This window comes from Pelecanus crispus, chromosome 7 (genome assembly GCF_030463565.1).
Source record: "Pelecanus crispus isolate bPelCri1 chromosome 7, bPelCri1.pri, whole genome shotgun sequence".
In the NCBI taxonomy this organism is placed as follows: domain Eukaryota; kingdom Metazoa; phylum Chordata; class Aves; order Pelecaniformes; family Pelecanidae; genus Pelecanus; species Pelecanus crispus.
In genome coordinates, this window is record NC_134649.1 from 48283196 (window position 1) to 48427374 (window position 144179).

The following is a 144179-nucleotide window of genomic DNA, read 5'->3' on the forward strand; positions in this document are numbered from 1 at the left end:
CACGGCCAGATTTTGCTTTCTTACTTGGAGAAACTCACACCCGTGCAGGTGATCTCTGTGCCACGTGGAGTGGGTGGATGGGCCTCAAACATTGCGTGTGCTTTTCATTGGTCTCATTTCCACCTTTGTGTCATTTGGGAATTATTTTTATGCTGGGATGATCCTGTCTAGACTATTTATTGCATCTGTAGTGGCCGAGTCTTCAATGGTGCAGTAGAACGTGATTTTACACATTGAAAATTGGGGTACTTATTTTGAATCTGTACTTTAATTACCCAATATCTCTTCCTGTTTTTACAGAATATCAAGGTAGTCACAGGAAGACACACTTTACTTTCCACTGATTGGATGGGAGGAATTTTTGACCTTGGGAAGTGGAGATGGTGTTGCTATGGAAACTAATAATTCTGCTGCCATTCATGAGCTGCAGCACAGGTAAAATGTTCCACTATTAGTGTTTGTGATTAATAAATCTATATCAGTATCATAATTCTTCTAGAAAGGAGAAGCAATTACCAAAAACTAACAGTACTTATTCACATGAACAAGTGACTAAGGAGCTTTTCATTAGGACATGCTTTAATTTTAAGCAACACAAGGTGCTGCCTTTGAACCAGAAAAACACGTTTCAAGATCATAAGCAAGCTGTACTCTGGGTAATAGCTTTTAAAAATGTTCTAAACTGTAACATTGAGAAAAAAGTACAATTGTTACTTGGCTAACAACGTGCACATGAAAGACATTTCTTAGCCACAGCATAACTAACTCCCAAGCCAGCAAATGGAGCTGGACGGAAAACCAGAATAGCTTAGTGAGGGGTATGGGAGCATTGCAGGGATGGTTTAGTTTCCACACTTAATATCATACCCTTCGAATGCCTCCATACTAGTAAAGTGTCTTTAAATCATATTTAACTTCAAGACAAATAAAAGCATTTGTTTATGAAGTCCCAAATTGGGAAGAATCATAAGGACTATCAAGCATAAGTACCAAAAATGAAAGAAAATCTTGCTTAACGCCCAAAGCAAATGCAAATGTTCCTTCTTTGCCTCCAGTTGGCATGGTGATAGATCCTCACACTACCCACCCTGTCACTGAACCATGTGCTGGGCACCCTGTCAGTCCTCAGGTTGTATTCAGAGGAGAAAGCGTGGCTGGAGGAAGCAGGACTACTTTCCCCCGTTCTCCTTCTTGAATATCCCTTGTGCTTAATTAAAATATCAACAGGTTGCTAACATATTGTAAGGTGAAATGTTCTTTTCTGCCTGGCTGGGCATTGTTCACAGTGGGAGTTCGGTATTCTGAATTAATTTCTTTTTTGAACCTTTCTTCTAATTCAAAGCATATAACTTGACAATCCTGCTTCATAAAACCATATAAATGGGATTAACTCATGTGACTCATTACAGGCTCATCTAGAAACAGACACAAAATGGTAACTGAACTCTCTGAGGTTATAATGAATTTGGGGATGAACTAACCCTTCACACTTGTCTGTGATAGAAACCATGACAACTGACTTTTGTCTACAATTAATGTATTGAACTCTAAATAGCTGGTATGTTACTCATGTACTTACAAGGAAATTGTATTAACACAACCTCAAATGATACTTAAATTAATTTTGTAGTGCATGAGTCAGCAACTGTTTGAAATGAAGAAACAGAAGCAGAGTGCAGACTTCACTAGTATGTTAAAATACGATTTAAATTAAACTAGATAATATTTTATCTAATAGATTCGAGCTAAAAATGTAAATCTCAGGATCAGACTTTCTGTTAAATCAATACGAAGGGCCTGTTTCAGTAACAAACATCCAATGGGTTAAGGACTTCATATTAAAATATTTGTAGAGATTTCAAGCAAGCAGCCACTCATTCAGGCGCAGATATGCTGAACTAAACACAACAATAACCTGCTTAGGAACCCGATCTTCTCTTTAATTGCCCACTGCACTGCCGCAGCACCTATCAGCCCTCTTGGGTACTTCTCACAGATCATGTCCTTCTTTACTAGTCTAAGTAAAGGACTCGTACCAATCTTTGAGAGTACAGGATTCAGGATTTTCCTATAATTTCTTGATTGCTTTGTGCAAGTGTGAAATAGATGGTGATCCTGGAATATAAAACACTGGAGGAGCAGTACAGCTTGGTGATGGACAAGATATTTTTACACCCATGTTTTGTATTTCCAAATATAACTTTTTCCTTCACTTCTTTCCATAAAGCTTTCATTTTTCCAACTTTTTCCTTCTTCATCTTTCTTGCTAGAGGATCATCTTTTAATGAGACCAGTATCCTGGGCTAACTGAGTTAAAAGATACTAGGAGCTCACTTTTACGCTAACATGTTCAGTTTTTTGAAGACTTAACAATAGATAAAAATTTAAATGTTCCGCATTTCCAGGCACCAAGAGTAGATCACAATGGCACATTTGTCCTGATCCTGCCGTCAATTAAAGGAAGAGCAAAAGCTCCCAATGACTTCACTGAGATAAGTTAATTTATACCTGGGTATAAAGTAACTCCATTGATTTCAGTGGAGCTAATGCTGATTTTCACTATATGGCACTCTGAAATACGCTTGATGGTAATAGTCAAACATGCAGTTATGGGCAACACTTCTTTGATTTATTATATGGATGGTTCACATCAATTTAGGAGTAATAGAACTGAGTGGGAAAATTAAGAACTAGTCATGATGCTGTGCAGAGCAGTCTTGTGGGCTGGGGCTTGAAAGGTAATTCAGGTTGTTAGATGACATCGGTCAGTCATTTCTTCCTTGTTTCTACCTCAGTTCTACCAGATGTGTAGAATGAAAATGATATTGACCTAAAAATGAATTTTAAATATAAGGATTGAATGTGCTGTACAGCTGAGCTGGATACTATTACTGCCCCCCCACCCCCCAAACAAACTACACTACATATTCTCTCTATATGGAAAGATCATGGAAAGAGTAATATTCCCTCCAACACTTATTTTCCAGTAGAGCTTTTTTATGTGACTCAACAAGGGTCTTTGGGGTTTTATTGCAAGTGCCTTAGGGGATAAAATAAAATAAAGTAATGTATGCATGCACAGTGACACAAATTAGACTTTTTTTTTTGTAATCCATTGCTATTTAAATGAGATAATCTGATCTAAGCGGAGCACCAGAGGCAAGAAGGGTGATGAAGATAAACTCAGAGATCATTACTTTAAATTCCATGTACTTGTTATAAGGATGCATGACAACCATCTCTTTACACTATTGTTGAAATTTAAACATTTCTTGATATTAATATGTTAAGAAAGAGCACTCACTTTATGGATTAAAGATGTAGACAGGATTTTGAGAAGCTGATATGAACAGTAAAGTGTCCAGAGTGCTCAAGAAATAAATGAATCCTTTCTTCACACCAAAACTGTCTCAAGTTTCCCTCCTATGGCTGCACCGAGCTCATGCTCCTTCCTCTGGAGCTATTGTGCAAGGCTGGTTGCCAGCAATATCCTACTGAGAGAGGAAGCTGTCTTAAGCATCCATCAGATGCACATTAGACTGCTATTTGGAAATGGCTGCCAGGCCTGGTTCTGCAGCAGGTTGCCCATGCAACAACAGGCCCCTCATCTATCCGCCTCTCTGCTCCCTCCATTCTCTCCTCTGTCAATAAGGATTTATGGATTTTGTCCAATGCCGTAACACAAATAATAATTTGATCATAAATACGAAAAGCCATTCTCCCACCCTTTTCTATTACCTAGTTTAGGAATGCGGGATAAATAAGGGTTGCAGATTTTAAGTGAGAAGAGAAACAGGCACAGCTTGATTTTTCCAATAGCTGACCTAAGTGTATGACACTCAGGGAACAAACAAGTCTGTTGGTAGCTCCCTACACAGCAGCTTATGTGCAGTCCCATTTTGTTACCAGCTTCACTGCAAATATCTGAGCTTTCCTGCTCCCTTCTTTCAATACTCTGAGGCTCTTTACAGTTCAGAAAGAGGAGGAGAGTTATCTTCTCATTGTTTCTGTGGTTTCTGTCTTCCTCCTGGACAGCTTATCCAAATTCTGTGTGTCCCTCCCCTTCCTAAAGGCTGTCATGACCTCTCTCTTCTCTGATTCCTGGTGGCTTCTGCCCTTCATTAAATACCTGCAGTCTTCCATATAGAGATGGTCTTTGCAACTGTCCTTTGCTCGGTTGATGGTCTTGACTCCATCAAGGAAGCAAATGGGTTTTCCAGGGTTAAAGATGAGGAAAATGTCAGTAACAGCTAACAGGCACTTAAAATTAGCTAGAGGCAATATAAATATTAAAAGTTAAAACAGCCAGCCTGAACCTTCATTTTGAAAATGAGCCAGTAACTGTATTTTTACACAGTCCTTTGGCTTATTGGCTTAAATTCAATTGAAGATGCAACTGCAACCTCCAGGGCTGTGTTTTGGCCCATCATTTTGAAACTGCTAAATTAGAGAGAGAAATTTCATGATGTAAAGTGTCCTGATACTCCTTTGGGTCACAGCATGATGAATATTGAATACATCACATCCCACACTCTGCCTGCAGTCTCTTGCAGATTTATTGTTAGCATAACAGCACCTTTAGGAATGGAACAGCAGACCATATATTTTAAGACAAGTGACATCTTTGCTATTTCTAACAGCGAACTGTGGAGATGAACTAGTCCAGCCTGGAAATGTTAAGGCATCTCTGAACAACCAGAGGCATTCAGAGACCCACTGATGAGTCAGAGAATGATAATAACTAGGTCTCCCTTCGACAACATGGATGTTTTCATGACTTTGGGAAACAGTGACCCTGAAAGCTGTATTTCTGTAAATGACTTCCAAGCATCTGGCAGGAGAGGATGACTGGTGACGCAATGACCTTCTCAGGAGAGTGAAGAGTGACATTTAAAGAAAAACCTTTGTTTCCATTTTATGGGGTGCTATGTGGTTCAGCTCATTTCCCGACATCAGTGAAGAACAAACATACTCTGGTTCAACAAAGCCAGCAAAAGAGCGCGCCTAAAGCCCCTTAAGATGCAGAGCTGGGGCGGGCAAAAGGGTGGTGGTGAGCCACAGAAAGGCAGGCAGCCCTTCCCCTTCCATTTCAGAGACAACACATTTTTTGGCTATTGGCAAGATGTAGGAAGAGGGACTGTGACTGTATCTAGAGAGTATGGGCTATGAAATTATTTAGTTACTTTGATTTGATGTTATTATCTGATTTCTGTTCTTAGAAAGACTTCATAAAGGTTTTGCTAGTTGCACCACAGCTTCACTCTCCTTCATACTCAGTTGGGATGCTCTAGGGGATACTGCTTTGACTGCCTCCGACGCTGAAGGAGGACACTGTCTCAGGGAGGTACTTTCCTAATGGCACAAGCTGCTTCTCCAGCACCTGGAGGTCCTGGCACAGGCTAATGTGGGCAGTGAGAGATGGGCGAGAAGGTCTCTCAGGTGTGACCTTCAGTCTTGTCTTTGTCTTTGCTTTCCCCTCACATGCAGCCGATCAATTGTCTGGGTCTGACATGGGCCAGCGACATCCCAGCTAAAAACTAGTACTCTGGGAACCGCCACACATACGCTCAGATACAAAACCAGAACCTAATACTTTTTGTATTAGCAGGAAAAATACTGTTATCAAAAAAGACGTGAGAACACATGCAAGATGGAGGAAAAAGACATCATAGGTAGGAAGGGAAAATAAGATATTTGTCTAATCCATCTCTCAGTTTTGCAGATATCGCATTTGGAAAACGTTATCGCAAATATTGCTTTAAACTGGAGAGTGGGTGCGTTGCAGAGTCTGAGCTGTGTGCCACTGTTCATTTCTGGAAGGGCTTACACAGAACTGGTCCCTCGTATTTAATTCTAAGAATGAGAATGAGCATTTCACTACTTCTGTTTCCTGTCTCTTATCAGAACCACAAACTGTTTCTAACTCAAGGGCAAAAAAATGACAAAATAAGCCAGTATGTGAGAAATGTGAATCTCTGTCCTCAGTGCAAGGCAACATAAAGGATGAATCCTCTCGTGACAAAAAGGACCGGTGCTCAGGAAGTCTGCGAGCAATTTCTGGCTCTACCACTTGCTGGCCGCTTGAACAGGAGGATGTTACAAAGCACCATGCAGTTTAAGATAACCATTTCCTTCTCTACTCAATTCAAAGAGGGATATATTCACACCAGCTTGTGGTTTAAGCTGCTATGATAATGACACACATGAAGAAAAAAATGACAATGCAGCAATGATAATAACTTCAATAAAGAAGTGACAACCTACATTAGTAGCAATTAGCTGGTGTGACGGTGAGAAGGATTCAGCATTGGTATTGTTATGCCTCCACAGATTGCAATGGCAGTCTTATCACTTGCTTTGAAAAGGGAAGAATTAGGGCAAAGCTCGGCATTTCTGAAAGCCTTTTGTTTTGTTTTGTTTTGCACTTTTGCAGCTTTTCACTAAAGAGACATAAACCCACCTCCCACGCAGTCTTTATTCTGAGTGGGCAACAGAGTGTATCACTGCGATGTTTCCCAAGTATACCACGCCGCATCAAACTGACCTGCTGGATACAGGGAATGATAACCATTTAATATTATGTAACATGGGCTAGACTCACATTACCGAAGAGTCTTCCTTATTATACTTCAGTTCCAAGAAAAATGTCTTTTTCGAATTCACTTGAGTGCACGGACATATGGTGAAAAAGAGGTTAGAGCTCAGACGCTTCTTTGAGGGTGCACTTTCAAATTTTAGGTTGCATTGATTTAGCTATCAGAAAGATGTTATTTACAGTTCCTGAAGTGGAGCATGCTAGAATTCATGGAAGCCATTACTAGAGTTTTATGTTTTCTGTATGGCTCTAGTGTATAAGTCCCTTCTATAGTCAGAAAGGCCTAACCCATTTTTATAGTGGTTTAAATAATTACTACTTCCTCATCTCTTCAATTAGTTACTTTACATTTTAAAAAATGGTTTTTTTCCTGTACAGTGAATTTTACATGGTTTCTTTCTGTTTCGTATCAAGTCATTTCATCTCTCTGTATGAAAGGCTTATTAACTTTGTAAAATAACATCCTGGTACTTCAGAAGTCATTCAATTATAGTTTTTTTAAATTTTTTGTTTGCAACAGCTTCAAAGAAAATTCAATTGCACTTTACTATCACTGCCAAGAAGTTGAAATTAGCAGGTGATTAAGCACTTAAAATATTTTGAGCATTTTCTATTGCCAGCAATAGAAAATTTAAGTATAAAAAATTTAAACTTAAGATGGCACAGTAATACATCACTGAAATAGTTTACTGAAGTACACTGTTTTTAAGTAAACTGTAGTTGAATATAATTCCATTTAATAGAAAACTTTGGTGGGGAGCCTGCTTCCCATACTCCCGTTACATATGAGCACAAACCACCCTGCAACTGCATCTGCTGTAGCCTCCCCCATCGCACAGGGCTTTTCCCCAACCCTAGTGTCAGCCATTGACCTTGCTCACACCCAGAGACCTTCAGAAAGAAGCCCACAGCCCACGCTTGATCTCTCCCTTCTATAACAAGCTACCCTTTAAGCTAACTTTTAAGACGTTTTTTTGCAGTGGTCACTATTAGAGCAGGGTACTTTGTTTAGGGATGTGAAACTAAAACCACAGGGCTGGATTTGGAGATCCCCCATTTCATCGTTGAGGCTGCTGCATCTTGATCTGACATACTGCTACGGTAATCAAATAGTTACCAACGTGTATTCCCTTGGAGTTTAATAGTCAATGCCATTCTCTTTTTATCATCACAACCAATACCTCAATTAAAGCACTGACATGTGAATCCTTAGATTTTATTGTGGTGGGAATGATGGGCATGTCCTACATGAAATGGAGAGAAACCCAGCTGTAGCCTGTAACTTTCCGCTAGCGGAGAAGTGATTTAAGTGGATAGTAAGAATGAGGAGGATTTAATTTGTTTTCAGAAAACAGACCTTGGGAACGCAAAAAATTGTTAAATCTACTTTACTTAGAAATGGAAACCCAGATCAAATTTCCATGCTGTTTAATATTCCCATCCAGCAGATCTGCACACACTGACACGGGTGAAGACCTGGCCCACTAACTTGAAAGAGCTGAAACAATATCTGCTACTTCCACGTAATCACAGACTGATCGTCCCTTCCATTGTTTGCAGAAGCTTGAAAATAAAATGCCTCTAGTTATTGATTTGCTACTTCTTTTTCATTCAGTGACCATTGATCGCTGTTTATGTGTGTGTGTTTCTTGTTGAGAAGAAATTAACATTGAAAACTTCTTGGAATGCACTGCATTCGTACCTACTTGACATTCCTGGTGAAGCTTGCTACCACAATCACTGTAACTGGAGTTTTCAAAAATCTGTTTTGTTTTCTCCTCCAATCTCTTGGCAGCAAAAAAAAGATTTATATACAAAATCTTTTTATTATTATTATTATTATCGTTGGCACTTGCCTGGGACAGAAAATGTGGTTGTCACAGAGTTCGAGCTCACAGTATTATTTAGGCTGTGGTTATTGTGCCTACATTACAAAACTAAACCCCTAAGGGATGTGAGGCATTTTTTCATGACTATCTGGAAGAGAAAGTCTTGCGATTACCACTAAAATTGCTTGCTGGTGTGTGTATGGGAAGCCAGCTCTGAGACACATGCTGATCTGTAATTTGAGAAAAATATGGATGGATTAGTCTAGTGGGGCCATGTGTAGGGGCCGGATGAATGAAAATATCTGAGATAGAGATGAACCATCGTTCGACTGAAGCTATTACATCTGTACCATCTGTAAAACAGTCCTCTCATTGGTCTTATTATATCCAGAACCTATAGTTTTTCTAGTTTTGGCTCTATCAGCTCCAAACACAATCAAAATGACAGGCCAATGATACATTTTCCATAAGACCAGATTGTAGTCCCGAACCATCAAATAATAATGCAAATAGACTCTTTTTATTTACCTTGTATTTGTTTTTCATCCTCCAGAACTCCCTTTTCTATAGTCTTTCATTAGCCATTGGGGGTAGACCTAAAAAAAAAAAAAAAAAAAAAAAGAATCAAAATTAAAAGCCATGTTTAATTCGTATGGAATTACACGGTTTCAGGAACTGCAGAAAAAACTCACAGCTAACATTTCAGGATTTATGTTAGCAATCGCTCTAGTTGATGGCATAGTTATCACAATTAGCCTCCAGACAGAGATAAGGCTCTCTACGGCTTCTTCTGCAGGAGTGACGAGGGGACCAAGTGAGAGGACAACTTTTGAATATGGAGGTAGGCTTCAGCCACACAGGAGACCTGCAGCCCCCGCTTCTCTGGGTCTCTCTGCTTCCCTCTGTCTGTGTGAGGTCCATCCGGAGGTGACAATCCTTGTCCTAGTAGGGCAGCCTAAGGAGGAAGCTGCCTAAAGTCCTACCAGCTTTGCAGCAAGAGGGAAATTTATAGACTTTAATCCTAATCTCTATGCATTTTATACGTTTGAATTTTAGACCCTTTTAGAATTTTGGCAATAGGATTTTTTTTTTTCCTCCTGCTATAGCATAATACTATGGTATTTTGTCCTTTGTTCAATATTAATATATGCTTTATTGTCCTATTCTAATTGCAATCTCATTATTAAAGGGGCAATATGTTTTCCTCTGACAGATATTGTATCTCATTGTTAGTGGATCTTGGTTATTCTGTCCTTATTGTTATTAATAATTTGTAGCAATTGAATTGGTATTAGAATATTACTCTGCTAAATCTCTTTTGCTGCTAATTAAGGCACTATCTGTGACATTGTTTAGCTCCAAACATCATGCTCCTGCTTTTCAGCCTGCTATAATCACCTGTAAGTCATTCATTTCTACTTATGTAAGTCAGGTCTTTTAATCAAGAGTCCTGTGAGCTTTGCCAGGGCGTGAGCTGCCGTTGGTAGGAATGAAAAGTTCTCATGGACAAAGATATTTTTGTATTGACAAATGGGCCTTACACTGCAGCCCTGGAAGCCCTTAGAAATAGAATAATTCACAGAATCATAGGATCGTTTAGGTTGGAAAAGACCTTTAAGAGCATCCAGTCCAACCATTAACCTGACATTACCAAGTCCATCGTACCTGATGGTTCCAAAGTGGGCACAAAAGAAGAAGGAAGGTTTTGAGGGAAAAGTGAAAGATTACTGAAGTAATCCAACTATTCAAGATGCCAACAAGGAAAGTCACCATAGCTTTAGAATGTCTTCTCCTCACAAAATGTGTGTCTATAAGATCAGATCTGTCAAACTGTTTGTTGGGATAATATTTTCTCTGAATAAACAACATCATTAGTTGCCTGGGAACATTATCCACTTTTGCTCCCAAACAAACAGAAGATACAAAAAGGTCGTTCTTGAGTCGTTAGTGAAAACTCATGTTAATGGCGAGGGGGCTTATTTATGTGTGTCTGGAGTAAGTATGATTCTCTTTTAGTGATAGGACATCTGACATATTCTGTATATTGCAGCCCTTTTACACAGATCCAGGAAAATGAGAGACACTCTTTATTTCCGTGCAATTCATTCCGTAGTCATTTTACTGGAGTGTAAGAAGGTGTAAAAAGATATTTATACTGAAATTGTTTTGCTGGAGCTGTTCGGCGTGCACAAGTGCACACACTTCACATGTGCACACCAGTGCCGTAGTTACATAAAATCCGATTTCCATATGTTCATTAGTTAATTTACATTTCTGATTTAAGCAGACGATACCAAGAAAGCTGCAGTTATCGGTGGCGTTACAAGCGCACGCAGGCCAGACCGAAGTCACATCTGACCTGCTGGAAGTGTCACCCTGAGCCCCTCGTTTCGCTGCCAGCGCCTGCCTGCCGAGAGGGCTGCTCCGGGCCAGGCTAGCAGCGGGAGAGGGAAAGGAGGGTTCAAAAGCAAAGGGTGGCTCGCTCTGCTAGCAGCTTCACCTTTCTTTTATCCAACCCATGTGGGAGATGTTCTCTTGCCTATCCCCTCCCAGCTCTGTCAGCAGCCGTGTGCCTTACGGAGGAAGGCTCTCCGGGCCAGGCAGGGGCTCAGGCACTCCAGCATTGCTACAAAGCTGTGTTGCACACTGGGTTATTTGTATGCATTGATCTCGGCTACGGGTGTCGTCTTTGCCGCTGGATTTCCCTAAAAGCAGACGCAAAGCTCATTATCATTTGGGAAGATTGTCTCGGAAAATAGAAGCGTGTTATACAATCAGAGAAGAAACACTGTCCTGTGGAACCAGCTTCCCCTTTGCGGAATTGCTGCGTGCTCCTGGACGGATTTTTGTTTATAGTGTTTCATTGCCGCAACAGACATCCGGGCTGCCCTTCCTCCCAAACCGCAGCATAGTCCCCAGTTCATAGACTGTGCCCTGAACTCACCCTGGAAAATGGCTTTGGAGTTTAGAGTAAAATCTATCCAAACTTTGACTTACATGCTTAGATGGCCTTCCCACCAACACGAAAGTGATTTATGGAATGCAATTTCTTCATCCTCTAATATTGTCTCACTTCACACACATATGCCAAATAGGTTTTGATGATTGATTACTTTTCCTACTGCTTATAAAAAAATGTATACCGGTGCAGGCAATGTGAAAAAAACTGCAGGGGTTAATCTCTAGTAACATCTTACTGAGCATTAATCAGATTCATATTTCAGTCATATTAGTCTAAAGCTACTGAAATAATTGATGATATAATGCAACTTAAATCAGAATATAACATTATACCTCCAACTACTGTTTCTAATTAGATTTATTCTGCTTTACGCCAAATGTAGTAGAAATAAAAGAGTTTACTCTGCATCTTTCTTGTAAACATTTGTGGCTTTGCAAAATACAAATGGTTTGCTCTAGGCCAGAGAAAATGTAGTCATTTATGCAATAGATATTGAATTCATATTTGCCTGACAAGTGACCTTATCAGCTATAACTTGTCATCTTCTAATTAGTCTACATTTATTTTTTTCACTAAATTAACCCCCAGCCTCTCCTGAAGATACGTTGACAGTATACCAAATTGTATGTGGTGTTGCAATTAAAATGGCGGTGCATACGGCCTCCACAAATTTGCCTTAAAGAAAGGCACATCTCATTAATATCACATCAACCTGATCGTAAATTGAAGAGTTTTTATTCCCAACGATGCCACTGGCTTGCAAGGCTTACTGACCAGTAACAAAGTCTTTTCTTTAGAGAGTCTAAGAATAATCATATAACACTAAAAGTGCACAGTGAGATCTAGGGACCAGGAATACCTCTGTATTATTAAAACACATTTCAAAGTACAGAAAGCAAACAACAGCCACAGTTTTATTATTGCTCTTGGAAGTTTCCTTTTATAACAAATCATAAATAAGCACCCCTTATAAAACCTGAAGCCACATGAAGTTTGTCTGGATTCCAGGTTCATTTTTGTTTTCATATCTATTTTCAAGACTTTCTAAGACACAGTGTTTAAATTGATAATTTCTGGAGATGTACAGAAGTACAAGTTTAGGAGCTGGGTAAGCTTTCATATCAATAACCTGCCTGTCTACAATTTTTGAACACCTCCAGGGACAGATAGCTGCAGATCAAAAGTTTTGAAGACTTGAATTTAATTCCTTCACAAGTTAAATGCCCAGGTCCTTAAATTTTTTTAAATGTTATTGTGTTTTACAGATCAAGACTGACCTGAAAGGTAAGCATATAACATTTGTATGGAAAAGAATGAAATCCTGTCTTGAGAATCCAGCCTGATTCGCATTTTATGCCTTAAAATAACTTGGTTTTACAGTTTTGGCTAAAAATCTAAATCATGTTATTTGAAAAATCAACTGAAGTTCATACATATTTTAAGGAAACCTAACCTGATTCAAGATTTTATGTCACAATCTGATATGTGTAAAATACTGCACTGTGCATATACATAACTAATTTAGAGGGAGAAGTTGAGAAAAGACCACTTTTGTCAGCCCAAAGTTGGACGTTCACTGCAAGTCAAATTAATAAAACAACAGTATGTTATATCGCACTGACATTTTACTAAAATGTCCATAGTTTTCAAGATAATAGAGACTTGAAAATACTAACACGCAGGAAATAAATGCGTTAAAACAAGACGTGTTGTAAACTCAGTTGGATACAATTATTAGGGAGAGGAAACATGTAATACCCTACTTTCTCGCCTTCAAAACTCTGCACTCTAAACCTACCTAAATTAGAGCAGTGTCTATCATTGATTATGTCATTGCCCAGAAATACAGCCTTCAGACGGTTTGTCATAACTCTGCTGGTGATACTACACAGCAGACACATTAAGTATCAGTCAAGATGATACAATTTTCCAACTACTACAAGTCAAGCAAATATGTTCTCAGCCTTCTGGGACAACCTTTCCTGTAGATGGATGACACCAGACGGTGATGTATGGACCGAAACAAAGCAGTTCCTCATACACCTTTATCGTGCCTTTCCCCTGGTTTTGGTCAGGGCCCTAACCCTTAAGGGAAGGACAGGTACTTACATACCTAAACCCCATTGAAATCGGGGGGTCAAGAGCCTGAATTCAAGTAACACCTGGCCTTTTGTCTTTACAGCCTGAAATTCTCCACAACCTCCATCTCTTTTTTTTTTTTTTTTAAATAATATCATCTTTACCTCATTTAATGCTTTTTGGGTTTTGCCTTTGCATTTCATTTTATTCTGTCTTTGCATTCATTACATTTTACTGCTCACATTATCCCCATAATTGAAATACTCTCTGCCCCAGCTGAAGTTCGCTGTGATGAGAAGTAGCTCCCGCACTGAATGTACTTCTTCCTTTGGCACATTATGGCATCAAACCACTTTCTTTTTTTCAAATCTGCTTCAGTTTGAATTTCACCGCTGGCATAGATGAGATGACTAATCCAATTTCCCTCTATGCAGAGTGTCCTCTTGCAGTTCTTTCTGCACTTCTACTTTTTCCCTGAATAGTCGTCATTTAATGCCCTGTTGTCTTAGATGGCACTCATTTAGTGGTTTATTAAGCAGTAATTTAGCAGCCTGTTATCAGTTCCTACTGTAGCTAGGAAAAACATGCAATCCAAGTACGCAAGATTTCTGCAGAATTACAGCATTTTTGTGATTTTTGGATTAGAGAAAAATTACAGGAAAGTCATACATATGAAATGTTTTCCCTGCATTTCATTATTGTCCTTGCACTAAAGCTCCCATCAGGCTACTCAGAATACAGATTGCCTGCTCTCTCTTTCTGTTTCCAGCCCAAGCAGTGGAATTGTGCAAAATTGCAGAGAACTCAATGGACTGAGCTAAGCATAAGGAGGTCCTAAGGCTGGACTCAGTTCTTCTGCCTGCACTCATACTGTCCTTTCTGTAAGGTCTCCACTGGGGAGAAGGCAGAAGGCTTAGTTTTTGTGGGGTTCTTAAAAACCATGGAGATTAAATGAAAAAAAGGGCAAGGGTAGAAACCAAAGTGTGCCCTCAGCATTAAATACAGTAGCATAGAGGGATCGGTGTAAATCCCAGCTGGAAAAATGTTTTTGCAAAATAATTTTGATGATAACCTAGGCAAAGACTTGATTTGAAATTACAGCTTTCATCTGGATAAAAACAGAAGTATTTTTTATTAATAAATCATTCCTGTTTCTTCAAATTGCCAGGTTACAACAAATAATGAAAGTAGAGATAAAAGGAAGCAGCTAAGAGGGTCATGAGATATCAGCCAGCTAATCTGGCACTGGCGATTGAGCAGCTACCAGAGACGCGGGATTTTTCGTCTCTGCTTATGAAAAGCATTTCTGGTTCTGGTTTCCCGCTGGAAACATATGCACAAGAGACACAAGAGAACAAATCATACAAAAATCTCCCCAACCGGCCCACCATCCCACGCTCTGCAGGCTCTGCTCTGGAGTGGGTGCTTCAGGAAGAATTAGCAGGGACACCTGATGAAAACTGCATTTTGGACTGCTGCTGACAACTCTATAGCGTCAAAATGATGTCAAAAATCGACATCAGAAGGGGAAAGGGACTGCCTTAAAGGTATAATGGTAGGTCTCTCCACTTTTCCAGTTTTCCCCAGGTGTTGCAGCCTGCTGACATGGCCAGCACTGTTCCCACTTCACGTGCGCTTGGCTCCAAGCCCTGCCGTGGCCAGGTTAGCCCTGCCTGCTGAACCCTTCCCTTTCTGTCTCTGCTCCGAAGCAGAATTTCAGTGCAGCCCTATCAGCTTGCATTTTTTTTTCTCTCTCCTTTCAGTTAGGTTTTGTTTTGCTATTTATGCTGTCATTTTTTTGAGAATACATTGGATAAAGGTCAATTTTTACTTGAATGGAAAAGAACAGTAATTTGACAGTGAGACATTCCCAGCTTGCCATACATCAGAAATGTTGATATTAGCTCCTTTAAAAGAGAGACTAGAGACAAAAATTGCCCAAGCAACTCGATTGCTAGCAGTTATTTTCCAAAAAATGAGCATTTACAAAGTTATATTTGTGGCTTCTGCTAAATTTTAGGATGCTCTTGCTGAAAAGACTTTAACTTCATTTGTGTTTGCTCAGAAAAAGATCATCATGAAGATATTAAATAGTCAAAAAAGATGATGGCTTCAAATAGTGTCTTTTGGCTGATCTATAATCATTTGCTCTGGCAATTTTATTCAAGAACATTAGCACTGATCGCTTATGCTGTGTTCCTAATTATTTCTGAAATATTGTGCTGTTGCTCATGCTGAAATGCATAACGAGCAAAGCGGTAGGTTAGTTCGAAATGCAATGTTCTAACTGGTTTTTAATCAATGAGTGATAATGATAGCTTGTGTTTTGACTTTCACTGTTTAATTGGTAGTAATAAAGCAGATCTTAGTTGATGATATTTAGTGGAGTTCAGTTTCATTTATCTCCGTTTATTCTATTTATTTTAAAAGTGCCTGGGAGCTTTCAGTGCTTGACACAATAACAAAATATACAATGCTAATTATATTTTGGTTGCCTAATATTTTCCACAACAGAGGATTATGATGCCCTTTCATGGGGAGCTATTGCACCTCACTGTTTTCAGCAGGTTTCTGAAATGCGGTGGGTGTCTAATGGTAAAGCTATGCTCCATGAAATCCCAACCAGATTTTTCTGAGATACAGACTGTTTAAATCACTATTTCCCTTCTGCTGCTTATGATAGTCATAATTTTTTTTTTGCCAGGATGCCAAAATAATAATTAAACATAAATATTCTAAGGGTGAGGTGGATCTGCAGGTGATGTTGCACGAGAAAGTACATTTCATCAAAACAGCCACACTGGCTCATATCAAAGGTGCATCCATCTGATTACATGCCAGTCAGCCAAAAGTGGACACCTGAAGAAGACTCTAAGAGCAGAGATGGCATATAGCTTGAATACGATATTGCATATTCCTCTACCTTTACACTACATGCAATGCCCAAAGCAGAGCTGAACTGGGATGATTTTTCTGGTCAGGATAGTGGGCACAGTCAAGCCAAATCCCCTGGGAGCAGAGCGGTGTGCCACACACCACGCAGCGCTTCACTGTATGGCAATACAAAGGGCTAAGAGGGAAAGCGAAGCGATAGGAAATGGGCTCAAGCTGCGCCAGGGGAGGTTTAGATGGGATATTAGGAAAAATTTCTTTACGGAAAGGGTAGTCAAGCATTGGAACAGGCTGCCCAGAGAGGTGGTGGAGTCCCCATCCCTGGAAGTGTTCAAAAAATGGGCAGAGGTGGCACTTGGGGACATGGTTCAGTCTGGTCTACCCTTGATTGGTTTAGTGTGGACTTGGTAGCGTAGGTTAATGGTTGGACTGGATGATCTTAAAGGTCTTTTCCAACCTAAACGATTCTATGATTCTATGATATTTCTGCTTGACCCTTCAGTTTCTTCACTGGCCAATAGTCAATTTTGCAATAGACTGTACCTGATTTTTCATCAAGACAGACCATTTTTTTTGTTTAAGTTCCAAATTTAGTTTCAATCTACTAAAGGGATGTCAATACTGTGATGACAAGCATATGCAAATCAGTCAGTCAATACAATAAATATTTCGATAATATCCTGCCTGATTAATCTAATTTAAAAGAGGATCTGCCTTAGGTTTAAAATGTTATAAATATCTCTTGCGTTCCTTTTCAATTATATGTAAGAAAATAAAGACCTTTTTAATCTTGCCTGGTTTGACATTACCTTAATTGCTTAAGATGATTTATTTTCCACGATTTTATTCCCAAGTTATCAATCATCTGAAAGCAAGACGTAGGTGGCAGCCTGAAATTTCTATATCAGATCTTCCTGTGTCCTAAGGATTTTTGCCATGGTAGTAATTTGGACTACAAAAATAAATTTTCTCCTTGTGTTTTTCTATTATCTTCATGATCTCTATTATTTCTAAGCGTTATTCCAACAGATAAACCTTTCTATCTACATACAAAATCATTTCTGATGTCAAGTTCGTACAGCTTGTTCCTGAATAGCTTTATTCATGCCTGTTATTTAAGCCCTAGTGGGAAAAGCAAGCATCTATGAAGCAGCCATTTCGTTCCAGTTATTCAAAGCAAATAAGCAAAATTTAAATAACCTGTACACAATGCTTAAGCATCCACCTGCAATTTAAGTCCCCTATAATGGTGATTGTATCTAGCTTTCTACAAGGTCTGGGACTCATAATACTGCAAAAACCAAAATACTACTTCACATTACGACATGTTTCCTATTGAACATAATCGGGAATTACGAAGTGTGCCCTCTGGAAACAAAAGAGGAATCATTGTTTGCTTTAGTATATTCAAACTATTTGCAAACTAGCCTTTTTCATCATTTCTTTTTCATTCCAATGTGGCTGGATCTTTGCTACTAAGTATCTGCCTGAAAATAATGCAGCTGCCATCAATATCCAGTAGCTATTGCACACTGAACTGGTACAGTTTTCAAACACCAAAGTATTTAGTACACCAATTATCATTTATTACATAGGATGCAGTCAATATAAATAGAAGACCAAAGAGACGTTCTTAGCAGAGCTCTTCCCTCTTTCCCTATAGCATGTATGTGCGTGTGCATGTGTGTGTAATTGCTTGTAAGGATGTATATGCACTATACATTTATATACACACATAAGTACAGGATAAATATGTTACACAGTACAGTGTTTCACACACAGAGAAGACTGAGAAAAAATGGAGTATCAGTTGCTTATACTTTGTTCAGTAGGGGTTGATGCATTGCCTATTGAAGTTTATGAAAGGCTTTCACTGACTTCAAAGCACTTTGGCTCATCTTCCCTACATAGAACAAGAAAAAAAACCTGATGAAGCATGAAACTGTATCTACTACCAGCTATAAAAATGTTAGCCAAACTTAGCATTCGTCAGGCTGCTGCGTATTTTCCGTACTGAAATTACAGTCACACTGCGGAAATAAGAAAAAAAAAAAGTGTCCTAATAAATCCAGTTGGATTTGATAATTTTTTTTCCAACAGATTCCCCAACTCTTTCTGCCATGGGGCAGGAAGAGGGATGCCATGAAAGATGGTAAAGAGTTCTGTAAATGAACTTGGAGACTAAAAGGCTTGGTTGTCCCAGATACCTCAGGCTAGCCAAGAACAGGGGGGCGGAGGAATAAGGCATTTCAGTCTAGCTCCTTGAAACCACTCAGTTTTTTCCTAACATAGAAAAAGAGAGAAAAGAGAGGCAGAGCTATTCCTTCCCCTAGGCTTGCTCAGGATTTAGAGAAAGGAGGCAATGGAGCAATTCCCTTTTGTCTCCCTCTCTCTCCAGAGTCACTGGATGGGAGCATAGGACGGCAAAGCAAGATGCTTAATGAAAAGACTGAAATGGGTCTGAAATGGAGCTTAAATGCTGGAAGAAATTTTCACAAATCTCTTTTTTTTTTACCCATTTTGAGTAAAAGCAGAACTTGCCATATTGTTCTATGCTTATTCAAGTTAGCGTTTTACTCTCTCCACCTCTCTCCAGAGCATCTATCAATAGTTGCAATGGAGTTTTGGAGTCATCACACAAAAACCCAGAGCTGATCAACACTAGCAGTGGCAAAAATTATCTGAGCTTAATTAATCACCATCCTCCTAAGACAATAAAGCACAGGTAAATTTTGCGCAAAAAAAGTTACAGAGAAACAAAGTGCTGGATTTATTTAACTGGCAGGATATTAAATGATATAGCTGTTATCTTTTCCTGTATAGTAAATTATTGAATTAAGCCTTCAGTCAGTTTGGCAACAGTGCCAAATGAATATTACAACAGTACAATGCAGCAAACAGTATCTGTCATCGAATCTAGGTCTCACTTATAACTGAAATTACAGTGAACAAAATGCTTGTGCAGTAGATTGGAAAGGGTTCATTATTATTTATTCATCTTGCCTAGTAACACAAAACCTAATGAAATTTCATTGAGAAGAGTGCACGTCAGAATTACTATACATCATAAAGACACATCCCTCTAACTTCATTGTGGGTATTTGTCTCCGTAATTAGATGCCTGTTCCACAATAGTTCTGTATCTGAAGGACACGACCAAGTTCATGACATAAAACAAATCACCTGCACAAATGAAAAGGCTTCCTTTCTCTTGTCTACATCTTGCACAATAGCACAAAAGTCTTCAGAAAATCTTTCCACAAAGCCAATGAAGTCATGTGCAGTTATTAATTTTAGTATTGTCACTCATGCATTTTTTTATTTTTTAATAAAATATTACATTATTAATACAGTTCACACATTGGTGTATTTATAGCCCCTATACCTATTCAGGCTACTGTACCTTTACATGTATCTCCACCATGAATGGTTCATAAATCTGTGTTTATCTGCAGCCAAAAGTGAAAATTAGTGAAGCTCCAGTCAATGCTATCCAGAATGCATCAGTTATAAGCAATTTTCCTTCACTGTAGCTTGAACTTCTGGATTGGAATCTTTAGGGAATATTTTGGGTTTGTGTTGAATGCAGTCAGTACCATGTAAATCTGAAGTAAGAGTTTGATTGCTATACTCACTATGATATTACGAGAAACATCACATTTTGGCATTTAGAGATCTATCATTAATTATTTTGGAATTAGAATGTGTGCATCTGTTAGACCAAAACGCAGATAGGTAATAAATTCACTGATACCCAATTATATTCACAGAAAGTTAGCTCAAAGTGCTGAACCAATACTGGTTATCGTAATAGAACTGTTAAATGTATGAAGCATCAGATTTTGACAAAATCTTTTGTCAATATGCATATTTAATTGAAAAATGGTCATACTTCAAGAGTATGATTGGTTTTGCATAATACTTCCTTAATTATTACCTGTGATATATTACACCCTATTTTTATATGCTGGATTCTGGCAATCCTGACAGGCAGTGATATTAGTAATTAAAGTAATATTTTATATTTTTATTGTTTGTTTTCACACCCAAGTGCTTCAGGAAAATGTGCAGGTAGTATATAACCTGAGCACGTTCCTTACCGCATTAGCCTCTGATCACCCTACCTACACGACCATGCAGGTTATGTTTAAATATTAGGAAAAATATTGGAATATTTGAATAATTTTTCAAGGAATAAAATTCAGGGGATACAGAATTGTTTTAATTGAAGACATTTAATATTTCTGTGCCATTTGCCAGGGCTGGAAGAGCCCTAGCTATGCCAGTCTTGAAAGTTAGGTCTCCAAACTCAAATCCAGGCTGTGGTTCTCGAGGTGAGCAGAAGCAACCTCCACGCACCATGCACGGGAAGAGGCGGGCGCCTGGGGGGTGGCTCCAACCCTGCTGCTGGGAAATGGCAGGTTCACAGCTATGCCTCCTTTCATCTGCTTACCCTCACTCATTTTCAAATCTTCAAGGAAGGGGTATCGCTAGCCTACTGTGGCCCAGATGAAAGGGATGCCTTGCACTGTTGACTGTCATTTTATAGACAACTTCGTATATAAAACCTGGGCTCGAGCGCCAAGCTTCAATTCATTACCGAGAGTTTCTCTAACTTCAGTAGGGCCAGGACTTCACCCTGTGCGCCTCGTCGATGCCTACCTTTCTCCCTACATCAGAGTTAGCTAAGTGTCTGTCTTGTTTTGGTGTCTGATAACAGAGACAATGTGGATTTTCACCACTACACCCAATTTGACTTTTTCAATAGAAGCTGAAACTTGAAAGGAGCCCAGTGTCCCTGGAGCTCTGTACATCAATGTCTGAAGGGAGAAAACACATGAAAGTTGAAGGCCCTTTGGGAAAATCCTACCGGTTTTAGGTTGCTTCTGCCTGCTCAAACCTATAACATCTCTTCTAGTCTCCCTTTCTCTGTATATGTCTCCTGCTTCACTCTCTGATTGAGACCTGAATGCCACTGAGAGGGAGAGGAGGGAAGCCTGCCTCCCATTGCCTTAGTACTGACAAGTTGGTTTTCTTTTTACAGAATGCTTTCATGGCCCTTTTCTGCTTCTTCTTTTCCATCTTCCCTTTCAACGTTAATTTCCGATTCCTTGATGTGTGTTACTTTACGCTTTCCCGTTAGCAAACTGTCTCATCCATTACCCCTCATTTTGCATCTGTCATGCTCCTTCTAAAGTCCTTGAGCTACCTGGTCCAGGCTTTTGATGAGGAAAATAACCATTCCATTCCGCTTCTGACAAGATTCAATAAAAAGCCCTAATATTATTTGCAGGGAAAGACTCCATCACTTTTAAAAATCTGTGGGCCCTATAAATTCCCCCTCTTCCAATTAAAACTTACCAATGTCTTCAACTGTGAAGAAAATTAAACAGATTTTTAAGTCATTTGGACTTTTCATAGCTTTTCTGCCCATGCTGTCATTACAAGGAGGAAGTCTCTAACTCACCTGTCCCATCCTTTTTGCTAGAACTGACAGGTGTTTTACTATCAAGCTGATTTAAAAGAGGCCTCTTAATCAGGTGTCAGCTTTGGCCCATAAAGTCATATTAATTTTTTGGATCAGATATGAGGCTCTATCTAAGGCACATTAAGAAAGATTCATTAGAAACTCACTACCCCTGGAATTTACAGCCTTCCTGGAACTTAATAGCCTGGATAAATTCCTCTTTTTCTGGTTTGCTTATGTGAATTATAGCAGTTTTGAGTTTAGAAGCTTTTTAGAGTACAGGTTTTACCATTATTCTGGCCTCTTTATTCTTACGATCTTCAGTAAGGATAAGCTGATATGCTACATATATACCAGCCTAGCAGCAGCAAGACCCCTCCATGCCTACTGCTTGAGTCCAAGTGAGGAAGGAACAGCCCCTGACCATCACTCATTTGGGATTATTCAATGCAAGACCTCCAGCTGGCTGTTCTACAGCACGCAACACAAAGGACTCCTAATCAAAACATCATGGCAACAGAAATAATCACAGAAGCTGAAAATATTGCAGACTTTGGAGCTCTCAGACCAACAGAACTGTACATTTCTGGTCCTTGAGCAATGAATCCTCTTAAGTTTGTCTATTTGGAGCTGATTCACAAAGGCAAATCTAAAGCCTTGCGTGGTCTTTCTCTGCAAGCAGAGCATGATGTTTCTCGGATACTTTCAGTTTCGCCAAACAGATTTTATCTGATATTACTGATCAGTTTTGAGTAACAGTAATTACAACTCCACTTTGTCAAAAATATCATAATAGAAAGGAAAATCTGTGGTAGGAAAAGGATAAAAAGAAGTCAGCTGGTTTGCAATATTGGTCTACTAAGTTATCTACACGTATGCTACAGACTGGGTCTTGTCCAGCCTAAATTGCTCTCAGGCTGTATGGCTTGGCCAGCCTAAATTGCTCTCAGGCTGCATTGCCTAGCATTTCCAGTTGAGCAGATACCTCACAATGAGCTAATATGAAGCCAGCCAGAGTCAGACAACAGGAAAGAACAGGGAGCAGGATTTGGCTGGAAATTAAGTTGATTAAGTTTGGGCTCCAAATTTGCATTTCATTCTCCTTCTCTGGATGAGACAGCGCATAAGCATTTAAATATTTATTGTGACTGCCCAAAAATTCTTTGACTACATTTGATACGAATATCATAGCCTAATATAACTAACCATTGCCCATAAAGCAATGAGAGGAAAGCATTGTGATATCTTCTGCTGATACATGATTATGATAAAAATAGGCTTCCTCCTCTTCCATTGGCACTGTGTTAATCTCTATATTGGCTGAAGACAATATCATATAATGAATAAAGGAATGTTGATTCATTTTCATACTGTAGATTTGAATTCAGACTAGCATAATTATGGTCTTTATGGAGATCAAACTGATTTGGTATCATAAAGAAATACATTTTAACTTCTTATAAAACATTTCATAACAAGAGTTTATATTAGCTTTCAAGCACCATGCTGAGGATTTGCACACAATTTTTATGTATAAAAATGATACATTTAATTAAATATTCATAGTCCCACAGATTAAAAAAGTCTGAATTATTTAAATCTTAACAAAAGTAAACAGTCCTACAAAGATTCATTTGTCATATGTATATCTGGAGAAATCATGGTGACTGGTATTGAATTTGGAGAATGGGGGAGAAATATATGGCCATTCTCTATACAAAACACAAAAGGATGCATCAGGAAATTAGAAATGACCAGCCTGACCTTTTCTATAAATAAGAGATGGAGTCATAGTACACCATTGACTCTGAAAACGCACATCATTTCTAACAAATTTCGTGTTATTCTCTGCTGCAGATCAGGCAGCAACAAAAGGATATTAAAGAGAAAACAAAAGGATAGCATGAAGCCACCTTTACTAAAATTCAGGGACAATATTTTTGTGATAGGGACTGCGATGTGTCTATTGTAAAGGAGCTGTTAGGGTACAGGTAAACTATTGTGTCCTTATTCGACACAGTACGAGTCTGCTGTATTAAGGACACTGAAAGGGGATATAAGAACTGAGATGTTCAAAAGTCTGCAAGTGACAAATGAGTCTAAATTCCATTTAGAACTCATCAGGGGAATTTAATTCCAGATTTACCAAAATATTTACATTTACGTCCCACCTAAACCAGGGATTTTTATGTACATCAGGTAGCTCACCACTGTTAATTTCAGGCCCACCCAGATACATTGATTTGAAAAAATGGAACAATGACCCCTAGGTCATTTTGGTGCTTTGGAAAAGCTTTTCACTGGCAGTTCTGGGAAGGTAACAAGAATGACTAACAGGCTAAGTAAATTAACCCAGAAGGGAAGAAAATTCCTACCAAAGAAAAGACAAGTTAAAGGATCAGCTGTAGAAACAGTGAAAAAAGAAGTCTTAAAATTTGTCATGGGATTAAAAATAGAAGAGTAGCAAGAAAAGAAACAAAGATTACTTAACTAAATCCAGCCACCCTCTGTGAGAGCCTCTTGGCCTTGCCCCGCATGGTTTGCTGAACAAATTGTCTTCTCCTCTACTCCCCACAAGAAGAAAGACTACCATGAGAAAAGGAAATAGTACTGGTTTACTTTACAAACATTTGATTCTGAAAGTATGAAATAAAGGAAAAATAATTTGGGGTCTTAGTCAATATTGGGAGATGCGTAATCTTTCTGATTGGAAAGTTGGAACTGTAAGATAGGAGTTATTTATTTTTGTACAGCATCTTGCTCTATGACTAAAGACCCCTGGAAGAACCATAATATAGAGAATAAAAAAATTATTAATTTAAGCTCTAGACAGAAGGAAGGGCTGAAATGCATGCTTATCTTTAAGTATTTGAATAACCCCACCAAAAGCAAACAGCAAGACCCTATCATGTCTTGAACGTAGTTGAGCGGCAGAGTCTTTCATTGGGTTTGCTTCATATTTTCTGAGATTTTCACCTGTGTCCTCTAGTTATGGATAAGTCGTGAAATATTTGGAGTCTACTCTAAGCTCACATAGAGTCTGCAAAGTTTAACAGAATGAAAAAGTTATGGAAATTGATACTTTTTACGTGATTTACTGCATTTTATGGTCTGTTATGTCACTTACAACACCACATATAATGTTCAGCCAAGTTTAATATTTTGTCTTCAAACCACTATCTCATCTCAGCTGTTTTACTAGCCTGACTTACTTTATATCCTAAAATGAGAGGATGTATTTTTTCTTTCTAGTATGCCCACACTATCTCCTTTATAACATGAGATATTCTTAAAATGAGATGTGTCTACCCAAACAGCTATTGTGGTATAAAACAAATCAATCTTTTTTGACTGCTACTTTGAATTTTACTCCAATTCTCTTGAAGGCTATTTCTCACAGGTACTGCTCATGAAAACACAACTGGGCTGACTTGCTGAGTTTCCAAAGGATAACAGACACATAAGAATGGGCATCTCAATTAAGATATGTGGAAAACATTATGATTATCAGATGCCATCCTTAAAAAGTCTTCTGGTCAAAAAAGCTTGAGTATAAAACATTTTCATTTGTTCATCACTCTCTAGAGTTTTGCCAGATGTTCTTTTCTTTAGATCCACTGAAGTAGAAAAGTCTGACTACAACCGTCAGTAAAAACCAATTCTACTGCTAGAAAGATGGGGTTGTTAACTTTTCTGGTTTAGTTAAAAGTAGTTCAGATATGAAATAAAGATTAAAAATCAATGATATTTTAAAAAATAAATATTATAATCTCATTACTTCAGATAAAAATTATTCATACAATTTCAGGGTTAGGACTCTCAGAAAAGCAGCAAGTGTCACAAAAAGATGAAAGCTGACAACAATGCTGATGTGGCTTTTTTAAAATTCAGAGGAAATAGATTGAAGTGGTTGAAAAGTACAAAGGGTGATGAATACGTATACAGCTGGTAGCAGATACAGATGATCTGATTTTTGACGTGCAGCCTGTGCAGTTGCTTATGGCCCTGCAGAAGGTGTTTGGGTTGACAGGGTGCCAGCGGCCGGGGCTGACCTGGCTGGGGTGAAGCTTGGGGAGCTGCCTGGGGGTGGGCGCTGGGTTAATGCATCGGGACAGCTGATCGTCTTTGGGGATGCAGGAGGAGACTCTGCTGGTGTCAGTAGAGCAAGCCCTATTTGTAGAAGCTGAGAAAATCCTCTAGGAGTTACAGAGCTATAGAGCAAGAGGGTTGCTCTTGGCAAGCCGGGGACTGAAGTGATGACACAAGGTATGGTGAAGCAGTGGCCTTTGCGAAGCAGGTTGTACCTTCCCTCTCTCATTACCAGCAAGCAGATAAAATAGGTGAATAAAATCAGACATGATTACTGCCAACATTTACGTTTCTTCCAGAACACAACCATAAAGCAACTAGTTTTTTGGGTTACTACCTCTTCTTCCCAGCTGTGTAACTGTGCTGCAAACTTTCTGGGTTTCTTGGACTCACGTAAGACATCTGAGGACTGGACGATGGTCCAGTCGCTAAGATTTATTCTAGGATTGGGGATCATTTATTTGTTCTGTCACCAGTATTCAGTTATAGATGTGAAAAAATCACTTAATCCCCATGAAAGTTTTCCTTGCAGGGACCTCTGAGATTTTGAGGAAGCAAATGGGTGTCACCCCAACCCACATGTCTGTTGTCCCCTTATGTTTACATGCTTTAATTAGACTCTTTGGGTCGCCGGGAGGATACAGGTTCTAGTGAAAATGATGAACAATCAACCTTTATTTAATGCTACTTCTGTTTTAAAAGCACCCAAATGAGGAGAAAAATAAAACAAAACAAAAAAACCCCAAACCAAACCCTGAAACCAGGCCAGCTAAAGTATACAGCAGTAATATATCAGAGGATGTGAAGGGTTAGAGGAGAAGGAAATGACTGATTCCCTTAGACTGTGATGTGACCTTCTGGACCCCATCACCAGAAAGAGGGGCCAAATGGTAGAGGAAAGGAAAGCCCAGGACCACCACCCCACTACGACGTACCTGCTGATCTAGAAGTTATTTGCTGATCTGCTAGAGTTCCCCGCTCTCCCTCTTCCATGGTATGCGTGGACCATAGCAAAACGTCTGTGTTGCCAGTTTGGCTGCAGTCAACGAGCTGCCTGTCTTTCAAAGGGTGATGTGAGGCTGACACATCCACTTCACCAGGTGAGCAAGGAGGTAGAAGTGCCAAACGCAGAAAGCCACAACTTCATCCTTTCTGCTTCCAGTCACGATCTAACACACAAGTATGAGGTGGATGGGGGACATTTAATAGAGAGCCATACAGCTTCCATAGGAAATATGCAAAGAAGCTAGTCTTCACTGTCACTTGCAAAATAAATCACCAACACCTGGGATATGTGATTTTATTATCAATCAGGCTTGAAATATTTCCTCCTTAATAGCCAAATGTCTGGAGGTGGATTATCTGCTGAATATAATTGCAGACCTTAACTTTTGACCAAAGACAAAGGACACCAAAGGACACTTTTATGTGTAAGGACATGCTAAAGATTTCTAATCTTAAATTATTGTTTTTCTTTCACAGGGGAAGAAACCCTTCATGGTCCTATTTTTATCCAAGAGCCATACGATATCACTTATTCCATGGGCTCAGCAAATCCAGAAATCCTACTGAACTGTACAGCTAAAGGATATCCACTCCCATACTACAGGTGAAGTCAACTTTAGAAAAATATTGTCTCACTGTAAATCTTTTAACTGTGTTTTAATCAGTAGTACGCTGTCATACATACCTCAAAATGTGTCGAGCACTCACAGCAAGAGTATACATAGGTATAGTAAATTTGAGGAATGAAGGAAAAATATTTTTGCCAGTCAACTGTTAAGAAAATTAATACAGGAAAAGAAAGCACATCATTGAAAACTGTTCCCAAAGTATTTTAAAACATAAAAAATTACTTCTGAATCCACAGAACAGCTGTGAAAAATGGAAAAAATGGAAATGCTGTGCATCTGTATTTGATAAAACTTTCCGTACATCAATAAATGCTTGGAAAGTAAAAGAGCAACATCCTTGCCCATTTCTAATTCTAACATTTCATGTATATTTTGTAGTGTTTATTTACAGAAACAGCAAGGTACATCTGATATCTAGCTTACAGTACTCTGTAGACTCACTTAATAAAACCTTGGTACATAGGATTGTTTGTTTATTCAATAACTATGGACTCATTTAAAATGTAGCTTGTTGTGCCAAGGATCTGGAAACCTGAGTCTAATAAGAAGAAAAGCTGGGAATCTGGAAAAAAAATGACAGTGTGCTTTCTTCAGAAAAGAATGGGGAAAATAATGGTCTGGGAAAAGGAGAATTAAAAAAAAAGAAATCATTCATGCAAGACATGAAAGAAAATTGTGTCCTACCAAATAGTTAGAATTTATTCAATAGCTTTTAACTGCTTACACAACAGTTTCATCTGTAAAGTACCACTACTAGTTATCAACTTGGCTTTTGTACTTCATGTATTAATTTGTTTCCAAATATTGTTCTAGGAAAGGAATACTTTATCTCCTTTTCACAGTGTAATCTCTTCCTATGAGTAGAAATCCTCACCCATTTCCTGCCCCATTTGTTCTTCCTGTTTTCAACATGAACAACTACTTGTTCATGTCATGAATTTCAAGTCTTTCCAGTTCATCCATCCAGCCACCCATCTGCTTCATAGCCACATATACAGGCAACTTCCTCAGAGACCTATAAAAATTATTGACTCCTGTATTCCAACCATGGACTCCTCACATGCACAAATAGTAGAGACAGCAGGTTTCACTAGGCAGGAGAGCTATGAAGTCTCCTCCCATCATATATCCGATACTCATATTTTCTCTTTCACTTTTTTCCTACCCATCCATTAATTAGATTCATTATCTCCTTTCCACTATGAGGACGTTTTGCAAAGCCTCAGTTACTCTAGTAAGATGAGATCAACATCTGGGGATGGAACCTGAACCATCTAGGTCAATTAGAAGTTATCAGAGTATCACTGCTGCTATTACAACCTGGGAGCTTTTCACCATGACTTGAAAGGAATGGGGAGTCTTCAGCGCTTTGCTTTGATTTCATTAGAGCTAATGCCAGTTTTGTCAGATAAAGATTGAGCCCATATATTTAAGGTTTCAACAATTTTAGATAAATCAAGCACAGTATGAAATTTTAATCATATTCTTTGTTGAGTGATGGAAAAGAACAGCAAGGACTGCTACAAGGTTTTTCTTCGATTCAGAAATACAGAACCACTACAACAGGAATAAAGTTAGATACAAGCTAATTCGCTATTTAGCATGTTTTACATAAATAAATATGCTAATTATACATTTTATTTAAAGAAAAAATGCTTAGCATTTCCTAAAAGTTTTATTTTATTATGTACTATATTAGTCTTATAGACTCATCGAATATAGTAGTAACTCTTTTCAACTTCATTTCAAAATCCTGTGTGTCTAACAACCACAATGCAAGAATTGTACAGAATTGAAGTAGGCATAAAGGCTAAGTAATAAAAAACGAGAGACACTGATACCCCATTGGACACTGTGCGAAGTAACAGAGAACATAGATCTGATTACAATGGAAACAAAAATATGGATAGAAGTATCTCTAAAATCAGCAGATGTATTAGGAAATCTATATAAATGTCCCGATAAATCCCATTTTAGCTATTACGCCTTTTTCTATAGTCAAAATTGTTTATAATATCAGGTACATTATTTCAACTGTCTCCCTGTGTGATGTTGGTGGTAAATAAACCTAACCTTTCAAATTAGATTTATAATAATTTTTTGCATGTAAGCTTTTCTGTTACAGTTGATTGAGGGACTATCATCAATTAACTTACGTAACAAATTTTACTTCTTTTTCTGCTTACACCCCATCCATGAACGTATCACAGTTCCACAGTTTTCTTCCGTTACGTCATTCAGTTCAGTACAGCTAGCTTTCCTCCACGCTGAAAAAAAACCCAGAAAGAAGTCACCTAGAACGTGCCAAGCAAGTGTTTTCTGCAGTATTTTGACATTTCCTGTTTGGTCTCAGGTGCTTAGATCTAACTCTTTTTCTGAACTTCCTTTCAGTATCTAAAGTAATCACGTAACCTAGCATTTTCATGTAAATTTGAAATGGAGGATTTTTTTCCCCCTCAATAATCTTGAGAGAGAGCAATCAATTGAACAAATAAATAAGAAATCCAAGGACAGTATAAGCATTATTCATTACAACAATATTTTAATATTTCAGCATAACTTAGAATGATGCAGTAAAATAAGATAAAGAGATTCAAATTCAATCCAAATCAAAGTACCACAGAAGATAACTGTAAGAGACAAACGAAAGTGAGGGGAACAGAAGCACAAAGTCTACGATGATTGCAAATGACATAAAATATATTTAAAATCATTGCATAAAATTGTGGAATGATTCCCAGTAACCCCCAAAATATATTTACCTTATTCATACCCTTGAAAAACAAATGACAACCCTGATATAGTGTACTTGTTCACTAAAATGCTGTCCCTTGACTCATTGCAGATTCTGCCTCAGAAATGGAGTAGAATTAAAAGTGCCTTCAATCTCTGTTGTCTTGTACACTGTCAATAGTTTTTAAACTTTCTATTTTCTTTCTCTATGGAAATACTGTATACTAGGGGATTTTGCAAGATTTTTCCCAGTTACGAGAAAGTCTCAGGTGACCTGGCAGGACATTTTCATTTGAATGCGCATAATCTAAGAAACATAGAACAAAATGAAGACTTAAAAAAATACCTATTTTTATTATCGCAGTACACCAAGAAGATAATTCATTAAATCACGTATGCATATATCCACACAGAAAGTAGTCCGAATTAGCGTAAAATATGTACAATTCAGTCCTTCTAGCTATGATAACTTTGGTACCAAGTGATGACGCAGCCATGCGTGCTTTGTAAAATTTCCAGGATTTTACTTGTAGAGCTGGAGAAAGCTCTTTCAGCAGGAAATTCTAACAGTCCTGAATGTATCTTTTTTTAAAAGCAAGTAAAACAAATTGCATTTTAATTAATCCAAAATATTTGCACATTGCCTAAGCGGAATCTTTCACTAATTCCTTAATTGCTTCAACATTCATACATTGATAGTTTCACTGAAACTGATAGACCTTCACATTCCGTTCCCCAAAAGAAGTCACATCTTCTGAAAGAAAATGTTTCCTTTTTCTAAACAGTTTCTATGGAACAATACTCTTTTCCAGATTCATTAATCATAGAAATGGGACTCATTTAATTATAGCTACTTAGACATTACATAGCACTGTATAATATCCTTACAGATGTGATCAGAAATTTCCTGGTTAATTATCCACTTATCAGAAACCATAATTTTATGTCAAAAATTAAAATTTTCCCTACCAAGATATCAAAGATCGTAGGTGACCAAACAGCAGTTTTATCTCCCTGAAACAAACTTCTTGCTCTGAAGCTCATGTATCAGCCTGCGTAAGTGTTGGATTGCAACACGACGCCTCGTGCCTGTATTTTTTCTATAAAGGGGTGGCTCCAGGCTGAGGACTCTGTCTCCTCAGTTCTGCTGGATTTATTTGAATTATGGGTTGGGCTGTAGGGAGAGGTGTCAGGATCGTGGTGTCAGAAGATACACGGCATAGCAGAAATTCTCAGAGGGGGTCAGGAAAATCTAACCACCAGAGAAACTTGTGGGTATGCAGCTTAACAGTCGACTTGTATATAACGAAACATATTGACATTTCTCAAACAAGTCCTAAGAATATTTGAATTCTGCAAGGATCTCTAGTATGTCACTGCCTTTATAAGTTTTTTGTTCTTCTGTGTTCTTTGAACGTTTTTAGCTAGATCAATATTTTTTCAGTGTGAAAACATGATAGAAATTCATTATATTATTTTTCCACAAGTCTTTTGTAAGATATTGCTCTAAAGACTGATTGCGTAATTTGCAGTTGCATGGTAAATACTCATTACTCACATATTCATGTTCATTAATAAATTGTACTCCTCCTCATTTTTATTTGCTTGGAGATGGAGACTATTTGAATAGCAAATCACACCTATTGATTAAGTAGTATAAATAAGATGAAATAATCATATATTACAAGTTTATCCTTATATCAGTGATTTGACTGCAGCATACTTTGGAAGGAAGTTCCCAGTAAGTCCAGCACCAAAGATTTAACATAACCCAGCGGCTTGGAAGAATACTGGTATACTGGTATATTCAAATGTTAGGATAAACTGGTAACAATTTAAGAAAAGAGAACAAGAGAGAATAGACTACCTCTTGCTTGAGATCTTTAAATCAAGATAGTAAAGGGGGGAAGATTCCACATATATATTTTCTGGAAGTCTTTAACTTAATGAAGAATTTATTGGGAACATTTTATAACTGGTGTTCTACAAAAAGTGAGATTTTGAAACAAATACTATGGGATCATTTGTTCTATGAATTCATAAAGCATACAGTTGGGTTTTTTTTTTTAGTTTGGACATATCAATAAGATTTGAGAAGTCTTACAGTCCTAGGGAACTAATGAATTCAGCATCAGAATATAGCATATTTTTTTTAAAGTTTAGGTTCTGAAACAATTGGTCCAGGGTGCATTTCCTATAATTGATGAAAAGTATTTTCCAATGGTTGCATGAAGTAGTTCACGGAAATATGTAGTTGGTCCCTGCCTTAACAGGCTTATGTTAAAATTTTCTTGAAATAATTCTTCAAAGATTTCTGTGTATTAGACAGTATACTGCAGAACACACAAAGTCATTAAATCATTGCCTATCACATGAATTCATTAATTCGCTTCCTTCAGTGATGTAAACATATTAATTGGGAAAAAGCCCACACCAGGAGATGAACCCCTGATCTATATGCAAAGTTTAATAATCATTGTACCATGGTGATTAGACTGATTATGGGGATACTGTGAAGAATTCATTTGCGGCAACTAAGCCAACAACTTTGCATTTGTTTTGAAAAACAATTATAGAGCTTAATTGGGAGCCATGTAATGATGACAGCAGTTATTTCAGTGATTGATTCTGAAATTAAAGAGAACTGGCAAACTAAATACCAGAATATCCTATATTAGAAAATCAAAAGGTTTAGACAGCATGTACCATATGTAAATCCTGAAATACGGCAAAATCCTAACGCTGATACAGACTACTGCTTCGTAGAACAGGCTCATGGATGGGCGCCAGCTAAGATTTTGCTCATCTTTGGGGGGGGGGGGGGGAGAGGGGGGGGAGAAAAAAAGCTAAATTATTCCAAAACAACAGCAAAAACCTAGACTAACTAAAGCAAAACATAAAAAAGGAATAGAGCAGAGGTACAGAAAGGTCAAAAATCAGCTACAATTGGTAGGAAGAATTACTGATTGTCCACTGCTGCGTCTAAATTCCTTAATGTTGACGCATTCATGAAAAAGGAGGCAGTGATTGGCAGCCCCAGATAAATTATTTAATGTTACTAGAATTTGTTTACAGAATCCAATTGATTTCATATTTTAATCAGTCATTACTCACCTTTAAAAACAACAAGGGCCCACCTGAAAGGTCAGGATCCTTGCTTCCTCTGTACGTATTTGTCAAGATTTCCCTTGGAACAAAGAATTGCATTTCACAGTTTGAAAAATCTTCTTCCAAAGGAACAACTACCTGTGCAGTCTGATTGTGTAGAGAAAGGTCTGTGGGTGATAGAAGTAAAGCATTGTGCTGTATATCCAGGTCAGATCTTCCAGGAATATAGTTATGGTGCAAGTCTGCTTCAATTTGTTAACTGTGGAAACTACCATCACTGTCAGTAAACGCGGTCTTTGCGTCCTAGGAGGGGTAGACATCATGCCCACGTAGGTCAGCAGAAATGATCCAGGCTGAAGAAATGGTTGCGGTATAAAATTAGGGGAAGTAAATACGTGGTTATGTAGTTTTCGGACTGCTGACAACCTAAAGTGTGGCATTAACAAGCCCAAAGCTTGCAGACCTCAGTGACAGAGGTCCTTTATTCTTCCTTTTTACCTCATGTGGACAATGAAAATTCAACCCTTATGTGACTAACCGTAAAGCCACAAGATTTCCCTTCTTAAAACATATAATATTTATTTTCTTTGAAATATAAATTTTATTTTGACATTTGTAAATAGCTGTGTAATGTTGCAGACACAATCCATTTTCTACTTAGTGGACTAACAGGGACAAATCACATTTTCAAATAGCAGCATTCTCATCATTAAATTATCAGTCAAACTTGCTGTATAAAAACTTCTCTCTCTGCTTTCATCTGTCCTCTGAAGTGTAATCCTTCCTGATCTGTATCTCCACATCATGTTTGTAACCAAATTTATGACATCATTTGCAAGGACTGTAAAGCATGTTCAGGTACCTTTTATATTATAAAAAATAAGGTAGCTGTAGTCGAGGCATATAGCATACTCGCAATTGGATGGATAACTTAGTTTGTATGAATAAGTTATAATTACTTTTTGTAGACATTTGGATGAACACTGGTGACTAGCATAAAAGCAGTAAAGATTTTTCAAAGAGCAGAATTATTGATATCATTAAGATTGATATAAGAAGCAGTCTTGTGTGAAAAATGATATAATTTTGTGATATTTAACTACATTTTTATCATTACAGGTATGCTACAGCACACTATTTAAGATAAATATGAATAGGATCTGTAAATTATAAGCATAATTTGATTTTTTTCCCCTCAAAGGTGGAAGCAAAATGGCACAGATATTGATCTTACCATGAGTTATCACTACAGGTTGGTTGGAGGCAGCTTGGCAATCAATAACCCACATAAAAAACAGGATATTGGAACATACCAATGTTTGGCCACAAATTCATTTGGAACAATTCTGAGCAGGAAGGCAAAGCTTCAATTTGCATGTAAGTTGGGAAGATCATATTTATTAGAGCATTATTTTCCGATTAATTCTGCACATGAACTGTAATTTATTGGATAATTAAAGCAACATCGGTGATTCTGTTCAAAAGGTTTGGCTTACTTCAGCAGTGCTTATTCTTAAAAAAAAAAAATCATTCCTAGTAAATATTAATAACAAAAACAGACATCTGATGGCTGCTAGCCCTCAGGAACAAAAATAACTTTCAGAAAATTGAAAGGTCAAGGAAGATGAGTGCAATTTTCACTTAATAAAGGTGTTCCCACTTTTTAAGGCGGTGCTTTCTTTGCTATATTGCAGGCAGTTACTATTGGGGAGGGGGGGAAATGTTGCAAAGAGTTAGGCTTTCTATTTTCTGTAGCATGATGATGTCTAACTGAGCCATAAAAACATTGTACCCCTAATTGCCGTACTGATATTTTGTTACATTAACAAAGTAAGAAGCACTCTTCTTCCTTGCACGGTGTGCAAAACGGTGAGCTACACTCTGAATGTTTCATATTTCAGCTCGATTGGGTAGAGCACGTATGCTGTCTTGAGAGGATTTTAAATTTATTTTAGGCTTGCTCCCCATTTCACTTCTTCACAATCTTTTTCACAACGTTTATATGTGGTGACTGAGTTCTGTTAATGCCCTGGAGGGGTGGGGTGGGGAGAACAACAGCGACAACAAAAAAACCCCAGATATTACCTCCATTCCTTTTTCTTCAATATAAAGGTCTGAACTGTCGGTTGCTCAGAGAAAGCAATTGTTTTCAAACCTCATTAATAAAACATGTGTCTAAAGCCAGCCTTGTGTCGCTATTTCAGACACCAGCAAACGTATTAATTATTAATCTTGTTCCATTTCTCATAGCAAATCTCATGTCGCAGGGGTTATACAAAGGAGACATTAGAGGTCAGGATGGTTCACAGACTCTCTTTTAGTAGACCTGATCAAACGGTATATCGCTAGTATATCATTTAATAATATTTTACCCCGAATTTCTCAAAGAGCTTTTGATTCCCAAGAGCTGGTCAAATGGAAGCAAAAATTTTGATTCATTATTTTCCCACTTTTTCTGAAACACCTGTGCAAGCAAGCCTTCCTCTATGGGAAATTGTTTCAAGATCTGGGGATGAAAATTGTTTAGTGACAGAACAAATCCCATTTTAGAAAAAAGTAAGAATAGATGGCCTCCTCAAATTTTTCTATGGGATCTGTAATCCCCAAGGAAATAGGATAGGCCAGGAATGGAGCTGGGAAAAGACCTAAAGAAAAGGAATATGAAGGCAGAAAAGAGGTATAAAAAATAAAAAAGTGGTGGAAAAAAGGAAAACCAGGAATATTTATGTCTTTCTTTAAGCAAGCTCTAGTGATTGTTCAGCATATTTTATTACTCAACAATTTCATCTTTTCTAGAAAATTCCATCCCTGATTCAAATTCCTGGAAGCACTTTTTTTTTTTTTCCTGTTCACTGCTCTCCCAGCCCATAGGGAATCACTGGCTTGGTGCGCCAGCTCTTGGGGTATAGAAACAGCTCTTCCGGCAAGTGTTCCTTTGCAAAATATTTAATTGCACTTCATTCCTATGGTTTTCTATGTTTGCTTTTACCTATTGCCATTGCGTAACCGTGCGTTAGGACCAAAGCTAGCTCTGGAAAATGGTCTTGTTTTAACTCTTTGCAAGGAGAAGGGTTTGGAGAAAGCTGAAAGAGTGAAAGAAGGGAAAGAAAGCTTATGGGGAAAGCCTCACTGGTAAAGAAGAGAAAGGAGAAAATTCCTTTCTCAGGACACTGGTCCATGTTTGTCCCTACATTCACAAATGCATCCCTGATAGTCCTTAGGGGAATGAAAGATGCTGGTTGGCACAGAAGTGTCTTATCTTCAGGCTCCTGTTGGAAACGTGATCTTTTGGAAGTTTTCCCTAGTAGAAAAGAGAAACTGTACACCACAATGCACAGTTTTCTTTATGAGACTAAGTTTTCTAAGGATCTAAACATGGGGGTGTGCACCTTCCCACGGAGGGCAAGGTGGCTCTGCAGAGCCCTCTTGCAATTCCCCCACTCCTGGTGCAGCTGCAGGCCAGGGGTCTGCAGACTTGCAAACCTGAAAGAAATCACGTGTGATTTCTGGCCTGGCTGAGGCAAAGCACATCTCAGTGCGATGCAGCTGATGCCACTTAGCAGCTGGAGGACCTGGTGGCCAGAAAATGGACTTTGTCAATGGCATTAAGTATTTTCAGCTGTTAAACACTAGTTCTTTAATACTCTGTGCTGGTGAAGCATTCCCTCTGAAGCACTTAACTCACTAATAGCTTGAAGTCTCATGCCAATATATGACAATCAAAATGGGCTATAAATCAAGCAGTTCCTTGACTTAGGCTTCGTACCCCTACCAAGGCACTTCCCAAAGTTACTGCAGGGAGCAGGTCACAACAAAGTTGGGTCTCATTTGTCCACAGCAGCAAACCCACAGCTACCATCCTGCTTTAACCCTCCAGTTCTTAACAGCACCCATGTAATGGTAAATATATCCCACATTCAAGCAGCGCACTACTTTTTCATTAATGGTGACAGATGTTTACATCCTTTTCCATATAAAAGAGAGAGGACAGACAAATTGAAGGTTGTCATTTACATTGGTGAACACAAACATACAGGAAAATGCTTCAATTTAGCAGCATCACTGTGAAACTATGAGTTTTAACTTGTCTTACACTAGAAAAAAAAACCACAGTACATGGAAAATGTTATAATGACCTGAAGAGAATAGTAGAACAAGTTACCTTGAAACAGTTATTTCACAGTTAACATTTTCTTATTTCTTATTTTCATGTTGCCATCCAATTTACTACTTTGTTTCAACCAATATTTCAGGCTATATCTTAAAATCCAGGCAGGCAGGCATGTTGATGTTATGACACTTTCATTCAATACCTAACAAAATGGGGCTCTTCCCTGAATCGGGCTGCCTGGCATATTATTGCAATCACCATGATAAATTATTGAATCAAGCCTATTATCCAAGTAACAGGGTTTATGCGTATTTCTCTTTTTACTACAAGGTAACTAACTCTGAGTTTGAATTAACAATACCTCTGGAAACCTATTGTACATCTCAACTTAATATGTGAAAAATACTTTTTCCCTCTGTTCAAGATAGTGAGCTCTCTGAGTAGCAAAATAAATGCGGTATGAGATTAGAAATATGTCTTCAGATTCAGCTGGAGTTTCATGCTTATCCTCTATTAAAAACAGAGCTGTCAAATGAAAGCTGCAGGAGGAATATTGTACAGAAGAAAGTGGCATAGATTATTAAAGCTACAAGCTGGAAATGAGAGACAGCGTCAGTGAGAGAAAGCAGAGCAAGAGCACATAAATGCATTAGCGGGATACGTAGGGTGGCAGTCCTGTGTTACTCGTGCTTCCTGGCTAAGGCTTCTTTTGTCATAAATAAAGTTGAAAGCTCCCTATAAGTCCAGGGCATCTCTTGCTACCCAGCAAGCAGTACATTTTGAAAAGCAAACGTGTGTTTTGCAAGAGCTGGAGCTGTTGATCTGGCTGTTCAGCCTGGTTAAAAAGCGTTGGGGTCGGATCCCAGCCTGCGTAGCCAGCGCCTCTCACAGACGCAGGGGTCCTCACGCAGATTTGAGTTTTGAGCTTCGCTCCCGAGTCACAACCTGCCACCCACGCGGTACCTTCCCCCCTCCAAATTCAGTATTAACATCCAAGACAAGGCCACCAGGAACACTTCAGCTCTACGTAAAGGGAAGGTCAAAGACAACTCTGTGGGGAGTTCATCTTTGTGAGCTATGCAAGAGAGCTCGAAGAAAGAGACGGTGACATGGAAGGTTGTCCTTCAGGTTTTACACAACCTAGCTTCCAAACTGAAATGGAGATTCTTGGGCTCAAGCTTCCCAGCTGTCACAGGCTGTGCTTCTCCTGCGTGCCCATCGGAGCAGACACCTCTGATGAAGCGGCTGCCCTGAGCCCCGCCACCGGCAGAGCCACCTCCCGAAGCCACCGCAGAGCCTGACCAGGCACAAACACAGCAGCTATCACTTCTGAGCCAGAGACAGAAATAGCAGGATGACAGTCGTGTTCAAAACTCACAAAATAAAAAAAATATATCCATGTTTAAAGAAGTATTTTGATCACTACAACTGGAGTTTCTCCTACTCTGTGGTGCCAAGACGCATTTATATGCATATTAATGCAGTGTTTTGCAAAAATCTATTTTTATTAATGAAGAGCATCTAAATTGCATTTCAGGCCTTAAAAAAGACAAACAAAAAACCCTGTTATAGCAAACTGCTTAAATATGGCTTCAACCAGAACTCTATCCCAAGGAACACAGGGGAATTGTTTTAATTATTTCATCAGTTTTAAGTAAAAGTAACTGTGTGCAAACAACCGGTCTTGAGGGAAATCCCCATAACTAGCTGCAGTAAAACAGTCTGTCCAGGCCTGTTACTAATTCTTTTTGTTCTTATACATATCTATAACAGAGACATTAACAGATCTGCGGGAGAAACAAGAAGCGCAATTAAACAAACTAGAAAAAAAAAAAGTATTCCACCATGAAAAAGAATCATGTGTGAACCTAATTCATAACGATCCAGGGCATAAACCCAGAAAATACAGTATTAATTGAAAACATCTTGTTGCCTAGGGATCTTAAACGAGATTCTCAGTCAAATTGTTCTACCATCGCTGATAGACAGTTGTGATGATTGCGGCTTTCTCAGACCTCAGGCCCCCATTATTAATCATGAATTCGGAGAAACAATGACAACAATTTAAATTCATGAACAGGATTAGTCATTTTGTCCCGAACCACACAGGAGGGCACGCAGTGGAGACATTAGACCATGTATTTAAAAGTTTCCCCCAGTGCTACTGACCAAGGAGGGATTTTTCCCTGGCATTTTTGGGCTGCAACCATATTCTCACGTTTTTCAAAGGGGTGCTCAGGGGTTTTGCTTGGTGATTATTCTCAGTAGCATTTTTCTGAATGCACACACCCTCCCTCTTCTTGGCCGGTGACGATGTGCTCATAGCAGCGTGGATGAGAGCCATAGGGCTGCAGAACTTGGAATACAATCTGCAGCTCCCAAGCGCTCTCATGTGCTTTTTGTCAGACAGACAGAAGACAACACAGTTTTGCTGAAATAACAAATTAAAGAGACAATAATTCCTGGACAGAGTATTTCCATTCTATAATAAAATAATATTCCATCATTAGAATTTAACCATTTCAAGGGAAATATATGAAAAGCAATCAAGTCCATTTAGTCTTTGGTAGATCATGACAGTCTGAGCATTAGCAAAGCCCTGTTAGAGTGACTGTCTGCGAGATGCTCAGCTAGCATGAAAGCCCACTTTTCATCTGATTACTTCATCATGTTATTTACCTTTGACTGCACACAAATTACAGAAACATCACAAAGCAATACAGCATGCCTCAAAATGTCATAACCCTTTTTACTTGTAGTGTATGCTTTGAAACAGAAAATGGAAAAATCAATATGCTTAGATCAAATAGTCTGAATTTGGAAAGTCTGGACATGCATGAATTTTAGTCTAAATGGCACATACACGTCTGGATTGGTTGTATTGTGGTACTGTGTGTGTCCAGAAATCCCTCCGTAACAACTGTATTTGATTAAAAGGTGTGCTAGGTGTTGTAACTACCACCTTGAGTAAAGCTCTCTGGGTCTTTAAACTGATTGTTAATTCATCACTGCATGCGAGGGCCAGCATACTGATCAGCCTGTCTAGCAGCTTATAGTGCAAGAACGAACGCTGCAACTTCTTTTTCAAAAAGAGGTGTGTGCTTCTCAATTTAGCGTTCAGCAGGCACGCAGGGATGGCCAGCTGGTAACTGAAGAGCAAACAGGAGGAAGAGCTCAGCTTTCCGCTGGCAGAAGCAGGTCACCATCAAAGAAACATCCCCCAAAGTTTTACTTCATTTACTACGTTCCCTTATCCTCTATAGGGACATTTCAGGTAAAGTCACAGACTTGTCTCTGTTCACGTCATTCTATAAGCTACAGATGCCAAGCGATGCATTAAACCTACCTCTCTGTTTTGAAAGGGCTCCCTTACATATAATGCAGAAACATATCTCAGCTTGCAGATATGTGGACAATCAGATAGAAACCAGTGTCCTTTCCAGGCTCTGCAGAGCCCTCCTGATGGTCCTGGCAACACCTCACACTCTGCATCTGGCTGTGAGCAGGTGAGAAAAAAATGCAACCTGCAGTAGCAACACTCCCTGCAGACCGATCCTGTCTGGAGGATGGAAATACTGCTGTCATCTCTCCTTATGTCAATAAACAGGCTTACAGCTCAAAATTGTCTTTTGGACTTTCAGCCACAGTTAAAGAATCCAATAAAACTACAGTAGCAGTACCTACCTCTCCCTGTGTAGGGGTAGGTGGAGTGCAAGCTTCTGCATAGAATGAGTTACAGTAAATATATGAAGAATTCAGTTTATTACTTGGAAATAAAGCCCATATTTTGTCAAAATTCTGCCTGAAGTAAAAAGAAACAGAACTTTCATTTATCAGTTCTGATTGCTGTGGACACTTTGTGCCAATGCTCCGGCGCTTTTCGCAGCAGTTCCCCATGGTGGGAGTCTACATCAAGGTCTTTGCTTAATGGATGCTCTCCATGGAGCAGACCCAGCAGCCTCAGGCATATTTGCTTTTTTTCCTCTTCTTCACAATGTTACCCCACAAAGTTAGGAAAAACATGGTGAGAACCTGATACGTGTTTCTGTAAGGGGTCTGTACACTGCTCTGGCGGGGCACTGTGTTTCTTTCACGGCTACTTCGAGCAGAATATTTGCAGAGAACTGACTATAAGCGATGCAGCGTATTCACTCAAAGACCAAAAATGCTGCAAGATCTCACTACATTCAGCTTGTCTTTCTGTATCTCTGTTGAGCTTTCCAGTATTTATTTCTTTGCAGAAGTCTCTGCACACACAGGCTCAAGGAGAAGCAGGAGCCATCAACCACCATTCAACAGTGATGAAGCAGGAAGCCTGGAAGGGTTTCACCTGCTTGCTGACAGGACAAGGCAGGGTGATAATAGCATTTCTATTTTAAATCTCAAATACCACAAGAATAGGATTACGCAAACAGCCAGGCATTCCTGAAGACAGAAAGACAGCCTGGAATCTTAAAACCAGAAGATATGGGTATGGCTACACAATGAAAGGGTTTTGCTTTCTCCATCATTCCCTAAAGGTTTGAGTTCGCTCTGTGTTCCCAGAGCCCATCTAATGTCCATCAACCCCAAATGCAGTCATGACCTCCTCTCTCTTGTTAAACACACAAACTGGAGCTGGTGGTAGCAACATTCCCCTTTCATAGAATTATTCAGGTTGGAAAAGACCTTTAAGATCATTTGAGGTTGTAGCAGACCAAGCAGCATCAGAACTCCAGGCTGTATTTTTCTTTCCCTCAAATGGTTTTAAACACCTCTCTCAGAGTACTTAACCACCATGTTCAAGGCTATGCTATATCAGGACACTTTGTTAAAGCTGTTTTATTCCATTAGGTTAGTTGCTTAAACTCTTATTGTAAAAAGAGGCTCTCACTCCTCTTGTACAGGAATTCTTTATCTATGCAATGGAGACGTACATTACAGAGCTGTTGTAAGGAGCGTTACAGGCACTGAGCTAGTCAGATAAAGTAGTAATAGGGAATGTATAAGTATTTGAAGATTATCTTTTAGTTATATATTACTTACTATTCTGTAGTTCCTATAAAAGTGTTTATCCTAAATCAACCCATTGCGAGTTGTATTGGAAAAGCAATATATGTGATTGAGATATGGTAGGTAACAAAGCATCTACAGGTCCCAGAGCTGCTAGATTCTGATTGATAAAATTTAATATTTTTGAAGGATAAAACCAGTCTATATTTGCAGGCTGGATGATTTTCTTTTTATCTGCTCTGCTTTCATTGCAGACTATATGACTTAGATTCCAATAAATTATTGAATGAAATATCTATAATGTCCACACAAGCTTCTTCATTCTTTGGTGTGACAAAAAAAAAAAAAAAAAGAAGAGTTACAGGTAGAGGCTTGCAAGGGAAAAAATTACTGAATTAAGTTCTTTGGAATAAATGACTGGCTTTTTTTGAATAAAAATAATGAAATTAACTGATTAGTTATTTTTGCAGTGACAGTTGATCCTAATACAAAGGTTTTAAGGCACAAAATATACTCTATTCCATAGCTTATGTTGAAGAAGGAGGAACACCGTGTATTGTTGGTACTTTCCACGGTGCAAAGGAATAAGGCCACAGGCACAGCTTTTCTCAATACTCAAACCACATCTGGTACAGAGAATGCACTGAGCTGTAAATATTCATTTCTAAACACCGCTGAAAGAACAACTAATAACATATACTACACCTGAAATGCCACTTACAAGATTCACATTCAAAAATCCCTTACATCAATCACTCAAGTAAATCCTGAAATTCCCATTGGAAGGAAGACTTTGATGGCTTTGCAGCTGGAATGAGCGAGATAAAGCAGTGGTGTCTGGGGATAACCCAAGGTAATTCTGCAAGAAGCAATTCTGTGCTGGATCAAGATCTCCAAAGGGCTGGGCAGGAATTTGGGAAGGGCTGAAATATGCGTGGATACGCTTGTTACGCACTTTCAGCAGTGCACAAGAGCCCTCTCTTCCTTGCCTTTTTTTTATTGTACATATTATGAGCACAGATTATTATCTTGTTAGTAGAAGCATTATAAAAAGACATTAATAGCTTGAAGTGGGACTGCGGGGTGTCTAACAGGAGGTACCCAGCAAGACCCTGGACATGGAGGCAAAAGGGGCTCTTCGCAGGACCGGGAGCGTGGCTGCTCACTGCCAACAAGAAGGTCAAGGTCCAAGGGAAGGGGCAAGTTCATGAACCATCTCCACGCACCCTGGGAAACCAGGTCTCTGCGTGAGCAGGGGGAAATATAAACGAAAGAAGCTGGTTTTGGATAAGATTTAACACCCCTGCCAAGAGGTAGTTTGACACAGGGGGCCAGGGCCATCTCCAGTGTCAGTCAGTCAAATCAGTGTAGTTCTGGCAGGGATAAATCTGGCCCATGAGATTTAGACTGGGGAGAGAAGTCTGTTTTTAAGAGCACTCCAATCTGGAGAAAACTCATGCAGACGGCAAAGCGACTCTGTGATGACAGGTGACAAATGAACTCTGCTGTGACAAGTGAGAAAACTGTTCAGGAATATAAAATATTAAAAATATATTTCATACGTCCCCCTTCCTTTGAGAGGGTCAGATCCTTGGATATGCCTCCGGCCTGTGGATGGGGTTTAGAGTAAGAGCCCTAAGGCTGCATCAACACTTACTGCTCAGTGCAAATCCTGTGTTCGGTTCAGAAGAGAGCTTTAATATTTTATGCTGCTAACTCTGTAAAAAGGGAAAAGATAAGAAAAACCAGATGTAGACCAGCACTACAGCTTCACAGCATATGTTTCTTTGCAGTGGGTTTCTTGGTGCATGAACAAAAATCAAGTCAGCTAAGGATTCCCCCCGCCCCCCCACTCTCCCTGTTTAATTTAATTGTGACCTTCCATTTTTTCCTCTAGAGAAGCTTGATATTACTTTGTAAAGGGCATTTTCACTCTTTAATTGAAAAAGACAATCAGGCTGTGGCAGAAATTATTGTTCCCCACCTTGAAAATTAGTGCCTGGATTGGCTATTCATACCATTTAAGCTGAATTGAAGACCTGGGGCCCGTGTGCATCCTAATGTGTAAATTACAGGTCCTCTCCCCTTAGAAGCTCCAAAGCAATTTAACTAAATAAAGGAGCACTGATGAAGGCCCTTGGTTGATTATGCAGCTTTGGAGAAGGACAAGACCCAGTGATTGTGCTTTTCCCTCTCGGTTTGGCAGACGGCTCCATCAGGGCAGAGAGGAGCAGGGCTTTGGGGCGAGAGCGGCAGCAGGGCTCTCCTGGTGGCCTTCTTCAGGGGGAAAGTGATGGCAAATTTCTCTTTTAACCAGGGTGGGATGCAGTGTTCACCTCAGGTGGAAAACTAGAGCAAAAGTGGGAATTCCAGTTGATTTTTAACCCATCCTGGTGAAAGGAGACACTCGGGTGTTGCCCAGGCTCGTCCTGGCTGAAGCAGTTTCAAGTCCTACAGACCCTGTGATGTTACAACACTGACAAAGCGGAGGCTCACATCCACTTCAAACAGGGAAGGAGCAGCCCTCCGTAGGTGTTCAGTGGAAAATGCCAGTATTTAAAAAAAAACTAGGAAATGGAAAATGCAAGTATTTAAAAATCAGGAAATGGAAAACGCTAAGCAGCTTTCAGATGCCTTAATTAGAGATAACACCGCTCTTAATCTCAGAATTAAATTCATAGAAAATCAATTGGAACATTTAAAAAAATTGAGATTAGATGGTAAAGGAAAAAAAGATTAATGTATTGACACTGTTATCAAGACAAAGAAACTGTCAGAGGGTTTGTTTAGCAAGTTTACTACAGTTCTGAAAGCTGGAAAGAGAGTTTACTTTCCAGTGAAACTTGTAGGAAATGAGATTAGCCATTCTTTTGGGAGATATTTGGAGAAAGAAAGGTATTTCCATAACACACCCTATTGGGAACCAAGCTGCAAGAGGCTGGTACTAGTCTCCTACAAGGCAATTCGGTACAATACTGAGGAGAAGCAAGAGAGATGGCTAGATGCGCAGGAGGGCTTCTGGAGTGGTGTGAATGGATGATCACAACCTTGTGGCAACAGGCACAGTCTGTATCTAAAGGTGTTTTAGCCCAACAAAAGTTTGGGACTTCCTGGATGTGAAAGAAAAACCAAACCCAAAATCTGGCCAAGTATGGGACCTCCCAGAATTTGAAATAATTTAAAAGATCCAGTAAGTTCCAGTTTTTCCATCTGCAGCTATAACGGACTTGATTCCTCTGAATCAGGCGTTGAATTCAGACCCACGCTTACCAATGGGCCCCCTAATTTGTTACAGTCACAGAGGAGTGAAGGTAACTAACTGTCAGCTCATAACACAGGTGTTAGAAATGCTTATAGCAAATCAAAACGATGAGCTGCTTTTAAAAACTGCTGAGGTTGTAATTCTTATCCCATTTCCCTGTGAGAGAATTTCTATTGTGATACATCACATCCAGTAACACTGATCATATTGCAATATATCCTAGCCAATAAGAGAAACAGCAGAAACTGGAACAGATGTGACATATCACAGTTTGACACAGCCACATGGAAATGTGAAAAATTTTATTGATTTGTCCTCAGGAGCATAGCTAATTTGTAAAGTCCTCTTACTACCACTGCCTTAACATTCATTGCATATTTCAATAACAAGTAATTACAGCTATAATATTTGGGATTATGTAATGACAAAACATTCATAAAAAAACCAAAAGTTCAAGAAAGCATGAAATTACACTAATTCAGATGAACTGTTAGTAATTACACAAGGTGATAAATTGGAATTCCTTTAATTGTCTGTAACAATTTCATATATTAAAACACCCCAGTTTTCTTGTTTGCTAGTCAGTAATAGAGATGTCCTATGCTTGTCCTTAAAATGGACTGGTCTGGAAATGCTACACCTATCCCTTGAGCATTTTAAGGAATTGCAAACACATGATTGGGAGGTTGAAATGAATGAGTTGCTACTTGTGGTCAGGTTTTTGTTCCTATCAAACATATTTAAGAAGTAGTTCCCTAATCCCAGGAAATCTGACTGCATCTTCACACGTTCTGTTGTGCAAGTTAAAACTACCACTCTAACACTTTTAAGGTAGTTTGATATTAAAGACAAAAAAAACCCAACCCCACCCACCAGATGTGTGGGTAATAGTGGTGGTGGTGAAATTAGAAGATATATATTCATGATACAATCAAAAATTGTGTCAATGCTGAGCTTTAAAACACCGAAGAAAATAAATACTGTGTGGCTGAACCTATTAATTAACACAAGTACTTAAGCAGGAAATATTTGTGTATATCAGTTCCATTTGTTTCTCTCTCCATAGATCATCACTTCAAGTGAACACCTCACCCACCATTGTGGGTTTCCTTGCCTTCTCTCAATGGCAGCTCTCTACTCAATAAAGCTACGCCAATGGTCATCCTCATCCAAAAATGCTATTCTTCCCACCTTCTCTTCTTATTGTAATTGAATATCTACATTGAAGACTTGCAGGCCATAGCCTTTGCTGCCATAAATCGGCATAATTTCCTTGACCCCAGTGGGATACTATTGACTTACACCAGCTGAAAAAAGCTCTGGCCCATTCCTTCTCCCCATTCCTCCCTTCATAGCTGGTAAGGAGCCAAAAGCTTTCTTCACCTCAAGTACTCCCACTTACATCAGAGAAAGCCTTGTCATTCTCTAATTCAGTTTCCACAAAATGTCATGTTTTTCTTGTTCCGAGCACATACCTTTCTTGCTTAGGTCTGCAGATGTTCCCAGCCAAAGATGATGACTTCCTGCCACACACAGCTGAGTCCATATATTTCCACTCTTCACTGTGAAGAATCAGTTGTTCATCTGAGCATTCTGCTTAGCCTATGTGACCTCATTATCACATCCAACTGATTAATTGTGCTACACCAATAGTAATCTGCCAACACACACAGTGCTGGAAGAAAGTTGGGTTTTTGTTAAAACTCACAGCTGAGAGCAATGCAGTGTGAGGGAACTCATTGTTCATAAAGTGAGATAAATACAGACAAAGAATGGAAGGAATTATGTAGGAACTAGGTGATTATTTATAGATCTCTGCAGAAACACTGAAGCTAGCAAATATACCATCTGTTAAACAGTCGTACTATTCCTAAGTGCATATTAGCAATCTAAATGTGTGCCAAACACCTGATCTTAGCGATCTTGATACTCTTTTTGACAAGCAACATTATGCTTTATTAGATTGTCATGTTATAAAGCTGTGCTAGGTAACAGTAACTGGGAGAACGGAGAGGTTGTGCTCTGTTGGTGTAGATGCCCACTCAGGGCAAAGAGAAGTGGTTTTGAGAAGCAGCCAGATTTTCAGAATAACAAGAGCAAAGTAGAATATCAAAGTCTATATTCATCTTCAGTTGCTTTGGTTTTGGGGTTTTTTGTTGTTTTGTTGTTTTTTTGTTTGTTTTAACATATATTTAGCACATTTCAGATTGCACTGAAAATACACACAACCCCATGGGGGAAAAATGGACACAAAAAAAAACTTTTGGGCAAAAAAACCTGCTTCTAGCAAAAACATTACTTCTGATGGTCCACCTCATTCCTCTGTTTATGACCCTGGACTACATAACCAAGATAGACAATTTTATAACTCTTTATTGAATCCCATCTGAATGAGGTGTCATAATATTTCATAGGAGATACTGCCTGCCTGGAGAAGGTTTCCAATAAAGATGACAACAGAAGTAAGACCGACTCCCCTCATGAGCTATTTTTACTCATTTCACTTTGTTTTACTCTTTCAGAAATTTTTTTAACATGCAATGGTTCTTTAGTACAGAGAGAGACACTGAATAAATTTATTTTGTACAATTATCTATCAAAATCAACTTCAGATAGAGAAAAACACATTCTTGTTTAGACCTACTAAATTTTTTGGGGGTGGGGCTTTCTAAAAGAGGCAGTGTAATGACCTCAAAGTCAAGCACTGGAATGGATTGCCTAAAGAAAATGTCTATCTCTAGAGATCTTTAAAAATGGGTTAAATAAGTATCTATTCAGAAGGACATAACATACTTGTACCTGTCATGGACCAGAGGAATACATTAAATGACCATTTATGTGCCTCCCTATCTACTTTTTTATACCTATGATTCACTACTAAGCATAATGGGATGAAAATCTCTCCAGCACTGGGAAAAGCTGAGCTGCGTTGTATAACTGAACTATAAACCTGCTATGAAAGAACTTGGACTCTTGCACACAGACTTAGATATTCAATTTCAGGTTGAAAAGTCTAGATTAAAAAAGGCAAAGTCCACTTTTTCCCCTCATATAATCAAAAGTAGTCCTGCTAATTATAAAATAGTGGATCCCATAAGAGATCTAGTACTACTGCTTTTTCGATATTTAGATCAGGGATACTTGTCATGATTTTAAGGGAGAAACACAGACAGGTGATGCCATTTCTAAAATTAGAGTAAAAGTGATACCATGACATATCATGTCATTAAACTAAGAATTGCTACTAGCAACTTATTACTTTCCAAAATCTATTCCAATTTCAGAGTAAAGTATTACATAGTTAATTCTGAATTGTCATGAAAACCTTTTGCTACTGCTGCACCATGCTTCCTTTTTTTGCGCCCCCCCCCCACACCCCCTTCTCAGGTGCCTCATAACAAGTGCCATTTTGTTCTCAGCAAAGTAGCAGACCTGATTTACCATCGCAGAAAGCATTGGAAACCACTAGTTATACTGCATATATTTTCCATGCAGCCCAAGAGTTTTGTTTTTTCTTTAAACTTCATTTATAAACAGCACAATCTGCGTCATATTAGCAGCTCAAGGAAAGTGATAAGAAAGGGAAATGGGGCCGTTTTTGTTGCTAGTGCCTGAATCTTAAAAGATCTGAATGTTTTGCACCTTTCCAATCTTTTTTTTTCCTATTTATTATAATAAATAGGAAAATTTGAGGATGGGTTCCCCCCCCCCCGCCAAAGCTGGCCCCTTCTCCCAGCGCACACAAGCCTCAAGGCAGCCAACCCAAGCAAATCCCCATCTAATGTCTTGACACTTGACCCAGGGGCCACTTTTCCACACAAATATTTTGTGCTGGCTGCCTTGTCAGAAAATGCTTAACCCACAGGAAAGAAAAGAAAAAGCTGATAAATTTTCTCAGACTGAATTTTCAGAATAGGTAAATACATCCATGCATTTGGAAAACGGACCACTAAGTACCTTCTAAGTATGAATCCAAACTCCACTTGGTCATATTACATCCATCTACTGTTTCCTTTTCCAATTAGTATTACAGGATGGAATAAAACTAAGTAAATACTTTTTTTTTTGGCCTTTCTTGTCTTTTTTTTTGTCCCTCTGGACTACCCAGAGTGCAAGACAGAGATCCAGCCAGCAGACAATTAAAAGGACATCAGAGTTTAAAACACTTTCCCAGTGTATTGACAGGTACCATCTATTGTGGCTATGACAGCGCAAGGAGATGCTACAGCTGCCTAATTCAATTCAGTCACCTCTGAGAAGACAAGGTCTTCATAGGAGACCAATATACAGGAGATGAAGAGGAGAAAAAGAAAAATTAACTGTGTAAAGTTCAACTAAGGGGGAGAAAATTGATATATTGACATAAATAGCTGAGCCTGTACAGGTAGTAATCATTATTGTTTTGACCAACAAGAACTGTTTCTCTCTATTGAACTCTGGATCAGGTAGTTGTTCAGCTGACAAAAAATGGAACAATTGTTTGAAACAAGAATCTGCAGCAAGGTAAATAAAATAAGCTTAAGGCAAGCAGCATACAATGCTATGGAATAAAGATTTTAAGGGGAAGCTGATATTATTTATTATATTAAAACAGGTGTGGAACTTATTTCAAGCAATCAATTGCCAAAGTACTCTGACAAAAGTAGTATGTCTTCTCATTAGGATGAGAACTGAATCAAAAAGACCCATGTATTGTGTCAGGTTTTGTAACTGAATTATTTAAAGGGAATAAGATTGATAAAAATACTTCCACATCTCAGTGAAATGCAAGAAAGCAGAAAAGATTGAGTGTGATGTTGGATTCAGTAAAAAAAATAATTAATAGCCATAAAAATCACTTATGGAATAGTCATGGTCATGTTTATAAGAGAATATTCCCCAAGCCATCACATGATTTCCTTCTGAAAGTATCCTCTTCCTTCCCTTTAAAAACAGTGCTAAAGTTTTTTCAAGTCAATTAAAACTTATCTACTTACTGCAGCCAGCTTTAGGACAGGACAGACTGGTTAAGAATACAACATACTCTTATCATCATTTAAGCACACGCTCCGTGGGAGTCCTGATGATGTTTAATTATCACTTGTATATATAGAACAGCACACCTGCTTTTTATTTCCATACAAAAGGAAACAATGCAAAATGCTTTTTTCCTATTCACGTAGATTAAAAGTCTAGTAAGTTCCAAAAAATTATGCTAGAAAAAGTTATGGAATAACACTCTAGCTTTGCAATTAGGAATTGTAAATGCAAACTCACAAGGTTAGAGTATAAACGCTTTATTTCATGATTGCTAGAGGACTAAATACTAGGTTGGACAAGCTGGTTTTCCATACTGTGTGGCAATTCACATACCGAGATTATAGTACGCTCTTGAATACATGAATATGTTCTTGAGCTACGTAAGCATTGCACAGCTTGGGGTACAGTTATGTATAAATCTGATAGATAATAACTGGGTCTTCTTTTCTCCTTCTCTCTCAAGATCTTGAAAATTTTGAAACAAAACCAAGAAGCACAGTGTCAGTCCGAGAAGGACAAGGAGTGGTTCTGCTCTGTGGTCCTCCACCACATTACGGAGGTACGACCAATAGCCCTACGTTGTGTGCAGCCTCAACGTTAACTGCTATAGCTCAGGAGAAGTAGTCTATGAGGTTACCTGCCTGATTAGTGCTGGAATTCATTTGTGCATGAAGCATATGGGTTTACAACAAATTTGGGTTTCATTTCTTTAAAGTGGGGTTTGCACTTCTTAAGGGGCCCTTTTATTATTCTGTGATTACTTGAGGGACTAGAACACATCATCGCTCTTCAGGTGTGACACAAGCAAAGAAAGCACAAAGGTAAAAGACTATCTCCTGACATGGCTGGTTATCTCAGCTCCTTCACCCATATGGAATGGCAGAAGAGCAACCAACAGTATTTTTTTTCTACATTAAAAACACTTCAGGTCTGAATGACTTTTTTGCCTTTTAGTGCTTGCTACTTCAATGCTATAATTTGAATCCTACATTTTACACATTGGATTTGTCTTGAAAATTTGTCTTCTGTTCTCAAATTCCTGATAATCATCAAAACTATAGAAAAATTTAGATTGGAAGGGACTTTGGAGTGGTAAACTCTCTGACCAAAGAGATCCAATTAGGTCAGGTAAAGAATGAAAAGGATTTTTCTGGGAATTGATTTGGGCATGCCTTGCATCTGTTGCCATTGCCTACTACTGCACCTTAACCATAAGGCTGGTTTTGAGGTCTTCCTTTCTGGAAGAGGTAAAGTCCAGGTGACAAGCAACAGACCAGTAATGCAATTAGCATAATGTTTCAGACTTTTCATCTAAGACAACCCTAAGCACAGGGCACAATTTTTCTTTTCCTTCTTTTAATAGGTGTACTACCACCTCCAACATAAGCATTTGCAGAGCAATACAAAGGCTTGAACATGTACATTCACTGCTGTCATTGTTTCTTAACACTTTTTCTACCTACCAGAAGTGAGAATTTCTTGAGTGATCTTTTGATCTTAATTTTTTTCTCCCCCACATTGACTCTTGCAAGTTCACATAGACATTCACGAGTCTCCTCCAGGGGTGTTAGAACCCAGATCAAAACAGCTTCAGATCTTCTGAAGCCTGGAGTAAGAACTATGGTTTCCGAACATAACTAACTGAAGATGATTGGAAATTTTACCCTGGAAAAGCAAATGTGTATTAAAAAGGGGAAATATCAACAGCATAGTTATGAAATTGTCTTGTTCTGGACTGAAAGAATCAGATTTTAGATGACTCATGTCCTGCTTTCAGCAGGAGTGACCACACATCCATAGGCATTGCAGTTTTCTGCTTGCTGGTGCCAACATCCTGCTCTCAACCATGTTTCCTCAATTCTTCTTAAAGAAACAGAGTTATAAGACAAATTCCCATGAGAAGGTAAACAGTGATCTACAAAGAGGATGCAGTATATCAGAGATGTAGAGAAACCCATCAATCAATTTAAAGCCCGCAAGTCTCGAACAGAGAGGAAATGTCAGTTCCCTTAGTGTTTACAGCCACATGAAAGTATATAATCAAGGAAATGAAGTAAAACCTGGTCCTTAAGGGCAAAAAAGGCTTGAAAGAGTTCCTGAAATGTATCAATGGGACAGACAGAAAGACACAACATCCATCCTTGAGTCAGTAAGCTATATATTTTCCTCTTACTGTAGGGTAAAATTATGATTTGACAAATAGGAATGAGTAGAAGAAAACATTCAGAACAAATAAATAGTTAACAAGCGAGTTCACCCCAGATTAATTGAACTGACAAAGTGGTATCCACAAACAAAGCCTTCACCACAGCATTTCTTAAGCTGGAGATGTGAGCTGTTGACCAATAGGCCTGAAAAAATACATTATCTGAAATAACAAGTCTCTAGAGAACAGAAACAGAGTTCTTTTGTCATCCATAAACACTGTATTTGTGATCCAAAATTACATGCCATGAGGATGAAGTACATGGTGTGAACTATGATAAGCTATATACTATCTCAGGATGCTTAGGAAGTTGTTTTTATTGAAGAGGATTCTATATTTAGTTCTTTTTTTTAATTGAAACCCTTGCCTCTGAACTCACAATACCTACAGGAGAAAGGATTACTAGCCTTGCATCCAGCTTCCATTGCAAGTGTTCTGTATAGTACTTTAAGCGTGACAGGAATTACATAGAGGAATATGGAAGATATACTATACCAGCCGGAAAAGAGTTGCCTTTCCTATAATAGCAATGTAAGTAAGACAATACAAGCTGTATAATGTGTCTTATACACTAAGAAACAAAATTTCTCTTTAGAATTTCCTACGCAACTTAGTAGATACAGCCCATAACCAATGCAGACCTTTTGCTAGTATGAGCATTTACAGGGAAACTGAGGTTAACTCTTGGGTAGAAAACACTGACTGTGCTCTTTGAAAGAGATTATCCATGTCATTGAAGAGGCACACAGGGGAGCCAGCGCAGAGAGATGCAGCCCTTCCGGCTCTCCTTCCTATTGACCAGCTGCTTCCTTCCCCAGGACAAGTCACTTAACAGGCCTGGCCCTACCCATACGCTGTACAGAGGGAAGAGTAACATGGTCCTGATGGTGACTGGTTTGCTGTCCTTTGACATGAAGGAAGACTGAAAACCTCCGTGAGGCAGTCATTTGAAGCAGCTATCATTAATATAGCTATTTTGGAACAGGATGGACTAGCTAAAGCTTCCTGCTAGAAAGTCTGTATCTGCTTCTTTCCACATAACACTGAGAAGCAGGAATAGGTAGGTAGAATGAGAGCTCCAGAAATATTTCTTCCACCTATGTTATTTAGAGAAATAGTTCACTTCTCTTTCTACCTCACACTACAGAGGCCAGCACATGGCCAAGCTTATCTGGCCCTATACCACAAACAACCCAAAGTTAAATTTTCTGCCAGGTTCACAGGAAAGAAGGCTCTACAGTTATCACTTGATCACTCGGTTGTCTGTCATATACCACAAACATTTTTCTACATTCAAAGTATTTAAAACATTTAAAGCTTAAGTTAAACTGGATTTATTTTCCTGACAAGAACAGCTATGCTACTGTTTGCTTTGTATACATGCTTCTTAACTCAGGGTGTATTGATAACCTATTTTTGTTTATACAAGAAAAATAAGTTATTTCACTCTAATAGGGGATAGAAAATATATTATGCAGCTAAGTGATAAGGAACAAGAAAGAAGTTCAGAAGAGTTGCTCCAACGGCCTTCACATGAGCTTTAGACCTTAAACTAACTCTCAAAGAACAAAAGCCTTATGGAGTCACTGTTAAAGCTATACTGAAACCTTGAACACTAAAAGAGAACCTACTTTACATCGCTATAAACAAATGTTAGCACTTTTACTAAAAATCAAACACAGAAAAAAGAAAAAGATCCACCTTTTAAAGGCATAGCTTATATCAGACAAAGCAAAGCATTAAAAATTTGTTACAGTTAACAGACAAAAACCATAGCCTGTAATTAGGTTTTTAAAAAAACAAAAAACAAAGCTGCCCCATGTTACCTGACCTAGCCTGAACCCTTCATTTCCTCAGCCAGCCCCTCCTTGCCTATTTATGCACCGGCAGCTCTCCAGCCTCAGCTGTTGTTATTTATGAGGCTCATTAACACACCTTATAAAGTTCAGCATGTGACTTTCCTCTGCTTGTTAGTGAGGCTCTGGAGTGCAGAGGTGGGAAGGTAAGCTGTATTTCTTGCTCTGAGAAGTGCCTCTTCTGTAGCTTGAGTTCTTTAGGTCAGTTGTTTTTTTCCCCTATGTACTATAGTATTATTTTATTATAAAAAAATAGTGCTTTATATAGAGCTAGGATGTAGAGAAAAGTATGTAGGGAGGAGGAAGAAAGTTTGAAGAAGCCTTCATTTGTGTAGCTGTATATGAGCTTGACCTGACTGTGATTAAGGAGCTGCTGCCTAAATGGTAATACTTGACACAGGACTGTAGGGTAGGCTATTATTCATTTATTTTCTTGGAAGTGAAGGCTGATGTAAGGCCTGTTTCCTTCAAGCTGACTTCCTGCAGAGCTTTAAGGAAGTTCCTAATCTTGTTAGGAGCAGCAGGATCACTCATGTATTTGCATTTATTTGTGCATAAAAGCTGCCAGGGTTTGAAGCAGGGATGCTCAGTCTGGAGGCTTTTCTCTATACTGACATTACTATAGCAAGGCTGCATTAAAAAAAACAAAAAAACCACGTTCTTAATGAAGTAGGAGCTCTGTGGACCTGCTTAGTGGGGGAATATGTCAAATCCTCAGCCAGCAGAAGCGTGGGGAAGGAAGTGCTCATGAAAGCAGGAGATGGCAAACTACGTATGCAGAGGGGATGAGATGAGCAGCACTGCTTTATGTAAAAGGGTCTTTGACTTCTGCCTCAGGTTGTTTCTGCATTTTATATTAAACAGTCTACTTAATAAAATGCATAATATCAAAGTGAAGGCTTGAACTGTATCTCCCTTTATAAAGCTGAGTGCCTTAGTCATGGGCTTAGAGTGCCTTTCTCTCTGCTCCTGTTTCTCAATGCTCCGATGAATCTTTAATCCTTTTCTGCCAGCTCTGGCAGGAGGGGGAGAGTCTCTTCCCTGAGAGCAGCCTGTAGCTGTTCTCCTGCAGAATGAGCAGTATTGATTTGAATTTGCTTGGGCTGAGGAAAGCACTGAAATGTTATATTCCCTAGCCCAGTATATCAGGAGTGATTATCAGCTGCTCTTCTTCCTGCCTAGCTGTGCTCTGAAAGTTGTGCTCACAGCTGAGAGTGTAGGTGATGCTCTCCTGCCTGGCCACCTGCAGGACCTGCCCACCAGGCAGTGCTTGGCTGGAAGGTGAGGTGGGCTTAGCCTACTTTTGGGGGCCTCTGGGATGAGAAGGGAGACTGACACCACACAGTCACCTGCCTTGGATTAAGAAAAACCAAAACCAAACCAACCAAAACACACCATAGGATTGCAGCACTAATAAAATAGCTCCTGCGCTGGCATATGCATAATGAAGTCTCCATTGCTGTAATTATCCCTCTGCTGACATGTAGCCCCTTTGAAGTAAAGGCAGTTCTGTGCTCTCCAAGACATCTTCTCACAGAGCCAATAGCAGCATTGGGATCGCTGTCTTTTGAGAGCAAATATTATTTTCCAGTGTTCAGTGCTCAGATATGTTAATTTGGGCTGAGACCAATCAGCTGTACATGTGAAAAGGAGATGTACTGTGATATTTATTATGCTATAGCTAGGCAGAGTTAAAAAAAAAAAAATTAATTACCTGAAGGTGATTAATGTTTTTGAAGCTTGTCTCAGAAAATGCCTTGACGCATAGGTGTTAAATTAAAAAAATGAGGGTAGAAATTATATGAATAATGGTTTATTATTAGTTTTTGTGAACTAAATCCTGACACTTCCATAGTGCTCTGAATTTTATATCATCATTATTTGTAGGTCCAGATATCAGAGGGATTCTCTTTGGGCTTAAAACTTGATAAGGTTAGCAGAATTTTTTTGTAACCTAGAGGTGAATCATAGTTTCTCTCTATCTGTCTTTGGAACAAGCTCAACTTTTACTGTAAGCAATTTCCTTCAAAATATGGGGGAACAACCCCACAACAATCTGGGACTAAACTGTGCTTGTTTGGTCCATATCTAAAGCACCACTGAGTAAGGCTCACCTGAAATCATTCTAACTCCTCACCACACACAGTGGTACCCTGGGATCGGTGAATATTTCTCTGGAAGGGCTCCCTTCCCCAACCTCTCCTCTCCCTTCTGCCCCACTACATAGTTTCACCTCACATGTTTATTTTTCTAAAACATCACACATTATCTATAGTGAACAGAGCAATAGGAAAATTGGATTAATTCATCTGGTATAGAAAAACCTCTATTCCCTTACTTCAGGCTTGTTGATTCATCTTCAATATCACGTGAAAAGTGGTTACTCCGGAGGGAAAGTTACAGCCCAACAGGTCTATGGACAAAGGAAAAAAATGAAATAGAGAAAAAAAGTGCACAAAAATCTTTGCTGATAATGGCTAAGACTTGTGTAAGACATTTTATGCTGAAGCCCTTTCATAGCGGTCTGTGAAATTCAATAATTCTGACAGTCATGGGTATGTTGAAGTGTGATCCCAACTGCTATCCATTTCAGAAATCCTGTGGTTAAACAGAAAACAAAAAAAAAAACCTAAAAAAATAGCTGTAACCTTATTTGTTCTTCCATAAAATAGCTGGCAGCAGCACTTTTCAAGTTCATTTTATCTAGACTTCATTAGCAGGTTACTATCTCTTTATAATTTCCCTTCTATGCCTCTACTACCTTCTGTTCAGCATTACCTTCACCAGACTCTTCCCAGCTGCTGATTTACTCATGCAAATGAATGTAACCCTAGAAGTGATGGCATGGGCCTTTTGCTACTTTCTTTTGCTCATTCAATGGGTCTGCTCTGTATCTGATTTATTCAAAGTGACCTAAAATGGAACTGTTTAAGTAATAGTAGCTTCTTTTATAATGCAACATTAGATTTTCTGGCCTATTGCATCTGTTGATGTTGTCACTTAACTTTCAAAGAAAAGATATTGTGTAAGGGAGTAGGCTGCTAGTATTATGCCTTAGAAAAGGAAAAATGTTTGATTCCCAAAGTTTGGTTCCTTTTTCTTGAGATTTTTATCTAACTCCCACCGGAGTCAATTAAAATTAGGGTTTCTACAGAGTGTAGTGGAGTTGAATTAGGCTCTAGGCAAGTATGGCCTGCAGATTGGTGATGATGAACCTGCAGTTAGAAGAGTGGTAGCATTTGTAGCCCTTATAGTGGGGGAGGGGGGAAGGATTTAAGTATGAGGAGGGGCCTGCACTTGTTCCCAGTTAGTGGGAAAATTCATCAATAGGCCCTAAGGCAATGGTGGAGTACAGACAGGGAGAGAGTAACAAAAACTTTGGAAGATGATGTCAACTGGAACCCCCTGAGAACTGAAATCAGGACAGAAAAGAACTGGCTCTCTTTTACTGATTAATTCACAGATTGACCTCAAGAAGAATGTCTGTGTAGCACAAATTTGGTTTTAATAGAGTTTTATTAGGACTCGTATACTCTATCCTACACAGAAAATTTAGTTGCATCACCAGGTCCTACAGCAGGAATCTGTTTTTAGATTGCGTGCCATAAGAGGGAGGTGATTCTGCTGCTCTGCTCTGGGCAGACCCCCCCTGCAGCCCTGCGCCCAGCTCGGGGCCCTCAGCACCAGCAGGACATGGAGCTGCTGGAGCGGGGCCGGAGGAGGCCACCAAAATGCCCCGAGGGCTGGAGCCCCTCTGCTGCGGGGCCAGGCTGGGGGAGCTGGGGGTGCTCAGCCTGGAGAGGAGGGGGCTGCGGGGAGGCCTGAGTGCGGCCTGGCAGTGCTGAGAGGGGCCTGCGGGAAGGGGGGGGCAAGCTTTTAGCAAGGCCTGTTGGGACAGGACAGGGAGTGATGGGTTTAAACTAGAGAAGAATGGATTTAGACTGGAGATAAGGAAGAAACTGTTTACAGTGAGGGTGGTGAAGCACTGGAAGGGGTTGCCCAGAGAGGCGGTGGAGGCCCCGTCCCTGGAACCATCCCAGGCCAGGCTGGCCGGGGCTCTGAGCACCCTGCTCTGGTTAAAGCTGTCCCTGTCGCTGCAGGGGCTGGGCTGGGGGAGCTCTGAAGGGCCCTTCCAGCCCAAACCATTCCATGACTGTAAGATGGTTTGAGGGTCCTTCATGGGCATCCATTTGGTGTCTTAGCAGGTAGAGTGGTGCCCTGTTAGAGCGAGTCAGTGCTTTCTTCAGCCCTGTAATTGCTAGCACCAGCACTGGACTTGGGGAAGAGAACCTCCGAACTAATTTTTCCTATTTATCTTGCTTTTTAAACTACTTCCTGTTTATCATCAGATACACTAACCTTTCATGAAAGTCTGTGTCCAGCTACTGGTGGTTCAACCTCTCAGAGCAGTTTTCTTGCACATAAGCCCATATATGCCTTTGCGTAGGTCCGTGTGAGGAGGAAAGCAAGGGTTCCAGCTGTCACAAGAGGGACATCAGGGCACTAGCCCTCTGGTGTTCTTGTGAAATCCGAGGAGATTGCAGATCCAAGGTATTTCTTCCACAGAAATCCCAAGTTTACAAGATATTGTTTAATTGAACATAGATCAAAATATTTACCCTGCAAATCTTCAGCGTTTTCTTTACAGTCCCTAACCTGCAGGTTAGAGAACTCCAAAAAGTAAGGTTAAACCAGAGTTTTGCCCACACCAGTCACTTTGGTCTGTTTGTCCAGCCAGACTGTAGTCATCAAACTTGTGCCCAAGACAGGAACATAGTCTGTATATAGTAGAAGACATATCAGGTCATGGCTACATCACTTATATCTTGCTATAGGTTGATCCTCCCTGTGGCAAAACCCACCCATCTCCAGATTTTCTTCTGTAAATAGGTGCTTTAACCAGGTACCTAAAAGTACATAGGCATGCAAATGTGAAAACATGGTGCTTTTATCTTGTGTGTATGCACATTTACATGTACACACGTGCTGTATTATGCTATTTTAGGAATTGCTGCATCTTCTAGGTTTACTGTACATCAGAAAAAAAAAAAATTAGCATCAAGTTGTAGTAAAACAGAGCGTATTGCAGGATTTGGCCAAGTATAGAAAGTGTCATTGATTGCTCCCTGGAGATGCATCATTTCTAATGAGAGTCCTAAAATGTTAGAAGATGATAACATAAAACTCCACAAAACTACTGGAGTTTACAGACTTATTACCATACTGTACCCATGTTGTAAGTGAGGAGGGGAAAGAAATGTAAATAATCTTTTTCAAATGGGATTGTTGATAGGGGAAATGTGTAAAAATGAAGCTGTTGGCAGAACCCTGTTAGCTTATGAATTATACATTTAATTAAGGAAAGCTAAGCTGGTGGATTTTACAACTTCTGATTTACTCTGTCTTATTAAAGACAGAATTTCAGTCCTGCTCCCGCTGTTGGGTGCTGGCAGTGACGTGGAGCAGCCGCAGTGCGGGGCTGGCAGGACACCTTGCGTGTACCAGCCTGCAGCGTGCTGTGTTATAAGCACTGAACCCGCTTGCTGCGGTACTGATGGCAGTGTAACAAGGCTTGGCCAAAAAGCCCTTCCAAAAACCAGGGTCCTTAGACAGTAAGCTCCCATGGAGATCTGTCCTTCCAGGGTGGGCTAGTGAAATAAATTATTTTTAAGTTGCCTAGAGTATAGACATACATTATTAAGGTATGCACTGTGAAACACCGTATGGAGAAAGATGGCAGAAAATGGTTAGGAAGTCAGAATAGGACAAAAAGCATGGAGCAGGTTGTAAGTATGGAAGATAAGGAGAAGGGACAAATGTGCAATGGGATCAAACACTAAATAGTCTCCAAAATACTTATGTACAGCTGAGCTTTTCCCTTCATGAGAATCTGGTGGTAAAGCTCCATGTTACCAGTTTCATTTTTCTGTTTTCAGAGTGAAGGAAGAAGCCATAATACTGACCAGCAATTTGCTCTCTGGATGTTCAAAGGAAAGTGTTCTAAATAGAAATTATTTACTAAAACAGCTTTCTCATGTCATTGCAGCACTCCCATTCCTACTTAAAAACGGGTTAAGCAGGAAAATGAAAAGTAGTGGGGGACAAAAACTTTTGTGACTTTCTGAAGTGGCTTGAAGAGAGTTTAAAACTAAAGCAATGCTTACTTTGCCTTTGCTAATTTGTGCATCCCCAGTGGTTTGCCCTGTAACTGACTCGTTCTTTCAACTGGCAATATTGCACTTAAGCGCTAACGGGAAGCAGGTTACACTGGAAAGGATGCATGATGTATATCTGGTGTTTTCTAGGCTTGTCCTACACGTGGATTTTCAACAATAGTACTTTATATGTTCAGGAAGATAGTCGCCGCTTTGTTTCGCAAGCGACGGGAAACCTGTACATTGCCAAAGTTGAGCCATCGGATGTGGGCAATTACACCTGCGTTGTAACTAACTCGAAAGCAGAGCAGAGCGTGCAGGGGCCACCCACTCCTCTCACTCTCCGCAGCGACGGTAAGTTATCTGGGCACGCTTGGCTAAAAACACGCAGCACTATGCTAACTGGTTCATCTCCAGTTGTTGGGAATTGGTACCGCTATACATACTCATGGATGCAAAAGGCTCCCAGTAAAAAGTTGTGCAGTGGGACATGATTCCATGGTTTCTGCTGGATTGAAATGAGATCTGAACTGTCAGGACTGGGATGATGAGGTAAACACATATGCAAAGAAAGCAGAGCTCAAGAACGTTGAAAAATAGCAAGAGAATGTCAAATGGTATGGTAATATTTTTCATCTTATGGATGCCTGTGTTGAAGTTTAAATCCGGCAAAGCTTTCTAAATTTACAGTCTAGGTATAGCTCAAATATCAAATCTAAAAAGCTGTTTCAAAATGAGTTATTGAGGTGAGAAACTCACCTGCACGTATACAAATACTTTCCTGGCAACACTTCTAATTAAATGTTCACCCTGAGAAATATATAACTGGGAAATCTTTACACAAAGTTTGTTTTGTAAGTTTGCTCACCTACATTTCAATGTACCTGTACTGTTTGCAAAGCAGTGGTTGACAGTCAGTAACAAAAGCCTGTATAGAGTTAGGCTTCTAAGATAAATAAAACCCAACTGTGCATTATAGAATACTTCCACTATGAGACGTTGCTGCTTTACAACATAATCAGATCACCCAAAACAAAGTTATAGTTCCACAGCTCAAAAGTTAATAATTTGTATGAACTGTGATTGAAAATCCTTTAGATTTTTTCTGACTACTTTCTTCCTTTTCATCACTCTCTTCTTGTTCTCAGACTTGTTCTATCTGTCTCTTTTTACCCTCTCCCATCCACTTTGGCCTCTGGATTGGGTCCTAAACAGGCAACCTCTAAGGCAATGGTGCAAATTGTATGTGTAATATTAGCCAGATCCCAATTAAATATAAAATAAGAATTGGTTCATTTTCAGTGTGGGATCTGGGCAAAAACACTGCGTGCAGGAAAATCTGATTCATATTTGTTGTTACAGTTGCAATGAGTTACACTGAAAGATGCATGCACATTTAAGACACTCAGCTAAAAGTTTGGGTTGCTAAAGCAGTCCCAAACCTGCTGCAAAATTAAATGCCTTAAACCAATACTGGATTATCTGTGGTTTATCAGATGTTCAGCCAGATTTTCAAATGTGATAATTACATCAGCCTTTCTCAAGTCTGGAGCTCACATTTGGACGTTTCAAAGTTCTAAGTGTTTTACAAGTATTTTGGTCACAGGATTCCATAATTCTCTCTTGCACCCAGAATCTATCCAGTGTCCTGAAAAGCGACCAATGTTAAAGGCATTGCTTGTTAACACCTCTAATAGAGGTGTGAACACTAAATTATCTCTAAAACCTTAATGCACAAGTATGACATACTTGTACAGGTAGAGCTTGTGTAAAGTCATGTTCTTCAACTCTCAAATGCATAGAACTTACAAATTTCACGCAAGCTTTCAGCACGAATTTCACCCAGCAGGCTAAGCCTGCTCCCAAGACATCAGGTGTTGATTGCCACGGGTGGAACATAAGGCTTTAACGTTATTAATGCCATCCTTTCTTTTACACTGAAATTCTGTTGTACTAGGCAGGTCTGAGGCTCAACTGGAGTGCTAGCTGTTTTGATGTTCAACAGGTGTGATGGGGGAGTATGAACCAAAGATTGAAGTACGTTTTCCAGAAACAACATATGCAGCGAAGGGCTCATCTGTTAAACTGGAATGCTTTGCCCTTGGAAAGTAAGATTTTTGTTTTTTCTTAAAATGTGGGTTCTAACACTGTTCTACAGTGAGAAACAACGGTTCTTTCTAACTTGCACAGCAGAATTTTTTGGGGTCAGGATGTGAATTTGTAAAACACTTTATTTAACCTTATCTTGGTTTGATGGTTTCTGTGCAGAGTGTTCTCAAGGAACGATACCATAACTGAAGCTCACTTGGTTGTAGCTTCAAGGTGGGGAACCAGAACAAAGACTGTATTCCCTGTGAGTTTTACTCTGGGGTGAGACCTTACTTCAGGTTACAGCATTCAGTGGTGTAACTGCACATTTGCATCCAATCTGCATCAAACCAGGAATATTTTTCTGTGTGGCATCATTGTTACGAATGAAACCTGGGGAAACGGGCTGTGTTTCAAGAGCACGTAGACTGTCTAAAATGGATCTAACAGATTCACATGGCTCTTGGCACCCTCTTCTCCAAAGTGATGCTGAGGAGCCCTGGGAAGCCTGAGCAGGAAGCCCTGCTAAAATCTACAAATCTATTAGGCTTGTGGTAGCCTATATTTTTTCCTAGGTTGCTTCCACTGTTGTATTCTTTTACAGAAGTAGCAGTGCATTCAAACAGTGAGAGGTGCTCTGTATTCAAAGAGCAGATGGTTAACTGAATAAGTGTAACCAGCCTACAAAAACTAGTCTTTCCAATGAGCATCCTTTTTCCCTGGAAAAGCTAAAATAACCTTAGATTGTTGACCTCTATTTAGTTTAAGTTCACTTTGACAATCCATTTTAAGGCTGTAAGCTTTTAAAGTGTTTAGAGCTTTCCCAGAGGTTAAAAGCCTGACTTGCAGACAGCGCAAATTAATCAAATGTTCCTCTGGAACCTATGCTGAGAAGTAGAAAAACAAAGCAAATAAAAAGTTAATAAGACGGGAAATGGCCTTCCCTTTCAGATGAGATTTTTATATAAACTAATCTTGGGGCTAATTTTTGTTTAAGGATGAAGAATATTTCTACAGAGCCATATTCAAAGGCATATGTATTTTTTTGGCCCAAAACAAGTACCAGACTGGAACGCTTCTGCTAAAGCTGATTTTCCTTTCCAAATACTGTCAAGCTACTTCTCCTTAAATACCTCCTTAATTGTGTGTGAGTCAGTGCAGGCTTTACATTTCAAGTTGTCATTTCGTATTTCCATCTGTTGCACGGAAAGCATTTAACAGTGATATGTTGACTGCATAAAAGCATTTCAAAACCAGAGTAAATGATATGTACAAAACAGTGACTTCTTACTGAAGGGACAAAGATGGGTCATGTTAATGTGGCACACAGGCTTTGCCATTTTAAGAGCACCATAAGGAGAAGAAAAAAAAAAGTGGACTGAAAGGATATATGGATAATGAAATCCCTCAGTGAGCACAGGACCTTCTATGGTGTGCTTAGGAAATGGAATGGCTGAGAGGGTTAATGCAGCTTTAATATACATTTTCTTCTTCATATATAGGACTGCCGCTGAAACCAGTGCTGCTATACTTCTGTGGAGTTATACTGAGTAAATAGCAATGACCCATGGGCAGAAATCCTTTCTTCACAACTTTTTTTATCATACTACTAATGTACATCTAGTTTAGTGTATGTATTTGAGAGGTGCTGTTTGAGTAAAGGCTCTTTAGTGGCATGGCATTTCTCCTCTCTAGATTTTTTTTTTATTGGTTAGGTGTCTCATACAGATCTGTACTGCTTTCAGTCTGCTTTTTCTCTCTGAACACAGCCTTGAACCACATTTTCACTAACATGCCAATCAGTGAAAAAGCTTTATTTCAGAGCTGGCATTTATATCTGAATAAAGCAAGAGAAACAGATTGCAGGTGAAATACTCTTAACTTCTTAGATAAGGCCAGATTTCTAAAGGTATGTAGGTGATTAGTAGTATTGTTAAAAGCTTGAAGTTTCCTACCTCCAGCTGTTTACAATTGTAGTTAGGCACATATAAATGCAGCAGCGTGGCCATCTGCACCTTTAGATGCCTAAATTCCACTAAAACACTAGCCCCTACTATTGTCTGTTTATGTTAAAATCAATTCAGCTCAACATTTGTTGAGCTATACCTCTGATCTGCCACAAGCACTAATGGTTATTATCTCTCTTGGATTTCAGAACTGCTTTCCCATTATCCATAATTTTCTATATTCATACTGTTAGTCCACTGGTTCAGACAATGTTGTCAGCAGCTACTACCTCTGCACTATAAATAACAGAAATCTCTCACATCTAAGGCAGATTATAGGCAACCTGCTGTGGTTTTGGTCTCCAAAAGTCTTAAATGAAAGTACTTTGATCGTATTTGGAGAAATAGCATCTCTTTTCTATACGGAACAGCAAATCATACCTATTGGACCTTGCTCAAAAAAACCACTTCCACATTTAAAACGCAAGTACAAGAGGCCAGACTTATGGCTGAGTTTTAAGATGCCTTTTTACCTGGGGGAACTCACAGCCACCTCACTGAGAAGCACTCCTTCAGCCAGGCTGTGGGACGCCCAGAGGTAGGTATATTCCACATACTTCTGTTGCAAAGCTCTCTTGCGTTTTACATGTATCGTATCATGACTGACTCACAAATGGTCTTCTAGCCCAGTCATAAAACCTTGTTTGTTTTGAGGAAAATAAGTATGGGGGGAGTGAAGAGTTTATTCATTACTTTTATTACTTATTAAATTATTATTTATTACTGGGAAGAAGGTTTGGAGGGATGGAGCCTGAATGGACAAAAGCATCCGGGCCAGCTCTTGACTATGAATCTTGCTTTGCAGAACACAGACCATGAATAGTAGAGAAGTTTTTGAAAAGTAAATTAGTCCTCAATGTGATGGAAATGCGATTAGGCAAAAAGGAATGTAAGTAGCATGGAACTATCTGATGATTGGCACGGGGAACCTAAAATAGGCAAAAAGTGTACATTATACTTAAATCTTTGAAAGAGGGAAAACTGCAAATATGAAATAGTAGCTTGACTATTTCAAATACGGCAGCCTGTGGCAATTTAATAGAAGAGATGAGACTTTGTGTTCTGTGCTAATATTCATTATGTTGACAGTGTTTAGTACTATGCCAGTATTAAAAGTCATGTTTTGGATCAAGCTATATTAATCATGCCATACATCTAAATTATTGTTCACTATGTCTTTGAAGGATTTGAGTACAATGCAAAGAGTTATGTTCAGTTGAGTTATTGTGCTTCTTTCTGTAGATTTCTTCCAAAATAACTTTTTTCTGTTTCACAAATAAGAATACTTTATGGAATGAAAACAAGCGAAGTAGTTTCCATGTCTGGTGCACACATTTATTAAATTATGTCTGTGTTTTACATTTTCTTCATTCTCTTCTTGAAGATGGGGAAATAATCTATTCAGAGTCCCTGCAGATGGGCTATGGCCAGCTGAGGTTGTAAAGAGCATATGTGAATAATATAAAACAGGATTTCTTTCAACCCAGAATATCATTTTTCATGGGAAGATCCCACATATTCCTGTAAATGTATTCAGGGAAGGGTTTTTCTAGAAGCTATTAGTATAAGTCAACAATCACACAGCTACGAGGGTTTTCCAAATAACCATCTTTACTAAACTTACGTAAAAATACCAGGCTTTACTTTTTCATTAGATGGCTATTCTAGTATATTCTCAAGGAGTTTATGTAGGAGGCTACGGAAGGATCAATTATGTGATTCTAAAGTCATATATATGAATGACTTCTGCCACCACAAGTGAAGTTTGCCGTTTTCAGCCTGTGTTCCTGACAGAACTAATACCTTAAGTTTTGTACTTTAAGGGCTGAGCAAGCAGCTCTGGGAGATCCTCTCTTACATAGTTAAGGTGAGTGGCTTGTGACCGCAGGCAAAGGAGGCACAATATCAGGTTTCAGAAAACTTTGTTTCTTTGCTGTTTCCCAAGTAATACATCAAGATGATTAGAAGCCTGAGTGCTTTAATTATGCCCCTTGGATCCTAATTCTTCCTTGTGTCAGCAGTTGATGCAGACATGATAGCAGCTTTCAAACCTCAGCTTTGTCTCATTTGTTTAACTAGGCATGGTCTTCATTATCGAAGCCGTAGATTTAATTTTATTGTGAAGTGTCCTCAGATGCATAGGACAAAAGATGAGGCATAGATGCAATGCATCATCTGGCTGCTGAGTCTTTGCTGCGAAAAAGTGGAACCTTCATCTTGGTGCGGGCTGTAATGCTGCAGACAAATTAATTTCATGTTCAGTGTGACAAGACTTGTCACCAACCAAAAAATATTTTCCATCGGCTTTTCTTTCTGAGTTAGTAACTTATGGTTTTGTGCTTCTGCTGCCTGTATGCTAGAATATAAATTAAATTAGTACTCCTAGATGCTCTGAAGGTTTCAAATAAACTACAGATTTATGTACAAAGACGCGCTCATATTTATGCACTGTTTTCTTATTTACTCAGGTGAAAGCAAGATTTTGTCTATGAAGTGTAATAAATTTGAAAAGTGTACTCATTGTTTCTTTATATATTCCAAAACTTTAGCCCCAGGCAGTATCTATTTTAATCTGGTTATTGGTAGTGACTAAATGAAAAAGAAGATCCACCAGTTGCAGGACCACCCTGAATCTACATGGGAAGGTACTAGTCTGTGTAGCAATGTCAGATACTGGCCTTCAATAGAATATGATTATGCAACACAATCCTGCAAAAATTCACAAGGCTATATTTATTAAACTAGGTTTTGTATACACTTACCTGTACCTAAAAGGCTGTTTCACTTCTTAAAGCATCAACTTGTAAAACGGATAATTTGTTACAAAAAGCAATTTCATTACAGTAAATTTTAAATCCAAATTCACCATCTTTTTTTTTTTTAACCTTGAAAGGTTTCTTATGGCCTGTAGTAATGGTTGCTGTTAAGACATTTGGTTATAGAAATGTAAACTAACAAACATCAGAAGAAGGTGAAACCAGCAAAAAACCCCCCACCTTCTGTGAAATACAGTGACTGAAGATGCTGGCAAGCCTGTGATAATGAGGTGTCAGCAAAGGCAATGAAGAAGTGCACATCTCAAGCTGCTGTGATAACGAAGGTCTTTCCTAGGGATGATGGCACATGGCTGAGCTGTGGATCCTCCTGCAGCCTGCTCATTTAACCTGTAGCTCAGGCTGATGAGGAGCTGCTGTCCTGACAAATGAATTCCCTCTGCTGATAAAACTAGGCCACGCGGTGCAAGGCTCCCTGGCAGGAGAACAAAGTGCTGTGAAGTATTTATTGCAATTCTGCATTTAAACACAGCCAAGTTGATGAACCAAACTGAGGTTTTTATGTCATCCTGCTACAGCTAACATCAGAGGGAGTGCATTTCAAACACCCTTGTGTTCAGCCAAAAATGAGGTGAGTTTGCCTTGAAACACCCCCAAGCGTGTCATTATAAGTGTGTGGTGTGGATGAGGAAAACAGGGCAGCGTCTTCAGCTCAAACCTTGGTAAACTTGACTTGACAAGTTGACAGAAGGGGCCTTTTTCCACAGAGCCCTGCCTCTGGCAATGATGTCAGTGCAGACTTTCCTTATTCATGAGTAGTCAGTACTAAGAGAAAACAAATGGCTAATAGAATAGGAGATATTTAGATGAAGCACTTTCAGGTAGTGGAGCATGAATGAATGCATCTAATTGCTGTTTTTCTTCTCCCATATGGCTCTTAGCTTCCTTTAATCTTTGTTAAAAATAAAAAAAATCCAGAAGAGATACCTTTAAAGTAAGTAGTTAAATGCTTCTGGCATTCAATGCAGTGCATGCTTTCTGTTATACAGTAGCTATTCACCCACTGTTTAATATGCAATAGCATTTTAGAAGCCAGCCATGCTCTCCTTTGCATTGTCAACAGTCTGTATCAACCTACTGCAAGACTGCAAAATATCTCTGGTTGTTTTTCTGCATAGAGCATGGCAATTGCAGGACAGACCTATTCTGCACAAGAGCTGCATTCCTTTTAAATAGTTAAAGTAACTTGGATTACAGAAATTCTGCATGAATAATGTCAGGCAAGGTTTGTAGAAGAGACACCACCTTTTAACAGACCAACCAGTGCATTGGAGGAAAAGCAGACAAGCCCTCTGAAAGTTCCTAGTAAGGAATACTATTAAACAAGTTTGCATCTGAAATAGGTTTTGGTCTCATAGTGAAGGACAATCAATAAAGGTGGTGATGACGACTACTGTTGTCTGAAAAGATTTGGAATTTAAACAGCCATATAGGTCTTGAACCAGAATGGGAAATAGAAGAATAAAATCTCGGTTGTTCTTTCCAGCTCTTTCACTGGTTAATGATGTCTGACATGTCCCAGTCTCTCTTTCATAGTAAGTTGTTCAGCTGTATTGGAGGAGTCATGTAAGAGTCAGAATTTGTGTGTGTATAAATTATGCGTGTGTGTATATATATTATCCATATACATACATACCAGTGCAGAGTTTATTCCCAAATCTGGAGCAAATTGCGTTTAGTTCCAAACCATTTTCACAGGAAGCTCAGTTATGATGGAAAATGTAAGGTAGCTAGGGAAATTATTACGCTGCTTAAATAGCTCTTAGGGATCCCTAGGTTAAATTTACGGTCTTGGGACTATGATTTTCTGTTTTACGGAGCAGGGGAAAGGGCAATCTGGAGGCTCCCTTGCCCAGCTGAACTCCCACCAGCACTTCCAGTGCACCTGTCCTATCTTTCAAGCTTAAATGCAGAACTGAGCAAGTTTATGGGATTGTTATTCATTGTATGTTAGAGTGCTCTCGCTGTAAATTGTCCTGTTCATAGTCTATTTCTGTTGATTTTATGTTTGTAGGTACTCTGTTAACACCTGCCCAGCTGTTCAATCAGTGTAATTTGCTTACTACTTACACTTCCTCCGGGTCCTGGTTCTTCTGGCTTTGGCTGAACTTGCAAACATTATCGTCAGAGACTCAAAATGCAGAAATTGGGCCTAAACTTACCTGTGTTAGGCAATTCATCCATTCTGTATTCGTGACTTGATTTCTTTGGTCAATGAACAAGGATTTGAACCAGGGACCTAAATAATTTAAGGTGTGAGCAGTTACAGCCTCTGCTAAAAAGGAATAAATGCTTTGTAAGTCAGCACTGCAGGCCAGAGACCTTGGGGACTGGCAGACAAGGGCAGCGTGCCCTTCGAATTTCCATGAAAGTTAGGTTTTCAAGTTCAGTCCTGAGTGTTTGCTGTTGATGTGACTTCCAATGGAAAAGAAGTCAGCATTTAGCCAAAGCCTCTGTAAAAAGCTGTTCAAGGCGTAACTGCTCGTCTGCTTAGAAAAAGCAGCTTACTTTAGTTTGCAGAAACAGAAAGCAACTGTGAAATCCAAGACTATTAATATTTCAAAGTGTTTTGGTGACATAATAGATCATGAAAGTGAGGCTCGTATGGTTTGTGATATTACCAGAAATCTAAGAAGTATTTATAGCCGCCTTCATGCTTGACTATTTTTTTTATTGTATAGAACACATTGATCCAAATATAAATGAAAATGATAGAAAGCTACAAAAACATGAAAGAAGAAATAGTCTCTCTTGTCTCTATCTCCTTTCAGCCTCAGTGTCTCATGCTTTCCACTTCCTTGCTCAACTGTCTGTCCGCCCTCCTCTACCCTGGCTCCCATTTTTTATACTTAGATTTATTGGTATTTTTAGGTCCTTTGAATTCTTGTCCAATGTTTCCTATTTTGAGGTGTGAAAATACCTCTAATGCTACAGGGAATTTGTTTGCTCTGAAAACCAGTCAATAATTCAGTGCTTCTGTGGTGTTGATTTGGACTTCTAAAGTCATTCCTTCAGTGTCACAGTGTTTAAAAAGCAGGTTTGAGCCCTAAGTAAGAGTGACTGTGGGGAAAATCCAAATTAGCCTAAGAAGCAATCATAGAATTGACAAAGGACTTCATCCCACTGCTGGACTTGTGCCCCTAAATAAATTGGACAGGTTATAAAATCTCAGTCTTATGAACCTCTGTATGTCATGCTTAGAAAGAGAAATGATTTCTTTTTTTAAATATTATTACTCTTATGAAAGGCTTTCACATTATCTTTTCTCTGCTATAACAAATGCTCTCTCTTTTTCCCTAATGAAATACAATTATTTAGTCCTGTCCCTAGTATTAGCTGGAAGAGGTCTGGTGGAAACTCACTGACAAAGAAAATCGAACACCACAAAACCAAAGGAGTTCTTGAAATCCCAGACGTTCAGCAAGAAGACGAAGGCTCTTATGAGTGCATTGCAGGAAACATTCGAGGAAGAAACATTGCAAGAGGTCAATTATTTGTCTATGGTAAGCAGATTGATTAATTTCTTCATTTATTTTTTTTTTTTACACAGCATGATGTTGTTCAGATGTATTTTGTAGATGAAGTCTATTAGCCCCTCACTGGAGATAGGAAATGTAGTTCAGGTTAAGCGGATTATAAAATGATTGGAGGTCTGCAGTGACCTTCACTGAATTACATCCTCAGCAAATAAAGATAGTTTGCATTAAAACTCAGATTGAAAATGTGGGCTGTGCCATGATGAAGTTGTAAAGGTTAATATGAGGCAGAAAGAAATCCCTGGTACATTTACATGAAACATTAAGGGCAGGCAAAAAGATTTACTCTCAATAGCTCACAGCAGCGTAAAGCTGTGCTGCCCCAGATGCAGATCAGGGAAGGATTCATGAGGTTTTGGTTCATGCGACTGTAAGATTATTTCACCTCCTATTCTAGCTGAACTCTATTGCTCCATAAACAGATGAGGGCAAAGCAGGGGAGACTCATTCCACTGCCTCCCTCTCCTTCCCCCTCGTCTGAAAGTGGAGAATAATATTTCTGTGAAACTCTTCTCCCTTGCCCTTCCTGCATGCATTCATTTCCTGTGATCCAAGGCACGCAGGATGGTCCCTCACAGCCAAGGTGAATTATGTGCTCTTCAGTCCCATTGTTAATACCCAGGGAAAGCAACATATCTTGACATGAATAAGAAGGGAGATCTTTTCTTTACCTTGTAAATCTTCCAAGGAGAAGGGGGAAAAAAAAAATGTAACAGTGAGGAAAAAAATTACAGAAAGATAGACAGAGCCTACAATTAACATCTGTTGAGAAGACCTTGACAAGTATTTTTATTTTAAGTAAATCTCTTCTAATGAAGAGGTGCAGGCTTTGCTGATAAGCTACCAGCCTCCTGCAGCCATGGCTAATATCAAGATATATGCCAGGAATAGAGCAGCCTGCTGCTGTTTTGAATATTTAATTATTTCTTTGCTTTTAGTGGGTTATTTTTGTTCTCATTGTTCACTAATTTTTGCAGAACATCAATCAAGCAGTTCCATTAAAATTAAGTTCAGTAATTACCTGGACATGATTGATAACAGCACAGGCAATTACAAAATTATGATCAGTTAATACAATCTAAAACAATGCGCTTATTAAATGTGCTTTGTAAATTAATTAATAGCTGTTTGTAGTGAAATATATAAACAGCACTCATGCAGCTTTTATACAGGATTTTTTTAATCATATTAGGAGTGGGCTGGTATATGATCTACGTAATTGACTTTTTCTTGCTTAATCTTTGTTCTGCGGTGTTTTTTCTCTGTAGGCAGCTTGTCTCTAGGAAATCTCCAGGTTTCTTTCCTGGACACTGTCTGCTGCTTTGTGTGTGATACCTAGATCCCATGCCTTAGGCTTTGAGAGCATTAAAAATGACATTCAATTAGAATCACTTTGAAGCATGGTGAACTCTATCCCAATACTTTCCCGTTCTGGGAAGCGGCTCATTGATGTTGATTAGTCTAGTGTTGGACCATCTTGAGGTACTTTGGGGCAGAGTCATGAGATACCCGCAGGGTCATGCTGTAGAGAAGCTTTTTAGTAGCTTGTTCTGCTAGTCTTAAAGGATAATGATCGTCTTCCTAAAATTAAATTGCTTTATGTAAGAACTACGCGTATATGTGTGTGTATATACTTATGCACACTAGAGCACTATGCTTTAATAACCCAGCCAAAAATCTTTCACGGGATGTTAAGACACCAGCCACTTATGCTAGAGGCAGAGGGATGCAACCCAGTATCTCAGCTGCATTTGGCTTTGGTCTATCCCCAAGTTAGGTGGTCGTTAGTTGTTCTCCCTAGGTCTTACATTCACCTATATATTGACAGCTATTCTAAATGTCAGCCTGCCTCAAGCAAATTCCTGCCCAGCTCAGTCCTTGAGTACTTAGTTGGATGTTTACAGAGCTCGTATGTGAGTCTTACAAATTCTGCTTTTAAGCAGCAATAAATTTGTGTCAATGTGCTACAAGTATTCAGAAGATGGTATTCTAAGCTGAGATCACCCTAATTCCTTTGTGTCGTATTTATGTTGTAAATTACAACCAAAGAACCCATGGTCTCAGTATGTGGGTAAAACAGAGGGGTAATATTTGCAATCCATGATTTTTATTAGCTGCTGCCTAATGATTTTACTTTTTCTATTTTTGGTACACAGATCCAAGTACCTTGAGAGGAGTACTGGTTTTTTTAGAAAATAGGGGTCTCTTTCAGAGAGTGTGTCCAGAATTTCAGGCATTTAAAATCACTGCTTCTGCAAAATTTGGCCATAAAAATGAATAATATCTAAACTGCAGTTCCTGTCCACTAGCCACTTGGTCTCTAACATTTCCCCCAGTTAGTCCTGAAGTTTAACGCCAGGGAATTGTTGTGCAGAATTCACTTGCAATATAATGATTTGTTGGACAAATACTAATTAGCCTTGCTCAGTTCATTAATTAATGGCAGCATACCTCCAGAAAAATAATTTTTCTCCTGCTTAAAATGGTTTGCATATTCTTTCCAGCACTCCCGGAATGGGATAAAAAAATCCAAAATGCCTTTCTGTCTCTCTATGACAGTTTATTTTGGGAATGTAAGGCAAAAGGAAAACCAAGCCCTTCCTACAGCTGGTTAAAAAATGGCCAGCCGCTCACATCAGAGGTAAGGTTCCTCTCATCTTGTTTGTTTTCTTGCTCGTCTTTTTTTGTTTTTACATGATTTAGTCATGACATTAATTTTACAGTGCATTACCTTTTTCCAGAGATTTTGTTAAAGCTTGACATATCAAAATAAACATATCAGCACAAAATTTGTAACAAAGCCTTGGTTCTTGGAGTTCATCTTTAGTGCAAATGTATGGTATTGCCAGTTTATGTATAAATAGATACACAAATTTCTTCATGTGATTTATCTTACAGAGCATCTAATTGCTACAAGATATGGCAGTAGGTGTGGATGGGTTTAAAAATAACAATTATAGTTATGGAAAGAAGGGTCTGTCCAGAAACACTAAACACATTTGTAGACATAATCTGTAATTTGAGAACCGGTAGGATGCCAATTGACTGTTTGTGGAAGAGCATTTCAGAGCTGGTATTGCAAAGTGATCAGCCTGTTAACCTGCACTTTTCTTCTGTTTCTGTTCTTAATCTGTCGGCTGGATGGACCTTTGGTCTCATGCAGTATGGCCATTCTTGTGCTATGTTAATCCTTTAACTGAATTATCAGTCAGCTATGAAAATCAGCTATCTTTGAGGTTAATGCTTTTCTGGAGCTATGTAGAGGAATAATAGACTAAAGAAAACCATATGAAGTTATAAGGAAAAAGTGAATAAGTGAAAAAACTCACTTAAAGGAAAAAGGACCAAGTGGAAGGGAAAGCAGTGAAGGGGTAGGAGTGCAGGAGAAGAGGGGAAATCAATTGGAGCTCAAGCATTTAAGGAACCTGATCAGATACTTATGTAGACAGGGCTTTGAGAACCCAGCTTTGTCTCTTCCCGGGCAATATAATTGTACTTCTGTGCTGGCCAAGCTTTGGCACAGCTATCTTCCAGTCTTCAGTTGCTGGCAACCTCATGGAGAATGGCTTCTCTGGTAAGAGACTCTTTACTCCATTTGTGTTCTGCTGAGACCAAGTTTTTATTAAGCATCTATTCAGCATCTGTTGGGGATAAAATGGCATGGCTCATCTGTAATGAATTCTTAACTTGGTTGGAAAAAAAAAAATACTGTGATTAATGTCTGTCTAGCAAGAACAGACACAGAATCATTTCCAAAACATATGGGGCAAATTAGCACCTGCTGGGTTGCAGAACCTACACTTATTTGACTTAGTAGTACTTATCTGAAGCAGTTGGAGGGGGGTCCAATCTTCCATATGACTGTCTGCTGGATTAGTCCTAAACAGAGCCCAACCAGCATCTGAGAAGGCCAGCCAGAATTTACTTGGATTGCAATTTTTCTGAACCTGATCATTCATTCTATTCATTGTCACCTCTTCCTAAGCAAGATTATCTGTCACTCTTCAATTGCATAGTTTGAATAAAAAAGAATAAAACACTCGGCAGATGCATTTTCAACCGACATTTTCACAGTACTTAGTGTATTGTAAATGGAATACTTCAGGCAACAAAATGCTGAATGTTATTGCTCAATGGACAAAATGGATAGTTTGGAGGTGAAAGAACAAGGGAGGTGTAATAAAATATTCAGTCTGTCACAGCACCCTGCTTGTTGGAAATATCACAGGAAGAATACCTTCCAGACGCTTTCCACCTTGGGGCTGATTCTGAGGATATTGTCTACTCTTTGTCAAACCTTTCTCCCTGACCACCTAGTTGGTCATCCCTGCATTATTCCTGCTCGTGTACATGGTGTGCTTTATTCTTCTCTTTGTCTGCACAGCTCAAAAGAGCCGGCAGAGAATGGTGGGGGATTCGGCATGTGTATGAAACACAGGTGTTGCTTCAGAGGGGGGTTTTATATTCAAAGGCTGTTTGTAAAAATAGAGTGCATCGAGAGGCTAGCAAACAGCCTGAAGGCACAACTAAGTATGCAAAAGATATCTGTAGCAAGAGCCTCAAAAAAAATTAACAGTGGATAAGTAATGTAACATTGTTAATTAGTTTGCAATACACCAGCCGTACAACTGCAGGCTGTGCTCTCATCAAATTTCCAAGCTAAACAAGGTTGGTCTGGGTCAGAGCTTGGTTGGGAGACCTCCAAGGAAAAGCCAGAGTTTTGGAAAATAATGCTCTGGGGCTCAATAGGTGTCACTCTCCCCTCTGCAAGCACTGCAAGAGAAATCCCTGCAACAGGCTGTGCAACTGGCTTCTCTGTGGCAACTTGGCAAGTTAGGTTCTATATGTCCAGCAGATCACAAATACATTTTAGATGCTTGTAGCCATTCAGCAAAGCCTGCAATGTACACTCTAGCAATGTATGCTCCCATTACTGCAGCGGAGCCAGACTAAAGGAGCAGCATAATAGTAATAGTAATATCTGCTGTTTCAGACTTGCATTTGGTGATGGAATTTCTATTCCCTGTTGTGGATTTCTTCCACACTGATCTGTTTTGGGGAACATATTCTCTTCTCCTTCTCAGTGTTACGCTTTGCAGTGAAGCTATTATTGTCTCCAGAGGCTAGTAATTGTAAAATCACAAAATATTTAGCTTTAACTTATGCTTCTAGCATGAAACAGGCTTTTCTTTTTTTCTTTTCTATTTACCAAAATAGAGCAAATAAAAATTCTTTTTAATACACCAAAACCCCAGCTCTGGTCCAAATTTACCTACTGTGCAGTTTCCTCTATTTCAGCAGAATTGCACCAAAGAAACTTAGTGTGTATAGCAATTCAAGCCATGAGGAGCATGCTCTCCCTCTGATCTGAACAGCTGCCTGCGGGTTTCCAACAGGAATTTGAAAGTGTTGGCTTTCAGTAGAGCTTTTTCAGTGGATCGTTTTTCTGTGACTTGTGATGTGATGACATTTGAAATTTTTCCATTATGTGAGCACCTCTGTCTCCTGTGGAGCTTTTCTGATCATCTTAGATTATCATCATCAGATTCATCTGCTCAGATGAGGGGGGTAGGCCATGCTGCACCATGCCCCCAGCCAGGGCTGCAGGTGCTGCTTCTCGGGAGCAGTATGGAAGATGGTCCAGGCTCCCAGTGTGGAGCAGCTGTACCTGCCCTGTAGTAGCCGCGTCTGCGTCTGCTTCATGGGGAAGCACACCCGCAGATTCACAGTTCAGCAATGCAGAGAAACACATGCCACAGCTGGAGCATCTGTGCAAACCCCCCCAGGGCAATGACTGCAACATGTGCCTGGAGTTCTTGAAAAGTTTTAAGAGCTAAGAGGTCTGCGAACGTAACCACCATCATATAGCCGAGCTATACATCGTATTTCTGATGTATTCATTCACATTGCTTCCAAGAAAATAACATTTCTGCTTCTGAATTATGATCCAGTGCATCAGTGCAATACCAAAAAACTTTGGGATTGTACACTCATTGGCTCTGTCAATGATTTTTGCTTGTTTTTCTTTTATCAGGAAAGAATTCAAATAGAAAATGGAACTCTTATTATACATATGCTGAATATGTCAGACTCTGGCCTCTATCAGTGTGTGGCAGAAAACAAGTACGATACTATTTATGCCAATGCTGAGTTGCGGGTGATTGGTGAGTAAATGCCACTAAAATAAGCAGGTAGCAAGTATAAGAGGACAGTCATTTTAAAAACTTGAAATCAAGAAATGAATAGATGAAATTCCACCTGGCAGTTCAAGTCTATTGATATTTCTTTGCTGCTTGCTCTTCATTGCCCATGTGTGAATGTGTTGGGTTTTTTTTTATTTTGTGACTGGTTTGGAGGAAAATTCTAATCCCATGTGTGGTCTTTTTATCACATACATATAATTTTAATGAATGCTGTTTCTCACTTAGTGTTATGAGTTATTAATAGTCTGCTGGTTTTAAAAGTCAATTTCAGGAAGTGGGAAAAATAGTTTTAACTATAAACAAAGAGCATATGGCAAATATGTATATAAACCCAAATAATATATAGCAAATAATCTCATTAACGATTACCAGAGATGCACATAAAACTGATTTTTTTCATATATTATTAGTATTCTGTTATAGATCTCCAAATATAAAGTTTGTTCAACAGCCAAATACTAGGGAACCCAGTAAAACACAGACTTTAAGAGCACCTAACTGGTGTACAGGTCTTGTGTTTTCTCCTTCTCCAAGAGTGAATTTTCACATAAATTACTGGACAAATGAACACATTTTCAGAAAACAGCGTTGGTTTATGAACAGAAAGCCATTGAAAAACTGTATTTGTAATTGAATACTCTAAACTCTGCAGATGAATACATGTGGCTGGGCACATGGGTCAGGGCAATCCCAAGCACAAATACAGGCTGGGCAGAGAATGGATTGACAGCAGCCCCGAGGAGAAGGAATAGGGGGTGTTGGTTGTTGAGAAGCTCAACATGACCTAGCAATGTGTGCTTGCAGCCCAGAAAGCCAACCATATCCTGGGCTGCATCAAAAGAAATGTGGCCAGTAGGTCGAGGGAGGGGATTCTGCTGCTCTGCTCTGCTCTCGTGAGACCCCACTTGGAGTACTGTGTTCAGCTCTGGGGCCCCCAACAGAAGAAGGACATGGACCTGTTGGAGCGGGTCCAGAGGAGGGCCATGAAGATGATCCAAGGGCTGGAGCACCTCTCCTGTGAAGACAGGCTGAGGGAGTTGGGGTTGTTCAGCCTGGAGAAGAGAAGGCTGAGGGGAGACCTCAGTGTGCAGCCTTCCAGCACCTGAAGGGGGGGCTATGGGAAAGCTGGAGAGGGACTTTTTACAAGGGCATGTAGTGATAGAACAAGGGGTAATTGCTTTAAACTGAAAGAAGGTAGATTTACTCTACATATAAGGGAGAAATTCTTTACTGTCGGGGTGGTGAGTCACTGGAACAGGTTGCCCAGAGAAGTTGTGGATGCCTCATCCCTGGAAGTGTTCAAGGCCAGGTTGGATGGGGCTTTAAGCAACCTGGTCTAGTGGAAGGTGTCCCTGCCCATGGCAGGAGGGTTGGAACTAGATGGTCTTTAATGGCTCTTCCAACCCAAACCATCAGGTGTGATGTTTATCCTGCTGACATCGCTCTGCTCGGGAACCTCATTCTTCACCACAGATAGACCCATTCTCTCAGTCTGCAGATTACCCCAAGGAATGATTATCAGAGCAGAGAGTTTCTAGGCAGACAGTTTAGAAACAGCATAAATAAGAGACAATGAATTCCATTCTTTGGTACTTAAATACTTTTTTTCATGTTTGATATATCTACTTTTGCAGAAATCTTAAAAGCAAAGCAATTATTGGATTCACCTACTATGTAACTCTACGAGAGGAATTTAGAAAGTTCATTTAGTAACTTGTCAGCTGCATACCATTTTGCACTTCTTTCTTCTTTCTTCTCTATTTTTAGCTGCGGCACCTGATTTTTCCAATAATCCCGTGAAAAAAATGTCTGTTGTTCAAGTTGGAGGTGAAGTTACAATTGGTTGTAAACCTAGTGCTTCTCCCAGAGCAGTTATTACCTGGAGAAAGGGCTCGGAGGTTCTGCGCCAGAACAAAAGGTACCATCATAAACCAGTTGCTGGATTGTTGCGTGTTGTCTGTTTTATGCTTATTTAAACATCACTGAAACACAGCTGACTTAGCATTGCTTTTGACAGCTCATTGACAGAAAACTTTGATGCCAGAGGCCTATTTGTCTTTAGCAGTGGCCATATAGTTCTGCAGATATAAAGCTGATTGAGAACAAAGCCAAACCGAATACACACGGGTAATTGTACGATACATACGTTTGCGTTCATCAGCAGTTAATTCACTGCAACGCTATCAGAGCTGACTTTACTGCATGCAAGGCCTGAATGAATTGGCTTCGTGCAGGAGACATCAGTGGAGGCTTCAGGGAAGTGGAATATACCCCCAGGCTGCGGCATAATTGCTTCGCAGCTGTACAGGTTGTACAATAACCCATAGCTAAATCAGCCTCCATATTATCTGTCTCTTCTCTTTAGGCAGGATTTAGCCGCTGGACCAGCATACTGGTATGCTCCCTCACCTACCAGTATGGGGTTGCATGGTCTTTGGCAGGGCTTTACTGGTGTTTTGTCTGTGATGGCTAATAGCTTATTCGTGAGTTGCCACAAACCATCTACATTATTACATGCTAATGTCAATTAAATGGTAAAGCATTAAAATCAAAAGCGACTTACTGACTTGAGTAAGTTATGAATAGTATACACAATATACAACCCTGATGATGTTTCCATATACAAACGTAGACGGATGAAATATGCAACAGTGTCCAAGAACTGTAATCTTTCTCAGCATCTCTTTCAGTTCACAAATAGAATAGCAACACTGTTTTTATCACATTATTGTTTTCAAAGACTGAAAATAAAATCAGTAATTCATAAAGCTCTGGAAATTGAACACCAGATTGTGCACACAGGGCCGGTTTCTCAAGGAGGTTAGTTTGGGTCGCATAAGATTTAATTATAATACTTTAAAATAACATTATCCAAAACTGTGACACAACTATTTCCCCATTTCATACTGCAGTAAAGTACAATACAGATACAATGAAGTCAGAGAAGTATATGTGAAAGCGCAAATCTGAGAAGTATTTCACATAGGTACTTGCAATGAAACAGAAAAATTTGGGTAAGCAATTCATGCCACAGGGCGTAGAGAAACTTCCAATGTTTTTTTTTTTTCCCCCCTTTCACTAATGACAGGTGGTTTTTTTGTTTGTTTGTTTAGCTTCTCAGCTAATGATGAAAAATACTTTTCTAACTAGTGTTCAGTCAATTCTTTATTTGCATTTTGATTGTACGGTCTATTCGGCAAAAATGCCTGTTCATTCCTACTGGACACAGCCTATCCCTACAGCATGTAGCAAATATGCTGAGCATATTTGCCACAGGTGATCTCTGGATTTTCTGACATTGAGAGCAAGAGCAAGGAGAGCACTGTTTAAAACTTACAGTTTAAATAGTTGAATTAAGCCTAGACCTTGGGGTTCTACTACCTTGATATTCCCCATCTGATTTGCTTATAAAAAAAAAAATTTACATACTGCATACAGTATTTACTTGTGCTCCTGTATTAATTTACTAACAATAATTATAAGCACACTGTAATTTTTGAGCATCCCAGAAGGCCTTCTGCTGCTTAGCAGGAGTAAACAAAAGGAGCAGTATTTACACTGAGGGAAAGGGAGAGAGGGTTTAAACTCTCCACGTGCAAAACATTGTTATGAGTGTGTCCACTGGCGCAAAGTAGATTTTATGAGGCTTTTTGATTATTAAATGACAAAATAGTTAATGCCACAGTTTTAAAGAAGAGGAAATAACTCATCTACACTCTATTTTTCCAGAGGTCTTTGTGACAGAAAACACTAAATGAAATAAGGATTTGTATGGCTGTAATTAGAGTACAAAGCTAATTAAAGCACTAAAATCATATGTATCTTTGCTCATAAAGAGAAGGAATCTGCTCTGCCTTATATATATAATTAAACACTGACATGTCATATACAGATTAACTATTTTAACTAATGATTTCCTTATTTTGGCTCCCATTTTATTGTGCAGCATTTATAATCTTGCTGGACTCCTTTACTAGCTGTTTGGTTTTGTGTTTGTTTGTTGTTTGGTTTTTTTTTTTTAAAAAAAAAGTATTTCTTTGGGTTATAAGTGCTGGAAAAAAAGTAAATACCAGTCCCTTATGGTTCTGACAGCAAAACTGTGATGGACACATTGCTAAATAAGTCAGATCACACAGGTGCTTCAGAATGATTTAGACAAATTCAATCTTTTGTTACAGAAATAGTGCAACTAGACCTATTCCACCCTAAGGGGAATGGATATTCTTTTTTTTTTTTCACCTTCTTTCTTTCACTCACGATAATAGTTTATCCCTGATAGTCGTGCACGCATGGTCACTGCCCTCCCTGATCATCTGTGCTCTTAATATGACGAGATAACGCTGCTTTATATTAATGTTAGTTTGTGAGTATGTAAAGAGAAGTGTGTTAACTAGGAAGAGCTAATTAATAGACTATCCGTATTAGTAAAAGCACCATGAAATATTTTTGGTTTTATTTCCTCTGAGGGTTTTTTTTATCAAGCCTTTTAAAGTTTATCAAGCTGTGGTATTTGGGCCCCTGCTGTTTGAAAAATATCTTTACGCTTCAGACTCAGGCAATGTTATCTTCTGAATCCCTTGCCATGGTCCAGCAGTGAAGGTCCTCAGCCCTAAGTCCCCTTTTCAGGGCACAGAGAGTTTCTTCCAGCCCTGCTTGTCTCTCCCATCTTCTCTGCAGCTCAAACACATCGTTGCCCAGATCTTCAACAGCTTCTATGCTCTGATTTATGTAGAATACTTTATTGCATTTGAAGCATACATTTAAGTCCTTAAAAAAATTTCTGCATCAATACATTTTTACATTAGATGGTAAAACAAAGCCTGAACGTACTTGTGCCAGGTCTGCTTACTGTTCCCAGTCTTAATGTCCCCTCTGCATTGAGTATTCTACTTCAAAATTGTCAGAAATAGCTAAATTCCACCCTCATTCGTACAGCTCTCCCCCTGAGTAGTGGGATTTATCTTTGGTTCATGCTGCTGGCCACCTTAGAGAGGGAATTCAAGGTTATCAGCTGCAGGAATCAAAAAGAAATTCCACAGTTGGCTAATCCTAGCTGGTTCTACGTGCCCTCTCTTCACGTGATTCCCCAATCAGCTTCTCTGGATCATCTAGCATTACAGCTTCAGGTTTTCTTTTGGGCAATTAGATCCTTCTTTGGATCAAAGTCTTGAGAAATGGGCTTTTGGGAGCAATACCACTTGTCCAATGGGCAACTCTTTGAAAAGATTTTGCTTGCCCTTTGCTGAATGCACAACTTTTTTTCTGGCATGTGCTGCGGATTTTAGCTCAATGTAGAAATGAAATGCAACAAAATAAAACAACAAGCTTCATGCTCTGAACTCCCGCCCTGTGGAGTTTGACACAGATATGAGCTATTTTCATGTATGTCGTATATTCTCAGCAAGTGCAATGGGAGTTTTCTTCATATCGCTTCTCACTTCTAGCATTTCATGCATCCACTGAGAAAAAGTGGAAATGAAAGAGTATAAGGGAACAATTCATATATTAAATAAAGCAAATTTGCAAGTCTAGACACTGATCTCATCACAAATGTATGTCTTGTTATCGCCTTCAGTGGATTCAGGATCAGGACCCTCATGGAAAACTTATTTTCTAAAAATTCTTTTTGATTGAAGCATTTTATTAAATGGGAATTGGAACCCCTTTTGCTTTACCAGAGAGAGGTGCTATTCCCTCACCATAAGCTGAGGATCCCCAAACACTGTAGTGAATGCATATAAACATATGTGATTCACTCCACTCAGAATTTAAATGAGGATAGCTGAGGGAAAACCGAGAAAGGAGGTAGGCTGAAAGAATGCATTAGTCATATACAGCACTTTCCATGCATTCATAATCAGTAATAAGCAAATATTCATAATTTAAATCCTTTTCTGGGGACTGGACAAGAAGTATGTTTAGGGGTCAATAAAATATGCTCAATACTTGTTGGCTGCTAGACTTGCTTGTAAGACAGTTCAGGCCCACCCCTGTGCAGGACAGTAAATGATTCTCTGCCATAAATAAAGCTGCTCTTTGTGGCAAGTTCTCTCTCCCATGCCACACTTGGTTTTGGTGTTTTGCACTCAAGTTATTGCCATTTCTCAAAGGAAACTTGGGGGAATGATTGAGCACCGAAATGAAAAGCTGTCTTTCAATAACCCTTCTGCAAAGAAAACCGAGCAGATGTTGTGAGTGGAGACTTCTAACGCTGTGGGTGGGGAGGATTATCTGGTAAGTGCTGAGGTCTTACAGCTGCCCCTTGGAGCCTCAAATTCAAGGGGATTTTCCTCCTCCCATGTGACATGCAAGGACCCCGCAGGTTTCATTAACGAAAGGGCTGGAGCCGCTCACATTTGTGTGCTGCATCTGAATTGCTCCATCGGTCTCCTGGGCAGGACCGTTCTCTTACAGCCTTCTGAGCACTCGCGGCCACCATCTGCTTCTGCCTTTCTTCTGCTGCTCCACTGTTCAAAGTCAGATTCCAAATCCATGAACATTTTAACACATTTTAAACTTTTTTGTTATTTGGGAAAAGAATTCTGTCTTCTCGTGACTGCTAGTGGATTGAGAGAAATAAGGAGTTAAGAAAATAAAGGCAATTAATTGGTAAAAGTCCTCAATCCACTGATCAAATACAACATACAAAACATATTGTACTGTGAAATAGCATTTCAGCTTGAACCAATTTGAGAAGAAATGTGTCAGGGCAGTTCAACAAACTTCAATGAAACATTTCAATTACCAGAATGTCAACAGTGTTTGTTTAGCTTGTACTGAAACCTTCTAGAATATCCATTATCTTTTTTTTTTTTTTTAAAAAATCTGCTTGGGGAGGAATCAAGACAAAATGGATTGAAAATTCCAAAATTTGCACTACTCTACTAACAAAGGAGGAGATTGATAGCACTTAACTTTTATTTAGCTGAAGTCAATATGCAGTCTAAGGTAGTTATTTACTTTTTCTTGGCAGGCACCTCCATCTCAAATGAGATGCCTAACTTTTAGATGGGCAAAACTGGGGGAATGAAACCTATCTGCAGTTTCTGAAAAAAAACCCCTACCCGTATTGAAGTTAGACCCGGTGAGCAGCACAGACAAAGGGAAGCTTTGCTTGTCATGCTGCCTAGTGCCACAATCCACCCTGCTTTATGCACCTGCTGTTTGCAGATAAAGGTAGGATAGACATTGGTATGCTGGTAGCAAGTCTCACATAGAACGTATTTTCTTATGTTATTCCAGCACTTACCATTCTATTCTCAGCTTTCTACAGCAACGCGGCTAGGTGAATAGCAATGGGATATTAATATTACTGTTATTTTATTTTTTAAGTCTGGGTTTTGAAGCCTGGATTAAGCGTATCTCCATTTTTATCCTTCTTGCTTTTCCACCACAAGAAGGTTTGCATAGCTTTGATGATATGCCTTAACCCTTTATCTTATCAGCATCTGTGTGCTCGTAAAGAAGTTCATTTCCTATTTTAGCTTTTAAATAGAGCACTTGAAGTGTGGGCATCAGCAATCAGAGCAATTCCAGATATCTTAGGCACCATCGCTGTAAGTCAACATGAATACAAATTCAGCTTATCTCTTGATGAAATTCTAATTTTGCTTAGGGAACCAATGGAATTGATTCCACATCTGCTAAATCTGATTAATCACTTCAGTTCCATACCTTGCTAACAAATAGATTGACAGAAATCAAAGGCATGGATTTACCTGCCTGCTTTCAGTGCTTGGCCTGAACTTACATATTAAGACATGAAAACTCCTACAGAACCTGAGACTGCTGTACAGAATTGCTTTGTTTTTTCATCTCTCAGGCCACACTACTACTACATATTTGGTGCTAACCAGACAAAACTCATCATTACACCTTTCCCAAGGGAGTTCTGAGAGCTGCAAGGAGTATTCTGTGTTCTAGCTAAAAATATCTTATGCTCAGATTACAATGGTTTCAGTTTCTATATGAAAGGTAGCAGAGAAGAGAGTATTGCAAAAGACCAGTGGAGGCAGCTATAACATATTTCTTGAATATTTATTTGCTAACAGCAGTGGTATTTTTCTGTTTTCAGTGTTGGTTGTAGGCATAAGTGTGCAAGCATTTGCCCATGCTTTCTTCTGAATAATGTCATTGAATCTAGGAGGAACATAAAACATGGCAGAGTGAGTACTGAAGAGTGAGTACACACAAGCAGAACTGTTTGGTGATCCAGCAAAACTAATTATATTGGTATAAGAAAAGTTTTACTTATAAGGGATGCCAGAAAATGCCTCAGATGGACTGAAGTACCTTCAGTCTTTCCTTCTTTGCATTCTCCATGTTTCCAGTTATTTCTATTTTCTCCCCCAAGCTGCGAGCAAAGGCAGGGGAGTGGAAAGCATATGAGTGAAAGATGAGGAAGGAGATAGAAGGAGAAGGAAGAATGAGAAGAGATGAGGAGAAGAAACAGACAATGTTTTATTTTTCATCTTAATCTTATTTTGCTTTGTTTTTCCCCTTTCTTCTTTCTCTGTTATCTTTCCATTTGAAGTCAATCCACTGCAGAGTAATGAGAAGGCAGAAGGGGACCCCCATTGCTACTTGACCCAATGAGATACTGGCAGGCAGCAGACAAAGAATATTAGTGCAGTGGAAGACATAAGAAAAAGGCTTTCCTTTTCTTTTCTCTCTCCTTAGAGAGTTTCATAATGGAACAAGCCAATAAACCTAATTTCATCATGTATTACTGACTACTTAATGCAATAGTGTTTAGCACATCAGATAGCGTGAGCATCAAGTAAGCAAATGAACCATATGTTCTCACGTTTAGGAAAGAATGACAACCTGTGTGATGCTGTATTTATTACAATTTCCCTTCTGTACGACACCTCTCTAATACAATTTTAAATTGTTCCTACTCAACTCCTGGGAACCTTGTTAAGGTGAGCCTTTCTGAGGGGCTGTCCTACATGCCGAGATGTCCCAAGCAATCTGTCACTCTTCCATGTCATACGGAGTTGCAATAAACTAAGCCCCAGTGAACGTCAGTGTTATGCCCTCTCTCAGTTCATGTTCTGTCCCTGCTTCATGCACATATTCTGATTGATGTTCAGGATTTGATCCAAAGTCAGCTAATCTCATTGGATTTTTTCCATGGACTTCAGCAGGCTTTGAATCAAGGTTCCTAATTAGGAGTTTGCACAAAAAATAATGAGAATGCAACCTTCTGTGCTTCTCTTCTAGTCCAAGTCATACTGCCATGCACATCATTACCGTTGCACTATTCTGGTGTGTACTGCCATAGCATACAAAAATACTAGTATTGGATGAAAATCATTCTGCACAAACACCAAATAAAAGATAGTTCCTGATCCCAAAAGTTCTGAACCTAAGAGTAACATCAGAGGTAACAGATAGATCAGGATATGTTGGGGAGGCAATGTGAAAAAGAGCAAGACGACGTTGATTAACATGACAGGCACGTGGACTTTTGCCATCATGCTGTAGGCATGGTGAACAGAGAGTCTTCTAGGCAGGAGTTTCTGGGATCCTTTTGAGCGTGAAGGGTTATGTGAGCAAAAGCAGAGAAACAGCACCTTGAGAATGTGGCTAATGCTTGGCCAACATGAAGGGTTTGTAGGAGGATACTAACACCTCTGGTTTGGCCATGGGATTTTATTACAAAGAAATACTGCTATTTCATTACTACTTTTCCATGAGAACTAAAAATCTTTTCAAATTTTCATGGAAAGGAGGAGCCCGCTTAAGGGACACACACAAGTGGTAGAATATTACACATTAAAAGGACATAAAATTTCTATGCTTTGTGTTATTTGGAGCGAGGATGTGGGCCTAAGGCTTCAGTAAACCACATGCAGTCCTTACTATTATCACTTAAATTAAGCATAAATTCTGTAGCCCAGTGAGGACTGCCCCAGCGTTTCCTTCAAGCCAACAGGTAGTCCAACCAACTTCTCAGCGGAAGAAAATAAGGATTTTGGTCCTTTGGGTTTTTTTCTGTCCTAGAAATTATTTACCTGAGTTAGGTATTTTGAACTATTCATTCCAAAATCCCTTTCCTGATTTGATTGTTAAAAATTAATCAGTCCAACATTAGCACATACCTACTGCAGGAGCATCTCCAATACTGCGTATCTAGGACGTGTGTCTGTGCACATGAACATGCCGTCCAGGGTTTCTGAAAGCAAGCCGGTACCATGCTGTGTACCTGGTGTCAGTTACTTGTTGTACATACAGAATACTTTAAAGCTAAAAGCAGTTTTTACTATGCTTTTCTTTTTGAAATATGTTCTGACAAGCTGATAGGGAAGAAGATTCCTGTAAGTGAATTAAACTCCCACGCAGAGGGTAATTCAGGGCCTTATGTACTTTTTAAATTCTACTTAAGTCCATATTAAGGGCTTTGTTTTACATCTGGAGTGAATTCAGTTGTACGAGTGGCTGTGTCTGAACTCCTAATAATGTCTGAATCATAGAAATGATGACTACCATAATAATAATCCTACCATTGTAGGATTAGATTAAATAGTAGTAGTGTAGGCATACCATCCTGTGCTGAAAGAATTTTTCTCTGATGTACCGGAGTTGTAAAGATTTCATAAAAACAGCAGAACTTGTTGGCAAAGTGAAAAAATGGCAACCTTTTTCTTTGGCATGTCAGTTAATTTTCTACCTGGATTCTCACCACAGATTTTCGCAAAGTCTGGTTCCTGATCCTTTCCTTCTTGGTGTACCACTTCATCACTATTTTTTTTTCTGCTACGAATGTTCAGACTAATCAACGTATGGCTACGTAAATATGATGTTTCATTGTGTCCTGTGCACAAAGTAGATTAATAACCAAGAAATCTTTCTTTTTCCCTGGACACGCTAAGGTATGGCTCTTGTCTCAGTCCAGGATTATACTACATCTCTCCTGCCATGGCATCCACTGTTTAGGTGCATATTTAAAATAGGACAAAGACAGACACAGGGAAGAGAAGAGCCATAAATGGGCCATATCCTGTAAATATGACATGAGATGAAGCTCTCTATGTGGGAAAAGACCAGAAATCAGTGTGTGGGTTTGGCACAGCAGGCTGGGGATGAGCAGGCTCACAAGCACCTTAAAACTATCACAAGGATTTAGAAAGCTGAAAGGATTAAAACATGGCAAGCAACATTTTTGGGGGTTGCTTTTTTGTTTTGTTTCATCACTAAACTAGTTGTTTGGTTGGCACATCTTTCTTTCCCGTACACATAGAGGTGCTGTTGCTCAGTATTCCCCGGCTGCAAGTTTTGAAACATACTACTACAATAGATTTAGACACGCGCCTACAGACAGTGTATTTTTGTCACTTTTTTCTTTGGTCATCGCGTAAGAACATCTGCCTCACATTTAATACTTGAGTATGTTAAAGACAAGGCAAAACAACTTTTGCTATTTTATTGTAAAGGGAGTACTATCTCCTGAAAATACTGTATTTTGTCTGGAAGCTTTATGATGGAGGATAACTCAGTTCAGACATCTGTATATATTTACATAAAATAAATACTTGTAGTCACAAATTGCAGAGATTCTATGCAAAAATAAAGTTTCTTTTTGGGAACAGAGGGGAATTTTTAGGAAATAGCAAGGAACAATGTTACAGCGTCACCTTCTATCACCGCTAATAGCCAAGGTCACGGGTTCAATCCCTGCTCACTGCAGGGGGGTTGGGCTAGATGATCTCTCAAGGTCCCTTCCAACCCAAAGCATTCTATGCTTCTATGCTTCTTTTCTAAAGTATTTTAATAAGACTATTCAGCTAGGTTGTGTAATTTTGTTTTGATCCAAATAGTTAACACAGAGTTTAATGGCATTTATTTTATTTCCAGTTAATTGTCAGTCAACTCTGAAGCTCATTTATACCAGCATGCAGATAAGGAAAATCTTCTTTTAAGCATAGTTTATTAAATGGCAATACTATTAGCATACAAATTGTGCTCAGAATAGGATAAACAGGTACAAAGATCATTAACATATAATACAGACAGTCGGATCTCAGATGGGACTCAGTGGGACCTTTTCAAAAATACCAGAGCTGTCATCAGCAGGTACAATTCATTCACTCAGTCAAACTTTACTCACATTTACATCTGCATAAATCACTAGTAATTCTGAGTCACTTGAGAGCTGTGCTCATGTTTCTGCCCCTCACTTACTTCCCCTTGTACTTTTTAATTCAGCCTCTCACAGGCTTCTCAATCTTTGTGAAATTAGAGAAGTCAGTTATTATCTCAATGTCTGCTAGCATATCTGAAGAAATGTATAAACAATATATCTTTTCATAGCCTGTGAAAGCAAGAGTGGTTTTGCTCTTGATCAGTAAAGTGAGACTGAGAAGACATGGTTTCAAATAGGATTTCTCAGATAATAAAAATTACTTTGCCTCTGATTTCATCAGATCCAGCATACTCCCTTTTTATCTGCACAGTGCTATGATGATGACTTCAATAACATTATGAGGTGTCAGACACTTGATGTTAGAGGCAGACAGGAGAAAAGAAGAGTGAATCTTTACATGAAGTATCAGGGTTACTTTATTTTGAAAGGAATTATTTTATGCCATTGAAGAAATAGCTACCCTACTGGCAGTGCTGAGATCTGCCAAAGTAGGCTTGAGTCACCCCCAGTTGTACACCATTGCAGCTCTACCGATTTGGATGGGGATTTCCAAGACATTTTCTGTATTGAATTAATGCAATTCACATCCATGAATTAAAATCGCACCTCTCTCTAAAACAGATTGGCTGAACAATAGAGCAGTGCACAAAAATGAGCTCTGCTGGACTTTAAAATCTAATAAATGGGCACCTCATTCTTTTCTCTTTTTTTTTTTTCTATCAAGCCTTCTTAAATACATATTATTCTTTCATGCTCTTAAGATCAAAGCAAATAGCCATCAACAATCTTTTGTTCACATGAGACAACACTTTCAGAGCTGGTTTGTTTGGCCTGGTTAATTAAAAGCTGTACCTATCATCCCTGCTTGATTTCTCAAGTTCTTTACTTATAAAGTATGTGTGACAATTTTAATGAGCTCTCACTTCTTCCTGGTCTCATGTCTTCTGCAGAAACGTTGCAAACTTCTTTTTGAACATCACGCAGTTCTGACTCCAGCAGATCTTGGGTAGGCTGTTTGTTTTCCTTTCCTGTGTATAATGCTTATCTTGTGTACTACTGGAGTCACTCAGAGAGGACAAGGGCATGGATCAATCCAATGGAATGAGTAGACTAAAACAAGGAAAAGGACATCACTTACACCATGCTTAAATAAAACGGGGAAAAATTCACACACTGTTGTGGGACTAAAGGTTTGCAGAGGCTCAAAGGGCTTTGGATTCATTCCTGAAGACAGGTTTCAACCTCTCTAGATCCAGACCCTGGATTACAGGTCACTCAGCGCTGGCAGGGACTGTGGTACCTGCTGCTGCATCCTTACCCTGCCCTCACCCTCTGCCACGGGCATCCTGCAGATGGAAAATTGGCTAGGCATATCGCTGAACTGGGCTTTAAGAGCTCTCTTATGTTCCTGTGATCCACCTGAAATGAACTGCATCCAACATAGCCATCTTTTTGCAGGGTAAGTTCCCAGGCTTGTTACGTATGTTTGACAGGACAAGGAATAATGGATTTAAACTAGAGAAGAATAGATTTAGACTGGAGATAAGGAAGAAATTGTTTACAGTGAGGGTGGTGAAGCTCTGGAAGGGGTTGCCCAGAGAGGCGGTGGAGGCCCCATCCCTGGAACCATCCCAGGCCAGGTTGGCCGGGGCTCTGAGCACCCTGCTCTGGTTAAAGCTGTCCCTGTCGCTGCAGGGGCTGGGCTGGGGGAGCTCTGAAGGGCCCTTCCCACCCAAACCATTCCATGATTCCATGATTCTATATGGAATGATATTTCTGGGTATTTCTAAGTAGCCCTTGCATGCAGGAACTTTGTATGGATTTATATAACTGGATTTTCATCTCTTCCTTTCCTCATAGCATCTTTGCTTAATTGAGCTATTTACCCAGAGGTAGTACCTGTGTAATTCAGGCAAGAACACAGACATCAGCACTAGTCTGATAAGTATTTTAGCATTTTGTAAGTCAGAAATGCGAGTTCAGAGTTAGGCTTATGCTTAAGCAATCCCTTGCTGCAACAGGGCTTTATGAACACCTGCGTCCTGAGTAGCTCATTTCATTCTTCCGTCTCCTCCTACTCCTTTCGCAGGGATGCATTTATCAGATATGCTTCAGATCTTTGGCTTTTGTCCCTCGACAGGCACTCATTTACTTATTGAGAGAAGTCCAGTTTTCCTGGCAGACAAAATATTCTACTTGCATTGTACTGGACAAGTTAAACTTTTCTGTCTTGTCGCAGTACTTGGAATTACCTTGTCTTCTGATGCAAATGCTAAGAATTATTATCTCTAGCCTTCACACAGTCTAAAATGTTGTGAAAAGGAATGGTTTTCAGCAAGCCTTTCAGCAGGTGAGACATGCTTTTCACAGCTTCTTTTCAAATTGTTTGTTAGAGCTCGATCCAAAGCTCACTAAAGGAAATATTCCCATTGCCTTCAGAATCGCAGCTCCGTTATTTGAAAGACAAATGGGAGAGGATAAAGTACAGCCCCTCTGAACCCACCCATGGCATAAAGTCATGGCTCTGAGGAAGTTCATGGCAACTTTGCTGTTCATGGCAACTGGGTTGGTATTTCACATTGCTTTTTGTGTTTTTTCCTTGCATTTGAAATGCATCATCTTGATTTTCTGCTGTGCTCTGCTTTCTCATCGCTCTCCTGACACAGACCTCAGTACAGCTGGAAATCACTCACTTTTTTTTTTTTTTCTTTAATTCCCTTCTCTACTAATGAATTACTCTGGAGTCCTTTGTACTTTTACATAAATTCTGCAAGAGTCTCTTATTTACTGCTAGCTCCCTAATTGTCTTCAGGTAGCGTGACCTCTGTTTCAAACAACTCTGAAGCTTTTATTAGCTCATGGTTTCTCTTTGCTAAGCTCCGTTTTGATCCATTCAAAGAGCCATTCCATCCTCAGCCTGCCCAGTTGCTGAAATGTTGTTTCAGAACAGTATTTCTTCAGATCAAATGTTACCTTGTCAGCTCCTGAGTGGGTACAAACACCGCTTAGTGGATAAACCAGGAAGGTGGGAATTATTCGGTTCTTAATTCCTAATGAAGAATACAAGGAAAAAATCTGAGCTAGACGTGACTAAATTTCAGTGAAAAAGCCCTAACCAGAAATCCACAGAGAGCTTGTGCCTTCAAAGATTCTCCCCTTTATTATTCTGTCTTTTTACAGACTGTTTTTCCTGCATATTTACCTACACTGGAAGCTTTTGGGGACTGGGATTGTCTATTTTTTTTTTTTCCTCATGCCCACTTCTGGATTCCAATTTGTACCTAGAGCTTTTAGGTTCAACTGCAGTAAAAATAACAGGGCATCAATATTTGATGGTGAGAAAGACACTACGGTGGCTTGTTATAACTTATTATTCAGGTATCCAATTTATGAACATTTGCTGAATCACACTCGAATATCTTTTGATACTGTTTGATGAAGCCACCATATGTTAGCTACCCAGTCAATTGAATCAACTGTTTTATCAACACCAGCTTCTAATGAGGATGTTTTCTTGTGGCTGGTGCAAACCGATGTGAAGAAATGCATCATTAATGCAAAGAAAATTGCAGAGGCAGAAGTGAAATACTTGCAAATGTTTCTTCATATTTAAACCCGCCTTTGAAATGCTGTCATCAGGTGTGTCCCTATACTGAGAAGGAGAGGCACCCATAGTCCCTCGTTTTGATGCACAGTGTCACAATGCCAGCAGAAAGGCTCAGCTCTTTCTTGCTTATTCACCCTTCCTTATCTGAAAAATGTCATTGAGTTGATATATCATTATATTGAAGAACGTACTTGGTTGCTTCATATTTTGCTCCTCTCCAGTTTTATACGGGTATATGATGGATTATTAAACCCAAACTTATTTTCTCATTGTACTACAAATTGCATGCAAACAACTGCTGCAGTACCTGGTGATTATTGCCAAGGTAACAAAGATTTTTCATTCAAGCCTAAATCCCTTTCCCCTCTCAGCTCCACACCCCAGTAAGAGAGTGACCGGCACCGCAGGGACATCACAGCTTTTCTCATTCCTAAACCCACCCCCTGCTCAGGAGCAGATCTTTTGGCAGGGTAAGGTCAGACAAGAGAGGGAGACATGAACCAGGGGGGATGTAAGCGAGAAGACCACCAGAAATCCACGTCTAGCACTTCTCTTCATCAGCTGAGAGGCTGGGAGCATGTAACGGGAAGTGGAGCAAGGTCTAATGTGTGTTACACATATAGCTACAAGAGTATAAATACCAGAGTGGAATGCAGCAAGACACTAGGATGTTTTTTGTGTGTTTAATTGCTATGATATTACTGCCAGCTTCGACTTCTGCTCTTGTTTTTGTTCGTTTCCTTTAATAATTCATTACATCATCCAATCTTATGTTGTTAGTAATAAATATTAAATACCCAAGCTGTGATGCATGTATTAGATATTTTCTTTTTATAAAAGGATTCTTGTATTAGATTTAAATGTCAGTTAAAAGAGGAATAGGAAAAAAATAATGCAGTGCTGCTGTGAGCGCTGGAATGAAAGAGGCCTGTTTTCCTGTGGATTTGTGACTTACAGCTGGATTTTGTCAGATGTAGGAAAGTGTGGCATTTGAGTGCAGCTCTTCCCCAGTTGTGTGCAGATTCTCTGATGCCTACTAAGAGTGTGCTCATGCCACGGCCTTACTGGCAAGAGGGGCTGTACATAGACACCCTGACCCCATTTTCATGAAACTTCCAGGAACTTCATGTCTTTCAGCCCACTGTCCTTCTTTCTAAACTCAGAAAAAATTGGTCAAGAACTTCCACATCTACCAGGTGCAACAGGTGGATGGAGGAACTGATACAAAATGAACAAAACATTGCAGGATAATACTATTTTCTGTCCAAAAGTTCATCGCTTACCTAATTCAATCTTCATTTTGAAATTCTCTATTTTTTGTAGATATGCGTTCTGTGTATTTGTGAAGAAAACCCCCAAACCTAAAGTGCTGTCCTTGTATGTAAAAGCAAAAAGGTGCCAGGCATGTGGTGAAAGCTTACCTAAGGAAAACTTATGCCAAACTCTGGACTGACTTACATCCTGAAGTATCTCATTGACATGAAGAAGCATATGAACAAGCTTAGAAATTAATTTTGTTCATAAAACCCAGCAGTGGTCCTGAAATTACTATTAAATGCAATTTACTCAGTACTCTGCAAACTGGTGTAAACAACATAGTCACTAATAAGGTGATTTGATGGCCCTATGAGACAGCAATGTATTTGATTTGGCTCCTTGGCTTGTGAGATGGCATTTCAGCATCTCAGCTACTCTGCTAATATCTTTTAATAATCCTGACAAAATTGCACAGGCAGCTGGGCTCAGACACAGCATGTGTATGGCACAGGAGCATTGGGATTTGAAAAAAAAAAAAAAGCCCCCCATGGTAAAAACCAGCACAATTAGGTAACAAGTTGGGCCTGCCTTCTTTCTCTTGAGACTCCAAATTTTGCTGCAACAAAGTCAGCTAGATAGGTTAATGGTCAACTCCATTATGACAATATAATATTCCTAATAGGGAAATCAATAATAAGCAGAGGTGAAAATTGGTTGATACATAGTCAGCTTGCTGTAGAAGAGAAAAAGCATAATGGGGGCATTTAAATATTAGAAGTAGCATTGCATTTCTATTACAGTTCTTGTAACAGAAGTCTTTATTTCTTCTTTTTTGCTTGTATAATTTTTTCCCCAGGATCATCTTACTAGAGGATGGCAGTCTCAGGCTCTATAACATCACCAAATCAGATGCCGGGGTGTACACTTGTGTAGCAACAAACCAGTTCGGAGTTGCCAAAAATTCAGGGAACCTGATTGTGAAAGGTACTTCAGTATTTTGTTTTGCGCTTTACGAATATTAGAAAGTACGTGCTTTTTTCTTTGGGATGCCCAAGTCTGTGCCGATCAGTGCTAGTATTGACAGGTTTTTACTTGCAGTTTAAAGCTGAAACTGAGCTCTCCGCTGCCTGCAGCAAAGAAAAACTCATGACCGCACCGCTCCGATGATCAATTTGTTTATCAGGGAGGTCTCCCCAGATATCCACAGAGACAGGCAGTAACATTAATAACGATATTTGCACTGCAGTACCGTTTAGACGTCGCAGGTATGGGCTGCACTGTTGCAGGCATTAGGCAGCCAGAGTTTGAAACGACCCCGAGGCAGCGTGGAGGTTCAGCGTGCCCCATGCGGCGTGCTTGGGTGAGTATATTCAGCTCATTTACGGTTTATATCACATCTGAGACTGCAGAAGAGACTTGAAAGCTGGGATGCCAAAAAGAAACAAGATGTTATGAAGTAAGCTGAAACTCAGGTGGTTTATTTTCTTCAGCGTGGGGCAGATCTATGTAGCGTACGTTGCATTCCTGCAGATCCTGAAGCCACCCACTCCTCCTCTGCATCCCAGCTGCTGTGCGCTACTTTGGTGAATAACTCCAAACCAAATCAGAGCCAAGCAAACACTCTTCTTTGGCCTTTCACAGGACTTTTGATTCTGAATATTAAAATGGCCATCTTCCACAGCCCTCCCCCAGTCTAGTTGCTGCATTAATAACAAAACAAGGGATCTGTTAGGGTATCTTCTACGCTTTCAGACTAGTTTGTTTTCCTGGATATTAATACTAAGACACCTCATTTCACAAGACACCCCTTTGCCCGAAAGCATTTGATTTTTTTTGCTTGTTTTCTTACATTACATTTTGGGTCAACCATTAACTACAGGTTAATGTAACGAAACAGATCTTTTTCTGAAGAGAGAATGAGGAACATCCTCCTCTCACATTGCCATTATTTTCTTCTCCATTATGTATATGAGATAAAATTTTAATTCTCTCCTTAAAAAGAAAGTGACTTGCCTCTTTGAGAATCATCACTATGAACTTGTCCCATCAGGATCACTGTAAGAAACCAAATCCCATGTCCTCTGAGACGAAATGACTGGTGGGATCTGATGAGATATGCCATAATGCAACTACCTAGTTATGCATGATGTTTCCCAAAACATTTATGGATGTCAACAAGGACTGGCCCTGACTGCTTAACATTTCCAGCTCCAATGCAAGTCATGCTTTCTTCTTCTATTTTTCCTTTTTTTCCCCACTTTCTTTTTGATTAAGGCACTAAGTGCAGGTGATTGTCTACCAGTCTCATTTTGTAGCACTTGCATATAAAACACCAATAACCTTTAGGACTGGAAAGCCAGGTTTTCTACTTCTGTCCTTTCCCCCCCAACTATGTGCCCTCACTGGCGGGGACCGAGTTTCCCACGGGCTGCTGCTTTCTTTGATCTCAGCTCTTCTCTGGCTGGAGTGGACTTGTACAAAGTCATGGCTGAGGGAAGTGGGAGACACAGGGTTCACAACCTTTGACTGGGAAGGACTTGACCCTGGGTCTCCTGTACTCTGCATGAGCGTTGTAACCATGGGACTCCAGCCATGGTGTGAAAGGTGGACAGTCCCTGGGTCGCTGTCGCTTTGAGTAGGGTGCTGCTTGCCCAGGAAGGTGAACACCCATGGAAAAGGACCTTTTGTGCAAGATCCCACTTGGGTGACAGTCTTTAACTTGCTGTCAGCCGAAGCTGCAGCAGGCACAGCCAGCATTTGGGCATGAACATTTTCTCCTGTTGGTCTAGGCAATTTATTGAGCAGTCTGTGTTGCTTTTAGATAGCGGTCCAAGTCCTCCCACTGAAAACACCGGCAACTTCAACACCTAACTCGGCTTTTCAGACCACATTGGTGAGGCCAGGAGTTTTATTTGTAGATGTTGTGATGTTTCAGTTGGAGGTATATAAATAACTTCCCTAACAGCCATCCTGTGATTATCAGTTTAAACATCCAGAAAATGATGTTATGGGCTAGGAGGCACATCATATCAAATGGTCACATCTGCTGTAATTCTCCTTCCCTCCAAAGCTCCAGCTTTGTCTGTGCCGGGGCTGAGCTTCTGGTGTAACTGCACGCTCTGGCTCTGGTCCCAGTCCAGCGATACTCTGCAGGGGGGTGTCTTCCCTGCAGTATTTTTCACCCTTTGAAACACAGTTAAATACATCGTGGAACACATTGAAGTACATTATGTTCAAAGCAGTCCTTTGCTTCAAGTTTTTGCTGCACTGATGGATGGCCTATCTCCATTAGTAAAAGGAATTTGTACAGACTTATCGCTCAGGTGGACTAGTCCAGAGCTGGAGGACGTGAAAAGAGATATTGTTTGTATAGCTACTCCTATGAGCAGCATATGAAATGACTATGTCCTGATCTTTAAATGCTGACAGAAAAAAAAAGAAGGAAAACTGAAGCAAACTTCATATGTTTTTTTTTCTCTTTGCTCCCACACGATCTTTTCAATACAGATGTTTTCTTATAAGAGTATTCATATTTGTTGATTTTAAGTGAGGAGAACAAGTTAGAAAGTGGAACTTCTGAGATTATGGGAAGCATATTAATCAGTTTTGCAAAACAGCTAACAATAATAACGTCTGTAGTTACAAGAAGAGCACATTATTAAATGTAATTTGTAACTCTCTTTTTTCTTAATATTCTTGTTTTCAATAACTTCAGAATGGTTACTGTAGCCTGCAGGCATGACCTCCTCCCTAACCTACTGCAGCTGGCAAAAATCTTTTTCATACTCATATTGTGAAAGAGCAATTAGCATTGTTGCTGTGCATTGTGTAATCTGAGACGATGTCACAGCACAGCTAGCAATGAATAAACCAAGAAGTTTAGGGTTTAGGCAGCTCTGACTTCATTAAGATTATATACCATTTCACGTATCACATACATACATCCTAATGGAGCAATATGGGAAAATCACATTAAAACATGAAAAAAATATTTTGTTTGGCATTTATGAAGTTTATTGAAACACTGAGTAACAACATGGTATAAAAATGATCTTGTTTGCAGGGAACATTTGTTTTTGTTTCCCCTCTGGAGAAGTTTTGGCTGTTCAATTATAGGCCTCATTGCTTCAGCGTTATTTTCAACTGAAATGTCAGAACTTGGAAAAGCATATCTAATGTGCAAATTAAGTTTATTGCTGCTCATTGAGTTGTTTATTCTTTGTGTGAGAAGTCTTTATTATACCTCCAGCACTCACAACATCTTATCTATTTTCTCTTCTGGAATGGGATTTGCCATATAATGCATGTCTGCAGTTGCTAAGCAAGATAGATAGGTAATGCAGAACCAAGAGCTTTTAAGAAGCTTTTAAAAGTATTTGAGGTGGAAGTCTTAAAGACAACCCCATAAAAGAAGCAGAAAATATCGCACAAGTGAACCACTCCACATCAGTGGTATCACTGGATATGAGCAGGCTAGAACAAGAGACACAAGAGGATGATAATACCACAACAAAATGGATATTTTTGCTAACACTACTAAAAAACCCCACCTCACACACAAACCCAGTATAATTCACAGAAGGACAGTTTTCAATATTTATTTGGTGGACGCCAATAGGTTCATACCAATAAGAAAGTAGACATAATACTAACAGCATATAGCTATTGGGATTTGTTGTATTATAAGAAGAAACCTTTATGTTCTGATATTCCAAAATACCCGTTCACTAGAGGGTGCCATAGAATGCATTTTTTTCAAAATATTTATCTTTTCCCCAAGGAGGACTTCCATATGTTTTAACAGATAAATGATCTCCAGAATTTTTATTCTTTCTAATAACATTTTATAACAGGATTGCAGATGCCTTATTTCTGATCTCTTTGAATGTGCGATCAAATCATGACACAAGAAATTACACGACAGACCTAATGAGGCAACCATAATATTATTGGAATCTTCTGATGAAGAAAAGTTTCAAAGAATTCCCAGCCAGTTTCATTACAACCAGCTGGAGCTAATGGCCCCTACCTGTAAAATAGACAACTGGCTTTGATAGAGGCTTAAAGATTTTACAAAAAATAGGGCATCGTTTTCTATTTGTATTCTATGGGGTTTAGAACGTTAACTGTTGAATCTGATTACAAATTCTGCGCGATCCTGCTTGTATCATTCTTGCTTAGTCTTACTTCAACCTTTCCATAGAAATAAATTGATTTTATTTATAGTCTTTTACTTATTTATAGAACGCTATAATTGTACACAGTGCATTGGAGAAGAGTCAAAATGCACCGATCCTGGTGACCAACCATCCAATACAGAGAAGCAGGAGTTACAAGATGAGGTGACATTAAGTCTTGTGGCAGTAGAGGTGATGTGGGTCCTGCGAAGGGTAGATATTTTAAAGAGAAATTTGAAGGACAGGAAGTACTTGACATGTGGAAAATTCAGTAGTGGTGCAAAGTTTTATTAATACTGAATGAACTAAAGCAGAAAAGGTGAATTTCATTCCTGGTATAAGTGCCTTGATTTGGAGTTGTAGCACAATACCTGGTTCAAAGGGTATCTTCAGGCTGTCATCAAAGCAGTGCAGAACAGATGCGTCCAAGCCAGCTTTAAGCAAGACAGATAAAATACCAGCAGCAGCTTATTCCTGGCAGCAAGGAGCTCATCTTAGGCTTTGGGGGCTATCTGAGAGGCCTGGGAAGCTGGACCATGTAACCACTGTTTACTCATATCCAGATACTGAGCTTACTAAGGGAAGGCTCAGGAAACATGTTGTTGCCCACCTAATTGACTGACATTGTAAACGAGCCTTGTTAGGGCCAGCCCTCGCCATTCCGGGGCAGTTACCCTGTACAGAAGACAGGAGCTGTGCATCGGACCCTTGCAGCGATTTCAGAGGAGCCAGTTCCCACCTCCTGGTTCTCCCAGCTCCACCGCACAGGTCAGAACCGGGGCTACAAGAGGTGAGGGACAGTCCAGGCTGACTTGCTAGACTTTTCAACACCCTCTTGTAAACCAGACATAACCTTTTTGCATCATTTATGAGGGAATATGTGTGGAGACATCTCTCCTGCACAGCTAAAGACAGAGCAGACAAAACCCAAGTGGAGTCTGGAAGGAAGCATACCATAAACATTCAGACCAATGTAGAATTTCCACTTTGAGGTCGATCGTGGTGTTCAGGGGAAGATATTGCTTCTTCGATGCCATGTTTCATTGGCTTTAAAACCTCAGTGTAGAGATGCACACGGTTTATAGGTTTAAGGAAGGAGGGAGTCTTACAGGATGGCTTTGAAGGAAGAGATGATGGGTTTGGAGGACCATATCAGGGCAGCCAATCATGCCTCTCCACCTGCTAGTGGCAAAGAGAAGTTCCAGCTGTCATGAAAGTAACTTTCCAATTTTTAATGTATACCAGGGTATTATTTCTTTTTTCTTCTTTCAACATATACAGCATTATTGCAAGTAATAGAACTTCTCTCCTCAAAGTGTTATTCATGCAGTTCTATTTCAGCTGTGAGAATAAGAAGTACAGGAGAAAAAGCAAGGAAAGAAAATTTTGTGGAGGTTCTCTGTAGTTCCCAGATACTTTTCAATGTTATTCTATAAAAGTTACCTGTACTTCACAATGGAATTACTTCATTTGAGATTTATGGAGCCAAGTTCTTTGCCCGTGTGTGCTGAAATCAGTGGAGTTGTGCCAACAAAGAATATGGCCCTTGAATCATCTGGAATTTATTGCATCTGACACACTGCTTGCAGGGAGAGGAAGAGATTTCTCTAACCGAATGATCAAGTATCTTCAAGACAGTCATCTGAGGCCTTCACATTTCTGTAGTTCCTGACTTCAGACAAACTGGTTGAGCTGCCACAATGATAGTTTTACATGGTTGTAAGAGCAGAGTATGCAGAGAAATCTGAGAAAGCGGTTTCCAAGTCTGAGCTCTAACTCAGAATAAGAGCCTCTGACAGTCTTTTAATGATACCAGAAAAAAAAAAACCAAACCAACCCGTTATTTGTCTACAATAATAAAAATCAGACAAGTTCTTTCTTTGTTTTCCTTGGAAAATATTACCTGATGCCTGCAGCAGGTATATCACTGAAACTAGTGAGATCCAGTTTTATTTTACAAGGTTAGCAGAAAACGCAACATTCTACCTTGTTTCTACTTGGCCACTGCCGTAACAGTCACTCACCCAGCGCAGCTCAGATGCTGGGAAGAAGCCCTTCAAGCTTCAGCCCATATTGCCTGTCAGTTACTGCAATGATGGTGACAGTCTGAACGAAAATGCGTTTGAAGGTAAGGGGTTGGATGCCCTGTCATGCGTCAGCCCTTTGGAGCCAAGGCCTTAGTAAAACCCAAATCCTGACGTTTCAAGCACATTTCTAACGCATAGGGTTAAGCCAGAATGAACGCTGAACTAATACAGCTCGTGCAAATTTTCTTCTCCTCCTCTCACATTATTTTCAGAACATATTAATATTGTTGAATAGATTCTGCTCTCATTTTATTCACGTGCCTCTAAATTCTCACCATTTTATAACACTTTCATGCACAAAAGCTTTATTCAAGGGAATTGCTTACAACAAAGTGGTTGTTATCTCTAATCTATCTGCCAGTCATATCAACAAAAGTGAAGCCATATAAACCTATTTCTTTCCCCTTCAGCGAGCTACTACTTCCCTTAGTAAGAGCTGCAAGTTTGTTTCTCAGTGTAAGGGGTTAAAAAAGATTAGATAAATAATTTTTCTGACTGTGAAGATATCTTCTTTGAACCTGTAAGGTAAGCAGCACTGTGCGGTAAACTACCACTAACATTAATATAGATTAAGGATCTCAATGTATAAAGTAAGCGGAGATGAACAGCAATTTTGCTTTTGCTGCAGTTTCCTATAAGGAGAGATTTTCAAGTTTGAAGAACCTTGGGCATATTTTTAACAGTCTTAATAATGACTTCTGCACTTTTGGAGCTGACATCATACCTACTGACTATGGGCTTTCCACAGTAACATACGACTAATTTAGCATGTTGCCTCTGACATCTGCTCGCTCTGAGAGGCACACAGCATGCTTGTTGTATTGAAACTGCAAAAGTAATAGGCTACACACGGGTAAGAGTGTTCTGAAATCATCACCATATTAGAGATAATTTTCTTTATTATGGAACATTTGGGCCAATTTTAAATCATTTCACAAATGGTACAAAACTCATTCAAGATCTACTATTTTTATAAGCATGTTCATAAAAAGGATTTTTTATTTTTTTATTTTTTTTTGTCCCTACAGAAAGGACTGTAATTACTACTCCACCTTCTAATATGGATGTAACAGTTGGAGAAAGCATAGTCCTTCCATGTCAGGTGTCTCATGACCCCTCCATACATGTGGTGTTCACATGGTCATTCAATGGCAATACCATTGATTTTAATAGAGGAATACATCATTTTGAAAGAATTGGAAGAGTAAGTTTTTTAAACTCCTTACTGCTTAATGAAACTATTTGCCACAGTCTTTAGGCAACACAAATATTTATCATAGTTCTTCCATCACTATTTATATGCATGGCAAATCACTGTTTCTTTACAAGGGCTTCAGCCATTTATTTTTCTTTCTTAAATTTCATAAAGGTGCTTGAGTTATTTGTGAAGCCATAATAAAAATGTCCACATGAAAGAAACTGATGATAGCTATGAATATATTAATTTAAAAGCTGAATTTTTTATTAGTATTGAGCAATTTATAAAAATGTCCAGTATGGAAAGCACGTTGTGAATGATTAGTTTACTTTCTTTGTATCTCCAGGAGTCTGTTGGGGATTTGATGATAAGAAATATTCAGCTACATCATTCTGGGAAATACACGTGCACGGTACAAACAACTTTAGACAGTCAATCTGCAACAGTAGATATAATTGTAAGAGGTATGTCTGTTAAATGTAGACACATATATCTTCTGGAGGAATTAGAAATTCTTAACATCCACTGTTGTTTAAATGGTTCCTAGGATATCAATTCAACATTTCGATGGTGAGTTGTTACATATCTTGTACCCTTGGCCCCAAAATTGGATTGAGCTTCTGGCCAACATGATCCTAGTGTGCAGCTAACCCAGAGAGATTTGTGCAGTGCTGCCATGGCCTCTTTGGAAGGTCAGCTTTTCTGGTCACGCAGGTCAGTATGGCAGGGCACAGGGAAGTCCTCTACTTCCAGCAGACTGCTGTCACCTGCTCCTTGCTGGGCACGTCTGGGTCACTGTGCAGGCTGGAAAAGAAACAAGAGACCTGGTTCCTTTCTGCTGTTTGGAGATAATATGAAAAATTATTTTCTATGTTCAACTAACTAATCTTTTTACTGCCAGCAGCAAGAGAAATGCTGTTATGGGAGAAGATCCTCTAAACCCTAGCAGAAATCAGAAATCTGTACAGTGCACCATCTTGCATTCTTTCTAAACCTGTTTTGATTAAATTCAGTAGGAATTCTGAAAATGTTGGACGTTCAGCAAAAGACACACTGGGTAACTTTCTTTGTCAGACAAAACAAATCATTCCCTTGTTTGCAGTTTTCATATTAGAAACATAAAGACATTCATTTTCCTGACTCAAAACCACTCATTAATTAGAAAAATGTAATACAGGCAAGAAGCCATCATTTAGAGATTGCGTTGCTTTTATGAAACTGCAGCTTCATGAATAATTCCACTGACTTAAGGAAGAGTTGCCCAACCCAACCCAGCAATGAATCTGCTCTTCCTAATACCTTCCTCTTAAAATGCTAATTATATCAGGCCCCCCAGGTCCACCAGAAGATCTTGAAGTTGAACATATTTCTAGCACTACTGCCGTGTTATCCTGGAAGTCCGGAATAGATAATAATAGTCCAGTCCAGATCTACAGTATTCAGATGAGAACTCCTTTCTCAGTTGGATGGCAGGCAGTTGCAACAGGTGAGCAATTTGAGAGTTGCCTTGTATTTTTCGCATATACCACTAATTATTCCAAAAAGAAATTGTCATGACATGTTTATTTTACCTTTAGTTCCTGAAGTCATTAATGGTAGGACTCACAAGGCAACAGTGGTTGACTTAAGCCCTTGGGTTGAGTACGAGTTTCGTGTGGTTGCCAGCAATAGTGTTGGAATTGGGGAGCCAAGCAGACCATCAGCTCTACTGAAAACTAAAGCAGCAGGTAAGTCCCTACTTTCTGTCAGTTTTTTCCACACAGACATGTTGCCAGCTCCCACGTGTGAGAATTTCACTGCAGCAGAGCCACTCACTCCTACAGGGTTACTTACATATCTGTCTGGCATGTTAGTCCATGGCTGCTATGGCTTCATGACAGCAGACCTGCACTACCGATGCAAGGGATGCTTGGACACGATTGAGATACCGCACGCTTTGCTTTCTGGTTTGGAGATCACTTGGGCCAGCAATAAAGGCTGAAGCTGGCCCATGCTTCCTCCCTTTGATATGTCCCAAAATATATCTAATCCACGTGCCTGAACACAAGCCTTCATTCAAGCAATTGGGGAGCAACATTTTTTGTCTTCCAATTATAACCATATTTATACCCTGCTCAGGGACTTGCATATAAAATGATAAAGCCAGCTCTCTGGCATATCCTAGCGCAAGCAAGTAATGTCTTTGCTGCAGAGGGTGTTTGATATCTGAGCATCAGTAGGGACAGGATATTGGCTTTAACTGGAGGAAATAAATCACAGCATCCAAAGCCCAGTGAAACTAATAGCTTCCACTGACTCCAGGGCGGGATCCTTACTATCTGTCTGTCTAACCTTTACACATTTATCTTCTGGGACTTGGAACCTCATAGGAAGAAGACTCATTCTTGGATGACCAACACTGTCAGTCCTTTGACCTACTCAGTTTGGTACAATTTATTTGAAGCCCAAACCTTTGGTTTGTTTTACGTTTCTCCCAGCCCCTGCTTATCAACTCTCTCCCACCTATAAAATCAGTATTTATAGGACGGAAAGCAGTAAAGTGGAAGCAGCTTTTACAATCCACTTTCTCTTCTCTGTTTATCTCATTTGCCAAGCTCTGAAGTTTGGCAAGCTGTATTTCAACACAGAACTCAAAATACAGTATTGTACATTGTACAGCAGAAAATACATATATACTTAGAAAGAGGGATCCATTTGTTTCTCAGAACACCTATAATACTTGTCCAAAGGCAGAATGACTTCAAAATGTATTAAATCAGTAGATTTAAATTTAATAAGTTCTTTTTCCTATTGTTGAAGCAAAAACTTATACTGAGTACTGATGCCAGAAAAAACTATTTGATCATTAGAACACTGATTTTGATAGATTTTGTCAGCTTTCCAGGTGCAGAGAGACATCAAATGAGTCTTAGCAGCAGTCAGGACTGCCTGGCCAGTGCGGTAGTAAAGCAGATTGCAGGCTGCTCCCAAGCAAAGGGAAGAGCCTGAGAGCCTCCAGCCTGGAAAGATGCACTGATCCTGCCCGGGCTTAGGCGTCTGGGGGGTGCATGCCCGAGTGGTACCCGACCCCCTCCTCCAACAGCAGAACCACAGGAAACCCTCACATGCAAGGAGTAAGGAGCAATGTGAAAAGGGAAAGCTAAACAAAAGCTGGAGAGAGGAAGAGGCCAGATTTTCTAAATTTCCCAGCAGAGTATCACAGATATATGTTCTCCATTACATGATTGATCATGAAGTCAAAATTAGTCTTGAGAAGGTCTTCCTTGCTGTTGCCACCGTGGGGCTTTGTAAAGTGTGATGTTCAAAACCACCTATACAGTCTGTAAAAGCTCTCATCTTTTAAAGCTTTCTTTTATTAGAGGGATTCACAAGGCTAGGGCTGGAAAGAGAAAGAAACAATAAAATTAATATTATTTATCATGGCAATAACACAACGAACATTATTTCCTTACAGTGTAGCCTTATCAGAAGCTTAACGAAAGGAATAGGAAGACTCAGTTCAGGTTTAGTTGCTTAACCTCTTCACTGCTGTAAATCATTCTGTCTCAAAACATTGCTCTGCTGTGGGAGCAGTAACAGAGTGTCTTTACATTTTTTAACAGAATAGGAAACTGAAAACGGGATGACAGTGTGGACAGCAAAAGACTGGCCATGAAAGGGTGAATTTGAACTTCACTGTTGTAATAGCTATTTTGCCAGCTGAAATCGGAGCATTAGTAGATTTGTGGATGCAAATGAGCCACTGTTCATTTCATTAAAATGGAGCTGAGAATTAATTGAGCCTCTGTTGGTGCACTCAGCTGTAAATTTTCATCTGTTTCTCAACTATGACCCAGTTGAGGCTCTGCTGAGCAGTAGTACAAATTTTTCCCCATGCAAATGTAGTAAGTACTGAACGCATTTAACACATGAACTAATTGAGCATCAACTGGTTCATGAAACAGTGAAACACTAGGCTTGAAGGGTTTTGTAATTTTTTTCCTTTAATGCAGTTCGCTTCAGTCTTAGATTATTTGCCTCTGATGCGCACAAAGACATTGATTGTGAGTGACAAAATTGAATACCTATGCTTGTGAGTGACAAAATCGAATACCTATGCTAAACTCTTCAAAGGAGCCTGCCCGTTTGCGCTTGCACTCACTTTTATGACTGCACAACAAAATCATCGTGAAATTTCTACATTTCTAGAGAGGATGAAATCAGATGCAGATTTATGTGGGCTTGAATCTCGAAGTGATAGTGGGTTCATACAAATTTCTGTGAACTTAAAGGGCTGTTGCCTTTATTGCCTCTACTAGAGCTGGGCTAATGCTGGGTGGCAGACATGGGAAAGGGCAGGCAGACATGGCAAAACTTGCCAAAATCTCTGAAAAAGCTTCTGAGATGTAACTGCCCCTATTTCTGGCCCTGTCCTCAGCCCTGTCTCAACACATCCCATTTTCAGACAGTGAGAGCTGAATGAAGGGAATGACAGAACAATCTTGAAATCTCTAAAAATAGTACCAGGGGTTTGGAGATGGTAAACAGTACAGATGCCCTCTTATAGGGGGTTTCTGTCTCAGTCAGTTCCAGGGTTGTCCTCTCTTTATACTTCCCCAGCAGCTGAAAAGGAACATGATGTCATCCTCGCATGTAGATCTATAGCGAACTATACGATAAGAACAAGGCTGGTCTGTCTGAATTCCATCCATTACATCACAAACCAGTTCCCCCAGCCTGTCAGTATTTATAGGCTAATGGGCTGGGCATGTTTGTGGAAATATACAGCAACAGGCAAGAAACGCTGATATTTTGCTTGCCTCTCCACCAAGAGCCATTTGAGTGATGAGAAGCCCCTTCAGCTTGGAACACCAGCACATTGCTTGACCTTGACCCTGTACCTGTGCTGCCATATACCTTGAGCAACACTGAGGAAATCAAGCCCTGAACAATGAACTTTTGGGCACTTACAGTGTTGGGAGAAGGAGAAAAATGAAGAGTTTTGAATTTCCTAAGAAGAGTATACAGCCAATTAAAAAAATTAATATATTGCTCCAACAACATGTTTACTGAACAAATGCATAATTAGTAAATCAGTAGTGTTGCAGCTACAGTCTGAATGGAACATCATTTTGCCAATTAGTTGATGAGGCATAATAATGTCAGATACTTGATGCTACTAGCTTCTTTAATTAATTTTTTGAACCAGGGTACTCATGTATCAAACACATCTGTGGCTTCAGCCTTATAAACTTGAAAATGTGTAAACATAATTTCAGTTCATTTAAAATGTACTGTTATGTAATGTAGCCCCTGTTCTACGTGTTGGAAGGCAGAATAGCTGCATGTGAGCGAGGAAAAGCTCTAATCATCCAGTTGACAAGACCCCTGGCAGTAGCGGTGGGGAGTTGTAAGCACCAAGGTCTTTTCTTCTCCAGTTCCTGCCGTGGCACCAACGAACATCAGCGGAGGAGGAGGGAGCCGTTCTGAGCTGGTCATCACGTGGGAGGTAATTGTTAGCTCAATTAACCTAAGCTGTCTAATGGGGAGTAGTCCATGGGTGGAATCACAGCCCTACTGAAATCCAAAGGCTTGGTCACTGGCTTTGCCTGACCCTGGATTTCTTCCTGCATCTGGAGAGAAAACAGCCTGTAAGAAATACAGCAAGTTTTCGGTGTTATAGCAAACAATTTATAAAAATAAACAGTTTAAGAGGCATGTTATAAAGATGTTTAGAAGTCTGTATAACCCTCTTATCTCCATTGTACAGGAGGTGCTTAACACACTAATCTGCTTGGCCATTTTCTGCATTAACATTTTTCATACTTTTGTTTACATGTTTTTCATTCTGGAACACTGTGCTGACAAGACATATCCTATTATGCATTAAAGGAGATGAGCCCTTTAATTCTCCAGCACTCCAGTGAGAGGAGAGAATATACATTTTCAGAACAGTTAATACCATACTGCAAGTTGCAACGGGTGAGCGCAGGTCATTTCAGAGGGCGGAAAGTAAGCGCTGTGGGAAGGAGCCCTTCTTCTCCAGCCACCCAAGAGCGTCCCTGCGGGCACCGCGATGAAGGCAGGCAGCATCCTGCAAAGCCCGTGCAGTGATGGGGCAGGTGCTTGGATGGGGCTCCAGCCCCTATGGAAAAACTCCCCAAAACACAGCTCCCACTCCCTGGGTTTTTCAGTGCTGGGTTTTTCATTGCTGGGGTACCGGTAGATGAAAAGCTGGACATGAGCCGGCAATGTGCGCTCGCAGCCCAGGAAGCCAACCCCATCCTGGGCTGCATCCCCAGCAGCGTGGGCGGCGGGGTGAGGGAGGGGATTCTGCCCCTCCGCCCCGCTCTGGGCAGACCCCCCCTGCAGCCCTGCGCCCAGCTCGGGGCCCTCAGCACCAGCAGGACATGGAGCTGCTGGAGCGGGGCCGGAGGAGGCCACCAAAATGCCCCGAGGGCTGGAGCCCCTCTGCTGCGGGGCCGGGCTGGGGGAGCTGGGGGTGCTCAGCCTGGAGAGGAGGGGGCTGCGGGGAGGCCTGAGTGCGGCCTGGCAGTGCTGAGAGGGGCCTGCGGGAAGGGGGGGCAAGCTTTTAGCAAGGCCTGTTGGGACAGGACAGGGAGTGATGGGTTTAAACTAGAGAAGAATGGATTTAGACTGGATGTAAGGAAGAAATTGTTTACAGTGAGGGTGGTGAAGCTCTGGAAGGGGTTGCCCAGAGAGGCGGTGGAGGCCCCGTCCCTGGAACCATCCCAGGCCAGGCTGGCCGGGGCTCTGAGCACCCTGCTCTGGTTAAAGCTGTCCCTGTCGCTGCAGGGGCTGGGCTGGGGGAGCTCTGAAGGGCCCTTCCAGCCCAAACCATTCCATGATTCTATGATTCTATGAAAAATACATATGGAGTTAATGTGACTCATCCAATTAAATCTATCCCCTGGCGCTGAGGACATCTGACTGAAGTAGGAGCTACCCCAGCCTGGAGGGCAGGGGCCGGGCAGCCTTCCCATGTATCTTACTAGGTGTGACTGTCTCAGAGGCTGCACAAGATGACCTCTGTTTGGTTCCTAATTTGGGATGGGGACTCCAAAGACAAGGTGCTTCCTTGGAAAGGAAGCATTTCTTCATGAAAAGAAGGAAAGCATATCTTCATGAAAAAAACAAAAGACTTCTAGTTCAGCTTCAGCAAGGAAAGCAGTCTGCTCCCTCCCGTGACTCCATTCTTTTTCCAAAGAAATAACAAAGCTCATGTATACAGTTTGAAGGAAAGGAAAACACATTAAATTAAAGTAAAAGTGATGTTATTCATCAGCTGAGTGAGTTATCTATGTTCTCCTTTATGCTAAAAAACCTGTGCCATTTAACCAGCCATTTGGGGGAGGAAGGGAAGTGACAGGAAAAAGATGAGGTCAAAATTTAAAAATCCCCGCTAGATAAATAATATTGCCAATGCTTTCCCCTCTCCATGCTCCAAAGAGAGTGAAACTTCACTTTTACTGAAGTAAATTTTCCTCCATATGCATCTTTCACTGTTTTGTTTTCTCCTCTACTGATCCACTCTTTTGGAGCAGAAGAACATGAAAATTGAAAACAACCTGAGAGATCTCAATCAAATTATCCCATTGGACTCCATAGTGTGTCCTGAAAAATAGTCAGAAGAAATACTAATTATGCCAAGCTAACAACACTGAACACGACTCTCCAGCTTTCTGTGATGAACTCACTAAACATCTTGATTAAATCTGAGGTCACAGAAGCCTCAAAAACAAATTAAATTCTCTAGAAAGTAGCTTGAACTCTTATAAATCCCCAGTGCAGCACCATCACTCACGCTTAACTCTCTCAGGACTGGAAAGGAGCTAGAAGGGGGCACACTGGGGACTAAATGTTTGTAAAACACTTAAGGAAAGACACATGCATCATACGTGCCATAGAAGAAATATGAAGAAAAAAATAAAAGTGCCCTGAAATCTTCCGATATACTTCCTGATTTTTTTTCTCCCATCTTCTCACACCATTAGTGTTCCCAGTAGTTTCTCTGCAGGAGAGGAGCTTGGAGCCTGGAACGATCACAGGGGTTGCCGTTCTGCCCCTATGGTTTTCTCTCTCTTTTTGCACCATTTTTCATGGCTGCTTTTCTGTGCACCTTACTTTGATGCAAGCATCTAAAATAAATGAAGTTCTGCTGAGAAACGCTTCCTTCCTCCATGTAGTACTGATTTTTTCTTGTTTCATAAACGTTCTCTTGCTTTGAGAAGCTAATGTAGAAGTATTTTTATGCCAAGAAAACAAAAAAGTTCATGCTGGATACAGTGTTGATGTAATTGCCTGTTCAGTAATAGTCATTAATACATATCTTGACGTGTGATTTTATTAATAGAAACATTAATTTGCCATGTTGACTTGCAATAACATTTCTGTTCTAAACAAACTTAAATAAGAATATGTTCATGCACTTGAGACTTTCACTTGGGCTAAAAAAAAAATGTAAGTAAGTACTGTACTCATATGCAGGCAATTATAAAGATGACGCACATTTCTGTGTATACATTTGCTCTTTTCCTGACTCTTTTTTTTTCTTTAAAAGTCATTTATTTAAAATTAGCATTCCTATACCCCTTGGGGAAAAAAAAAAAAATCAGCTACAACCTGTACTGAGTGAAATGCTTTTAATTTTGAAAACTTCATGCCTGAAAGAGAATAACTTTAATGGAGCTGATCAGATCTTTTGTTTCTAAATTGATTGCCTCAATAGACTTATTATTTTGATTTTTATTTCAATATTACATTGACTGATGGAGCAAACATTATTATCTTCTCTAAGGCACAGTCAACTAAATCAATACCACCAAAATACACTCAGAGAATGAAGATTCAATTAAAACAGTGTGTACTTGCAAATGCTTATTGACTGACTGCCTTGTCACTACAGCCAGTTCCAGAAGAACTACAAAATGGGGAAGGTTTTGGCTACATCATTATGTTTCGTCCTCTTGGCTCAACAACCTGGACAAAAGCAGTGGTGGCTTCAGTAGAAGCAAACAAATATGTTTATAGGAATGAAAGCATTACACCTCTCTCTCCTTTTGAAGTGAAAGTTGGTGTCTACAACAACGAAGGAGAAGGGACCCTGAGCTCCGTATCCATTGTCTACTCAGGAGAAGACGGTAACACATGTTACTCTTATTATTAATGGTTGTGTAGCAGCAATACATCCTGGATATGATCAGACAGATCTCCACAGGGATATTAAGGAGCCTGCTCAAAGCTGCTCATTGAAGATTGACAAGAGACACGAGGCAGAAAGTGGGAAATCAAAGTAAACAAAAGCAAGGGACAGATTTTCAGAATTGCTTTAAGCAGGCAGCGCGTTTCAACTTCTTTATTCCCAAGGAGCTCCCACTGAGTGGGCTGGGAAAATCAGAAGACATTCAGAAGTGTAGCTCTCAGAGGGTCTGGCTTTTCAGACCACTCACTGGAGCTGATCTCCTCTGAAAATCTGCCCCAGCTTAGGGGCAATGATGAATTTTGAAAAATTATGGGTTTGCTGCTCTTCCAGAATAAACGGGCAGCAAAGCTAGGGATTCACACCAGGTTGCTGAGCCTTTGCCTGCTACTTCCCCCCAGAATCTCTTCCTCTGTTCTTAAATCTCCCTTAGATTTGACATAACATGCTGTTGGTAAGACAAATGTTCCACCAGCTGTGTTTTTTCCCATCACCCAGAGCCACAGATAGCACCGGCGGGGGCTTCCGCGCTGAGCGTTTCGGCGGCGGAGGTGGAGGTCTCCTGGCAGCCCATCGCATGGAACAGGCACACGGGCAGGGTGCTGGGCTACGAGGTGAGGCGGCTGGTGCTGGTGTCTGACACCTTAGAGATGTCCCTTTCCCAGCCACATTTCTATTCTGGTTCCTCCTCCTTTGCTTCCAAGTTAACAGACAATGGAGCTCTTCACCCAACTCTCATTAGCGACATTTCACCTGAGATAATCACAAGCATTTACAGACCAGGGCTGCAGCTCTGTCTCAGACTTTTTGTAATGTAAATTAAAACCTCGAGATTAATCATTTGTGGTGGCTACTATAAAAGGACTCGTGCTTGACTCCACAAAACAAGCTGATCCTCCTCTTCTTACACAGCTGAAATGCTGCCTGAGCCCGATGGGGTGCTTGATAGTTTGAGGGCATGCACATGACCCATAGCATTGCTTACAGAAAAAAACCCAGGAAAAATGCACTTCATTGCTACCCAAAGCTTGTGCTGCGGCATATTTCAAAGGCTTTTGGCTTCTCGCTCCCATTCGCAGTGAGCACCTGCTCATTTACCAATAACTGACAGGTTTTTTTTGCCCTGTGCACTGGGGTGTGTGGCTGGTGTCACGGCATCAAGTCCAGGGCTGGATCCAGGGCCAGACATTTCAGGGTCTGAGCCGGGAGAGCTGCAAGGACGCGTGGATGCTGCCCGACCCCGGCGGCACTCAGCCAGCGGTGCTGCACCCGGTGGGAGCAGAAACCCCATGTCAGCTGCATCTGGCATCCACAGGACAGAGCAGAGGTCCCTCCAGCGATGGGAGGGGAGCAGATTTTTATATTAATAACCGGGGAACTTCAAAGTAACCTCAGATATGATTCCTGGGCATTTTACTTGCACAGTGAAACAATTTTTTTTTTTTTTTTTTGTTAGATAAGATAAACCAAGAGTAAAGCAAGTCAGAAATACTTTAAATTCTGTCCTATCATTACAAATGTATTAATGAAGGTAACAGGAATCATGTACAGCACACAAACCTTCCCAAATCAATTAGTCACTGAAAAAAAAAGCCCTAGGTCTAAATAGCTGTCACTGAATCAAAACTAGAGGCAGGATACATAATAATTAAAAAACCTCTTAGATGACCGACATAGATGTTTCGTCGTATCTTTTAAAGTTTTCTTAAATGTATTCAAACCATAAAACCAAACAAACTTTTAAAATTTCTCACCTTATCAAAGGTTTCATTTTGGACATCTATAAAGTTAAGGATTTCATTTACCTCCTTAATTGGCATTCAGTCTCTGAAATTTTATTTCTTCCCTATAAATATTCATGGTCGCTTTTATTTCCTGCTAGTTTTGAATACAAAAAAATCCTGTATTCCTTGAAATCTTCATTGTCAGCTTGTCTGCTACCCAGCCAAATCTGTAATTGATGGAAAACAATGAATTGCCTGTTCTTTGTTCTTGCTTTTCAGGTTTTATATTGGACTGATGATCCCAAGGAAAGCACAGCTGGTAAAGTCAGAGTCAATGGGAACGTAACAGCCAAAAATATCACAGGACTAAAAGCTAACACAGTGTATTTTGCAACAGTTCGAGCTTACAACACGGCAGGGATGGGGCCTTCTAGCACTCCAGTAAATGTCACCACTAAAAAATCACGTGGGTATTCAATGTCGTACAACAAATGTTGCAAACTCCCAAGTGTGATAGTGACATTTCAGCTTACCGTGACCCATGTCTGATAAATGCTGCAATAGCAAAGAAAAGTGGATCCCAAATTTCTTCATAAAATTAAGCAACAAAATCTGTGACTAAGAAACTTCTCTATCTCTTCCCTGACAATATTTTTGGGGTCACCATCAAGTTTATTCAGACTCTGGTGTTGAAGACATTGATATAATATTTACCTTGGGCTTCAGTTCTCTCTCAGTGGAAGCCAAAATTCTCATCAACTTAAATCAGACCTGGGAAGGCTATTTCATTTACCTTACTCTATTTATACGCTAAAGTATTTCTGTACACCTACAAAATGAGGTAACACCGGTGCTTGTGTTCCTACAGAGTAGCAACTTTTAGGAAGGATTTCCTTTTGTGTTGCAATAGCGTGCCACTTGCTTTCAGGAGATTTCAGAAGAGAAGCAGAGTCAATAAAGGAAAGATGTTCACAGGTCCAACAATAGATTTGGGTGTGGGAATACGTTTTTTTTTTTTTTTTGAAGAAAAATGTGAAATGCTCCAAACACAGTGCTTGTTTGAGACCTTTAAACTGTGCACCACTGAGGGTAACATACGGGATACATTCATAGAAATACTATTTAGTCATTAATTTTTTAAATTTTCTGCCATTGTAGAGGCAAAACCATACACTATTCTGTTTGTGAGAAGCAGCCTCATGAAACCAATGCTTTCACAGGCCCATCCTCCAAGGTAATAAGGAATCACTGAGCACCATTCTGCAGGACTGAACCCGTGAAGTAGATGTTCACTAGTAGTCATAAAGAAGAAAATCTTGGTAATCTGTTATGTACCCACGTGCCCCGAAGTCATTACTGTTTAAGCATTCCAGTTTTTTTATACTTTCCTTGGACTATGTTTTCCCAGTAAACAACTGATGAGCCCTTTCGCACAAAAAGGGAAATATTTCTCCTGTCTTTCACCAATTCTCCTCTTGTTTATGTGCTTTTCCATACTATTACTTAAATGCAAGACAGGAACCAACTTGTAAAATGAGTTTGTGGTAAAAGTTGCCATTTAATGTAAATAACATAAACCAAAATAAAGCCACAGAAGGTATTTTTTTAAGGACTCAGACAGAACTCTTCTCACAGGCAATTTCTTAACAGAAAATAGGCTCATGTCTGGAAATTATTCTCTATATTTGTATCTGCATATGCATGACAAGTTAAAGACATGACAGTGAAGTGACAAGACATATAAGGAATAAATTTGCTTTTGTTTTACATTGACTTCATCTTCTGTCAAATCCAGGGTTGTGCTAATGGTTCATTTAAAAATTAAAGTAAAAATAACCCTTTTAATATTTAAAAACATATATTAAAATTTTAAGCTCTGGTCTCTGAAAGATGCAAGCACTCTCAATATGAGTAGAGATAATATGTCAAGAGAGTATAAACAATGTACATCTACAGTGGGAGCTTTAGCTTCAAGGTAATAGCTCTGTCTTCCTACTCATTGTCCAGGATTCCTACAATGTTCTGTGCATGCCATTATTGCAGTGACTAAGCACCATCAATTTATTCCATCTCCATGGGAAATGAAAGAAATTGTGGAGTATTACCAAATCAATGGTACCTTCCAAGTTACATACGTTGATCAGCAATATATAGGAGCTGTAGGGAGAAAAGAAGGATCCCAGAAGTGAAGCATTTTAAAGTCAGGTCTGGGATACTCGTACCGTGTTTCTCCAAATCTCTTCTCCTTTTTCTTAATTCTGTTCAAGTCCTTATTTCCTCTAACAGCCCCAGTGCCGTCCTCCCAGGTAGGGTCCAGGAGGACACACCATGGAGGAGGTGGTGATGTGTTGCTCTAAATCTGAGATGCAGTTCAAAGGCACAGCTTCAACTTCACATGTTCACACAGGATTCGATTTCAGTCACTTGTAGGCAAATTTTCAAAGTCCTGGCACTTAGGCATAAAAAGCCTTTGAAAAGCTACTCTCAGCCTATTGTGCTGAGAATTTATAAAATCCTACAGTGGTTCATGATGGATCACATGGAGACTTTAATGTGTAGCTCTTTGTAACCTGTCCTCATGGCTGATGAAAACCTTGTCTTTTGTACTTTGCTCTTAGTTTTAGCTTTTTCTGAAATCCATACAGCAAAACATTCTCTAGTACATTAAAACACAGATAGGAACAACACAGTACTTAAACAAAATCTATCAAATATAACTTGAACTGACAGACACTGTCAGGCTTTTCCTAATTTTGAAAATGAACTCTCACAGTAAGTGGTTTTGTGCTATGAATAGATCTTTATTCTGACTAATACGAGAGAAATGATGGACTGGAAAATATTTTTTACTCTTTTAGATTTGAATCACCCATGCATTTGCTACTTCCATGTCAGCGGCTCATTCAATTACGCTATGCAAATTAATATTCAGTTGTATCTTGCGATTATCGTCATTTTTTTTTTAAAGCACCAAGTCAACCCCCGGCAAACATCGCCTGGAAGCTGACAAATTCCAAAATCTGCTTGAACTGGGAACACGTGAAAACAATGGAGAATGAATCAGAGGTGCTAGGCTACAAAGTAAGTAATTTCTTTATCTCGTTAATCAGACATGTTGTTTATAATAGAAGTACAAACAGTGACTTGCTGAAATGCGACTGCTCATTACCTGGAAAACAGTGACTTTTCTGGAGTTATTGGGATGGTTGGCTGACATTTATACAAATGGAAGACCAGTTGTGTTCATTCAGAGTAGGACCTCTCTATCCCAACGCAGGGATTTTCTGTCCCCAATGCTGGACATCTCTTGTCCCATTTCCCTTGTAATCCTACAAGATTCTTGCATTCACATCTTCTTCGGAAAGGAGTTTCATACGTACATAAGAAGTAGAGAACAGTCTCTGAAGCATTAAAGACAGGTATAAAACACATTTAAAAGTTCACACTCTCTGGCAATTCATAAATGTAGCTTTGAAAATAGACAGGAAGATACTCACGTAAAGATCAATGTGCGTGAAGTAAAAAGCACTTGCAAAAATCTATTTTTTAGGGAAAGGAAAATTTAGTTTAAAGTTGGTTTGCAGTGGCTCTGACCCCAAAAAACTTATGGAAAGACTTTTTTACTCCTGACGGATTGTAAAAATGGAGGTGGGGAGCGCTTGCATGAGGAAAGTTTCTCACAATCCAGATCCTCATGTCGCTAGGCATTTTAGTGTCTACACAGAGTTATTTATGCCTAGGGAGGAAAAGGACACCAAAAAACCCCCACCTTGCAATCTCTCTTGAGATCATATTCTTTTCGACCCTAGTGAGTGTGTTTGACGCACACTGCGGAAGAAGTTAAAGCTAGACTATTAGGCTTTTTTCCTTTGCATCTAACCTACCTGCTGCTGGGCTACACTTGCTTATTACATTTTTATGTGGAAAGAGAGCTTTAAGTACTTGCTGCAGTATTTATTGTATGATCCCTGTTCCTCCTTCTGCTTTGCTCTTCAGTTGCTCTTTTTAGCATAAATATGTCAAAAGATTGTCAAGAGAAAGGAGTCAAACACTGTCATTGCTGTGCTAGCAAGGAAGAAAAGCTTTTTGGAGGAAAAAAGCTGATCATAGTCTGTAGGATCCCTGTCCGGACTCCCCAAGCTGCTCTGCACCTTGGGCAATGATTCATTAACAAAAAGACCTAAGTGCAAGCAGGCACTGGATCCATCATGTTTAGTTGTAGAAATGTGCTTCCTAAGTGGAAACCTAGATGCTACTATCTAAATTTCTGTCCTTTCTTTAAAAACATACCGCTATGCAATGTCTCGTGTTTTCTTTAGCAAGTGGTAATTTTACATGAAAGTCAACATGAATATTTCTATTTGACTATAAATGCTCACCACAAACAGGTGAAATTAAAAAAAACCCCAAACTTAAAACTTCAGTTCCTGAAGTGTCACATCAGTTCTGGATATAAAAGGTGTTACCGGCTGAAGTCTTGTTTAAAGGTGTGTCTAACTGTCGTGGTGTAGCCCCAGGCAGCAGCTCAGCACCACGCAGCCATCGCTCACTGCCCCTGCCCCGATGGGATGGGGGGAAAATCGGAGGAGTGAGAGGGAGAAACACTCCTGGGCTGAGATAAGAACAGTTTAATAACTGAAATAAAGTACAATAGTAATGATAAGAGTAACAAAATAATGATAATAACAATAATAATACACAAAGCAAGTGATGCACTATGCAATTGCTCACCACCCACCGACCCATGCCCAGCCAGTTCCCCAGCAGCGATCGCTGCTCCCCGGCCAACCCCCCCAGTTTCTATACTGCCCATGACGCCGGATGGTATGGAATGGCCCTTGGGGCAGTTGGGATCAACTCTTCTGGCTGTGCCCCCTCCCAGCTCCTTGTGCCCCTGGCAGAGCATGGGAAGCTGAAAAGTCCTTGCCTGGCATAAGCAGTGCTGAGCAACAACTAAACCATCAGCGTGTTATCAGCATTCTTCTCATCCTAAATCCAAACCACAGCACTGTGCCTGCTGCTAGGAAGAAAATGAACTCTATCCCAGCCAAAACCAGGACACTAACTTCCATATTTACAGAAGAGCATAAGTGTATTGGATAACGATTTCATAGCTACTTTCTGTTCTAGCGGACAAAAGCTCTCCTGCAAAACACAGGTGGAGCAAATGCCCTCTGTGGTCTCCATCACAAAATTCTGCAGAACGTATTTCTACATTTTGAATTAAGTTTAATACTCTGCAGGATGCCGATAGCGCTCTGAAAAGTTTGGGCCATGATAGAAGATATTCTCACCCCCCAAAAAATCCATTAAAATGTAAAAAAAATTAAATAACTCTTGTTTTCTAATCCCTTTTTACTTAGATTTTGTATAGACAAAACAGACATAGCAAAACACATATACTGGAGACAAACAACACTTCAGCTGAACTGCTGGTACCATTTGAAGAAGATTATCTCATAGAAATAAGAACAGTCAGTGACGGCGGGGATGGCAGCAGCAGTGAGGAAATTAGGATTCCAAAAATATCAAGTATGTGGGATATTTTTTTTTCCTCCGAATGTTATTGCGTAACAAGAAATCTGTGTGCCTCTAAGAAGTACAATAGATTAACAGACTTTCCACTACCGTAGCTGGCCTCCCTGCCGTTGCTTTCTAACGCTGGGTCCATGCAGATTAGTCGCCGGGACTCTCGCATTCATCAGCGGAGAAAGCATTTTGCACACCACCTAGATGTGACCTTCTTTTTAGCGTAGGTCTCCATCTGCCCTGGGCTGTAATGCTCAGGGAAGGACAGAGAAATAAGCTTTCTTACTAAAGTCAAAGCTGCAGCCTCTCACGGAACGTGGAACGTGGCTCTCAGTCTGGTCTGGAGCTGCTGCTGAGACAGAGAACCTCAGCCCTGCCCCATGGCTGGGCTGGGGGTGCCCAGGGTCCGGTCTCTGCCCTCTTCAATACCTTATTACACATGCAAAAAGGAGCACAGTTTTGCAACAAACTAGCCAAAACCCTCCTGAAAGTAGGTACGCACAGGGAGGGTGGGAAGCTGATTCGAAACCATACTCCACGGGACTGCGGCTACAACTTAAAAACTAAATAAATAGAAATAACATGGGTGGATAATATTTCATTTTGAAAACAGAACGAAGACTACTGTGATGCTAGAATGCATAGAAAAAATATTTTTTGACACCAGTTTACTTTTGTCAGAAAATTTTGTATGCTTATATTTTTACAGGTTTAAGCTCTGGAGGAATAAAATTGCCCCAAAGGGCAAACCGTATTTTGACATCTGGGATCCTGCTATTGAGTTCTGTTCTTATACACCCTTTTCCTTGATGATTAAAGCAATGCTCAGCCATGGACTTTTAAAAATTAACCACGCGTAGATTTTATCTTAATACTTCACCACGACCAACATTCCTGATAAAGAAAACTAGTGGGGATGGGGGAGGGAGATAGAAGTGGTGTATTATTAAGAAAACATTAAGTCTCAATATTACATTAATTTTTAAAAATAAGCTTTGAAATTAATGGATAAATGTATATGCATTAATTAAATGGAGTGGTGCCAAACATAACTTGAGATTGTGAGGAAAGTGGTCTCAATTTTTTTACAAGCAGTAGTTCTTATTGAAACTCCAGTGTAATGGTATGTCAAACATGAAAGAGCTGTGCCGAGCTGTTATAACTGAGAGAAGAGGAGACTTGCCGTTGCTTGTGATGTGGGTATTATTTATCTCACATTCTTCAATGTAACCTGTAAAAAAAAAAAAAAAAAAAAAGACCTTTCAATTAAATAAAAGCTATTTGTTTACTTTTTGCACTTGTTTGTATTACAGGGGGTGTCATATAATGCATTGTATGAAGTGTACTGTACTATTTTCTTCAGAAAAGGGAAGCTTAAATAAAAGGAATCATATGTACCAACTCAAAGCCCATTGAATTCAATAGAAAGACTTTCAGTGGCATCAGCAAGCCTTGAACCAGATCTGAGTGAGACAGTGCCTTTTTTAATATGAGACACCTTACCTATTCTCAAATACATTTTAAAGGACTTTTTCATGCAAAGCCTATTCTGATCAACAAAACTAGCAGAGGTGCTGAATACCTTTTTTGAAGGGAGATTGAAATATATCTGTCTTCAAGCAGGTTCAGTTGCTCTCACCTGATATCGTTATTCTTTGCTGTAGCTTGGAAACGTAGATTCATCTTTGGGCTGGGTATGAAGGTAAACAAGACGAACATTGATTTTTATCATCTTGAAATATAAATATAAGCATCTAATTAAGCCCTTCAATCTGTTGAGTTATTAGAATGACAAATTAAACACCCGAGTCAGCATGGCTTTCAAGTCAGTAGGTACAGCTCAAAATGCAAAGTCACATTCATGTCAACTCTAACAACATCCGATAAAAGGGATTTTTTTGTCTCATATCATTATTGGGGGACCTTTTCTTCCTTCCCACTTTACTCGGAAGTATATTCTCTTTTCACGACAGTCAGATACGTGTTGTGTCATCTTTGTAATCATTTACGAGTTGAATCAAGTGAATCAAATAGCCCCCGATATTTTTTTTTAAAAGAAAAAGGTTCAAATGGGGATGGTGTTGTGGAAGCACACGAATGAGCAAAAGGATAGAGGTTCATCTGTGCATGATAATCCTTCAAACAGCGTATTGAATATGCTTCTTATCCACGGGTATGGGAGGCCAAATTGGCAGCAAGAGTGTCTAAAATGTAAATAGGAAGCAACCAAAACTTTGGTACCTGAGATTACTCATAGAGCCCACGTACTGGACTTCCAGGGAAAACTCCGCACACACTGACGTAAAATAAAATCATAAATGATAAAAACATTGCAAAAGCACATGTTACAGAATGACATCCAATTTTGATCGAAGGCCTCCAGAGGATGAAAAGGATATTAAGTACCTAGGACAAGACGTTTCACTTGGAGTTGTGCTTACCATTAAATATTTGCATCCTGTGTTGACAGTATCAAAGCCCAAAGAGCGTGTGTTTCATGTTCTCAGGGCTCTGCAGCCGCAGTCTCACTAAAGAAGTGAGTATAGAAACTTGGGTTTTTTTCTTTACTGTGGATAAGCAAATATTTACACCTGGTGATGCTTAATATCCCCATACTGAATCATAGAATCACAGAATCATTTAGATTGGAAAAGACCTTTAAGATCATCCAGTCCAACCATTAGCCTAACACTTCCAAGTCCCCCAGTACACCAATGAAGGGGAGACTAATAATTAATTTCATGTTTCCTGGCTTGGTGGGTGGATTAATTTTTTAATGAAAGTAAAACTAGGAATCACTAAAGTTGGAAAGGGTCTCTAAGATCATCAGTCCAACCGTCAACCCAACACCACCATGCCCATGAAACCATGCCCCAAAGTGCCACGTCTACCCGTTTTTTGAACAAATTCAAACAACATGAATTCAACAACATGTTTCACCGAGCTGACAACTATTTGGTGGAGCTCTGACAGAGCTTTTTGCAGCATCCCTTCCCAGCAGGTCTCCAGCAGGATCTGCCCTCTGCCATGGCAGCTCACTTGCAGACCTTCTTGTGTCCATTAAGCAATGGGTACCTTCTTTTTTTTCAGTTAAACTGAATCTAAAATTCTTATATTTCATAACATAAATGCAATCCTTCTGCTAATTTTAAACAAAACATCTCTTTTTATTCAAGCAAAGCGAGATTTTCTGCAGAGCAGTTATACACAACTGAATGGAAGGCCTGATAGATGCTTGATTACAGGGAGGCTCTAGAAATATAATGCCACTTTTAGAAGTCTGTCCTCTGGGATTTCTACAAAGATGCTAATCACAGGAGTTATTAGGAAGAGGTTTAACATAGCTTTCAAAAGAAGAGAACAGTTTAGAAAGAAGTGGATATGGTATTAAAAATCTTGATAATACCCTAATGAAGTGAAAACATTTTTCTTTGCAGTGAAACTAAACACTGAATCATTTCTTCAGATTTGTTTTCATTTCTGTATGCATTACTGATTTTCTTTGCAAGGTACTTTTCTCACTGTAGAAGATACTTTTCAAAATCAAGCTCTTTATGTCTCCAGTGTTTAACCTTGTAACTTCTACATTAGTCCTGTTTTGTCATTCCCATGGGAGAAGCCCTTTTTAAAGTAAGGGACAACCTAGGAAGACCACTAACATGAGTAAAGCTTCTCCCTTGCTGAAATCCCTTAGAGCTGGAGCACAAATGGATTGCCAAGTGACTATTCTGCTTTGGGAGCAGAACTTCTAAGCAGTCTTAAGGAGAATACCTTTAAATATACATCTCATGATAGCTCCCCCATCCTCCCTAAATCAGTGTAGCCCTCTTAACTTGTGCAGGTTCCTTTTCTTCTCTTCAGCTCCCCAGTTCTTTTTGGTGTTTCACTAGGATGAACTGATGTCTGAGCTGCCCAAAGCAGTGAAAGTCCAGCTCTCCTTTTTACGTGAAAATGTTATTAAAGCACCTGATGCTGAAATAGAAAGAGTTCAGATGACTGGCAGCTTTCATTAAATGAAAAAAAAAGGGTCAAAAAAAAATAGTTTTGTCACTCATGGTTGCAGGAAAAAGTTTGAAAATAGGAACAGTATAAATCCCCTAAAACCAGAAGTTGAAATTAAGACAATGGAAAAAGTAAACCAAAGAACTCTGCAATGCTCCTGATTTTTAGCAACTAGGAAGCTGAACTAAACCCCCACTTAAAGGTGCCCAGTGCAGGGAATCTTGAGCCCACTCTTACCACATTTAAAAGGCACCAGATCAAATCACACACCAGCCTGTTTTCAAATAGCTGGAAGAGTAATACCTATTTTATTTTGATAACCTAAGCAAAGTACCAAAAAATGAAAAAGAGTCACAGTCAGAGATTTTCATTTTAAATTTAACACATCAACAAAATATTTCTCCATGAAAAAAGCAATTTTGAGTCTATCCAAATGTTTCAGTTCACTCGAAACACAATGTTTCTTTGTGATTTAAGAGCATTTAAACTTTTTTTAATGCCTTCTCCCTTCTTTATAGGGCAATTTTTGAATACGAATGCCAAGAAACTAAATAAAATAGCCCATGTGCTATTGTACCAGCCCCTAAATCAACATTATCCTGAAGTGCAGAAACACCCTGTGTTTTCTGCAGGTCGCTGGAATGCAGCCCTGGTGATGACTTGACACAGAACTCTAAATCACACTTACGTATAAATATGTTGTAAAAGTGGAGAAAGACTTTATTAATATCTGACTGTACTGCAGTTGCAGAGAATTTCCCCCAGTGATTTGCAGAGCCTGTGTGGAAGAGAGAATGAATCCGCTCAGAGAGGTTTTGGGATGACTGGGCTGCTGTGGGCCAGTGTCTAGGGATCCTGCCTCCCGCCCTACACCCCTCCACAGATTTTTGTCTTTTCAAGGAGCAGGTGTCCAACTGCTCTTTGTATTTCCCTAGGCAAAAGCTAGGGCAGAACTTGTCCTACTCTGCATAAACTAATGCCTTTGATCCCCTCCGGCACTGATATTTCCAAGGCGCCGGCCCCTACAATTTCCCTCAACGTGCCAGAGAGTCGCTGCATCTCAGTGCTCCTGAATATTAGGTTTCAAGTGCCTGCGTAGGTGCAGCCACAATATGGCCTTTGGGTGAACGTGGATTGAGAGTGGACTATTGAACTATTGCTACAAGGATGATGAGCTCTTCAAAGCACAGGTAGCATAGGAACGCGCATCGCCTCGCAGTCCGTGTGTTATTTATGCCAAGGAGCGTTCCAGCCTACCTCAGCCATTGGGCTGAGGTAATGTCAATATGCTGCCTTCTGCTACTGAGTGAGAATTCATGGAGGGCTGCCACTTACAGGATATTACGGACTGAAAGTGTAAAAGAATGGCAAATGATGCATTCAGGAATATCTGCCTGTCTAAAAATGTAAACGAGGTTGCAGAGACTTAGTATATATATAATGCCCCTGGTCATCTTCACAGTATGCATAAGGATTTGGCATTTCTCTTGCTCTGACCATTATCTAATCCAAAACCTACGAGCGGGGAAAAAAAAATCAGTGCTATTAAAATAGCTTGTATAAAATCTTTCTTGGAGAAATTTACCATGTAGAAAAAGTCAGTTGGACATTTTGATAGCATGGTACAATAAAGGTCTCTAAATGGCTTCGATCATTCAGGCGTTTCTTAATATGAACTACTTCTTTTTATCAGTTCCTAGCACTTAGAGCTTGAAAATATGTCTGATGTAGCAATTAAAATGTCATATTAATAATACTGTTATGTATCATTTCTTTACTTAACCTATTCTATATATGCCAATATATCGCCGTACTGAAAACTGGCTACAAATATTTCCCATCCTTAGAGAATGAATTGGAATAATTCTGAAACAAAAAAGGATACTAGAAGACCCCTTGTAATATGCAAGTTTTTCACAAGATACATTCAAGTCTCTAGAATTTTTGCACTTGAGTAAATACAGCCTTCTATGGACGGTGTAGGAGATGGGCCAGGTTAATTAAGGTGCCGGCTTGGACACTGCCATGCATGGCTCTGGTTTCTGCTCTGCCAGAAATGGCTGGTACGACCCTAACCTGCTCAGCGTAGCTCTGTTAAGTTACTATGCTAAAGCACGAAATCTCCCGCCAGCCCTTACCCACCACCTGTGCACATCCCTTCTCCATTCCTACCAGCGCTGTGTACAGCTTCACGGCTGTCATCACCTCCGAACAATTTCCTTTTCCACAACACATTCAGACCCACGGTGAAAAGCCCAACACAAATTTTTTACCGATTATATTCCTGTTTGTCTCCTTCTGCTTGTTTGCCAGCCACGCAGGCAGGGCAGGGCAGCTGGAGCAGAGGGACAACCTGCTGCAAGCCGTGCTGCTGCCGCGAGGCCAGTTTCCTTAGGCACAGCCCGGTTTCTCCTCACAAGCAATCATAGCATCACAGAATCATTTAGGTTGGAAAAGACCTTTAAGATCATCCAGTCCAACCATTAACCTAACATTACCAACTCCACCACTAAACCAGTTAAGGGGAGCATAGCAATTTCGTGTTTCCTGGCTTGGTGGCTGGGTTATTTATAATGCAAGTAAAAACTAGGAATCATTAAGATTGGAAAGGATCTCTAAGATCATCAGTCCAACCATCAACCCAACACCTCCGTGCCTACTAGACCATGTCCCAAAGTGCCACGTCTGCCTGTTTCTTGAAAGCTTCCAGGGATGGTGACTCCACCACCTCTCTGGGCAGCCTGTTCCAATGCTTGACTACCCTTTCCATGAAGAAATTTTTCCTAATATCCAATCTAAACCTCCCCTGCTGCAGCTTGAGCCCATGTGTCTGTAGTCTCTGCCAGTGGTCTGGCATGGGACTGCTATTACGGCAATATGTAAAATAAAACCCAAGATGCTTAGCTTCAGAATTTTATAAAAACTGGAGGTGCCTAGAGGAGCAAAGCCTCCTACAGCTGTTGGGGCTGTAAAATACTCAGACTGCAGCTCAGCGTCTCTGTGCACCCCTTGCTATTCAGCCTGGCCTTTTCTCCTGAGGTATCGCACGATGCCAGCAATCCCCTGTTGCTGGCAGGTTTGAGTTACGGGATATTTTCTGGGGCTCTCATTGAAGTAGACTTTGTGTGTGAGAGTGTGCGAGCGCTGCTAGCGTGATTTAATTACACTCTCCTGCAGCCCTGCTGTCCCAGAGACTGTAAAGAGAAACAGCACAAACCTTTCACATGTCCCACTGCCCTTAGTAGATTTAAAGCCTATGCAGTTTGAGTGGGTTTAGAATTTATTTGAAAGCTTTCTTATACTGGTACAATTTATCCACAGAGATCAGCAGTTTACATCGTATTGATTAATGTGGTTATTGATTTATTCTGTGATTGTACTGGCCAGGTATACACAGTCCTGGAAAGTGCTATTTTCCAGGAGTGATTGACTTCTTTCTTTATTGACTAAAATGAGCTGATAAAAATCATCCACTGGCTGAGCTAGAAGTACTTTTTTGTATTCCTGCTTCTTGCAGAGAAAAGTAGGAGACGAACACTGATGCAGAGCGGAGGAAAGAATTTGCAAGGCTTAACCCCTACGATATTACCCTGGTTGGGTTAAATCCAGCCCACAATCTTAGCGAGGTAACAAGCTGGAAGGCTTGGATGGTAAAGAGACAGGCAGGTATTTGAATTTTGAAGAGGAGGATTGAACCGCTGTTCATTCTGCCAGCTTCAGCTGGTGAAGGCATTTTTCAGAGCTTGTTGCTGTTTCTAATGCTGGTATCTCTGTCTCCTTCCACCAGCAAGAGATGGGGAGCTTCAGACAGGCTCCTAGGGCTTGACGCAACCCAAGGTCCCCCCGCAAGGATGAAATGTTGCTCTTTTTCCTGCTGTATTAGGAAACGCGCTGTCTGCAGCAAAGAAGGTTAGAGCTATTCCTAACACCTCTGCCAGCCGGCTCGGGCATACAGACGTTGCTTTACAGTGCCATAAAGCGGATATAACTGCTGTTTGTCATGACTGTTCTGAAGTTTTCCCAAATTGAGGTAAGAAGGATCCTGTGCCCCCGAAACATTTGACTGGTTACGCCGCATCAGCTGGTAGCTGTTCTGGTGGAGCTGGTCTCTCAGACCGCCCTGGCTAAGGAAAGTCCACCTTGGAACGGGCACCTGGGTCATGACACCAGAGCCCTCCCATCACCCATGCAAAGTATTGTGGCTTCCGTCAACTTCCTTATTTAATTGGGAGCTTGGAAAACTGAATTAACATCAAAGACAGATATTCTCATGGGTGAATTCTCTCTATTTTGAGGCGCTCTGTCAACCCGGGCTTCAAATCTATCCTGCAGAATTTCTAAAAAATTTTAAAACAAACAAACAAAGAAAGCAAACCCATACATCAAATACCGCAACTTTTTTTTTCCCCTCCACTGGGGGTTCAATGCTTCTTTTATGATGACAAATTTCAAACGGAATTAATGCTCCTGAAGAATCTTGCACGGCTCACAGGAGCCACAGCAGAGCAGGGGGAAAAAAGGCCCATGAAAGGCCAGATGAAGAAATGTGGAAATAAATAAGAAAAGAAAAAGCGAAAACTTTGTCTCAAACTCTGCAGTGAAAGACACAGCACGAATTTTGCCAGCTCCTCTTCCCCACACCAGGCACCAAGGAGTGCCGAAGCTGGTTCCTCTTTGACTTTAAATGAGCCCTCAAAGCAAAAAACTACTTCAAATAATGGTATGCCAATATAGCTAAATTACAGCACACATACCGAAACATCAGCGGGCAGAGCAGTTGTTACAGCCCTAGGAAAAGAGGGGAAAAAAGTAAGGTGGGCAGCTGCAGAAAGGTTTTCCTGCTTGTTTAAAAAAATAAAATAAACCAAAATGAAATGGGAAAGAAGTGATCAGCTCTGAGCATCCAGAAATTTGGCAGTTCAATCATTATTTGATTTTACGAGCTTGTCTGAAGAAACACCATTTTGCTGAGTGGGGTTTCATAACAACGCTTTTGCCTACTGAAGGTCAGGAGAGGGGCAGAGGAACACGAGGGCTGTGTCCCATTAACGGCAATGTTCCTCACCGCCACTTCTCCGACTCAAAGACTTCTATTAAAGAGACCACTTTCCTGCACACTGCTGGAATTGAAGCTAAAATAAAGTATATTCTTCACTTTCCCACGCAGTGACAATTGGCAGTGTTTGTGCTAAAGCTGGTTGGAAAACGTTTTGTGAAACAGTTTCCCATCAGAAGACACTGTTTCTTCAGAGCAAAACATTAACAGGAACATGTTGATTTTTGATGTTTTCCGGAGATATATTTTCCAGTGACTCAGAATTAAACTGAGTATTTTTTTTTCAGTGTCTCTGATTCTCTGATTTCTTTTTCTTACGATGCATGCACAGTTTAGCTTCATATAAACATTTTACTTAGCTGGTTTTTTAGACTTATAATGAGTGATGTATCTGGTTCACCACGCCCTCTCCCACTCCAGCTTGTACAGATGTGCACAAGCACAGACACATGCTGGTTTATGTTATGTTAGAAAATAATAACATTTCTCCAGCATGACTGCAAGTAAAGAAGACTTTCTAATGTTTTCAAAAAGAATAGTTCAGAAAAAAATTTTTAACCATTCCAGTTTTCATTCTCATTTGCAGTGGTAAGAAATTTCAGAATTGTCTAGAGGAAGGAACGCTTTTACTCTTATTTCATGTAATCTGTTCTGCACGAGGTTTACAAGTCAGTATTGCTAGATTTATTTTTATATATGTATTTTTTTATATATTTGTCTACATGCCTTAGCTAGTGAAATATGTAAAGTAAAATTATTATAGATCGAGAAATAGCTTCTGTAGAGAACGTCTATAAACACCTACACTGTTCCAGTTCAGAGATACTCTCTAACAGAGAAATTATCATAGAATCATAGAATCATAGAAACGTTTAGGTTGGAAAAGACCTTTAAGATCATCCAGTCCAACCATTACCCTAACATTACCAACTCCACCACTAAACCAATTAAGGGGAGAGTAGCAATTTCATGTTTCCTGGCTTGGGGGCTGGATTATTTTTAATGCAAGTAAAAACTAGGAATCATTAAGATTGGAAAGGATTTCTAAGATCATCAGTCCAACCATCAACCCAACACCACCATGCCACTAAACCATGTCCCAAAGTGCCACGTCTGCCCGTTTTTTGAAAGCTTCCAGGAATGGGGACTCCCCCACCTCTCTGGGCAGCCTGTTCCAATGCTTGACCACCCTTTCCGTGAAGAAATTTTTCCTGATATCCAACCTAAACCTCCCCCGGCGCAGCTTGAGCCCATTTCCTCTCATCCTATCGCTAACTACTTGGGAGAAGTTCTCGCAAGCTATTGAGTCACACAAAGATTTTGAAAATTTCTCCTAAAGTCTAAACCATAAAAAAATCCTCTTGCCCCTGTTTAATATACACACGCCGCTCTCCCCATATCTATCGCAATTATCTGTTAGAAGAGAGATACTGTATTCTGTCCCTATCGTATTGGTTGGCAAAAGATGAAGTTTATTCCATTAAGTAACGGATTTAATGCAGAGAATCATTTGGTTTTATGGATTTACATTAGGTTTCACTCTTTTCCTCAGAATGAATTTCTGTCTCCAAAGAATGAATAGCCGGCCCCAAACCCGCTGCGGGCTGGGCTGCCCCAGCCGTACCTGGTGGTAGGTGCAGCGCGCAGGGCACAAGCGTCTCCTGCAGCTACACGCACCCACCCGTGGCGCGCACAGAGTTGAGTGCACTTAGCAAAAATAAAATTAAAAATAAAAGTTAGTAACTAAGTGAGCTTTTGTATATATACACACACACAGACACACAAATATATATATAAGAGGCAGAAAATAGAGAGTTGGGTAATGAAAAGAGTAATACATATTTTATTTTCCCTCTCTCCCTGCGTAGGAAAACCAAAAGAGTGATTCTGCAGTAGCAGGCAGTGCATAGCAGCAGACATTGGTATCTAAGGCCTATAATAATTTGTCTAATTTAGTTATGGCACTACATTCATAAATATGAGCTCCCAATCATTTCTCTGCATTAGGGGATGTGTGTGCCTCTCCCATTACCCCCCCAGTCGCTGGAAGATTTCTTCTATAAATACATTGCTGGCTCTCTCGCTTATTCGTTGTTCTGAGGAAATAAAATAATAATATACCTTGCACTTTAAAACTTTGTTTATAAAACCTCTTCATAAAACCACTAAAAGGCACATACGAAATAAAATCATGGATATTGCTTACCATCACGCCAGCCCTACAAATTGATTTTTCTTTTTCTTCTTTTAAATTGAAGACATCAACTATAGTATGGTCACTTTGTGGGAGTTCACAACTTTAAGTAAAATAAGCCTGCCAGCACTTACTGATTCATAAGCACTCCGTGCCGGTACATACCTTGGCATTTAATAAAATTAAATAGCCCAGGCCAAATTACGCCATCAGTTTTTAATCAGTACACGAGCCAGTGTTTAATAAGGCTTTCAGCATCGCTCATGGGGGCCAGGATGCTGCCTGCTTATCCGTGAGCCTCTCCCAGCCAAGCAGGCACTGGCAGAAAGGCATCTGCCCTCTGAGGATGGCAGATTTCAGTTTGGGAAACACATCATATGCTGCTTTATCCGACATACTTGATTTTTATGACATTTCTTTTTGAGGTCTAAGTACACTAAAACACCCACGGATTTTTCCAAGCAAAATCCTCATTAAAGCAATTTGCTGGTAACCAAAGAGCTGCAAGTAGTTTACAGAGACTCTCAGACAGAAATGTGGACGCCTTCGTGTCTTTCAAGAGCTGTCAAAAATGCAGGTCCCCAATGGGGCTGTGAAGGAATGGGTTTTTAGAACTTCCTACTTTGTTTTTTTTTTTTTTTTGCTTTGTTTCTGTTTGGGAGCAAAACCTAAAAATTTTTAGCAAAGAGCGTTTTCATGTTTTAACATTTACTTACCGCTTTAGCATAATACTTTGCATTTAGACAATGCGATACAGACTTTTTGAACAAAACAAATTCTAAAAAGAAAAATGGGAACGTTTCTTTGGTTGGATACTAAAATATGTTTGTTTTTTTTTTTCAATCAGTAACACATTTTCTTCTGCTTTATTTGTGTGCTACAACTCTATTTTTGCAGGCAACGGGCACTGCCAAATCCTCCTAACCAGATTTTTCCTAGATCCGCGTTCACTAGAGCAGTTTCAGCCAAAAGAGGCAGGGGAAGCGTTCTGGGTGCTATTTTGCAGTTGTGCTTAGCCCCTGCGGGAGCTTCACGTGCTGGGTTTGTCCCCTCGGGGGGGGTGGAAGGAGACGGCAGCCAGCCCCGCTCCAAAACAACATTTGTTCTGCGAGCCGCACTTTGGCTGCTTACCCTGCGTTTTTGTTTCTACCCTCTACATGACAACTGTTGAGTGGAAATAATTTTAAATTAGAGAATGAAATTACCAAAACACGCTTGGAAAAATATCCACAAATATCTCCTACATATTTTTTTATTCTGCAAAGATTAATGTATGAGAAGTGATTAATTCAAGCTTTACTTCGCAGATGATCTCTCAGGCCTAACAGCGTACGCTCACAGTCAATATTTTGCAAATGTTTTGATTAATAAATCTTTATATAGCCCGCTGCAACTTTGTAGATTTAAATTGATCTTGCACTATTCGGGAAGCATACTGATTTTCCCTGCATGGTTTCCTGACTCAGGCTCGTTAGCCCGAAGTAAAGAAAACAAAATAAATGCTGGTGAACGCAAAACCTTTTACTTTCACCGCAGAAACACCCTGAGGTATAAAAATGTCCGGCGGCGGCTATGTGCTCGGCAGAAGCTGCCACCGCTGCCGCCCTCCCCCTCCAGCCCAGCTCAGCCCCCGCAGTGCCCGCGCTGGCTCTGGTCCGGGCCACCAGCTGCTCCCTGAGCAAACGCATCGGCAGGCGCCCAGCACCACTTCCACCCCCTCTGACCGGGTTTAGAAAATACAAACCAAGAGCCACCAGCCCCCTGACATCGCCCTCCGTTAGGGGCACGGCTCAGGGATGAGGACAGCCCTGGAGCACCCACAGGGATGGGACAGACTTCTCTGCAAGCTCTCCAGTTAAAGATGTTCATCTTTGATGCTGGAGAATGAGTTCGTTCTTGCTTTGTTGTTTGCTTTGACTTTTGTTTAATGCCACAAGTGCAGCGATTCACCTCCTGTTTGTAAGGGCTTTCAAACAACCTTTGAGCACGAAGGGGCCGCGGAGGCACGGATGGGCTGAGCTCGCTGTGGGGGCTTGGTGGTAGCCAACTGGGCTACCAGCCCCACCTCCTCCACCAGGTTTGCACAGGGCCAATGCCACCCCACCACACCTGGACGCTTCTGGCGAATGTGGGTGTCAGAGCTGTGTTTAGATGAACACCGCTATTGTCCGGCTATTGCGGGAAAACTCCTTCGTTAATAAACTTGGTCTGAGTCAAGCGACCATGAAAGTCTTGTGGGATGCTTCTGTTAAGGAGAGAAACCAAGCAATATATCTCTTCGGAAATACCCTATCACTTTGGGGAAAAAAAAATAAAATAAAAAGGTTTCTGGCTGGTTTCTGATGCACAACAGGATCAAACGCTGGAAGCCACTTTTTCTCACAGCTCCACATGTACCTCCCATTGCCTCTAATTCTCTTCACTTTCTTTCTCGATCGTATTTTCAGTCCCCTCACGCACTCCTCTGGACTGCTTCTTGTCTCTTGTCCGGGCACTTCCGCAAACATACGTGCAGATCCATAGAAGCCCTCAACCTATAACTGAAGAAACTTCTGGGACAGGGCGGTGCCAATAGCTCTCGAACAGCAGGGTGTTTTCACTGAACAGCACTGGGTTTTCTTTGCGGATCCCTATTGTTTCCATTTTTTTATGAATAAAAGAAGGGCTTAGCAACTCCTTTCATCTATCCAGACTGAAGTTTGGGTGTCACATCCAGTGACTTTTCTAAGGTTTTACCTTGGTCTGATTCTTGGTTATAGAAATACAACAGGCACCATAATGCTACGTTTAATGTATCCCCAAAAGAAAGAAGTACACTTAGGCTATACTGATACTGCAAAAGGTGTCATTTTTTATAAAGAAGTCACCAGAAAAGCACTCAAGTGCCAGATAGAAAGCTCAGTATCATTTTTTTAATAGTAATGGAGTATATTAATGAGTAAAAGTTGGACCCCAGCATTATAACTCTTCCAGCACATATTATCGTTACATGCATTTCACATTATTACTAATTTTGTATTCAGCTTACCAGGACCATTAATTCCGATTTAGTCTGCAGCTGAATAAGCCAGATTGCTTAAGAAAATAAACGTCTCTATTACTTTTTATAGTGTTGAAATTAATTTACAGTTCCAGATTGTGATAACTAAAATTGAGAATTAAAACTATATTTGCTACCTGAGATTTCCCAGAGATTAGCATTCACGAGGCTGTAAAAATATTAACTACTTTACATAATGCTTGCAATATTTCTAGGGTTATAAAGCATCTTCCCTTAGCTCATTTTAATTTATTTAGCATCTATCTCTTTAAGCCTTCCTTTTAGCATATTCACACCACTGGAAGATTAGACTGAGATTATTGCATTAAGAGAAATGCTATTTACAATGATGGCATGTAATACAATATGTATTTCCAGGGGCTTTTGAAAGGCATGGAAATGGAAATTTTAATGATGTCTTTAAGGGCTCTCAGGTTGCCTTTGTGCTACAAGAAAAGTTGAAGTTGAGTAGAATTTTTGAAGCGGAATGGCATCAAGTCAACAGTGGAGTAGATAAAACCTTTATAGGAAAAGGAGAACTCAATAAAAACACACAAAAAAGCAATGTTATTTCCGGATTAATCTCTGAGAAATCATAAGAAGCACAGAAGGCGGGGGGTGTCAGGGAGCTGGACTCTTCAAACCAAGCCAGTGGACCCTGTAAGATCCTTCATGATTCTCTGGTAGTTGTTTCAGTCTCCTCTGAAAAAATCACTCCATGCCTTCGGCTGTCAGCGGGGTGGGGTGTGCTACCCTTCCTCACCTCTACTACCCTCCTCTGCAGCTCCATGCACCCAGCATCGGTACCTTTACTGAATGCCCCCGGTTATTTCAGGGTGAATGCATTAAAAAAAAATCACAATTGCTACCCAAAACAGGCAATAATTTTAACATTTCTGTATGTGGGGCTTTTTCAGCCTTCAGTGTGTACCCAAGCCGTCAATCCTGCCTGTAAGGAATACACTTCTTGAATGAATGAAAGCCCGAGCTCCTTATACAACTGGTTGATACAAGCAGCTGAAGCTTAAAGAAAACTATCAAATTTCATAAGAAAATTGGGTGAGTTGGGCATGGTGTCATTGTAGGATTAGGTTGTCAGTCGATAACATCTGTTCTAATATGTCCCTGGTAGAAAGAGGAAAATAGGATTTAGATTTAAATCCATAGATTGAACAAAAAGCAGAGTAGCAGATTCATAGCTAGCAAGGCGCAACCCTTCCTTAGAAGTTTTGGTAAATTCTTGCCTGGTTTTGATATTTATCGGTTTAATGAAATATCTACTTAATTGTATCTGTCTGCAGAAAGTTCAGAACTGACGAACCACGTAGCAGCTCATCTAACCTACTGCTGGATTCTTTAAACTTTAATTCTGATTTGAGTGGTATAGATGCAGTAATTGGAAGGACATTTTGTCGAGGGAGCTGCTACGAAAAGCTCTCCAGTACTGTTAGGCCCATGTGTGATGGTAAATCATTTTGCAGATGTCCCGCAAAAAGAATTTTTTTAAAAAAGTTTCATTGCTTGACCATCCTTTCATATAGACATCATTTCCTTTGGGTACCACTGGAGAAATCGTGTTTCCAAAGACATTTCCTTTGCTTACATTAATACTAATTTTTATTATCTCAAATTGGAGGGGTTTCTGTAAGGGATTTTAGGACGATAGCATCTCAAGCTGAGATTTCAACAACCAAATTCATACTCTGAAACCACAGAAATAGCACTGCCTCAAGTTTTCATTAAAAAAAAAAAAAAAAGAAAGAAAGAAAATATACTGTTCTTAATTCTGAAGGCTAGAACCCAAATGCCTGAGTGTCATTTTATGAAAATTGCCCTTACATCATGAGTGAGTCTCCAGTGTTCCACGGCTGTGCCTTTGCAATAATGGTTTAAAATGGAAACATTTATTTTTCCCCAGTTTTTAGTAGCTACAGAAGAAGCAGGGGGCTAATTACCAATACTGAGCTGCAAGGGTCAGATCGAGAGGAAAAAATGAAACTAAATGTTTCAGAAAATAGGTAAAGGATCCTGCTGTGGCAAATTTGGATGATTTAGCCTAGTACTGTGGGTTTTTTTCCCTGTAATCTGTAAGTTATAGTAGAGTCAGTGCTCTTAGGCTATCGAGCTGGAACTAGCAACTGTATGTAGAGAGACACAATCAGAACTGGACAAAACGTTATTAAAAGATTGAAGGGTTATTTTCCCATTAAAAACAATACATATTTAAATTTAAATACATATAAAATCAGAAGCTGAGAATACAGCTATATATTCGCAGTAGAAATACACTTCAGCTATTCAGCAGCAATGATACACCTTCAATTCCTATTGCTCTTTTATTGCAGGTAGGATGTCTGCTTAAAGAGAGGTATCCAAAGTAGGTCATTGAAAGAGGAAAGGACTGAGTTTAAAATTATTTTCTTAGTAAGTTATGTTTCCATGTCATCCTAAGATCCTGGCAGGGGAAACTATGTGGGACTTGTACTAGTCTTTTGAAGATGGCCCCATTGTCACAGTATTGTCTAGTACAAAGGGCAAAATGAAAAAAATTGCCCAAACCTTCGGATGAGTCAGAAGAGTGAGCCCTTGGGCTTGAAAAACATAGGTATAAAATCATTGAAAAGCACTGTGGGGCTGGGCGAGCTGCCTTATGAGTCTGAGCCCAGCCGGCGCGGCTCCCCATGTGCTACGTCCTGGTCCGCCTCCCTGCACCTCTGTCACTGCAGCTGCTGGGGAGGTGCCTCCTGTAGACCTGAACAGAAAATCCTGAATTGCCTGATTAGATCAATTTTGACAGAGCCTAGAGCAGTCGTAGAAGATCAGCACAGTCGTTGCAGGACATCTGAAGGCCTGGTTACCCATTTCGTGTTACGCAGCACTGTAGGGCTGCAAGAGCAGATGGCATTTAGCTCCAACTCTCAACTGGAAGCCCTTAGGCTGCCAAGGTACATTGAAGACACTGGCACACAGAAAGCTTGCCAGAAGTGTGTGGATACTGATTTAGCTTCTAGAAGAAAGCTTTAGGACCCTTCCAGACTCAAAAATTAAATAGTTAAGACCACAGAGGAGCACCCTCCTACCTCCTTGCCAGGGAATTGTGCTTTGCCATGGGTGTCATAGCCAGATCCGTTTAATCAGATACCAGAAAGCAATGGGCAATTCCCAGGCATAGCACTGGTGGCATAAATGAGATTAAACACCCACCCACATCAACAAACTTAAAGCAAATGGAAAAGTGGGGAAAATCAGTCCTCACGGCACACTGGAATCTGGGTAATTTTTTGGTTTTCCTTTCGCCTTTCTAGAGAACACTGAGTAAAAGGTCTCCTTCATTACGATCGGTTCGAATGTAGCGGCTCACTGCAGTCATAGAAAGGCAGGCACTAAGAAGTCCTCAGAAGAAATAAAGAAGTTGAGAAAATCATTTTATTGCCTGACAGAAGGGGAGGCTGCCTTAATTTTGTTGTCACTGGGAGTCTAAATGTATAAGGACAGCTGCTGTGCTCAAGCAACAATGCAATCAGTTAATGCTTTCAGCAGGGAGACATTAGCCGTTTCTCCCTCCTGCCAGGCAGGGAGAAACAAAGTTTACCAAAAAAAAGAAAAAAAGGAAACTTTTAGACATTTTTTTGTCTTTTTCTTCGTGTGCTCCTTGGAGCGGAGGGAGGACAAGGACCACACCAGACCAGGGAACGCCTTCCAGGATGTTCCCATTACCGCATTTTGGTGGTGGTGTTCCGACGTGTACGTTGGCCATCGCACATTTTCTGAGACAACTGCAGTAAAGCCACATAATGACTATTATTAAATAGCATGCAGTAAGGAAGAGATAGATTGTCACCAAAGTTACTTTTGTTATTGACCAAAAAAGATCAAACAGTAAAATGTGGAATAAGATATAAAATGAAGCTGTGAAACCAGGAAGAAGTTTGCCCTACATAGTGATGAAATTAGCATAAACAAAATGAAGGCATTTGCTATTTTTATATTCACAATTTGAAATGAAGCAGAACAAACAAGAAACTAAAACTACATGTAAACTCTACAATGTGTTTCTGCCTCAGAGCTGTAATAATGAAGGCTGCTTCTAAAGGAAAAACCTTCAGTACCTGCATATGTTTTACCTTTAAAAAGTTTTGAGGTGATAAAAAGGAGAAACAAAGGAGCCTTATCATGGCATAATGATCTATTTTCAGGCATTTCACAAAGAACTGGAATGAGCACAACAGGACAAGAGGAGAAAGGAAGAGGGGAAAGAGAAGAAAGAAAAGAGATAAAACCCATTCATGTTAGGCACAACCATTAGTCATTTCAGATTAGGGACACAGAATCATAGAATCGTTTAGGTTGGAAAAGACCCTTAAGATCATGGAGTCCAACCATTAACCTACACTACCAAGCCCATGGACTGGTTTAAGAGAGGATGCACTGGCATTTTGAGGACCTCAGTTATATTTTTAGATCTGCAACAGAGTTTGCTGGGCTCTTTCACAACCCACTTAGAACTGGGTTTTCAGAAATGCAGGTTTCATAGTGCCATCTATGTTGGCCCAGGCAGTACCAACACCATGGGCTCAGGGTGCTGTCGGGACCATCAGAGATGTCACTTTCTTCCACCACTTTCTTCCAACCCCTGCACCAGTTTCATTCCCCTATGGGCAGGAGGAACAACAGCTAAATATTCACTGCATGAGCAGTATGAAAGAGTTGAGATTTCGTCTCCAAAATGTCTTCATCCCCCTAAGGACAAGTGAAGAATAGGGCAACATGGGAATCAGGAATGGGAGCATATGGGAGATGAATAAAGAGGAGACCATCTTCCTCAAATCACTGAATTCCTTTGATCCAGCTTTGCTTATGTAGGTGTTTTAATGATGATGTGTTCATTAACGAAAAAATTTGAAAATAATTAACACATCTGTAAAGGGTAAATAAGTTGAGAAACTAACTCAAAGCATAGATGGAAACAAGACAGAAATGGAATTTGATCAATAACTTGGACAAATTTTTGAATAAAGAAAGAGAAATCATGCTTTAACTTATAAATCGATACAAAAAATTATGTACTTAGTCAAAGAAATGGCAAAAATTCAAGCTGTTAATGACTTACTGTTTTTTCCTAAGAGGCAGAAACATCTGGTGGTGACTGGGTGTGTTATCCTCGGTATGGAGTATTGGGGAAAGCAAAGCAACGTAATCCCCAAATTGCATGTGTTATTTGGAAAAGTAGGCACCTTGAACGAACATCCCGTAACTAATATGTATGTTATTAGCATCCACTACAATGTATCTGAATGCAAGAATCACCAGGAGAGAATTACCACTTCTTATAGTTACGTGTATATGTGTGTTATGGAAGTTCAAAATTGTCTCAGAGAGAAAGGGGTGAAACTAGAAAGGAATAACAGTGACCCTAGAAAGTTTTTAGATTTTGGCACATTAAATGATGCTTAAAAGATTAGGATTTGAGAAGCACTTGCGATAGATACTTCAGTTCTTTCTCTGATCACTGGCGTCCAACCCGTCCTCACCTTCAGTAAGTAGTCTTTTTAATAATTCTGTTGGGGAAGCCTGCGTGGGGCTTGCAGGCAGGACGCAGCTTCTATCCTCTGCTCAACTAAGGTGCCAAAAGACCTGAGGTCACTCCTAAACCCAGATCTCAGAAAAAACAACGTAAAGAACAATGTTTTATAGGCAAATTGACCAGGCAAAACTCGGATCTTTTAGTCAGCAAGTCTGAAATATGATAAGAACATAAAAACCCCATACATTTCAATACAAGGGGGCAGCCTAAATATCATCATAAAGGAAACAGAAGAATGGTGATTTTGTTACTTTAATGCTCTCAGGCCATCACCGGCCGAAATAAAAGAATTTTCCTTAAGTTGCTGTAAGCTCCAATCTTGATCTTAGTCATCATTGTTAAATGCTGAAAGTTAAATATTTCATACAGATGAGATGAAAAGATTGCAAGAGAAACTGAATAATCTCCACAGACTTTAGAAAGCAGAGACCAAACCCAACCTAAAAGGAAATGAACACTAAAACTACATTGTTGATTAAATCCCTTATTTATAACATTTGTCTTAATTTCAAAGATTTATTGAAAAGGGATTTAAAGAAGATGAATTAATCTTAAGAAATGACAGACTAATCCTTTCTTTGGGACCAGTGATTATATGAAGGTGTATTGAAAACAGCAAAGAGAATGCTAGGTACTCTTGCTGGACACATACTACAGTTCAGTTTAGACATTAATCTGCAAAAGTGGATTAGCAAAGTCTGATGGTTAGATTTTCACAAGGGTTTTATGCAGTCTTGGGAACAACAGCTAGAAAGAATGCACTGATGTTGTACAGCTCAGAGAAACCACCAGGGAAGGGAGATGGAAAACAGATCTCGATTCATGTGAAAAGATTAAATACTGCCATAAAGTAATCTAATTAGTCGTATTCTTTGTTCTTCTTGGGACGTCTTCAGAGCTGGCTGTTTTATCCTTCTGCTGCTTTGCTCCTTTTGCCCCCATGGAAAGGGCTCTCCTCTGCACTGGGGAGGCTCCGAAACGTGGCCGTGAGTGCACCAGAAAAGGTCACTACGCAGATCAAATGAAGCCAGATATAATGAGACTCATCTTTAAAACCTCCTGCTAATTAAAAGACAAAAATCTGAGCCTGGTCATGTTTCCAGTCAAAACAAAGAAAGTTTTGCAGTCATTTCAATGGCAGCCAGATCAGGTTTCTGGTAATATTGATCAAACATCAAATGCAAGAGGAGAAGACGGTAAGTATGAGAGTCAGGAAGACAGTAAGCAGCCAGGACTCTAAGCAAAACATGCTTTTTGGATATTGGTCTGCTGATACAGTTCAGCAAACTAATTAAGGAAGATCTTTGGAAACTTACCCTTCTTAAATTGCTATCATGATCATAATAATAAATTACTGCACGTTTGTCGAAGACACTACATACCACCGTTGTCTTTCAGCGACTCAAATCCAGAGAGGGTCTGGCATGATCCAGGCTGTTAGGCAAGAGGTACGGAGCAGCACAGATCTTATGTGCCGGCTGGAGAAGATTAGGTTAGAGAGGACTAAAATGAGCTGTCAAATGTTTTCATTTAAGCATTCTGGAGAGGATTCTTAAGCCATTGAACCCTAAATATGTTGGGAAAAAAGTGGAGCTAGATGAAGACAAATAAATAAAATTGAGAGACTATCTTAAAACAGAACTTGAGTTTATAGCTAATGTAATAACACAGGGTCTTTTTATGAAAATCAGGAAAATATGTCAAAAAAAGAAAGAAAATTAACTATGACCAAGCAGAAAATACAGTCACTTACTGTGAGCAGCAGATATTAGATCTGAAGGAAAAATAATCTATACAATTCTCTTTTCTCCTGAATAAAGCTGACACACCATTTTGTCTGATAATCTGCTTTCCCATGATGCAACTGTATTCTAAATTAGATAATATAATCAGTTCATCCTGCTTGAAATTATTGTGTCATATTGTTGTGAACTGTTCAGGAGGTGCTACAGATCAGGGAAGTGTAAGCATGCCCATGGTAAATGAAAGGCTATCAATCTATTTTAATTAATTAATTAAAGCTTTTTCTTATTTTTGTGAGTTCAATATGATATAATAATTTAAGATGGTGTTCTAAGCAGAAATGACCAAAGAGACCTCTTGCAGTCTGTTTATAAAGTCTCTTGCTGTTGTTGCAGGTTTTGCTTTTCAGTGGAAGAATAAAATAAACATTTTTCAATGAAGGTATAGCCTTTTTGCAGTATTTGTTTCTAAGTGGAGCCCTGAGGTGAAGCAGCAGACTCCCAGACAAAGTGTCTGTTTCAAAGGCCGAGTGATTCCTGGCAAAGGGGACTGCAGAATGCTCTTTCTGATTTCTTCTGTTCCAGAAGTCTTATTTGTACATTAAGAAAGCAAGCTGCAACTAGAAATTATCCTCCAATTCTAGAAAATCTCCTAGATGTTGTTAGGCACTTCCATGACCTTCAAAAAAAAAAGGCTAATAATGACAGAATGGTACTTTGAACACAGATGGTAACTTATAGTTAAAAATGTTGAGAAAATGAACAAAAGAACAATTTTCCACCATTTTTCATAAACATTTTAGTCTTGCTGAAGTTTTCTAAAGAGATATTATTTAAACGCCTTGCCTTGAATAGCATCTTTAATAGCAAGCTGATGAGGTTTAAGAGGTTTAACCATTATATTCTGCCTTTAACCTCTGCTTACAATTCCATTTGCGTTATCTACATCCAGGTCCAGTTCTGAAATGAAGCAAAGGCAATAACCCATTGATTTCAGCAGGTGATAGAACAAGTCTTCATTCCTCTGGAGCCAATTTAAATTTTTGGCAATTTCATCTTAGTTCTGTCTATACAAAACAACAAGACTTTTCCTTCTTTCAAATAAGAGCTAAAGAATATACAAATGAGAAGATATGCCAGCTTCGGTTTCTCTCCTCTGAGGTTCTTTGAAATTATTTCCCTTGAACTTCCATCTTTAAAAAAGCAGATGACTTTAAACAAGCCTTAGAACTCTACAGAGGCATCTGTAAAATGTTTTCTCCCAGGCAATCAAAGGCAGGAGACTTTTGTTTCTCAAATCCTATGATAAATAAAGAACTCTGACTTAATATATATATATATATATATAAACATGGAAATCATGTTAAACTCTTGTCATCTCATAGAAATTCGCACTTGACTTACAGTTGGGAAAGACTTTCAGGGCATATTTCAAAGCCTGTTTATTTTCCCAGACTTGCCAGAAAACAAGGTTCTGAGGGGAGCTTTTGTGCACGGGGGAGCAGCATTTTACAGGGGTGGTTTGAGTGTTGAAGGCTACAGACTTCTGAGATGTTGATATGGTGCTGGCTGCTGACACCCGTAGTTGTGATAAATGAGGTTGGGTAATTGTCCCACGGAAGTAAATGGATCATCCACTGGTGAGTTAAGGTATCAGCCAGCCTTAAAGCAGAAGCTAGGTCTTGGTCTCGGATTGAAAATATTTGGGGAATTCACATCCTCAGTTAGTGTTCACTGGCATTGCTAAAGTGCTGACCTCGCAATGCATTTAAATAAGGGTTTCTAGCAAAGAATTTGAGGGGGTCTGCATCACATCACATTTGAGAAAACTAACAGGCAGAGAACAAGCCATTTGGAATTCCTAAACCAGCATCAGCTGGACCCCTAAAGGGGACACTTCGAAGGACTGTGCTCTATCTTCATAGATGAATTCAAATTACTTGTAGATTTATGTTGATTTGTTTACCCCTCACCCTTGGTAAGAATCCTTGCCCTGCATTAAAAACTAAATGAATTCTACTTAAAGTTTAGCCTTATTGATTTGCATTTTATATGAGACAGTAAATTAAATTTATGCTAATATGATACATATATTCTTCCCTGAACCATTAAAGGGGAGGTGGAGCTACACAGTGCAATAGTTTAAATAATTACGGCTGTCACTCACAATTATTCAAACTGTTGTGCTGATCAAAGTTCTTAAAATCTTGGATATAAGATCCTCAAAGTTCCCCAGGAGCATCCTGGAACGTCGGAGGAAGCTAAAAGTAGACTCTTCTAGTTTTAAATGGTTTTGACAGGTTTACTTTATTTTCATACTTTCCAAAAAAGGTGCAGTAAGGAACTAGAAATGACAGAATATTGCTTTCATTTCATTTCATCCTCCTATAAATAAGATCTCATAAAACTGTACATTAATATCCAGGCAACCTTTGTGAAATAATGATGCTTTCTCTATGAGCACAAAGACCTGTGAGTAAATCTGAGAAAAGTCCTGAGTACTCAGAGAAACAGACGCCCTGGATAGTGGTTAGCAAAGGAAACCTGTCGGACACCTCGGCACGAGAAATCTGGACTTACCTGACCAGAAAGCTGCTCCAGCTGCTTCAGGGCCTGCGATAAAGATCTCCACTTGCATGCTTCCAGGAGGGAGCCCAGCTTCGTATCCTCCGGGCGAGTCGTTCAAACCAGAGGAACATCTGAGAGAAGCAAGAGGCTCCAGCGTGTCTTCTCCTCGACTCACGAGCCTCTCTGCAGAGATGCTGTCAGTTCATGACACTTGTGATGACAGATCTGTGATGGGAACAGGTCTCTATCAAGCACAGAGGAAAGCAGCCAACTCATTTCACGCTGGGCACTGAACATGCGGGTAGCAATGCTTCTCTGTCATTTCCAGGCTTGGCTGTATACTTTTATGTATATACATGCATATATATATACATATATATATAAAATCAAGTGACCTAGAACTGAAGGATT

At 39.8% G+C, this 144179-nt stretch overlaps 1 protein-coding gene across 1 annotated transcript; it reads left to right on the plus strand.

Annotated features, from left to right (window-relative positions):
- The first annotated feature begins 380 nt into the window (after positions 1–380).
- On the plus strand, positions 381–120392 carry CNTN6 (contactin 6). The gene is made up of 22 exons (XM_075714559.1): positions 381–435; positions 27396–27522; positions 34590–34765; positions 51236–51331; positions 61140–61343; positions 62995–63097; positions 71236–71420; positions 73958–74094; positions 77488–77617; positions 79424–79574; positions 95525–95652; positions 102961–103136; positions 103477–103594; positions 104458–104616; positions 104708–104857; positions 108548–108618; positions 112036–112270; positions 112828–112943; positions 114333–114519; positions 117022–117134; positions 119417–119585; positions 120292–120392. The coding sequence occupies exons 1-22, from the start codon at positions 381–383 to the stop codon at positions 120390–120392; spliced, it is 3087 nt and encodes a 1028-aa protein (XP_075570674.1).
- The last annotated feature ends 23787 nt before the right edge of the window (positions 120393–144179 follow it).

What these genes read in the sequence shown, in the direction of transcription:
- CNTN6 (XM_075714559.1), top strand. Translation starts at nt 381, where the DNA reads ATGGTGTTGCTATGGAAACTAATAATTCTGCTGCCATTCATGAGCTGC. An exon ending in ATTCATGAGCTGCAGCACAG is followed by an intron (nt 436 to 27,395) that starts GTAAAATGTTCC and finishes TTTCTTTCACAG; the next exon opens with GGGAAGAAACCCTTCATGGT. An exon ending in GCAGGGTGCTGGGCTACGAG is followed by an intron (nt 112,944 to 114,332) that starts GTGAGGCGGCTG and finishes CTTGCTTTTCAG; the next exon opens with GTTTTATATTGGACTGATGA.